At 50.6% G+C, this 131,468-nt stretch overlaps 1 protein-coding gene across 1 annotated transcript; it reads right to left on the bottom strand.

Moving 5' to 3' along the window:
- Positions 1–13,790: 13,790 nt before the first annotated feature.
- On the bottom strand, positions 13,791–127,708 carry LOC119978746 (laminin subunit beta-3-like). Its single transcript, XM_038820587.1, has 22 exons — positions 127,529–127,708; positions 127,052–127,112; positions 122,244–122,407; positions 97,701–97,827; positions 93,373–93,446; positions 92,365–92,550; positions 92,026–92,089; positions 87,829–88,028; positions 86,098–86,218; positions 83,405–83,593; positions 80,377–80,573; positions 74,504–74,612; positions 66,984–67,353; positions 63,819–63,988; positions 60,774–60,982; positions 49,177–49,365; positions 37,524–37,668; positions 36,300–36,507; positions 35,766–35,907; positions 32,633–32,809; positions 26,907–27,057; positions 13,791–14,304 (listed from the first exon to the last, which is right to left on the bottom strand). Exons 2-22 carry the CDS (start codon positions 127,110–127,112, stop codon positions 14,165–14,167), a joined length of 3,393 nt encoding a protein of 1,130 aa, XP_038676515.1. The 5' UTR covers positions 127,529–127,708; the 3' UTR covers positions 13,791–14,164.
- Positions 127,709–131,468: the final 3,760 nt, after the last annotated feature.

The following is a 131,468-nucleotide window of genomic DNA, read 5'->3' as shown; positions in this document are numbered from 1 at the left end:
AATTTATAGCTTCATACTAGCCGTTCATGTTCGGCCGTTTTGTATGAATTAAAAGTTTTCAGCAGTCGTCCACATTCGGCCATTTTGTGGGATTCAAAATGACACATTCGGCCATTTTGTAGTTTTTAAAAAATGAAATGGCAGCCGGCAGTTTAGACTTCCGGTAAACATGGTTTTTTTTTATAAATGTTTTTTATTCAGTTTTCATGTTTTATATTGAACAAATTACAAATTGTTAGAGAGAGAGAAAAAAAAAGAACACGCAAAAATTAACATATATATTTACAGGTGAGCATCTTCGTAGTAATAACTGTGGCCTCCCCCTTTTCGCCGGCATACATATTTTACATTCCCCAACATGTTTATTGGCATTTATTTAGTTTGGTTTTGGGCCTTAGCTAGCCATCAAACCCCCGTAACGAGCCCGTAGCCCCCCCCCCCCCCCCCCTCCCCGCCGGCTACCTTCCCCCGACTATTCTTCCTCTTGTACGCTGGCCACAAACAGGTCCCGGAACAATTGCATGAATGGCTCCCACGTTCTGTGGAAGCCGTCGTCCGACCCTCGGATGGCGAATTTGATTTTCTCCATTTGGAGAGAATCCGAGAGGTCGGACAGCCAGTCTGCAGCTCTGGGTGGTGCTGCTGACCGCCAGCCAAACAGGATTCTACGGCGGGCGATCAGGGAGGCAAAGGCAAGGGCGTCCGCCCTCCTCCCCAGGAATAGATCTGGCTGGTCTGAAACCCCGAAGACCGCCACTATCGGGCATGGCTCCACCCTCACCCCCACCACTTTGGACATAGCCTCGAAGAAGGCTGTCCAGTACTCCACAAGTCTGGGGCAAGACCAGAACATGTGGGCGTGGTTGGCCGGGCCTCTTTGGCACCGCTCACATCTGTCCTCCACCTCCGGGAAGAACCTACTCATACGGTTTCTCGTTAAGTGGGCTCTATGTACCACTTTTAGTTGCGTCAGGCTGAGCCTTGCGCACGTGGAGGTGGAGTTGACCCTATGCAGTGCTTCGCTCCAGAGTCCCCACCCTATCTCCACCCCCAGGTCGTCCTCCCATTTCCTCCTTGTTGCGTCCAGTACGGTGTCGTCCCTATCTACCAGTCGGCCATACATGTCACTACAGTTCCCTTTCTCTAGGATACTTGCGTCCAGTAGGTCTTCCAGTAGTGTCTGTCGTGGCGGTTGTGGGTACGTCCTTGTCTCCTTTCGTAGGAAGTTTTTGAGCTGCAGGTACCGTAGCTCGTTCCCCCCAGCTAGCCGAAATTTCTCTGTCAGTTCGTCCAGTGTTGCGATCCTGTCGTCCGTGTATAGGTCCCTGACTGTCAGTGTCCCCCCGTCCTGTCTCCACCTTTTGAAGGTGGCGTCAGTCAGTGCTGGTGTGAACCTATGGTTGTTGCAGATGGGAGCCCTGTTCGACATTTTGGTCAGGCCAAACTGCTGCCGCAGTTGGTTCCAGGATTGGAGGGTGGTTGTCACCACTGGGCTGCTGGAGTGTTTTTTGGGTGGGGATGGGAGTGCTGCCGTGGCGAGGGCCCGGAGGGAGGTCCCCATGCAGGAGGCCTCCTCCGCACGCACCCACTCGGCTTCTGGCTCCTGGATCCACCCCCTTACTCGCTCGGCTGTTGCCGCCCAGTGGTAGAATTGTAGATTCGGGAGGGCTAGCCCCCCCCTGGATTTTGTTTTCTGTAGGACCTTCTTTGGGATCCTAGCATTTTTACCCCCCCCCCCATACGAACGCCATGATAAGTTTGTCCAGCGCTATGAAGAAGGCCTTGGGGATGTAGATCGGAATGGATCTAAACAGGAAGAGGAACCTGGGCAATACGTTCATTTTGATTGTCTGGACTCTCCCTGCGAGGGAGAGTGGGAGTGTGTTCCATCTTTGCAGGTCCTTTTTTACTTCCTCCGCCAGGCTGGTGAAGTTCCATTTGTGGATCCCTTTCCAGTCATGGGCTATTTGGATCCCCAGGTAGCGGAATTTATGTTGGGCTTGTTTGAACGGCAGCCCCTTTAGTGCTGCCCCCCCCCCCCCCCCCCCCCCCCCCCTGCTGGTGTACTGGGAAGATCTCGCTTTTGCTCATGTTGAGTTTGTAGCCCGAGAAGGCTCCAAACTCTTTCAGGAGCGCGATGATTCCGTCCATGCTGCTTTGTGGGTCCGAGATGTAGAGGAGCAGATCGTCTGCATAGAGTGAGACTCTGTGCTCTCTGCCTCCCCTTCGGATCCCCCTCCAATTTTTTTGCTGCCCTGAGCGCAATTGCTAGCGGTTCGATTGCTAGTGCGAACAGCAGTGGGGACATAGAACATAGAACATAGAACAGTACAGCACAGAACAGGCCCTTCGGCCCTCGATGTTGTGCCGAGCCATGATCACCCTACTCAAACCCACGTATCCACCCTATACCCGTAACCCCAACAACCCCCCCCCCCCCTTAACCTTACTTTTTTTATTAGGACACTACGGGCAATTTAGCATGGCCAATCCACCTAATCCGCACATCTTTGGACTGTGGGAGGAAACCGGAGCACCCGGAGGAAACCCACGCACACAGGGGGAGGACGTGCAGACTCCACACAGACAGTGACCCAGCCAGGAATCGAACCTGGGACCCTGGAGCTGTGAAGCATTTATGCTAACCACCATGCTACCCTGCTGCCCAAAGTGGGCATCCTTGTCTGGTGCCCCTGTGCAGCTGGAAGTATTGGGAGTTGGTATTGTTGGTCCGTCCACTCGCCATGGGGGCGTTGTATAGGAGTTTTACCCACGCGGTGAACCCTGTTCCAAGCCCGAACCGCTCCAGTACCTCTATGAGGTATTTCCATTCGACTCTGTCGAAGGCCTTTTCTGCGTCCAGGGAGACGATCACCTCTTGTGTTCTCTCCCCGGAGGGGGTCATTATCACGTTCAGCAGGCGCCTGATGTTCGAGGTGAGCTGTCTACCTTTGACGAAGCCCGTCTGGTCCTCTGTGACCACCTCAGGTACACAGTCTTCCAGCCTTTTGGCTAGGATTTTGGCCAGTATTTTGGCGTCTGCGTTCAGCAGAGATATGGGTCTGTATGACCCACATTCCGTTGGGTCTTTGTCTTTCTTAGGTATCAGCGAGATTGAGGCCTGTGCTAACGTGGGTGGCAGTGTGCCCCTAGCTAGCGAGTCTGCGAACATCTCCCGCAGGTGCGGGGCCAGCGCTGTCGCAAATTTTTTGTAGAAGTCCGCCGGGAATCCGTCCGGTCCCGGCGCCTTCCCCGCCTGCATGGAGCTAATGCTCTCCATGATCTCACCCAGTGCTAGTGCTGCTTCCAGGTCCCGTTTCCTGCCCTCTCCCACGACTGGTATGACCAGTCCATCAAGGAACCGATTCATCCCAGCCTTCCCCGTTGGGGGCTCTGAGGTGTACAGCTCTTGGTAGAAGGCCTTGAAGGTTTTGTTAATCCTCTCTGGTTCTGTTTCCAACATGCCTCTGGTACCCCTGATTTGCTCAATTTCTCTGGTGGCTGCCTGCTTTCTCAGCTGGTGTGCCAACAGGCGGCTGGCTTTGTCTCCGTGTTCGTACAGGGTCCCGCGCGCCTGGCGGAGTTGGTGCACTGCTTTCCTGGTGGAGAGCAGGTCAAAGTTCCTTTGTAGTTCTTTTCTCTCCGCCAGGAGCTCTACGGTCGGGGCCTCGGAGTATTTACGGTCTACCTCCAGTATGGAGTCGACCAGCTTCTGCCCAGCCACCCTTTCCTCCCTATCTCTTTGCGCTTTGAAGGCAATGATTTCCCCTCTTAGTACGGCCTTAAGCGCTTCCCAGAACGTGGAGGATGATACCTCCCCGTTTTGGTTGTTCTCCGTGTACTCCGCTATGGCCCGCGCTATCCTTTCGCTGAAGGCCTTGTCAGCTAGTAAGGCACCATCCAACCTCCATGTGGGGCGCTGGGCCCTTCCCGTCTCCAGCCGCACATCCATGTAGTGTGGGGCGTGGTCTGATATCACAATTGCGGAGTATTCCACCTTGTCTATCCCTGGAAGCACCGTTTTCCCCACCACAAAGAAGTCAATTCTGGTGAACACGTTGTGTACTGGGGAGAAGAAAGAGAATTCTTTCTCCCCCGGGTGGGCGAACCTCCAGGGGTCCACAGCTCCTATCTGCTCCATAAAGTGACCGAGTTCCCTTGCCATGTTTGAGGTTTTCCCCGTTTTGGGGTTTGATCTGTCCGTCTTTGGGTTCTGTACACAGTTGAAGTCCCCCCCCATGATTAGTCGATGCGTCGCTATGTCCGGGATTTCTGCCATGGTCTTTTGGATGAAGCTCGTGTCGTCCCAGTTGGGCGCGTACACGTTGACTAGGACTACCGGCGCCCCATCCAGGGCCCCGCTGACCATGACATATCGCCCCCCTGGGTCTGCAACCGTCTTTGTCGCCCTAAACATTGTCCTCTTGCCGATCAGTATCGCCATCCCCCTGGCCCTTGTCCCATAGAAGGAATGGTAGGTTTGTCCCACCCAGCCCTTTCTTACCCGCAGTTGGTCCTGCTCCCTCAGATGCGTCTCTTGGAGGAAGAATATGTCGGCCCTCATATTTCTGAGGTGGGTGAGGACTCTGGATCTCTTCACTGGGCCGTTAAGTCCCCTTACGTTCCAGGTGATTATCCTGGTGGGGGGCTTCTGCCCCCTCGTTCCTGTGGGATTAACCATGTTTGTCTGGTGGACGAGCCCCTGCCCTCCGGGGTTTCCCTTTGTTAGGGGGCCGTCCAGGATGGCCGCTACCACTGCTCTCCCCATGCGTTCGGGTCTCTGCGCTCCAGGGTTTCCCCTTGTCTTGGGGGCACCCGCCATGGCCGTCCACTGTGTGTCCGCCACGCGGGTAGTCCCCTGCACTCTGGGGGGCCCCTTTGCCCACAGACCGTACTGGGTGGGTGCTTGCAGCGGTTCCTTGTTCCGAGCCCTTGGTTGTGGTACTTTGTAGCCCTGTTCCTTTTCTGGCCTCGTTTGTCCCTTTGACCCTACCTTTCCCCTCCCTATGTCCCCTCCCTGGTCTCTCCCTCTACCCTCCTCCCCTGTATACCCCTCCTTTGCTCCTCTATACCCTATTCCTGTCCCCGTTTGCTCTCCCGACTTTGGTGGGTGATCTCCCCCCTCCCCTGCCTGGCGCCTTCCCCCCTGTTGGGGGTGCGCAGCGGCCCTGCTTTGTTGCGTGCCCCCGGCGCTAGCTTTCCTGCTATTACGGTGGCTCCCCTCTCGGAGGTTGTTGTCTCGCTTCTCCTCTACCTGGCCTCTACGGTTTTCTGCCTGCTCTTCCCCCATCCTACCCATTGGCGTGTCGTTGCTCCTTGCCAGGGGCCCCTCGTCCCTACCCCCCCTGCTGTTTTTCCAGCCCGTGCTCCTCGACGAATCTATTCGCCTCAGCAGGGGCTGTAAAGAAATATTCCTTGTTTTGGTATGTGACCCAGAGCTTCGCTGGGTACAGCATACCAAAACGCACTTTGTTCCTGTAGAGAGCCGCTTTCGCTCTGTTAAACCCAGCCTGTTTCTTTGATATATCCACTCCAAGGTCTTCATATATTCGGATGGTGTGCCCGTCCCATTTGCTGGCTCTATTTTCCTTGGCCCAGCGCAGGATTGCCTCCCTATCCCGGTACCGGTGCAGTTTGGCTATGACTGCTCTCGGTTGATCCCCTTCCTTGGGCTTCGGGCGCAGCGACCGATGTGCTCTGTCCAGATCCGGTGGGGTGGGGAAAGCTTTCCTGCCCACTAAGTTGCCCAGCATTGCAGCCACGTATTCTGTGGGGTTTCTACCCTCGGCCCCCTCTGGCAGGTCCACTATCCTAACATTTTGCCTTCTCGAGCTGTTTTCTTGGTCGTCTACCCTGCCCTTCAGGCTCCCCTGTGTTGCGCCCAGTCTCGCCACTTCCGTTTCTAGGGCCGTGACCCGGTCGCTCATGTCTGTCGCTGCTTTCTCTAGCTCCTTAATGGTTGCCTCATGGGCTTCCAGTTTCCCCCCTTGAGCTTCCAGTTTCTTTCCTTGAGCTTCCAGTTTCTTCCCTTGGGCATCCACTTTCTCCTCCAATCTGGTCAGAGCCTGCTGCACCCCTGACATGGCCCTGGCCACTGCTGCTTGTGCTGCGGCCTCTGCGTCTGCTTTCAATTCTGCCTTGATTGCCTGCAGCTGCTCCCTCACCACCTCAGTAAAGGCTTCCTTCCAATTCACGCCCCCCTCTAACCCCAGGGGAGAGGGCACCTGTCTGTCCGGCTCTTTTTGATGCGGCGGTACATCCGTCCCGCTGCTTCGTGTGCTAATCCGCTCGCGTGAGCTGGCTTGCCTTTTGTCCCGTCTGCTTTTGGTGCCCCCTTTCCCTTGGCTCCCTTCTGGCGTTTTTTTCTCCCCCTTCCCTTTCATCTTTTCTTCTCCCCTTGTTTTTCTGTTCCCCCTTTTTCGATGCCCGATTTTTATTTTATTTATTTGTTTATGAATTATTTTCTCCCACCTCCTTTCATGCAACTCCCCTCAGGTGGGCTTGCTTTGATGGGAGTGGGTGTAGAAAAAGAGAAAATAATATATATATATCTCCCCCTTTCTCTTTAACAGTGTTCTTTTTTAAAATAAAAGTCCTTCTTTTTTTTTCCCCCCCCCCTCACTTTTCCCCTACCTCTCTCACGCAGGAGAGAGAGAGAGAGAGAGTGAGAGGAGTCTGTCCAGTCCTTTGTTCAAGCCACGTGTTGGCTGCTGCCGGTTTTTTTTGGTGGGGGGGGGGGGGTGTGTATGTGGAGACTCCGCTCCGGGCCTGGGGGGGGGGGGGTAGACGCCGCTCCGGCCCTTTGGGGGGGGGGTAGACGCCGCTCCGGCCCTTGGGGGGGGGGGGGGTAGACGCCGCTCCGGCCCTTTGGGGGGGGTAGATGCCGCTCCGGCCCTTGGGGGGGGGTAGACGCCGCTCCGGCCCTTGGGTGGGGGGTATGGACGCCGCTCCGCTCCGGCCCTTGGGGGGGGGGGTATGGACGCCGCTCCGTTCCGGCCCTTTGGGGGGGGGGGTAGGCGCCGCTCCGCTCCGCTCCTTGGGGGGGGGTATGGACGCCGCTCCGCTCCGGCCCTTGGGGGGGGGGTAGGCGCCGCTCCGCTCCGGCCCTTGGGGGGGGGGGGTATTGGCGCCGCTCCGCTCCGGCCCTTGGGGGGGTAGGCGCCGCTCCGCTCCGCTCCTTGGGGGGCGGGGGTATGGACGCGGCTCCGCTCCGGCCCTTGGGGGGGGGGTAGACTCCGCTCCGGCCCTTGGGGGGGGTATGGACGCCGCTCCGTTCCGCTCCCTGGGGGGGGGGATGTAGATGCCGCTCCGCTCTGCCTCCGCTTGGGCCTCTCCTGCTGCCGCTGCCGCCGCCGCCGCCGCTTGGGCCTCTCCTGCTGCCGCTGCCGCCGCCGCCGCCGCTTGGGCCTCTCCTGCTGCCGCCGCCGCCTGGGCCCCTCCTGCTGCCGCTGCCGCTGCCGAGGATCCTTTGATGACCGGTTTGTTTGGGGGGGAGGGGGTGCGCGTCCTTTCCCTTCCCTTCCCTGTTCTCCACCGCTACGGGAGCCCCTCACCTTGCGACCGCTCAACATGGTTGGCCAGTTTAAATCATACGTAAATCAATATCAATTTAAACGATTTACACCCAAATTTAAATAATAGTCATCAGAATACACTAAACATGACAAGGTAAAAAAATAATTCCTTCTAAACGTTCCTAAATTTATAGCTCCTGATTGGTAGATACTAATTGTTGACGTCATAGATTGGGTTTAAAAAGTAACGGTTTTCTGCACCTGCTGCTGACTAGAGGTTTGTCAGAAGTTTCCAGACACTCTCTGGAGTCAGTCGCTGAACCAGATCCTCCACAATTTTCAAGTATTTCGTAGGACAACGATTATTCTGAGGTAAAACCATTTTTATGACTGAATTTTTTATATAAATGGAAGATTTTTTCACTTATTTAGATGTTTAATTTGGAAATTTGTGCTATACACCTAGTGAGAGGAAGATTCTTAGTGGACGAAAGACAGTCCCCTGATGAGCAGTAAGGACTGCGAAACATGTACATGTAGGGACCATTTTGTTTTACCACAAATTGGGTTTAGTAGCCCACAGAAAGGTCTGTTCTCCCTACTTTGATTAGCACAAAAAGAATTTTTTTTTCAAAAAGTTATATAATTTAATGGATATTTTAATTTATGGAATTTTTAAATTAGGATATTAGTTTAATTGTAATTTAAAACCCTTGTTAAATGATGTTTATAATTTTCAGAACACTATTACCAATTTTCTTCTTAATACAACTATAGTCTAATCTTTGTTTCTTGCTTTGGTAATCCCCACCCTGTCCTCTACCTTAACCCTAAACTAGCTGTGTCCCTGTTTGGGTACGGAAAAGCAGGGTTACTCCCACCCGGTCCCTAACCCTTACTCTTACCCTAAACTGGCTGTGTCCCTGTTTGGGTACGGAAAGGAAGGGTAATCCCTACCTGGTCCTTAACTAACTCTTACCCTAATCTAGCTGTGTCCCTGTTTGGGTACGGAAAGGAAGGGTAACTCCCCCCTTGTCCCTAACCCTGACTCTTACCCTAAACTAGCTGTGTCCCTGTTTGGGTACGGAAAAGAAGGGTAATCCCTTCCCGGTTACTAAAAATACTAACCCTTACCCTAAACTAGCTGTGTCCCTGTTTGGGTACGGAAAGGAAGGGTAACTCGCACCCAGTCCCTGACCCTAACCTGGGTATTAGCAATTTTCTTCTTAATACAACTACAGTCTAATCTTTGCTCCTCACTGTCTATTTTTCCTACTTTCTATTTGTCTTATTTCTAAAATACGTGGTCGGATTCGAGAGACAGAGAGATGACGCAAAGTCAATGCGGAAAAGAATGTTGAACATGCGCCAGCAAAGAGGCAGATGCTTTGGCGCTGTATCCCTTATTGGGTGCAGAAATACGGGTAACCCCCATCTGTCCAGAACCTAACAACCTAACCCTAACTCTAACCCTAACCCTAATACGGGTAACCCCATCTGTCCAGAACCTAACAACCTAACCCATCCCTAACCCATCCCTAACCCATCCCTAACCCATCCCTAACCCATCCCTAACCCATCCCTAACCCTAACCCTATCCCTAACCCTATTTCACCCTCCTTCACCCTCCTTCACCCTCCTTCACCCTCCTTCACCCTCTTTCACCCTCTTTCACCCTCTTTCACCCTCTTTCACCCTCTTTCACCCACTTTGAATTTCCTTCACCCTCTTTCATACTCCCTCACCATCTTTCACTCTTTTTCACTGTCTTTCACACTCTTACAGCCTCTTTCACCCTCTTTCGATCTCATTCCCTCTCTTTCACCCTCTTTCACGCGCTTTCACCGTCTTTCATCTTCCTTCACTCTCTTTCACCCTCCTTCACCCTCTTTGAATTTCCTTCACCCTCTTTCACACTCCCTCAGCCTCTTTCACCCTCTTTGAACTTCCTTCACCCTCTTTCATCTTCCTTTACCCTTTTCCACCCTCTTTCACCCACTTTCACCCTCTTTCACCTGCTTCATCCTCTTTTACCCTCTTTCACTCTGCTGCACCCTCTTTCACTCACTTTCACTCTCTTTCATCCTCCTTCACCCTCTTTCGATCTCTTTCACCCTCTTTCACCCTCTTTCACCCTCTTTCACCCTCTTTCACCCTCTTTCCCCCTCCTTCCCCCTCCTTCCCCCTCCCCCTCCTTCCCCCTCCTTCCCCCTCTTTCATCCTATTTCACCCTCTTCCACTCTTTTTCAACCTCTTTCACCCTCTTTCACCATCCTTCACCTTTCGTCCCCATCTTTCAGCCTCTTTCACCCTCTTTCACCCCTTCACCCTCCTTCACCCTCTTTCACTCTCTTTCATCCACTTTGAATTTCCTTCACCCTCTTTAATACTCCCTCACCATCTTTCACTCTCTTTCAGTGTCTTTCACACTCTTACAGCCTCTTTCACCCTCTTTCACCCTCCTTCACCCTCTTTCGATCTCTTTCCCTCTCTTTCACCCTCTTTCACGCTCTTTCACCCTCTTTCATCTTCCTTCACCCTCTTTCGCCCTCCTTCACCCTCTTTGAATTTCCTTCACCCTCTTTCACACTCCCTCAGCCTCTTTCACCCTCTTTGAACTTCCTTCACTCTCTTTCATCTTCCTTCACCCTTTTCCACCCTCTTTCACCCACTTTCACCCTCTTTCACTCTGCTTCACCCTCTTTCACTCTGCTTCACCCACTTTCACCCTCTTTCATCCTCCTTCACCCTCTTTCGATCTCTTTCCCTCTTTCACCCTTTTTCACCCTCTTTCATGCTCTTTCACCATCTTTCAACCTCCTTCACCCTCTTTTTACCTCCTTCACCCACTTTCACCCTTTCACCCTTTCACCCTCTTTCAACCTCCTTCACCCTCTTTCAACCTCCTTCACCCTCTTTTTACCTCCTTCACCCTCTTTCAACCTCTTTCAACCTCCTTCACCCTCCTTCGACCTCTTTCCCTCTCTTTCACCCTCGTTCTCGCTCTTTCACCCCATTTCACCTTCCTGCACCCTCTTTCACCCTCATTCATCTCCCCTCACCCTCTTTTGATCTCTTTCACCCTGCTTCACCCTGCTTCACTCTCTTTCACTCTCCTTCACTCTCCTTCACTCTCTTTCACCCTCTTTCACTCTCTTTCACCCTCCTTCACCCCCTTTTACACTCTTTCACCCTGCTACACCCTCTTTCAACTTCTTTCACCATCTTTCGACCTTATTTGACTTCTTTCACCGTCTTTCAACCTCCTTTATCCTCTTTCGACCTCTTTCTCCCTCTTTCGACCTTTTTTGACCTCCTTCACCCTCTTTCCCTCTCTTTCACCCTCTTTCACCTTCCTTCACCCTCTTTCACTCTCCTTCACTCTCCTTCACTCTCCTTCACCCTCCTTCACCATCTTTCATGCTTGCACTCTGTTTCACCCACTTTCACTCTCCTTCACCCTCCTTCACCCTCCTCACCCTCTTTCACCCTCTTTCACCCTCCTCACCCTCTTTCACTCTCCTTCACTCTCCTTCACCCTCCTTCACCCTCCTCACCCTCTTTCACTCTCCTTCACCCTCCTTCACCCTCCTTCACCCTCCTTCACCCTCCTCACCCTCTTTCACTCTCCTTCACTCTCCTTCACCCTCCTTCACCCTCCTCACCCTCTTTCACTCTCCTTCACCCTCCTTCACCATCTTTCATGCTTGCACTCTGTTTCACCCTCTTTCACTCTTTCACCTTCCTTCACCCTCTTTCACCCTCATTCACTCTCCTTCACTCTCCTTCACCCTCTTTCGACCTCTTTCGACCTCTTTCGACCTCTTTCGACCTCTTTCGACCTCTTTCGACCTCTTTCGACCTCTTTCGACCTCCTTCACCCTCTTTCGACCTTCCTTCACCCTCCTTCACCCTCTTTCACCCTCTTTCGACCTCTTTCCCTTTCTTTCACCCTCTTTCACCCTCTTTCGACCTCTTTCCCTTTCTTTCACCCTCTTTCACCATCTTTCACCCTTTTTCACCCTCTTTCAACCTATTTCACACTAACCCTAACCCTAAAAATTAGATGGAATGATGCAATTTAAAGCCACTTATTGGCTCTAAAATGTGCAAATATTTTTCGGCACTTTTTACATCCCCTAACCCTAATTTGGCAGCAAGTCGGCGCTGTTTCATCAAGCGCTGCGAGAATTTTTTGACACTTTTTGAAAACCCCTAACCCTGACCCTAATTTCGGACATTAAATCTGTTCCACAAATCAAATGACTTAATAGATATTTTAATTGAATGTACTATATATGTTTTTTCACTTGGGACATTAGTTAATAAATATTGGGGGACAAAAACCCAACCCTAAGTCCCTTGAGGAGAACATTCATCCAGAACCTAACAATAATTCTAAATGATGACAACAACCTTTACATCACCGAGCCACACCATAAAATTTAACCCTAAGTCCCTTGAGGCACATTTATCCAGACATTAAGCCTTACCCTAAATTACAAGAACAACTTTTACATCACCTATCCACACCCTAAAACCTAACCCGAGGTCTCTTGAGGGGTACATTAATCCAGACCCTAACCCTGACCCTAAACCCGAACCTGACCCTTAACCCTGATCCTAACCCAGAACCTGACCCTTAACCCTCAACCCTGACCCTAACCAAGACCCTAACCCTAAATTACAAGAACAACTTTTACATCACCTATCCACACCCTAAAACCTAACCCTAAGTCCCTTGAGGGGTACATTTGTCCAAACACTGACCCTAACCCTAAAATCCTAACCCTAAAACCTCACCTTAGCCCTAATTAACCCTAACCCAACCAACCCTTAACCCTAAACTAACCCTGACCTTTAACCCTTACCCTTGCCCTAACCCGACCCCTACCCCCACCGCTACCCCTACCCCTAAGTCCCTTAATGGGAACATTTACCTGGACCCTACCCCTAAGCATTAACCTCAACCTAACCCTCAGAAACCCACCACACTTCAACTTAATCCTAGCTCACTACTATCCCATATTAGAAAAAACACTTTCTGAAGTGAATAAGTTAGCAGATATATCTGTATGAATAACAATGTGTGGCGTGAACTGGTGCACAGAATGCTTACTTGATGCTACTTAACCCCATAAAGGGTGGTCTCCTCGTTGCAAAGCCTTCTCAGCTACACGTTCGGACATTGAATCTGTTCTGTTGAATCAATCTGTTGGCCCATTGAGTCTGCACCGGCCTTTGGAAAGAGCACCCTACTTAAGCCCATGCCTCTATCCTATCCCTGTAATCCAGTAACCCAGTAACTCCAATTATCTTTTTTGGACACTAAGGGCAATTTATCATGGCCAATCCACCTACCCTGCATATCTTTGGACTGTGGGAGGAAACCGGAGCACCCGGAGGAAACCCACGCAGACATGGGGAGAACGTGCAGACTCTGCACAGACAGTGACCCAATCCGGGAACGGAGAATCCTGCCCATAGTCTGTGAAACAGAGATCCACCCCTCTACCTTATTTCTAGGGCAGGATTCTCTGTCCCTCCGCACCCGTTTTCTGGTGCATCGCGCCCTCGCCTGAAGTGGGATCCTGTGTCCCGGCAGCCGGTCAATGGGGTTTCCCATTGTGGGCACCCCAACGTCATCGGGAAACCCGTGGGTGTGATTGCGCTTCCAGCGAAATGGGGGATCCCGCCCACGGAGAATCCAGTCTCTAATCCTTACCAATACAATTATTAATCTCTTAAAACTACCTTTATTTTCCTAACAGATGAAAGTTTTTAAAATGAAATATGAATTCTTATTAAAGGGCTACCAGCAAATATTTTAAAGTACGTTTCTTGAGGTTTGTTAATTTAAGATCGATGTCGTCTCATTCTCTGTCACATCTCGCTGCCTTATGTCTGCTTCATTTATGCCTCATAGGATTTCAATAATCATGGTATCGATTATGTCACCCATTAATTTTCTTCTCCCCAATGAGAGTAAGTTCAGGTTTATCAGTTCCTCCTCATTATTAAGAATCATAAGAACACAAATCAGCCTCGCTTTTCAGCTGTAGCAGGCAGCCAGTCACCTGTGAAGACCAGCTGGGGGAGGGAACAGAGCTGGGGGTTCGATGCAAATTGCAGCAGTGGGCCGGAGGGGGGGGGGGACGGTGAACGACAACTGCCCCAGTTCCTCAAATAAACCATCATTGTGTATAGAACTATACTGGATTATAAAGTTTCATTCGTCAATTTTAGTGATTTTTGCAAATAATTCTGAGTCCCAGATTGTATACCAAAGACTTGTGATAAGTTATCATTTATTGAATTACAACAACTCAATAAAACATTGTGTTTTAGACAATTTATGAAATATCTAACATTGGAAAATAAAGATTCTTATTTTGCAGCATGGTACACATAAGTTTTTTTTGGTCACTAAAATTTTATTCATTAGCATGAAAAGGTGGAAATGTGCAAGTGAGAGTAAAAATGTTTATCAGGGTATTTCTTATTCATATTTGAGGACAAAATTGTTTCCAAGTGGGGCTGAATCTCTCATTCCTCTTGAATCTCATATTTAATGGCCCAATAATATTCAAACATAATGGTGGCCATCAAGGAAGTAACTTTTCTAAATCTCACACAATGCCCATGAATAGTTATGGTGCGCATTGATCATAGTATTGTGCTTGTGATTCAATGTATTCCTTGATCTTAGTGACTTGATCCTGATAATTATCCAGTTGAGCAAATTTCATCTCCAGTTGCTTATTTCCCTTTGCAAGGTCTTGTTCAATTTCTAAAATAAAAACAGGTAAAATGTCAGGGTTATATTTTGGGTTCAATCCATCAGGTATTCATAAAATCAGAAAATCATAGAATCCCTACAGTACAGAAGGAGGACATTCAGCCCATCGAGTCGGCACCCACCTTTCGAAAGACCACCTGTTCTCGGCCCAATCTGCCGCTCTATTCTAATTTTCAGCTGTAGCTGAAAATGTGGTGGTACCAAAATTCACCGAAAGGGAATGTTTACTAAAATAGAAGTTTAATTTACATATTTGCATGGTAGCACAGTGGTTAGCACTGCTGCTTCACAGTGCCAGGGACACAGGTTCGATTCCCGGTTTGGGTGACTGTCTGTGCGGAGTCTGCACGTTCTCCCCGTGTCTGCGTGAGTTTCCGCCGGGTGCTCGGGATTCCTCCCACAAGTCCTGAAAGACGTGCTGTTAGATGAATTGGAAATTCTGAATTCTTCCACAGTGTACCCGAACAGGTGCCAGAGTGTGGCTATGAGGGCTTTTGACAGTAACTTCATTGCAATGTTAATGTAAGTTTACTTGTGACACTAATAAAAATAATTATTACAACCTAAAGGGCAATTTAGCATGGTCATTCGACCTAACCTGCACATCACTGGACTATGGGAGGAAACTGGAGCATCCAGAGGAAACCCACACAGATACGGGAAGAACATGCAGACTCCACACAGTGACTCAAGCTGCTCCGACTGCTCCGTGCTCGCGATCCAGCCCCCCCGCTCCGACTGCCCCCTGCTCCGGGCGCAGCCCCCCCGCTCCGACTGCCCCGTGCTCCGGGCGCAGCCCCCCCGCTCCGACTGCCCCGTGCTCGCGATCCAGCCCCCCCGCTCCGACTGCCCCGTGCTCCGGGCGCAGCCCCCCCGCTCCGACTGCCGCGTGCTCCGGACCCAGCCTCGCTGCTCCGACTGCCCCGTGCTCGCGATCCAGCCCCCCCCCGCTCCGACTGCCCCGTGCTCGCGATCCAGCCCCCCCCGTTCCGGCTGTCCCGTGCTCGCGATCCACCCCCCCGCTCCGACTGCCCCGTGCCCGCGATCCACCCCCCCGCTCCGACTGCCCCGTGCTCGCGATCTAGCCCCCCCGCTCCGACTGCCCCGTGCTCCGGACCCAGCCCCCCCGCTCCGGCTGCCCCGTGCTCGCGATCTAGCCCCCCCCCGCTCCGACTGCCCCGTGCTCGCGATCCAGCCCCCCCCGTTCCGGCTGTCCCGTGCTCGCGATCCACCCCCCCGCTCCGACTGCCCCGTGCCCGCGATCCACCCCCCCCGCTCCGACTGCCCCGTGCTCGCGATCTAGCCCCCCCGCTCCGACTGCCCCGTGCTCCGGACCCAGCCCCCCCGCTCCAACTGCCCCGTGCTCCGGACCCAGCCCCCCCGCACCGACTGCCCCGTGCTCCGGACCCAGCCCCCCCGCTCCAACTGCCCCGTGCTCCGGACCCAGCCCCCCCGCACCGACTGCCCCGTGCTCCGGACCCAGCCCCCCCCCGCTCCGACTGCCTCGTGCTCCTGATCCAGCCCCCCCCCCCCGCTCCGACTGCCCCGTGCTCCGGACCCAGCCCCCCCGCACCGACTGCCCCGTGCTCCGGACCCAGCCCCCCCCCCGCTCCGACTTCCCCGTGCTCAGGACCCAGCCCCCCCCCCCCCGCTCCGACTGTCCCGTACTCCAGACCCAGCCCACCCCCCCCGCTCCGACTGCCCCGTGCTCCGGACCCAGCCCCCCCCGCTCCGACTGCCCCGTGCTCCGGACCCAGCCCCCCCCCCGCTCCGACTGCCCCGTGCTCCCTATCCAGCCGCCCCGCTCCGACTGCCCCGTGCTCGCGATCCAGCCCCCCCGCTCCGACTGCCCCGTGCTCCGGGCGCAGCCCCCCCGCTCCGACTGCCGCGTGCTCCGGATCCAGCCCCTCTGCTCCGACTGCCCCGTGCTCGCGATCCAGCCCCCCCCCGCTCCGACTGCCCCGTGCTCGCGATCCAGCCCCCCCCGCTCCGACTGCCCCGTGCTCGCGATCCAGCCCCCCCGCTCCGACTGCCCCGTGCTCGCGATCCAGCCCCCCCCCGCTCCGACTGTCCCGTGCTCGCGATCCACCCCCCCGCTCCGACTGCCCCGTGCCCACGATCCACCCCTCCGTTCCGACTGCCCCGTGCTCGCGATCTAGCCCCCCCGTTCCGACTGCCCCGTGCTCCGGACCCAGCCCCCCCCGCTCCGACTGCCCCGTGCTCCGGACCCAGCCCCCCCCGCTCGGACTGCCCCGTGCTCCGGACCCAGCCCCCCCCCCCCCCGCTCCGACTGCCCCGTGCTCCGGACCCAGCCCCCCCCGCTCCGACTGCCCCGTGCTCCCTATCCAGCCCCCCCGCTCCGACTGCCCCATGCTCGCGATCCACCCCTCCGTTCCGACTGCCCCATGCTCGCGATCTAGCCCCCCCGTTCCGACTGCCCCGTGCTCGCGATCTGGCCCCCCCCCCGCTCCGACTGCCCCGTGCTCCGGACCCAGCCCCCCCCGCTCCGACTGCCCCGTGCTCCGGACCCAGCCCCCCCCGCTCCGACTGTCCCGTACTCCAGACCCAGCCCACCCCCCGCTCCGACTATCCCGTGCTCCCAATCCAGCCCCCCCGCTCTGACTATCTCGTGCTCCCAATCCAGCCCCCAACGCTCCGACTGCCCCGTGCTTCGGCCCAGCCCCCCTGCTCCGACTGCCCCGTGCTCCCGACCCAGCTCCCCCACTCCGACTGTCCCGTGCTCCGGTCCCAGCCCCCCCGCACCGACTGCCCCGTGCTCCCGACCCAGCTCCCCCACTCCGACTGTCCCGTGCTCCGGTCCCAGCCCCCCCGCTCCGACTGTCCCGTGCTCCGGTCCCAGCCCCCCCGCACCGACTGCCCCGTGCTCCGGACCCAACCCCCCCGCTCCGACTGCCCCGTGCTCCGGCCCCAGCCCCCCCCGGTCCGACTGCCCCGTGCTCCGGACCCAGCCCCCCCGCACCGACTGCCCCGTGCTCCGGACCCAGCCCCCCCCCCCCACTCCGACTGCCCCGTGCTCCGGTCCCAGCCCCCCCCGGTCCGACTGCCCCGTGCTCCTGCCCCAGCCCCCCCGCTCCGACTGCCCCATGCTCCGGGCGCAGCCCCCCCGCTCCGACTGCCCCGTGCTCCGGGCGCAGCCCCCCCGCTCCGACTGCCCCGTTCTCGCGATCCAGCCCCCCCGCTCCGACTGCCCCGTGCTCCGGTCGCAGCCCCCCCGCTCCGACTGCCGCGTGCTCCGGATCCAGCCCCCCCCGCTCCGACTGTCCCGTGCCCGCAATCCAGCCCCCCCCCCCCGCTCCGACTGTCCCGTGCCCGCGATCCACCCCCCCGCTCTGACTGCCCCGTGCTCCGGACCCAGCCCCCCCCCGCTCTGACTGCCCCGTGCTCCGGACCCAGCCCCCCCCCCGCTCCGACTGCCCCGTGCTCCGGACCCAGCCCCCCCGCACCGACTGCCCCGTGCTCCGGACCCAGCCCCCCCCCCCGCTCCGACTGTCCCGTACTCCAGACCCAGCCCACCCCCCCGCTCCGACTGTCCCGTACTCCAGACCCAGCCCACCCCCCCCGCACCGACTGCCCCGTGCTCCGGACCCAGCCCCCCCCCCGCTCCGACTGCCCCGTGCTCCGGACCCAGCCCCCCCCCCGCTCCGACTGTCCCGTACTCCAGACCCAGCCCACCCCCCCGCTCCGACTGCCCCGTGCTCCCTATCCAGCCGCCCCGCTCCGACTGCCCCGTGCTCCGGACCCAGCCCCCCCCCCCGCTCCGACTGTCCCGTACTCCAGACCCAGCCCACCCCCCCGCTCCGACTGCCCCGTGCTCCGGACCCAGCCCCCCCCCGCTCCGACTGCCGCGTGCTCCGGATCCAGCCCCCCCCCGCTCCGACTGCCCCGTGCTCGCGATCCAGCCCCCCCCCGCTCCGACTGCCCCGTGCTCGCGATCCAGCCCCCCCCGCTCCGACTGTCCCGTGCTCGCGATCCACCCCCCCGCTCCGACTGCCCCGTGCCCACGATCCACCCCCCCGTTCCGACTGCCCCATGCTCGCGATCTAGCCCCCCCGTTCCGACTGCCCCGTGCTCGCGATCTAGCCCCCCCGCTCCGACTGCCCCGTGCCCACGATCCACCCCCCCGTTCCGACTGCCCCATGCTCGCGATCTAGCCCCCCCGTTCCGACTGCCCCGTGCTCCGGACCCAGCCCCCCCTGCTCCGACTGCCCCGTGCTCCGGACCCAGCCCCCCCCCCCCCGCTCCGACTGCCCCGTTCTCCGGACCCAGCCCCCCCGCTCCAACTGCCCCGTGCTCCGGACCCAGCCCCCCCCCCCCCCCTCGGACTGCCCCGTGCTCCGGACCCAGCCCACCCCCCCGCTCCGACTGCCCCGTGCTCCGGACCCAGCCCACCCCCCCGCTCCGACTGCCCCGTGCTCCTATCCAGCCCCCCCCGCTCCGACTGCCCCGTGCTCCGGACCCAGCCCCCCCGCTCCGACTGCCCCGTGCTCCGGACCCAGCCCCCCCCCGCTCCGACTATCCCGTGCTCCCAATCCAGCCCCCCCCGCTCTGACTATCTCGTGCTCCCAATCCAGCCCCCCCCCCACTCCGACTGCCTCGTGCTCCGGACCCAGCCCCCCACGCTCCGACTGCCCCGTGCTTCGGTCCAGCCCCCCCGCTCCGACTGCCCCGTGCTCCCGACCCAGCTCCCCCACTCCGACTGTCCCGTGCTCCGGTCCCAGCCCCCCCGCTCCGACTGCCCCGTGCTCCGGACCCAGCCCCCCCCCCCACTCCGACTGTCCCCGTGCTCCCGACCCAGCCCCCCCCGGTCCGACTGCCCCGTGCTCCTGCCCCAGCCCCCCCCGCTCCGACTATCCCGTGCTCCCTATCCAGACCCCCCGCTCCGATTGCCCCGTGCTCCCAATCCAGCCCCCCTGCTCTGACTATCTCGTGCTCCCAATCCAGCCCCCCCCCCCACTCCGACTGCCCCGTGCTCCGGACCCAGCCCCCCCCGCTCCAACTGCCCCGTGCTCCGGACCCAGCCCCCCCCACTCCGACTGCCCCGTGCTCCGGACCCAGCCCCCCCCCGCTCCGACTGCCCCGTGCTCCGGACCCAGCCCCCCCCACTCCGACTGCCCCGTGCTCCGGACCCAGCCCCCCCCCCGCTCCGACTGCCCCGTGCTCCGGACCCAGCCCCCCCCCGCTCCGACTGCCCCGTGCTCCGGACCCAGCCCCCCCCGCTCCGACTGCCCCGTGCTCCGGACCCAGCCCCCCCCGCTCCGACTGCCCCGTGCTCCCGACCCAGCTCCCCCGCTCCGACTGCCCCGTGCTCCTGACCCAGCCCCCCCGCTCCGACTGTCCCCGTGCTCCAGCCCCAGACCCCACCTCTCCGATTGCCCCGTGCTACGGACCCAGCCCCCCCCCACTCCCGACTGTCCCGTGCTCCCTATCCAGCCCCCCCCGCTCCGACTGTCCCCGTGCTCCAGCCCCAGACCCCCCCTCTCCGATTGCCCCGTGCTACGGACCCAGCCCCCCCCCACTCCGACTGTCCCGTGCTCCCTATCCAGCCCCCCCCCGCTCCGACTGCTCCCGATCCAGCCCCCCCGCTCCGACTGCCCCGTGCTCCGGACCCAGCCCCCCCCCGCTCCGACTATCCCGTGCTCCCGATCCAGCCCCCCCGCTCCGACTGCCCCGTGCTCCGGACCCAGCCCCCCCGCTCCGACTGCCCCGTGCTCCCTATCCAGCCCCCCCCTGCTCCGACTGCCCCGTGCTCCGGCCCCTGACCCTCCGCTCCGACTGCCCCTTGCTCCGGACCCAGCCCCCCCGCTCCGACTGCTCCCGATCCAGCCCCCCCGCTCCGACTGCCCCGTGCTCCGGACCCAGCCACGCCCCCCGCTCCGACTGCTCCCGATCCAGTCCCCCCGATCCGACTGCCCCGTGCTCCCGACCCAGCCCCCCCGATCCGACTGCCCCGTGCTCCCTATCCAGCCCCCCCCTGCTCCGACTGCCCCGTGCTCCGGCCCCTGACCCTCCGCTCCGACTGCCCCGTGCTCCCGACCCAGCCCCCCGCTCCGACTGCCCCGTGCTCTGGACCCAACCCCCGTGCTCTGACTGCCCCGTGCTCGCAATCCAGCCCCCCCCGCTCCGACTACCCCGTGCTCTGGACCCAGCCCCCCCGCTCCGACTGCCCCGTGCTCTGGACCCAGCCCCCCCGCTCCGACTGCCCCGTGCTCCCGACCCAGCCCCCCGCTCCGACTGCCCCGTGCTCTGGACCCAGCCCCCCCGCTCCGACTGCCCCGTGCTCTGGACCCAGCCCCCCCGCTCCGACTGCCCCGTGCTCCCGACCCAGCCCCCCGCTCCGACTGCCCCGTGCTCCCGACCCAGCCCCCCGCTCCGACTACCCCGTGCTCTGGACCCAACCCCCCCGCTCCGACTACCCCGTGCTCCGGCCCCTGACCCTCCGCTCCGACTGCCCCGTGCTCCCGACCCAGCCCCCCGCTCCGACTGCCCCGTGCTCTGGACCCAACCCCCGTGCTCTGACTGCCCCGTGCTCGCAATCCAGCCCCCCCGCTCCGACTACCCCGTGCTCTGGACCCAGCCCCCCCGCTCCGACTGCCCCGTGCTCTGGACCCAGCCCCCCCGCTCCGACTGCCCCGTGCTCCCGACCCAGCCCCCCGCTCCGACTGCCCCGTGCTCCCGACCCAGCCCCCCCGCTCCGACTGCCCCGTGCTCTGGACCCAGCCCACGCGCTCTGACTGCCCCGTGCTCGCAATCCAGCCCCCCCGCTCCGACTGCCCCGTGCTCTGGACCCAGCCCACGCGCTCTGACTGCCCCGTGCTCGCAATCCAGCCCCCCCGCTCCGACTGCCCCGTGCTCCGGTCCCAGCCCACCCGCTCCGACTGCCCCGTGCTCCGGCCCCTGACCCTCCGCTCCGACTGCCCCGTGCTCGCGATCCAGCCCCCCCGCTCCGGCTGCCTCATGCTCCGGACCCAGCCCCCCCGCTCCGACTGCCCCGTGCTCCCGACCCAGCCCCCCCACTCCGACTGCCCCGTGCTCCAGACCCAGCCCCCCCGCTCCGACTGCCCCGTGCTCCGGACCCAGCCCCCCCGCTCCGACTGCCCCGTGCTCGCGACCCAGCCCCCCCGCTCCGACTGCCCCGTGCTCCCTATCCAGCCCCCCCTGCTCCGACTGCCCCGTGCTCCGGCCCCTGACCCTCCGCTCCGACTGCCCCGTGCTCCCGACCCAGCCCCCCGCTCCGACTACCCCGTGCTCTGGACCCAACCCCCGTGCTCTGACTGCCCCGTGCTCGCAATCCAGCCCCCCCGCTCCGACTACCCCGTGCTCTGGACCCAGCCCCCCGCTCCGACTGCCCCGTGCTCTGGACCCAGCCCCCCCGCTCCGACTGCCCCGTGCTCTGGACCCAGCCCCCCCGCTCCGACTGCCCCGTGCTCCCGACCCAGCCCCCCGCTCCGACTGCCCTGTGCTCTGGACCCAGCCCCCCCGCTCCGACTGCCCCGTGCTCCCGACCCAGCCCCCCGCTCCGACTGCCCCGTGCTCCCGACCCAGCCCCCCGCTCCGACTGCCCCGTGCTCGCGATCCAGCCCCCCCGATCCGACTGCCTCTTGCTCCGGTCCCAGCCCCCCCGCTCCGACTGCCCCGTGCTCTGGACCCAGCCCACGCGCTCTGACTGTCCCGTGCTCGCAATCCAGCCCCCCCGCTCCGACTGCCCCGTGCTCTGGACCCAGCCCCCCCGCTCCGACTGCCCCGTGCTCTGGACCCAGCCCCCCCGCTCCGACTGCCCCGTGCTCGCGATCCAGCCCCCCCGATCCGACTGCCTCTTGCTCCGGTCCCAGCCCACCCGCTCCGACTGCCCCGTGCTCCGGCCCCTGACCCTCCGCTCCGACTGCCCCGTGCTCGCGATCCAGCCCCCCCGGTCCGACTGCCTCGTGCTCCGGTCCCAGCCCCCCCGCTCCGACTGTCCCCGTGCTCCGGACCCAGCCCCCCCGCTCCGGCTGCCTCGTGCTCCGGACCCAGCCCCCCCGCTCCGACTGCCCCGTGCTCCCGACCCAGCCCCCCCACTCCGACTGCCCCGTGCTCCAGACCCAGCCCCCCCGCTCCGACTGCCCCGTGCTCCGGACCCAGCCCCCCCGCTCCGACTGTCCCCGAGCTCCGGCCCCTGAACCTCCGCTCCGACTGCCCCGTGCTCCAGACCCAGACCCCCCGCTCCGACTGCCCCGTGCTCCTGATCCAGCCGCCCCGCTCCAACTGCCTCGTGCTCCTGACCCAGCCCCTCTGCTCCAGTTGCCCTGTCCCCGGGTCCCAGCCCCGCTGCTCCGGTTGCCCTGTCCCCTGAACCCAGCCCCGCTGCTCCGGTTGCCCTGTCCCCGGGTCCCAGCCCTGCTGCTCCGGTTGCCCTGTCCCCGGGTCCCAGCCCTGCTGCTCCGGTTGCCCTGTCCCCGGGTCCCAGCCCCGCTGCTCCGGTTGCCCTGTCCCCGGGTCCCAGCCCTGCTGCTCCGGTTGCCCTGTCCCCGGGTCCCAGCCCTGCTGCTCCGGTTGCCCTGTCCCCAGGTCCCAGCCCCGCTGCTCCAGTTGCCCTGTCCCCGGGTCCCAGCCCCGCTGCTCCAGTTGCCCTGTCCCCTGAACCCAGCCCCGCTGCTCCGGTTGCCCTGTCCCCGGGTCCCAGCCCCGCTGCTCCGGTTGCCCTGTCCCCAGGTCCCAGCCCCGCTGCTCCGGTTGCCCTGTCCCCGGGTCCCAGCCCTGCTGCTCCGGTTGCCCTGTCCCCGGGTCCCAGCCCCGCTGCTCCGGTTGCCCTGTCCCCGGGTCCCAGCCCCGCTGCTCCGGTTGCCCTGTCCCCAGGTCCCAGCCCCGCTGCTCCGGTTGCCCTGTCCCCGGGTCCCAGCCCCGCTGCTCCGGTTGCCCTGTCCCCGGGTCCCAGCCCTGCTGCTCCGGTTGCCCTGTCCCCGGGTCCCAGCCCTGCTGCTCCGGTTGCCCTGTCCCCAGGTCCCAGCCCCGCTGCTCCAGTTGCTTCACACTTCACAGATTCCACCAGCTGCTGTGATGGGACTTAAACATCAGTCCCCGGACCAGTAGCCACTGCCTCTGGATAACTTATCCAGTGGCTTCAGCATTTTGCCACCTTAACTCCAACTGGAAGCTTGAATGGAGCGCAGAATGGCCGTGGATCAGGCCTAATAGATCTGTGTCAAATTTCAAATACTTTGACTCTCTGCTTCTTTCCAAAGCTTATTCCAAATCTCTAACCAATGGGATTGAATTCAAGCTTGGCAATGAAAATCTTGCCCGCTGTTGGGTAAACTGGTAGGATTCTCACAATGCATCCATGCCTATCAGCCACATAAGTGCCCAGCGTCAGGCTTTTTCTGAGATGTACCCCTGGGCAAGAAATCCCAAACCGCCCCCCCCCCCCCCCCCCCCCACACACCATCACACTCCCAGCTGCCAGAAAATCAGGGTTTGATAGATATACAATGCCATCAAAGAACATAGAAAAGTATAGCACAGTAACAGGCCCTTTGGCCCTTCAAGCCCGTGCCGACCAGGCTGCCCGTCTAAACTAATATCTTCTACACTCCCGGGGTCCGTATCCCTCTATTCCCATCCTATTCACGTATTTGTAAAAATGCCCCTTAAACGTCACTATCGTCCCTGCTTCCACCACCTCCTCCCGCAGCGAGTTCCAGGCACCCACTACCCTCTGTGTAAAAGATTTGCCTCGTACATCTCCTCTAAACCTTGCCCCTCACACCTTAAACCTATTCCCCCCATAACTGACCCCTCTACCCTGGGAAAAAGCCTCTGACTATCCACTCTGTCTGTGCCCCTCATAATTTTGTAGACCTCCATCAAGTCGCCCCTCAACCACCTTCGTTCCAGTGAGAACAAACCAAGTTTATTCAACCTCTCCTCATAGCTAATGCCCTCCATACCAGGCAACATCCTGGTAAATCTCTTCTGCACCCTCTCTAAAGCCTCCACATCCTTCTGGTAGTGTGGCGACCTGAATTGAACACTATATTCCAAGTGTGGCCTAACAAAGGTTCTATACAGCTGCAACATGACTTGCCAATTTTTATACTCAATGCCCCAGCCAATGAAGGCAAGCATGCCATATGCCTTCTTGACTACCTTCTCCACCTATGTTGCCCCTTTCGGTGACCTGTGGACCTGTACACCTAGATCTCTCTGGCTATCAATACTCTTGAGGCTTCTGCCATTCACTGTATATTCCCTACCTGATTTAGACCTCCCAAAATGCATTACCTCACATTTGTCCGGATTAAACCCCGTCTGCCATTTCACCGCCCAAGTCTCCAAGCGATCTAAATCCTTCAGGGGGACCTGATTGAGGTCTACAAAATTATGAGAGGTATGGACAGGGTGGATAGCAACAAGCTTTTCCCAAGAGTGGGGGTGTCAGTTACAAGGGGTCACTATTTCAAAGTGAGAGGGGGAAGGTTTAAGGGAGATGTGCGTGGAAAGTTTTTTACGCAGAGGGTGGTGGGTGCCTGGAACGCTTTACCAGCGGAGGTGGTAGAGGCGGGCACAATAGCATCATTTAAGAAGCGTCTAGACAGGTACATGAATGGGCGGGAACAGAGGGAAGTAGACCTTGGAAAAAGGAGACAGGTTTAGATAAAGGATCTGGATCGGCGCAGGCTGGGAGGGCCGAAGGGCCTGTTCCTGTGCTGTAATTTTCTTTGTTCTTTGTTCTTTGTTCTGTATCCTCTGACAGTCCTCATCGCTATCCGCAATTCCACCAACCTTTGTGTCATCCGCAAACTTACTAATCAGAACAGTTACATTTTCCTCCAAATCATTTATATATACCATGAACAGCAAAGGTCCCAGCACTGATCCCTGTGGAACACCAGTAGTCACAGCCCTCCAAACAGAAAAGCACCCTTCCATTGCTACACTGCCTTCTATGACCTAGCAAGTTCTGTATGCATCTTGCCAGCTCATCCCTGATCCCGTGTGACTTCACCTTTTGTACCAGTCTGCCATGAGGGACCTTGTCAAAGGCCTTACTGAAGTTGTGTGTGGAGGCTGAGGAGATAAGCGAGATACTAAATGAATACTTTTCGTCAGTATTCACTCAGGAAAAAGATAATGTTGTGGAGGAGAATGCTGAGACCCAGGCTATTAGAATAGATGGCATTGAGGTGCATAGGGAAGAAGTGTTGGCAATTCTGGACAAGGTGAAAATAGATAAGTCCCCGGGACCTGATGGGATTTATCCTAGGATTCTCTGGGAAGCCAGGGAAGAGATTGCTGAGCCTTTGGCTTTGATTTTTATGTCATCATTGGCTACAGGAATAGTGCCAGAGGACTGGAGGATAGCAAATGTGGTCCCTTTGTTCAAGAAGGGGACTAGAGATAACCCCGGTAACTATAGGCCGGTGAGCCTCACGTCTGTTGTGGGCAAAGTCTTGGAGAGGATTATAAGAGATACGATTTATAATCATCTAGATAGGAATAATATGATTAGGGATAGTCAGCATGGTTTTGTGAAAGGTAGGTCATGCCTCACAAACCTTATTGAGTTCTTTGAGAAGGTGACTGAACAGGTAGACGAGGGTAGAGCAGTTGATGTGGTGTATATGGATTTCAGTAAAGCATTTGATAAGGTTCCCCACGGTCGTCTATTGCAGAAAATAGAGAGGCTGGGGATTGAGGGTGATTTAGAGATGTGGATCAGAAATTGGCTAGTTGAAAGAAGACAGAGGGTGGTGGTTGATGGCAAATGTTCAGAATGGAGTTCAGTTACGAGTGGCGTACCACAAGGATCTGTTCTGGGGCCGTTGCTGTTTGTCATTTTTATAAATGACCTAGAGGAGGGCACAGAAGGTTGGGTGAGTAAATTTGCAGACGACACTAAAGTCGGTGGAGTTGTAGGCAGTGTGGAAGGATGTTGCAGGTTACAGAGGGACATAGATAAGCTGCAGAGCTGGGCTGGGGGAAGCAGAAGAAAGGAAGAGGTGTGCTAGCTGAGGTGGCAGAATAAAGGATAGGGGTGTGGCTCTCAGTGGCCTTCCTGTTCCTCATGTGAGGTCCTTTTATTGGGCACAGGGTGTCCATGTACCGCACTCTGGGAGGCTGCAAGCAAAGCCAACAGGGTTTGCTTCTCAGTGTCCCCAAATTGTGACTCCCTTGCCTACCGTTGGTTGAATACTGATGGTGGCAGGATAGGGCCAATTGCCCACCTAAAAGCCTTATTTAGTGTCCGAGAGCCATGGCCATCCTTGAATATTCCCACTCTGGGCCTAATCAGGTGGAGGTGTAGATGTGGCAGAATACCCACCCTGCATCTTCCCGCTGATCAAATGTCCCTTCCACCTCCAAACTCACATCCAAGAAATGGAACTTCACTACGATATTTTGTACCATGATGTTTGTGTGGAACACTTGTGGACCTCCCCTGCCATTTTTGATGTTCCTAATGAGCTGTTTCTTTCTAAATTGGAATTGAATGATCAGCAACATCAAAAACATTTGTCCATAATTCTACAACATTACAAACTGGTCTTTACACAAAATAGATTTGACTTCAAAGTAAATAATTTCCAATAACTTACTTCCAATTTCCTGCACCCTCTGTTGAACCTCTTTAAAGTAATGATCAGCCTCGAATCTAACGTGATTTACCCGATCAATCAGGTCTTTTGGGAGTGATTCCGGAACATTATTTTGCAGTTTTTCGTACAATGAAAAAAGTTGTTTCAGATTCTGAACAAGAAGAAAAAAATTAATTCAAGCTATTCCCCCTTGAACTTTACAAACATATTGACATATATTCCATATGGGGGTCCATCAATCCAACTGGGCAATTGCTTTTCCCTCTATATTGTAGTTTCTGAAAGGTTGTAAAGCTTTAAAAAATAACCTCATGAAGCAAAAATTGATAGGCATCAAATCATTTGATATTCAGTTTTGTAGTTTTCATGGAGTTAATCATTCTTGGAATAAAGAGGGGTGGGATTTTTCAGTCCTGTGGCCCCTCAAAGTCAACGCATATTTTGCTGGTCCGTTACATTTTCCATCCCGCCCGTTACAATTCCTTTGGCGGGCAGGGATATATAGATACATAGAAGATAGGAGCAGGAGGAGGCCTTTTGGCCCTTCGAGCCTGCTCTGCCATTCATCACGATCACGGTTGATCATCCAACTCAATAGCATAATCCTGCTTTCTCCCCATAACCTTTTATCCCATTCTCCCCAAGTGCTATATCTAGATGAAACATCCCACCATAGGGCGCGATTCTCCGCTGTCCACGACGGGTCGGAGAATAGCGGGAGGGCCTTCCCGACATTTTTCCCGACCTCCCGCTATTCTCCCCCCCCCCCCCCCACGGCCGCCCCACGACACGGTTTTTTACGGCAAACAGCGATTCTCCCCTGGCCGATGTGCCGAGTTCCCAGGCCTTTACGGCCGTTTTCATGAACGCAAACACACCTGCTCTCACCGTTCGTGAAAACGGCCGCAAAGTGCCATTCCCGACAACCATGGCACCAATTGGCATGGCCGCACCACGGCCGTGCCAAGGGTGGTATGGGCCCGCAATCGGTGGGCATGATCGCGGGCAGCGGGTCCGATACCCGCGCACTCTTTGTTCCTCCGCCGCCCCGCAGTATCTCACCGCGGGGTGGCTGAGGGGCATGGCAGCCCGCGCATGCGCGGGTTTGACGCATATGCGTGATGACGTCATCCGCACATGCGCGGGTTGGAGCCGTCCAACCCGCGCATGCGCGGCTGACGTCATCGTGCGCGTCAGCCGCCGTGACGCTTGGCGTGCGGGCATAGTGACGGTCGCTAAGCCCGCGATGCCGTTCTTCACAGGGCCGTGCTGCTAGCCCTGACCGGGGGGAGAATCGGGTCCCGGGAGGGGGCGCGGAGGCTGCCATGAAACACGGCCAGTTTCACGGCAGCCTTTACAACTCTCCGCATTTGCGGAGAATCGCACCCCTAGATTTCTACACACTTTCAGAAATTAAATGTACCTTTGAAACTATTTAAAATGATATTTCAGTACAGTTCATATGAGCACCAATTTTAACTCTGTGCAATTGAAGTGTTTTGAATGCGTTTAAATCTTGCCTCATAAATCCCAGCTGAGTATAATAGATCCACTGAGCATAATTGAGATTCACATTTGCTGAGGATATAAAGCTAGTTGCAGCTAGACAAGCTGTGGGGAGGATGCACAGAGGCTGCAATGGGATATAGAGTCATAGAGGTTTACAGTATGGAAACAATCTCAACTTGTCCAAGCCGCCCAGTTTTTATCACTAAGCTGACCCCAATTGTCCCCATTTGGCTCATATCCCTCTATACCCATCTTACCCTCAATAACTGTCTAAATGCTTTTTAAAAGACGTTGGGCGCAATTCTCCGCACTCACGACGGTGCGGAGAATAGCGGGGGTCGTAAATTTTTATGGCCACGCTAGTCTGACGCCCTCCCGCAATTCTCCCCCCCCCCCCCCCACGCCTGACTCCCGACACGAATCGCTGCCGCCGTTTTTTTACGGCGAGCAGCGATTCTCAGCTGGCCGATGGGCTGAAGTCCAAGCCCTTTACGGCCGTTTTGACGAACGGCAAACACACCTGGTCTGGCCGTTCGTAAAAACGGCCGTGAAGTTCGGATCTTGGCAACCATGGCACCGATTGGCACGGCAGTACCACGGCCGTGCCAAGGGTGCCATGGGCCCGCGATCGGTGGGCACCGATCACGGGCATCGGGTCCGATTCCCGCGCACTCTTTGTCCTTCCGCCACCCCGCTATATCAATTCGCGGGGCGGCTGAGGGGCATCCCGGCCCGCGCATGCGCGGGTTTCGCGCAAATGCCCGATGACGTCATCCGCGCATGCGCGGGTTGGAGTCTTCCAATCCGCGCATGCGCGGCTGATGTCATGTGACGCGTCAGCCGTCGCAAACTCTGGCAAGCGGGCTTAACGAAATTCGTTAAGCCCGCGATGCCGGAGTTCACGGCCACGGCATGCTAGCCCCGACCGGGGACCAGAATCGGTTCCCGGTCGGGGAGGGGGAGGCTGGCGTCAAACGCGCCCGTTTTTGACGCCAGCCTTACGATTTCTCCCTGTCTGGGAGAATCGCGCCCATTGGTTAAGTGCAATACAATGCAAAGACGTACCAAGTTTTGGCAGGAAAAAGCAGAATATTTTTAAAAGATGAGGGACTGGGAAATGCTGATATTTAGAGCAACTTGGCGACCTTTGAACATGAATTACAGAGAGTTAACATGCAGGCAACAGCAAGCAATTCGGAAAGCAAATGGTAGAGAACAGAGAACAGTACAGCACAGTACAGGCCCTTCGGCCCTCGATGATGTGCTGACCATTTATCTTAATCTAAGATCAACCTAACCTACACCCCTTCAATTTACTGCTGTCCATGTGCCTGTCCAAGAGTCCTTAAATGTCCCTAATGACTCTGACTCCACCACCTCCGCTGGCAGTGCATTCCACGCATCCATCATTCTGACATCTCCCCCAAATCTTCCTCCAATTACCTTAAAATGATGTCCCCTCATGACAGCCATTTCTGCCCTGGGGAAAAGTCTCTGGCCATCCACTCAATCCACGCCCCTCATCACCCTGCACACTTGTATCAAGTCACCTCTCTTCCATCTTCACTCCAGTGAGAAAAGCTCTATCTCCCTCAACCTTTCTTCACAAGACATGCCCTCCAGTCCAGGCAGCATCCCGGTAAATCTCCTCTGTACCCTCTCCAAAGCATCCACATCCTTCCTATAATGAGGCGACCAGAACTGGACACAATATTCCAAGTGGTCGAATCAGGGTTTTATAAAGCTGCAGCAAAACCTCGCGGCTCTTAAACTCAATCCCCCTGTTAATGAAAGACAACACACCATATGCCTTCTTAACAACCCTATCAACCTGTGTGGCAATTTTGAGGGATCTATGTACGTGGACCCCAAGATCCCTCTGTTCCTCCACACTTCCAAGAATCCTGCGTTTAACCCTGTATTCAGCATTCAAATTTGACCTTCCAAAATGAATCACTTCACATTTATCTAGGTTGAACTCCATCTGCCACTTCTCAGCCCAGTTCTGCATCCTGTCAATGTCCTGTTGTAACCTGCAACAGCCCTCAACACTATCTACAGCTCCCCCAACCTTCGTGTCATCAGCACACTTACTAACCCACCTTTCCACTTCCTCATCCAAGTCATTTGTAAAAAAACACAAAGAGCAGAGGCCCCAGAACAGATCCCTGCGGGACAGCACTGGTCAACGACCTCCAGGCGGAATACTTTCCATCCACTACCATTTGCTGTCTTCTTTTGGCCAGCCAATTCTGTATCCAGACTGCCAAGTTTCCCTGTACCCCATGCCCCCTAACTCTCTGAATGAGCCTACCATGGGGAACCTTATCAAATGCTTTACTGAAATCCATAAACACCACATCCACTGCCCGACCTTCATCAATGTGTCTTGTCACATCCTCAAAGAATTCAATGAGGCTTGTGAGGCATGACCTGCCCCTCACAAAGCCATGCTGACTATCTTTAATCAAATTATGTTTTTCTAAATAATCATAAATCCTATCTCTCAGAATCCTTTCCAATATTTTGCTCACCACAGACATAAGACTGATGGGTCTGTAATTCCCAGGGATTTCCCTATTCCCTTTCTTGAACAGGGCAATAACATTCGCCTCCCTCTAATCATCCAGTACTACTCCAGTGGAGAGTGAGGACACAAAGATCATCTCCAATGGCGCAGCAATCTCCTCCCTCACTTCCCGTACTAACCTTGGGTATATCCTGTCAGGCCCAGGGGACTTATCTACCCTGATGCTTTTCAAAATTTCCAGCACATCCTCCTTCTTAATATCAACCTGTTTGAGTCTATTAACCTGGTTCATGCTGTTCTCATGAGCAACAAGGTCCCTCTCTCTAGTGAATACTGAAGCAAAATATTCATTTAGGGCCTCCCCCATCTCCTCAGACTCTAGGCACAAGTTCCCTCCACTATCTCTGATCGGCCCTACTCTCACTCTGTTCATCCTCTTCTTTCTCACATAAGTGTAGAACGCCTTGCCGTTTTTCCTAATCCTTCCCGCCTGGAATTTTTCTTGCCCCCTTCTAGCTCTCAGTCCATTTTTGAGTTCCTTCCTGGCTACTTTGTAACCCTCTAGAGCCGTGTCAGATCCTTGCTCCCTCAACCTTATGTAAGCTTCCTTCTTCCTCTTGACTAGAAGCTCCACTTCTCTTGTCATCCAAGGCTCCTTCACCTTACCATTCCTTCCTCATCTCAGTGGGACAAAACTATCCAGCACTCGCAGCAAGTGCTCCTTAAACAACCCCCACATCACTGTTGTGCATTTACCCAAGAACAACTGTTTCCACTTTATGCTGATCAGAAATGTTTGCCTTTAATGTCTGGGCATTGGACAATAAGAGTAAAGAGGCCAAATGCAACTCTGTAGGATTGTAGGGCTTTGGTGAGACCACACTCAGAGTACTGTGCACAGTTCAGGCCTCTTTACCTGAGGAAGGCTATATTTATCTTATCCTGTCTCCAATAAATGTTCACAGGACTCCTACCTTAATTGAGGTGATTGTACATTGAGGGGATGTTCAGCAAGCTAGAGGGTTGTGAATCTTTGGAATTCTCTACCTGAGATAGCTGTAGTTGCCCAGTTGTCGAGTGTATTCAAAATAGAGGTCAATAGATTTTTGGATTAAAGGAAATACTGGGCAGTGGATAGTGTGGGAAAGTGAGGCAGAAGATCAGCACACAGAGAAAGCTGAAAGGAATGAATGGTCTACTCCTGCTGCTGCTTCTTATGTTCTTATCCTGGAGTCAATTGAAACCTTGTATGTGTACACGACAAGAAATGCAACCATTTTATAGTTGATCATTAAGACTTTTTGTTATAAATGAAATCAGTTACATCACATCAAAGAAAGGCCAGGAAGGACAGAAAGCATCACATAATGCATTTGTACAGATGACATTAAACAAAATGCGTTTCAAAAAGCAATAGAAAGTTTTCAGAATTCATATACAAATAATTTGGGATGTAGCCACATTGTTGAAATATTAAATTAAAGCTAAGAAGAGGCTGTTTGAAAAATACATTTACCAGTTTACAACAGATGCTCATCCTGTGCACTCCTTAGTAGCATAATTGGGAGGTAAGAAGTTCCTATTAACTTAGTTATTATTGAACTAATACATAACATGTGAACTAAAATAACACTGAAACCCCATTAAAATGTTTTTCCGTGATCGATTCAATTTAATGATTACCTACCTGCTCGGCCTCGTCACCCATGCTCCGTGAAACAAGAGCGCTGGTTTCTAACGCTGTGGCCTTCCTCCAGTTAAGATCATTTTGTTTCGGAAGGTTGTTGATTCTATTCGTGAGGTTCCTTAACCGCTCGGTCATTTCGAGTAAATTAGTTTCTGTATGAGTGAGCTTGTCTTCGATCTGAAAAAAAGATATGATATGGACATGTTACTATCAAAACCCAAAAACTAAGCAATCATAGAATCCCGACAGTGCAAAAGGAAGCCATTCGGCCCATCGAGTTTTCACCAGCCCTTGGAAAGAGCACCCGACTTAAGCCCACGCCTCCACCCTATCCCTGTAACCCAGTAACCGTGCTTAACCTTTTGACACTAAGGGGCAATTTAGCATGGCCAATCTACTTAATCTGCAGGGGCGGCATGGTAGCACAGTGGTTAGCACTGTTGCCTCACAGCGTCAGGACCCTGGTTTGATTCCTGGCTTGGGTCACTGTCTGTGCAGAGTCTGCACGTTCTCCCCATTTCTGCATTTCCTCCGGGTGCTCCGGTTTCCCCCCACAAGTCCCGAAAGACATGCTTGTTAGGTGAATTGGACGTTCTGAATTCTCCCTCAGTGTACCCGAACAGGCGCCGGAATGTGGCGACTAGGGGTTCTTCACAGTAACATCATTACCGTGTTAATGTAAGCTTACTTGTGACACTAATTAAGATAATTATTATTATCGTTGAACTGTGGGAGGAAACTAGAGCACCCGGAGGAAACCTACGCAGATATGGGGAGAAAGCGCAGACTCCACACAGACAGTCATTCAAGGTTGGAATTGAACCTGGGTCCCTGCAGCTGTGAGGAGGCAGAGCTAACCACTGTGACACCATGCATTGTTCTTAGGAATTTACTGCAAATTAATCATGGAGGGAAAATGTGAATGATTATCTCTAATTTATTTATTTTGTTTAAATAAATTTAGAAGACCCAATTATTTTTTTCCAATTAAGGAGCAATTTAGCGTGGCTAATGCACCTAATCTGCACATCTTTGGGTTGTGGGGGTGAGACCCACGCAGACACAGGGGGCGCGATTCTCCCAAAGGGAGACTAAGTGCCGATGCTGGAGTGAAACCCGGAGTGTTTCACTCCGGCGTCGGAGGCCGCACCTCGCCCCCTATTCCCCGCCCCCCCCCCGGGGGACGAGGAGCGGCGGCGCCTGAATCCCGAGCGCCCGGCCTTGACGCTTGCGTAAAAGCGGCGCGCCGGGAATGACGCGGCCGGCGGCGCCGAAGTGACGTCAGCCGCGCATGCGCAGGTTGGCCGGCGCCAACCCGCACATCGGCGGTTGCCGTCTTCCCCTCTGCTGCCCCGCAAGACATGGCGGCTTGATCTTGGGGGGCGGCGGAGGGAAAAGAGTGTGTCTTTTAGAGACGCCGGCCCGACGATTGGTGGGCACCGATCGCGGGCCAGACATCTGCTGAGCACGCCCGTGGTGCTCAATCCTCCCTCCGCCCCCCACAGGCCCCACACTTACCGGTCGTGCGCTGTTCACGCCGGCAGCGACCAGGTGTGGTTGGCGCTGGAGTGAACTGGTCGGGTTCGGCAGGCCGCTCGGCCCATTCGGGCCGGAGAATCGGCGGTCGCCGTGAGAAACGGCGAGCGGTGATTCTCCGAGCGGCCTGTCGCAAAATGCGACATGCCATTTTGGGGGGGGGTGTGGGAAAATCGCGGGGGGTGCCAGGGCGGCGTGGCGTTATTTGCTTGGCCCTCACGTGATTTTCCCACCCGGCGTGGTGTGCGGAGAAACGCGCCCAGGGATATTTGTGCAATCTTCACACGGACAGTGACCCAGAGCCGGGATTTGAACACAGATCCTCAGCGCCATGAGACAGCAGTGCTAACCACTGTGCCACCATGCTGCCTAATTATCTCTAATTTAGAACTGTTCCATATTCCTTTACCATAACACAATAAAAACATATTCTTAACTGTATAATTTTCAACATTTCAACATCGGGGCTGGTTTAGCTCACTCGGCTAAATCGCTGGCTTTTAAAGCAGACCAAGCAGGCCAGCAGCACGGTTTGATTCCCGTACTAGCCTCCACGGACAGGTGCAGGAATGTGGCAACTAGGGGCTTTCCACAGTAACTTCATTGAAGCCTACTTGTGACAATAAGCGATTTTCATTTTCATTTTCATTTGCTTAGGAATTTTCCAAATCTCAGCGGATAGCTAAATAAATTCCAACTTTTCCATTTCATGACTAAATAAGTTGCTTTGTTTCAAGCAGTGGTGGGCTGAATCTCCTGTAGTGAGCCAATCGCCGTCTTGTGGAGAGCCAATCACCACTTTGCTTTTGGAATTTGTGCAATTGCCCCCCAACCTATTTTCTTACCCCTTTAGCCACCACATTTGGTAAGTGTAAATATGGCAGCCACTTTGACAAGCTCAGACAAGAGCTGAGAGTGTGAGAGAAGTGGGGGAAGGGGTTGGGTGAGACAGGGGATGTTGATGGTGTGAGTCACGGGATGCAGGAGTAGTCAGGGGGCAGCTGATGCGTGGGTGGTATTCAGGAATGTAGTTGAGTGGGTAGTCTCAGGGGTGGGGTTCATCAGAGGGATCTTTTAGGGTTGGGAGTGCAGTCGGGAGCTTAGGATGTATTTAGGGATGGGGGAGGCCGGGGCTAGGGTGTCGTTCTGTCACAAATAGATGTCAATAAAATAAAGATAAAAACGATGTGCTCATGTGCGTTTGGTCTGTGATGTAAATGGTACAGCACTTGATATGTGATCAGAATATTTTGGTGTTCAAATTCTCCATCTAATTGTCAATTAAATCCATTTCCTACAATTTGCTGAGCTGTACTGGGAAGGTACAAAAACAAGAACCTCCATCACAAAAGAGGAAAGATGGAAAAATGTCTGCTCAGTTTAATCTTGGCTTGTGTTGACTGAGCTTGGAGCAATATTGAGGGAAAATGTGAAGACATTTGATATTCAGACAATTGGTGTTTTGTCTAAAGGAAGAACCTGTGTCACAGTGAGGAAGGAATACTGGCTGCAATGTTTCAGGGAGGACTTGGTGCAGAAATGTTGCTGTTACTTTCATTCTGGTTAAGGAGGTTTGAAAATAAAATGCTTCATTTACCTTTGTGTTTTGATCCTGGACGGTGTCAATAGCCTCTGTGGCATCTTCAATCATGTCATTCACATTCTTCAGGGCCTTATTGGCATCAGCCAGAGCATCCTTAACCTTGTCAATGTTATTCTTCACTCTGCTAGCTCTGTCCCTGGATCACAACAGCAATGGAAGAAGAATAAAGACATCTTAATTTGAATGTAGCTTTAATCATACATCAAAGACAATAGAAAAATAACCGCTTTAAAGCATAGGTAGTATATCGGTCTCCATCAGGATTGAAACTTAACTTTAGGTGTGCTTTTCCAATCATATCCTACCTTATTTTCAATTACTTGATAGCAAGAACAGTGCATCAAAGTGCGGTGTAATTTTGAAGATTATTGCTGAATGAATATATATTGTAATAAGTGTGGCTCCAAAGAAATTGAGACATTTAAATGACCTCCATGCAGGAATGTATCAAATGGTTTTAGATTACAGTGAGAAGATTGCCTCTCTCTACCAAGCCTAATTATATCGATAATGAGATTCACATAATACCTGGCTTCGTTTGCATCTTTGAGAAGAATCTTTGCCTTGAAAACATCATCCTGTGTATTTGCCAGGATTTCGCTTACATCAGGAATTCTGGCTGCAATGTTGCGTAAACTGTTGATCTTATCTCTGATTGTAATCGCGTCAGTGGGAAGTTTGAGTGAGAGAACATTCTCACTAATTCTCTGAATTTCATCTGGATCGGCCTGTGTAGCTGTAAAAATTAAGCAACGTGTAAACAGACAATGTTATTAAAGCAGCCGGGGAACCTAACCCATAGACATCATTAAAGCTTCATAATTTGGAATCACCGCGCCCTTTGAGTGTGGTCAAAGATACAGCTTTTGTCCCCCCTTAACTATCTTTTACTATGAGTTCATTTTGCGACCTCACACCGCACTGAGTAAAGTAAATCTAAAGTGCACCTTATGTGAATAAGCTCTACAAATGTCATTTGCCACATTAGAACCTCAAAATGGCTGTTGATGACCTTAACTTATTTGTGCGATCTTTGTATTTCTTTGTCAGTGGAGATATTAACTGATTTAAAAATTAATTACTGCATCAAAAGAGTGAACAGAGGAATTCACTATGTGTTCATCCACTAATATCAGCAAAATAAATGTTATTATATGTGAATTCCCGAGTTTTTATTGTTTCAGGTGGAATGTCGGTTGAATGAAATAGGCTGGATCCTCCGTTTCGCCGGAAGCGCACTCGCCATGGGGCTGCCTACAATTGGCCGGTTGCCGGGAGGGAGAATTCCGCTGTCAGTGGGGTCGCGCTGCACTGAAAAAGAGGCGGCGGGACAGAGAATCCCTCCCAATATGTAATATTTAAGTCAGAACGAACAGAATCACTGATGCTCACTTTTCAATGCTCACTTCAATGCAGCAGCTATGCAATTGAATGACAGCAATAATTCTGCTGCTTATTCACTCATACAGTATTGCACCTTTCACAAAATGTGAAAGCTTTCATTAGACTAATTCCACTGTTTGTGAAAGGCAGATTGTTCCATTGGTTTTAGTATAATTCACTTCTTGCGTTGTGCCAGTAGAATTATTTCTTCAAAATAGGAAAGGTATAAAGTATAATGCGTGAGTTTGCAGAAGAGCAACTGCATGAAAATGTTTGTTGGCTTTAGACAGAAATCTGTTATTTGCCTCCCCTGTGACACAAATCAATCAAAACACATTAAATCAAGACTTTGGACAGCAGATCACATACATGTCAGGAAATCTTTGATTGTGGCAATGAAGGTCTTGATGTCTGCAATGTTCTTTTTCATCTGATTGTTGACTGAGGCAACTTGATTTGTCAAACGTAAGGCGTTGCTTTTCATTTGTTGTGCCTTTTGATCTGTATTTTCAACCTGAAAGTTAGCACATGTTAAATTACAATACATTCTCCACCACTGAGGTTTCCATATGTTTTGTTATGGCTCCCTGGGCTGGTGCACGGTCAATTCCTGCCTCACTTGACCCAGAGTCACAACGCAAGTGAAATTAGATGTTATTTTAAAATAACCGAGGTCCTTGGCTAAGCCAATAAACTGCAGTCACCAGGTTTGTAACTTTAACACAAGTAACATTTTATTATATACAGTATTGTAATTAAACTCACAGAAAATGTAACCAACTATCTATACCCCTTTCCCAATTCCCCCTCCCTTTCTAACTACTCTCATTTTGTACACACATGGAGACAAGCAACGCAGAGGTGATAGGGTCATTGAGAGTAAAGAAAGTGGGCGCGATTCTTCCAAAAGGGAACAAAGTCCCGTCGCACCCCCCCCCCCCCCCCCCCCCCCCCCCCGGGAAACCCCGAGAGAGCCATTCTGTCAGGTCCCCTTCTGTTAGGATCACTGCTGAACGGCGCTCGTCCAAGGCCTCTGAGGCACAGGGGTTGAATCCCAAAGCCTCAGGTACCTCAGGAATCTGCACATTAGAGTTAGGTTTACTGCCTCGCTCTAATATGTGGATTTGCTAAAAAGTGATCCTGCCGATTGTGGCCGGGATTCACATGGTAACGCCTCGCAAGGTTGCATTGAATCTGTTGAGGCATTGTGAACCGGGTTGATCCCAGGAGCGGGGTCTCCCAGCTTTCAACAGCCAAGCTGCGCCACGGCAAACTGCTTTTCAAGCCCAGCATGGGATCGCACCCCATATTAACAAAAATAAACCCATAAAGATCTTTGATGCACGAGGATGGCTTCCAGTTAATGGCTTTCTGGCGTTCTAGCCTTCGTTTCGGTATTTCTTCCTTTTAGGCTTGAGAGGGTTTTCTCTAGCAAGGTTGCCAACTTTCTCTGTAGTTTCAGCATTAATTCATGTTTACAGCAAAGATGTGCCAAGCACTCACTAGTTTTAGAACAATAAAACAGTTCTTTAGTTCAGCCTCAAGAGAGAGACTGGCCCTTTCACTTAGAACATAGAACAGTGCAGCTCATTACATGCCCTTCAGCCCACGATGTTGTGTCGACCATTTATCCTAATCTAAGATCAACCTAACCTACACCACTTCAATTTAATGCTGTCCATGTGCCTGTCTAAGAGTCGCTTAAATGTCCATAATGACTCCACCACCTCTGCTGGCAGTGCATTCCACACACCCACCACTCTCTGTGTAAAGAACCGACCTCTGACATCTCCCCTACATCTTCCTCCAATCACCTTAAAATTATGTCCCCTTATGACACCCCAGTTCAGGCAGCATCCTGGTAAATCTCCTCTGCACCCTCTCCAAAGCATCCACATCCTTCCTATAATGAGACAACCAGAACTGGACACAATATTCCAAGTGTGGTCTAACTAGAGTTTTATAAAGCTGCAACAAAACCACGCGGCTCTTATACTCAATCCCCCTGTTAATGAAAGCCAACACACCATACACCTTCTTAACAACCCTATCAACCTGCGTGGCAATTTTGAGGGATCTATGTACGTGGACCTCAAGATCCCTCTGTTCCTCCACACTTCCAAGAATCCTGCATTTAACCCTGTATTCAGCATTCAAATTTGACCTTCCAAAATGAATCACTTCATATTTATCTAGGTTGAACTCCATCTGCCACTTCTCAGCCCAGCTCTTCATCCTGTCAAATGTCCTGTTGTAACCTGCAACGGCCCTCGACACTATCTACAACTCCACCAACCTTTGTGTCATCAGCAAACTTACTAACCCACCCTTCCACTTCCTCATCCGAGTCATTTATAAAAATCACAAAGAGCAGAGGTCCCAGAACAGATCCTTGCAGGACACCACTGGTCACTGACCTCCAGGTGGAATACTTTCCATCCACTACCACTCGCTGTCTTCTTTCAGCCAGCCAATTCTGAATCCAAACAGCCAAATTTCCCTGTATCCCATGCACCCTAACTTTCTGAATGAAGGGCAGCACGGTGGCCTAGTGGTTAGCACACCCGCCTCACGGTGCTGAGGTCCCAGGTTCGATCCCGGCTCTGGGTCACTGTCCGTGTGGAGTTTGCACATTCTCCCCGTGTCTGCGTGGGTTTCGCCCCCACAACCCAAAAATGTGCAGAGTAGGTGGATTGGCCACGCTAAATTGCCCCTTAATTGGAAAAAATAATTGGGTAATCTAAATTTATTAAAAAAAAAAGAAAAAAAAAACTTTCTGAATGAGCCTACCATGGGAACCTTATCAAATGCCTTACTGAAATCCATATACATCACATCCACTGCCCGACCTTCATTAATGTGTCTCGTCACATCCTCAAAGAATTCAATGAGGCTTGTGAGGCATGACCTGCCCCTCACAAAGCCATGCTGACTTTCTTTAATCAAACTATGTTTTTCGAAATAATCATAAATCTGGGCCGGGATTCTACCCTACCCGGCGGGGCGGGGGGGTCCCGGCGTGTTGGAGTGGTGTGAACCACTCCGGCGTCGGGTCGCCCCAAAGGTGTGGAATTCTCTTCACCTTTAGGGGCCAAGCCCTCACATTGAAGGGCTAGGCCCGCGCCAGAGTGTTTCCCACTCCACCAGCTGGCGAGAACGGCCTTTGGCGCCACGCCAGCCGGGGCCGAAAGGACTTCGCCGGCCGGCGTAAGTCCGCGCATGTGCCAGTGCGTCAGCGGCTGCTGACGTCATACCGGCTCATGTGTAGGGGAGGGGGTCTCCTCCCCCCCCCCCCCGCCATAGTGAAGGCCATGGCGGGGGCGGAAGAAAAAGAGTGCCCCCAGGGTACAGGCCCGCCCGCGGATTGGTGGGCCCCGATCGCGGGCCAGGCCACTGTGGGGGCACCCCCCGGGGTCAGATCGCCCCGCGCCCCCCCAGGACCCCAGAGACCGCCCGCGCCACCAATCCCGCCGGTAAGAGAGGTGGTTTAAACCACGCCGGTGGGCGAGGCCTGTCAGCGGCGGAACTTCAGCCCATCGCGGGCCAGAGAATCGCCGCGGGGGGCTCGCCGACCGGCGCGGCGCAATTCCCACCGACCCCCCCAGGGGGGTCGGAGAATTCCGCCCCTATCTCTCAGAATCCTTTCCAATATTTTGTTCACCACAGGCGTAAGACTGATGGGTCTGTAATTCGCAGGGATTTACAGGGCAACAACAGGGCAGCAACATTCGCCTCCCTCCAATCATCCGGTACTACTCCAGTGGAGAGTGAGGATGCAAAGATCATCTCCAACGATGCAGCAATCTCCTCCCTCACTTCCCGTAGTAACCTTGGGTATATCCCGTCAGGCCCAGGGGACTTATCTATCCTGATGCTTTTCAAAATTTTCAGCACATCCTCCTCCTTAATATCAACCTCTTTGAGTCAGTTAACCTGGTTCACAGTGTTCACATGGGCAACAAGGACCCTCCCTCTAGTGAATACTCATTTATTCATTTATTCATTTCGGGCCTCCTCCATCTCCTCAGACTCTAGGCACAAGTTCCCTCCACTATCCCTGATCGGCCCTACTCTCACTCTGTTCATCCTCTTATTTCTCACATAAGTGTAGAGCACCTTGGAGTTTTCCCTAATCCTTCCCGCCTGGGCTTTTCCATGGCCCCTTCTAGCTCTCCTCAGTCCATTTTTGAGTTCCTTCCTGGCTCCCTTGTAACTCTCTAGAGTGAATTCAGATCCTTGCTTCCTCAATCTTACGTAAGCGTCCTTCTTCCTCTTGACTAGAAGCTCCCCTTCTCTTGTCATCCAAGGCTCCTTCACCTTATCATTCCTTCCTTGTCTCAGTGGGCCAAAACTATGCAGCACTCGCAGCAAGCGCTCCTGAAACAATCCCCACATTACTGTTGTGCATATCCCCAAGAACAATTGTTCCCACTTTATGCTCCTCAGCTCCTGTCTAATAGCAGTATAATTCCCCTCCCCCAATTAAATACCTTCCCATACTGTGTGTTCCTATCCCTCTCCATGACTATGGTAAATGTCAAGGAGTTGTGATCACTGTCACCGAAATGCTCTCCCACTGAGACACTGACACCTGGCCTGGTTTGTTGCCAAGCACCAAGTGCAATATGGCCTCCCCCCTGGTCGGTCTATCTACATATAGAGTCAGGAATCCTTCCTGTACACACCTGACAAAAACTGCTCCATCCAAACCATTTGCAATAAGGAGGTTCCAGTCAATATTAGGGAAGTTGAAGTCCACCCACGACAACAACTCTTACTTATGCACTTTTCTAAGATCTGCTGCCCAATCTGTTCCTCTATCTGTCTGCTGCTATTGGTGAGTCTATAGAAAACTCCCAATAAAGTGACTACTCCTTTCTTGTTTCTGACTTCAACCCATACTGACTCAGTCGACAAACCCTCCTCAACTACCTCCTTTTCTGCAGCTGTGGTGCACTCCCTAAATAACAGTGCCACTGCCCCTCCTCTTTTACCTCCCTTCCTATTCTTCTGAAAACATCAAAATATCTAACCATTATGCTCCTGTAAAATCCATGTCTCCATAATGGCCACAACATCGTAGTACTAAGTACTGATCCAGGCTCTAAGTTCATCTCCCTTATTACTGACACTCCTTGCTTTGAAACAGGCACACTTTAACCCATTCTACTGAGTGCAACTTTGCCTTGTCAACTGTCTATCCTTCCTCACAGACTTGCTGCATACTATTTCTGCCTGTTCAACAGCTACCCTATCCTCTGATCCATAGCTCTGGTTCTCATCCCCCTGCCAAACTAGTTTCAACTCTCCCGAAGAGCTCTAGCAAACCTCCCACCCAGGTTCTGTGCTGTACTGTTCTATGTTCTATATTGGTGCCCCTCCAGTGCAGGTGCAATCCGTCCTTCATGTACAGGTCCCACCTTCTCCAGAAGATATCCCAATGATCCACACATAAAACTGGAGATGTCAAGATTCAAAACAGAGGTAAAAAACCAACATAAGTGCGCTTTACCTGAATGCTCGTATTATTCGGAATAAAATAAATGAGTTGATGGCACAAATCATCGTGAATTACTATGATTTAGTGGCCATTACTGAAACATGGTTAAAGGATGGTCACGACTGGGAGTCAAATATCCGAGGGTATCAAACTATTCGGAAGGACAGACTGGATGGTAAGGGAGGTGGTGTTGCTCTGTTATTTAAGGATGACATCCAGGCAATAGTAAGGGATGACATCGGTGCGATGGAGGATAAGGTTGAATCCATTTGGGTGGAAATCAGGAATAGTAAGGCGAAAAAATCAATGATAGGAGTAGTCTATCGGCCACCAAATAGTAACGTTATGGTGGGGCAGGCAATAAACAAAGAAATAACTGATGCATGTAGAAATGGTACAGCAGTTATCATGGGGGATTTTAATCTACATGTTGATTGGTTTAAAGAGATCGGTCAAAGCAACCTTGAGGAGGAGTTTATAGAATGTATCCGCGATAGTTTCCTAGAACAGTATGTAATGGAACCTACGAGGGAACAAGCGGTCCTAGATCTTGTCCTGTGTAATGAGACAGGATTGATTCATGATCTCATAGTTAGGGATCCTCTCGGAAGGAGCGATCAAAATATGGTGGAATTTACAATACAGATGGAGGGTGAGAAAGTAAAATCAAATACTAGTGTTTTGTGTTTAAACAAAGGAGATTACAATGGGATGAGAGAAGAACTAGCTAAGGTAGACTGGGAGCAAAGACTTTATGGTGGAACAGTTGAGGAACTGTGGAGAACCTTCCAAGCGATTTTTCACAGTGCTCAGCAAAGGTTTATACCAATAAAAAGGAAGGACGGTAGAAAGAGGGAAAATCAACCGTGGATATGTAAGGAAATAAGGGAGAGTATCAAATTGAAGGAAAAAGCATATAAAGTGGCAAAGATTGGTGGGAGACTAGAGGACTGGGAAATCTTTAGGGGGCAACAGAAAGCTACTAAAAAAGCTATAAAGAAGAGCAAGATAGAGTTTGAGAGTAAACTTGCTCAGAATATAAAAACAGACAGTAAAAGCTTTTACAAATATATAAGACAAAAAAGAGTGGCTAAGGTAAATATTGGTCCTTTAGAGGATGAGAAGGGAGTTTTAATAATGGGAGATGAGGAAATGGCTGAGGAACTGAACGGGTTTTTTGGGTCGGTCTTCACAGTGGAAGACACAAATAAAATGCCAGCGACTGATAGAAATGAGGCTATGGCAGGTGAGGACCTTGAGAGGATTGTTATCACTAAGGAGGTAGTGATGGGCAAGCTAATGGGGCTAAAGATAGACAAGTCTCCTGGCCATGATGGAATGCATCCCAGAGTGCTAAAAGAAATGGCTCGGGAAATTGCAGATGCACTAATGATGATTTACCAAAATTCACTAGACTCTGGGGTGGTCCCGGTGGATTGGAAATTAGCAAACGTGACACCACTGTTTAAAAAAGGAGGTAGGCAGAGAGCAAGAAATTATAGGCCAGTAAGCTTAACTTTGGTAGTAGGGAAGATGCTGGAATCTATCATCAAGGAAGAAATAGCGAGGCATCTGGATAGATATTGTCCCATTGGGCAGACGCAGCATGGGTTCATAAAGGGCAGGTCATGCCTAACTAATTTAGTGGAATTTTTTGAGGACATTACCAGTGCAGTAGATAACGGGGAGCCAATGGATGTGGTATATCTGGATTTCCAGAAAGCCTTTGACAAGGTGCCACACAAAAGGTTGCTGCATAAGATAAAGATGCATGGCATTAAGGGTAAAGTAGTAGCATGGATAGAGGATTGGTTAATTAATAGAAAGTAAAGAGTGGGGATTAATGGGTGTTTCTCTGGTTGGCAATCAGTAGCTAGTGGTGTCCCTCATGGATCCGTGTTGGGCCCACAATTTACATAGATGATTTGGAGTTGGGGACCAAGGGCAATGTGTCCAAGTTTGCAGATGGCACTAAGATGAGTGGTAAAGCAAAAAGTGCAGAGGATACTGGAAGTCTGCAGAGGGATTTGGATAGGTTAAGTGAATGGGCTAGGGTCTGGCAGATGGAATACAAATGTTGACAAATGTGAGGTTATCCATTTTGGTAGGAATAACAGCAGACGGATTTATTATTTAAATTATAAAATATTAAAGCATGCTGCTGTGCCGAGAGACCTGGGTGTGCTAGTGCATGAGTCACAGAAAGTTGGTTTACAGGTGCAACAGGTGATTAAGAAGGCAAATGGAATTTTGTCCTTCATTGCTAGAGGAATGGAGTTTAAGACTAGGGAGGTTAATAGAACATAGAACAGTACAGCACAGAACAGGCCCTTCGGCCCTCATTGTTGTGCCGAGCAATGATCACCCTACTCAAACCCACGTATCCACCCTATACCCGTAACCCAACAACCCCCCCTTAACGTTACTTTTTTTTAGGACACTATGGGCAATTTAGCATGGCCAATCCACCTAACCCATACATCTTTGGACTGTGGGAGGAAACCGGAGCACCCGGAGGAAACCCACGCACACACGGGGAGGACGTGCAGACTCCACACAGACAGTGACCCAGCCGGGAATCGAACCTGGGACCCTGGAGCTGTGAAGCATTTATGCTAACCACCATGCTGCCGTGCTGCCCGTTGGTTATGTTGCAATTGTATAAGGTGTTAGTGAGGCCACACCTGGAGTATTGTGTTCAGTTTTGGTCTCCTTACTTGAGAAAGGACATACTGGCGCTGGAGGGTGTGCAGAGGAGATTCACTAGGTTAATCCCAGAGCTGAAGGGGTTGGATTATGAGGAGAGGTTGAGTAGACTGGGACTGTACTCGTTGGAATTTAGAAGGATGAGGGGGGATCTTATAGAAACATTTAAAATTATGAAGGGAATAGATAGGATAGATGCGGGCAGGTTGTTTCCACTGGCGGGTGACAGCAGAACTAGGGGACATAGCCTCAAAATAAGGGGAAGTAGATTTAGGACTGAGTTTAGGAGGAACTTCTTCACCCAAAGGGTTGTGAATCTATGGAATTCTTTGCCCAGTGAAGCAGTTGAGGCTCCTTCATTTCATGTTTTTTAGGTAAAGATAGATAGTTTTTGAAGAATAAAGGGATTAAGGGTTATGGTGTTCGGGCCGGAAAGTGGAGCTGAGTCCACAAAAGATCAGCCATGATCTCATTGAATGGCGGAGCAGGCTCGAGGGGCCAGATGGCCTACTCCTGCTCCTAGTTCTTATGTTCTTATATCTGAAGCCTTCCCCCCTGCACCAGCCCTGTAGCCACGTGTTCAGCTGCACTCGCTCTATGTTCCCTGCCTCACTTGCACGGTAGCAATTCTGAGATCACTACTCTGCTTGTCCTGCTCTTTTGCTTCCAACCTAACTCCCTAAAATCACTTTTGAGATCCTCATCCCCCCCCCCCCCCCCCCCCCCCCCCCCCCCACAAGGGGGGACTTCCAAGGTCAAATCACTTCTGCCAAGCTCTCTCTCAGAAAGCATCATGCAGGGACAAATCACTGACTGTTGTCAGGCAGAACACTGTCCCTGGCCAAATCACAGGTTGCCAGCCAACCAATTGAACCAACTCCCTCCAAAGTTGGTTCCTAAGATTCACTTGGTGCCAATGAGTCTCTTTCTCCTCTCCAAAGTACAAAACCTAGAAACACACTGTCCTGACAAGCAGGCTGCTCAGCTCGAGTCCTCTGCTTCAAGGCACATTCCGATTATGGGTCCATGGACCAAAAATAATAAAATAAAATAAAATAAAATGGGAACAAAGGAAACAAACAGGAAGGACTCTTACAGTATTAATATTAAAACATTCCCATTAAAAATAGCCAAATAATAATGGAAATATTAATAAATAATAATTGAAATATTATTATTAATACTAATAATGGGTCATGGGCTGATAGATAAAATCTTGGAGGTAGATGACAGATACTCAAGTGATACCACCCCAGAGCTTCTGGCTGGCAGAAAGAAACTGTAGACGCAGGTTGATTTACTGTCCACAGACAAAGCAGTTATATGGCACGAGAATGGGGAGAAGGTCAGTCGCTTCATGGCTTGCTAGTTGAGGCAGCAGGTAGACTCCTGAGAGATTATTCAGGTTCCAAAGTCAGCTGGCGTGTTAGTGTCCACGCCAGATAAAGCCAATGGGGCGTTTGAGATGTTCCATAAGAACATCCTTTGTCGGTCGGACCACTTGGGGAGGGGTCGGATATGATGGAGTTTTTGGAGGGCTTGGAGTGTCCTGAGGTGGAAGCGGAGGATTGGGAAGGGCTGGAAGAGTCTTTGGGTGCAGAGGATGTCCTGACAGCTATTGAGAGAATGCAGACGGGTAAGGGTCTGATCGATTTCCAGTGGAATTGTATGAAAAGTTTGCAGGATGGTCATTCCCGTTAGGGTTGTCTGAGGGCCCCGCAGCATGGGTTCTCTTCCCAAGATGCTGATACAAGCATCATTTCACTTCTCTTGACAAAGGATAAGGGCCCGGTGGAGTGTGAGTTGTCCCTTCCGATTTCCCTATTAAATGTGGATATTGACCAAGGTGTTAGTACTGAGGCTGGAGCAGTGTCTCCCTCAGGTTATTGGAGGATTAGACGGGTTTCATTAAGGATTGGTAATTGGCATCTAATGTGTGGCAGTTGTTCAATGTGGTGTTGTCCCTGTCGGAGGGGGTGGAGCTGGAAGTCAGTGTTGTACGAGATGCTGGAAAGACCTCTGATGGGGTAGAATGGGGCATTTGTTTGTGGCACTGGAAAAGTTTGGCAAAGGGCCTAAGTTTGTATCATCGGATGATTGTTGTAAAAAGCACCACAAATAACGTGAGCTTGGGGTATTTTCAGTTGAACAGGAGAATGAGACAGGGTTTGCCCCTGTCCTCTCTTGTTTGCAGTGGTGATAGTCCCTTTGGCCATTGCCCTGAGCACTATAGATAGGTGGAGGGGGAACATGAGGGGGGGCGGGGGGGGTCTGTGGACCACAGGGGCTGGATTCTCAGATTATGAAGCTATGTCCCCACGCTGGCATGGGAACGGTGGCGTTTTACGACCAAACATTCGGCGCAAAACGACCACCGGTCGTCCGTTTGGCTGGGGGCTATTGGCCAAACAGGGCTAGTAGCCGAACGGCCCGGAGAATTACTGGGTCCGTGGCCGCGCATGTGCACAGGGGCGGCCTGCAGCAGCCGCGCCGTGCAACATGGCGCCGGCCGCTCACGGACCTGGCCTGCAAAATAGTGCCCCCGTTTGGCCAGCTCGCGAGCCCCGAATCACTTAGTCTCCAAAATGGAGAATCCAGCCCCATATTTTTGCCCCTGTGAGATTGGGTTCTACATTTGGAGGGGGTAGGAAGGAAGGGGCTGTAAAGAATGGGGGATCTGTTCTTGGAGGGACGGTTTGCGAGTTTGGAGTTGTTATCGGAGAAATTTGAACTCTCATGATCTGATTCGTTCAGATACCTGCAAGTCTCAACTTTGCGAAACGGATCTTTCTGACCATCCCTGTGGTGCCGCCATCTTCATTAATGGAGAGGGTTCTTTTGTTGGCAGGGTCGGAGGAGGGGAGTACATTGGGTACCTATGGAAGGATTCTGATTGAAGATGTAGTATCGATGGAGGGGTTTAAGGCCAAATGGGAGGAGTTGGGGCTGGTGTTGGAGGATCGGGTGTAGAGTGAGGCCCTGTGGAGGGTGAAAGCCACATCCTCTTGATCAAGGCTTGGTTTAATACAGATTACGGTAGTACAGAGGCCTCATTTGACTGGGTCTAGGATGAGCAGGTTTTTTGCAGGAGTGGAGGACAAGTGTAAGCATTGTAGGAGGGGTCTGGCTAACCACGTACACATGTTCTGGTCATGTTCTAAGCTCGTGGGGTTCTGGGTCTTCTTCTTTATCACCATGCCGGCCATTCTGAAGGTTGAGCTGAAGCCCTGTCCCTTAGTGGCCATATTTGGAGTGTCAGACTTGCCGGAGCCGCAGGCGGCCGCGGGGGCCAATGTCCTGCCTTTGCCTCGCTGATTTCTTGGTGATGAGTGCTGATGGGATGGAGGTCATCTTCTCCATCCAGTGCCTCAGTGTGGCTGCGAGGTCTGATGGAGTTTCTATACCTCGAGAAAGTCAAGTCAACCGTGACGGGAGCAACTGAGGGTTTCTACCAAAGGTGGCACCTGTTTATTCTCTATTTCAACGAGCTGGTCACCATTCGTTGCTGAGTTAAGGGGAGGGGGCAGAGGGGAAAGGGAGGAGGAATTTTTAAAATAATAATAATCTTTATTAGTGTCACAAGTAGACTTACATTGACACTGCAATGAAGTAATAAAGAATGAATATTCAATTACGTACAGCTGCTGCCGAGATTGGACTGTTGAAAGTAAAATTGCCAATATTCCAATTCTACCACAAATAGCTTGTAGGGAAAAATTATGGCAATACCTAAACTTATAGATAAGAAGGGTTAAGTATTCCTGTGCTATTTCATATATCACTATTATTTCTGAACATTTTAGAAAATGTCCTTACCCTTTTGGCAAGCTCAGTAATTCTGTTTGAGACGTCTGGTATCGAAATACTTCCTCTCTCGGCATCTTCAATGGCTTTCTTGGCCAGGTGAAGTGTCCCCTGGCAATTGATACCTTCACAGGTCTCAGGGCAAAGATCACCTGGGCACCTTTCTGCAGTGCAAGGTTCCATTCGAGAGCCACCACAGACCTGAAAAAAGGTCATAGTAGCATTAGTTGAAAATAGTGATATATCTTCAACAAAAGCAATTGCATGTTAATAAAATTTAAAACATAAGAACATAAGAACTAGGAGCAGGAGTAGGCCATCTGGCGCCTCGAGCCTGCTCCGCCTTTCAATGAGATCATGGCTGATCTTTTGTGGACTCAGCTCCACTTTCCGGCCCGAACACCATAACCCTTAATCCCTTTATTCTTCAAAAAACTATCTATCTTTACCTTAAAAACATGTCTCCCTCAGGTTAACTGGGCAAGGAATTCCATAGATTCACAACCCTTTGGGTGAAGAAGTTCCTCCTAAACTCAGTCCTAAATCTACTTCCCCTTATTTTGAGTTCTGCTTTCACCCGCCAGTGGAAACAACCTGCCCGCATCTATCCTATCTATTCCCTTCATAATTTTAAATGTTTCTATCATCCTTCTAAATTCCAATGAGTATAGTCCCCGTCTACTCAACCTCTCCTCATATCCAACCCCTTCAGCTCTGGGATTAACCTAGTGAATCTCCTCTGCACACCCTCCAGTGCCAGTATGTCCTTTCTCAAGAAAGGAAACCAAAACTGAACACAATACTCCAGGTGTGGCCTCACTAACACCTTATACAATTGGTGTCATAACCTCCCTAGTCTTAAACTCCATCCCTTTAGCAATGAAGGACAAATTTCCATTTGCCTTCTCAATCACCTGTTGCACCTGTAAACCAACTTTCTGTGACTCATGCACTAGCACACCCAGGTCTCTGCACAGCAGCATGCTTTAATATTTTATCATTTAAATAATAATTCCGTTTGCTGTTATTCCTACCAAAATGGATAACCTCACATTTGTCAACATTGTATTCCATCTGCCAGACCCTAGCCCATTCACTTAACCTATCCAAATCCCTCTGCAGACTTCCAGTATCCTCTGCACTTTTCGCTTTACCACTCATCTTAGTGTCATCTGCAAACATTGCCCTTGGTCCCCAACTCCAAATCATCTATGTAAATTGTTAACAATTGTGGGCCCAACACTGATCCCTGAGGGACACCACAAGCTACTGATTGCCAACCAGAGAAACACCCATTAATCCCCACTCTTTGCTTTCTATTAACTAACCAATCCTCTATCCATGCTACTACATTACCCTTAATGCCATGCATCTTTATCTTATGCAGCAACCTTTTGTGTGGCACCTTGTCAAAGGCTTTCTGGATATCAAGATATACCACATCCATTGGTTCCCCGTTATCTACTGCACTGGTAATGTCCTCAAAAAATTCCACTAAATTAGTTAGGCACGACCTGCCCTTTATGAACCCATGCTGCGTCTGCCCAATGGGACAATTTCTATCCAGATGCCTCGTAATTTCTTCCTTGATGATAGATTCCAGCATCTTCCCAACTACCGAAGTTAAGCTCACTGGCCTATAATTTCCTGCTCTCTGCCTACCTCCTTTTTTAAACAGTGGTGTCACGTTTGCTAATTTCCAATCCACCGGGACCACCCCAGAGTCTAGTGAATTTTGCTAAATTATCACTAGTGCATCTGCAATTTCCCTAGCCATCTCTTTTAGCACTCTGGGATGCATTCCATCAGGGCCAGGAGACATGCCTACCTTTATACCCATTAGCTTGCCCATCACTACCTCCTTAGTGATAACAATCCTCTCAAGGTCCTCACCTGTCATAGCCTCATTTCTATCAGTCATTGGCATGTTATTTGTGTCTTCCACTGTGAAGTCCAACTCAAAAATACCTGTTCAGTTCCTCAGCCATTTCCTCATCTCCCATTATTAAAACTCCCTTCTCATCCTCTAAAGGACCAATATTTACCTTCGCCACTCTTTTTTGTTTTATATATTTGTAAAAACTTTTACTGTCTGTTTTTATATTCTGAGCAAGTTTACTCTCAAACTCTATCTTGCTCTTCTTTATAGCTTTTTTAGTAGCTTTCTGTTGCCCCCTAAAGATTTCCCAGTCCTCTAGTCTCCCACCAATCTTTGCCACTTTGTACGCTTTTTCCTTCAATTTGATACGCTCTCTTATTTCCTTAGATATCCACGGTCGATTTTCCCTCTTTCTACCGTCCTTCCTTTTTGTTGGTATAAACCTTTGCTGAGCACTGTGAAAAATCGCTTGGAAGGTTCTCCACTGTTCCTCAACTGTTCCACCATAAAGTCTTTGCTCCCAGTCTACCTTAGCTAGTTCTTCTCTCATCCCATTGTAATGTCCTTTGTTTAAACACAAAACACTAGTGTTTGATTTTACCTTCTCACCCTTCATCTGTATTTTAAATTCCACCATATTGTGATCGCTCCTTCTGAGAGGATCCCTAACTATGAGATCATGAATCAATCCTGTCTCATTACACAGGACAAGATCTAGGACCGCTTGTTCCCTCGTAGGTTCCATTACATACTGTTCTAGGAAACTATCGCGTATACATTCTATAAACTCCTCCTCAAGGTTTCCTTGACCGACCTGATTAAACCAATCGACATGTAGATTAAAATCCCCCATGATAACTGCTGTACCATTTCTACATGCCTCAGTTATTTCTTTGTTTATTGCCTGCCCCACCATAACATTACTATTTGGTGGCCGATAGACTACTCCTATCAGTTACTTTTTTGCCTTACTATTCCTGATTTCCACCCAAATGGATTCAACCTTATCCTCCATAGCACCGATGTCATCCCTTACTATTTCCCGGATGTCATCCTTAAATAACAGAGCTACACCACCTCCCTTACCACCCACTCTGTCCTTCCGAATAGTTTGATACCCTCGGATATTTGACTCCCAGTCGTGACCATCCTTTAACCATGTTTCAGTCATGGCCACTAAATCATAGTCATTCACAATGATTTGCGCCATCAACTCATTTACTTTATTCCGAATACTACGAGCATTCAGGTAAAGTACACTTATGTTGGTTTTTTTACCTCTGTTTTGAATTTTAACATCTCCAGCTTTATTCCTTTTAGTATTACTGGGCCTATTCACTGCGCTCCCCTCAGTCACTGTACCTTGTACTGTCGCCCTTTTTGATTTTTGACTATGTCTTCTCTGCCTTGCACTATCCCCCTTACTTCCTTTTGCTTCTGTCCCTGTTCTACCTTCCAACTTCCTGCATCGGTTCCCATCCCCCTGCCACCTTAGTTTAAACCCTCCCCAACAGCTCTAGCAAACAACCCCTGAGGACAGGCTTTGCAAAGTCCTAAAAAGAAAATCTACCAGATTGTCACAGCTCCGGTATTGTGGGTATAGGCAAGCTGCAAACCTTCAACAAGTACGGAATCACCCGGAACCTCAGTGTGAACCTGCAGAAGGTGCAGCTACGAGAGGCAGAAAGAAGTGGTCACACCCAAGGTACAGGACAATAGATGGAGCAGGCAGGCAGTGTAGGAGTCCCCTGTGCCTGTGCCTCTCTCTGACAAGTATGCCCTTTTGGGTACTGATGAGGAGGAAGGCCCATCAGGTGACAGCAGCAGCAGTAGCCAGAGCGGTGGCACCATGGCTGGCCCTGCTATAGAGAGGAGGGGGGCAAAGCATAATTGAGCTATTAATTGGGGATTTGATAGTCAGCGGCACAGATAGGTGCTTCTGTGGTCACAAAAGAGACTCCAGGATGGTGTGTTGCCTCCCTGGTGCCAGGGTCATGGATGTTTCAGAGCGGTAACAGGACATCCTGAAATGTGAGGGCAAACAGGCAGATGTCATTGTTCACATTGATACAAATGATATAGGCAGGAAGAGCAGCAAGATCCTACAAAGATATTACAGGGAGTTCGGTAGTAAGCTAAAAAGCAGGACCTCTAGGGTAGTCATTTCAGGATTATTCCCCATGCCATGTGTTAGTGAGGCATGCATAGAATTTTTATAATTTAAAAAAAAATAATTTACAGTGCAGAAAGAGGCCATTTGGCCCATCGGGTCTACACCGGCCCTTGAAAGAGCATCCTACTTAAGCCCACATCTCCACCCTATCCCTGTAACCCAGTAGCCCCACCAATCCTTTGGACATTACAGGGCAATTTAGCATGGCCAATCCACCTAATCTGCATATATTTGGACTGTGGGAGTGTAATAACCTGCCTGCTTACCACTGGCTGGGAACTAATGGCAATCTCACAATCCTTAGGGAGTATGAACTTCCCCAATGAGGGGGGGGGGGGGGGGGGGGGGCGGAGAAATCATTAGCAGATTCCCTGCATAAATAAAGCTGGCCAGTTTGGAACCAGCTAAAGAGGAGTGAGCAGCAAGGGAGTTACTGCTGCTGTTGTATATATATGTTATTGTAAATAAATGTTATTCCTTTCTATCCTTCAACTCGTGCTGGATTCTTCATGGCCCTCACAAAACTGGCGATGAGGGTTAAAGTGGATAGCTGTCTATGCTCCTGAAGCCAACTCCCTCAATTTTTGTTGGATACAGGTCGGAAGTTTTTTTTTTGTTACAATATGCCTCTTTATGGACGTTTGGCTGTTTTTGATGCTGCGTTGGAAAGTTGGAACCAGTACGCACAACGGATGCGTTACTATTTCCGTGCAAACAACATCACTGAAAACGAGTGCCAGGTGGTCATATTGCTCACCGCCTGCGGCCCGCATACGTTTGGGGCGATTAGGAGCCTTACGTACCCAGCTGCGCCGGACACCAAGGCTTTTGATGAACTTATGAACTTAATGGGGCAACATTTTGACCCAACCTCGTCCACAATAGTCCAACGTTACCGGTTTAATCCCGCTGAGAGGACCCCAGGAGAATCCCTTGCTGAGTTTCTATCCAGGCTACGCAGGATTGCGGAGTACTGTGACTATGGTGAGACCTTGTCAGAAATGTTACGCGACCGTTTGGTTTGCGGTATTAACAATGCGGCCACCCAGAGAAAGTTGTTAGCCGAGCCAACATTGACTTTTCAACAGGCCATTCAAATAGTATTGTCCCGAGAGAGCGCAGAACGGGGAATGCAGGAGCTTTAGGGAATGGAGGTGCATGCCTTGGGGCGCAACCCCTTCTGCTCAAAAGCGTCTCCCTGCACCCCTGCGATACCTTGGGCGGGGCGTCTTCCGGTTTAACGCCAGTGGCCGGATGTTCCTCCCTGAAGGGAGCCTTCTCCAGAACCAATGGATGAGGAGCCATGTCCGTGTCAAACTTGTGGGCGCCGCCCCCATCGCGGACGCCGGTCCTGGGGGCGCCAGAGGCACCGTCGTCCCAACAGAATCTGGGGCCAGCCCAGGGGCCGTACCTTCCATTTGGATGATCCTGCGGCGACTACTCCCGAGGACGTGGAGACGGAGGATGACTGCCTGCAGCTGCATTGTGTGGCAGCTCCCCGTGTGGCCCCCATTAAAGTGACAGTACGGGTCAATGGTCACCCGCTTGAGATGGAGTTGGACACTGGCGCAGCGGTCTCCGTGATCGCCCAGAGGATATTCAACCGCATCAAGCAGGGTAAACAGACCCTTACATTAACCGACACACAGGCCAGGTTGGCCACCTACACGGGGGAACCATTGGACATTGCAGGAACTACGATGACCCCTGTTGTTTATGGATGCCAGGAGGGGCGTTTCCCACTTATTGTGGTGCGCGGCCATGGGCCCAGCTTGTTGGGTCGGGACTGGTTGCGCCATTTGCGGCTGCAGTGGCAGCACATCCTCCAAACAGTTTCTGGAGGGTTGACTGAGGGGTTAGGACGATACCCAGGTGTATTCCAGCCCGGTTTGGGGAAAATAAAAGGGGCTGTAGACCATATCCAAGTCGAACCAGGAGCCACGCCGCGCTATTTCCGGACGCGCCCTGTGCCTTACGCCTTGCTCGAGAAGGTAGAAGGGGAGCTCACTTGTTTGGAGACTTTGGGTATCATCAGGCCCGTCCGTTTCACTGACTGGGCAGCACCAATTGTACCTGTAATGAAGCCAGATGCAACAGTTCGCTTGTGCGGCGACTATAAACTTACAGTGAATACGGCTTCCCGGCTTGACCGATATCCAATGCCTCGCATAGAGGATCTCTATGCGAAGCTTGCAGGCGGACTCTCATTCACGAAATTAGATATGAGTCACGCCTACCTGCAGTTGGAGCTGGACCCTGCCTCCAACCATATGTAACGATTAATACACACCTGGGCCTGTATGAATCTACATGGTTGCCCTTTGGGGTATCCTCTGCCTGCGCTATTTTTCAACGCGTCATGGAGGGCATTTTGAGAGGTTTACCACGTGTTGCTGTCTACTTAGACGACGTTTTGATCACAGGGATGTCAGAGCAGGAAAATTTGGAGGCTGTCCTTAGACTCTTTTCGGAGGCTGGAGTCCGTTTACGTCGCACAAAGTCTACCTGGGTTAGCGGGTGGACCGCAAAGGTTTGCACCCCGTCGCAGAGAAGGTGCACACAATTCAACAGGCCCCCGCCCCGACTGACACTTCGCATCTTCGTTCTTCTCTCGGCCTCGTAAACTATTACGGGAAGTTCGTCACCAATCTGGCAACTACGCTGGCCCCGTTTCACCTTCTGCTAAAGAAGAATCACACCTGGGTTTGGGGTCAGCCGCAAGAAACTTTCCGGCGGGTAAAATTATCGTCGGCTGGGTTACTAACCTACTATGATCCTGGGAAGCCTTTGTTCATCACGTGTGATGCATCCTCATATGGTATTGGGGCCGCCCTGTCCCACAAGATGGAGAACGGGGCCGAGCAGCCGATAGCTTTTGCCTCCCGCACATTGACTGCAGCGGAAAGGAAGTATGCGCAGATCTAGACTTTGCGGTGAAACGCTTCCACCAGTATGTGTATGGCCGCCACTTCACTATCGTGACTGATCAGAAGCCTCTGCTGGCACTTTTCCGAGAAGATAAGCCAATACCACCGATTGCTTCCGCACGGATCTAGCGCTGGGCTTTGTTGCTCGTTGCCTATGAGTATTTTCTGGAGCACAAACCAGGAACCCAGATAGCGAATGCCGACGCAATGAGCTGATTGCCTTTATTAACCGGCCCCATGTTCACCCCTATGACTGGTGAGGTGGTTGCAACCCTAAATTTTATGGACTCCTTGCATCATAGATCCGTGAGTGGACCCAGATGGATCCAGTCCTGTCAAAGTTTCGGCACATAGTCCTGTATGGTGGGCAGCATAGACAGCTCCCAGGCGAGTTGCGGGCATTTTCCTCCAAGCTGTCAGAATTTAGCGTGGAAGACGGCATCCTCTTGTGGGGGACGCGTGTGATTGTCCCGGAAAAAGGACAGGAGCTGACACTGAGAGACTTGCACAATGGGCATCCGGGTGTGACCATAATGAAAATGTTGGCCGGGAGTTATGTCTGGTGGCCAGGCCTCGACACCGACATTGACAAGGTGGCCCAAAACTGCTCCATTTGCCAGGAGCATCGGAAGCTTCCACCAGCTGTGCCCCATCATCACTGGGAATGGTCAGGGCGGCCTTGGGCGCGCTTGCATGCGGATTTCGCCAACCCTTTTCAAGGATCCATGTTCCTTCTATTAATCGATGCCCAGTCTGAATGGTTAGAGGTGCATAAGATGGTAGGCACAACATTCTGCGCAACAAGTGAGAAGATGCGTTTGTCTTTCAGTTCGCATGGCCTCCCCAAGGTGCTGGTCACGGAAAACGGCACTCCATTCACAAGTGAGGAGTTTGCGAGGTTCATGAAGATGAACGGCATACGCCATACCCGCACCGCTCCATACCACCTGGCTTCCAATGGGTTGGCGGACATTCAAACGAGGCCTAAAGAAGCAGTCTTCCAGATCTATGGACATGAGACTGGCTCGCTTTTTGTTTTCATTGAGGGTCACCCCCCATGCGGTTACTGGGGTAGCTCCCGCAGAACTCCGAATGGGACGGAGACTTCGCACCCACCTTAGCATGGTTTTCCCGGACATTGGCACAAGTGTACGCCGCACTCAAGAACGGCAGGGACATGGTTTTTCTCGGCATCGGCCGATTCGGCAGTTTTCACCCGGTGACCCAGTGTTCATTCAAAATTTTGCTGGTGGTGCACAGTGGGTCCCTGGCGTAATATTTCGCCGAATGGCCCTATCTCTTACCAGATGCAAGCCCAGGGTTGTCTCCAGCGCAAGTATGTTGACCACGTTCGGTCCAGAAGACTATCCCTTCCAAAGATTCCCCGCCCCTGGAGCTCACTTCTCCAGCCACAGAGACCAGACACAGTGGAGAGTATTCCTCACAATCTTCCTCTGGCACCGCACTCAAAGCCTGCGCAGGTCGTTGCAGAACCGCGTGGAGATAGAGACGCCGAGATGAAGGAGGCAGCAGACTCTGACTCCAACATGGAGACACAAGACACCTCAGAGGGGGAGTCCTTGGGCCCACGGGCCGTGGATGTACAACTGTTATGCCATTCATCACGGAAGCCCCGTTCTCCGTCTCGTTACACGCCGCCCGATCCAGCGCCTCATGCAAATGGTGTCCGGCCTGCGGCTAAACGAGTCTGACACCCTCCTTCACCAGGGTCTTCGGTGGATTCCTTGGACTTTGCGGGGGGGGGGGATGTTATAACCTGCCTGCTTACTACTGGCTGGGGACTAATGACAATCCCACAATCCTTTGGGAGAATGACCTTCTCCAATGAGGGGGGTGCGGAGAAACCCCACGCAGACACGGGGAGAACATAGAACATACAGTGCAGAAGGAGGCCATTCGGCCCATCGAGTCTGCACCGATCCACTTAAGACCTCACTTCCACCCTACACCGTAACCCAATAAGCCCTCAACCTTTTTGGTCACTAAGGGCAATTTAACATGGCCAATCCACCTAACCTGCACGTCTTTGGACTGTGGGAGGAAACCGGAGTACCCAGAGGAAACCCACGCAGACACAGGAAGAACGTGCAGACTCCGCACAGACAGTGACCCAGTGGGGAATCGAACCTGGGACCCTGGCGCTGTGAAGCTACAGTGTTATCCACTTGTGCTACTGTGCTGCCCATTGGTAAAGTCGCATGGGATTCGGGGTGTGTAGCTGGATGGATAAAGAACTGGCTTGGCAACAGGAGACAGAGAGTAACAGTGGAAGGGAGTTTTTCAGAATGGAGATCTGTAACTAGTGGTGTTCCACTGGGATCAGTGCTGGGACACTGTTGTTCGTAATATATGGAAATGATCTGGAAGAACATGTAGATGGTCTGGTTAGCCAGTTTGCAGATGACACCTAGATAGGTGAAGTTGCAGATAGTGAAGGGGTCAGAGAATACAGCAGAATATAGATAGATTGGAGAGTTGGGCAGAGAAATGGCAGATGGAGTTCAATCTGGACAAGTGCGAGGTGATACATTTTGGAAGATCAAATTCAGGTGAACTATACAGTAAATGGCAGAAACCTTAAGAGCATTGATATATAGAGGGATCTGACTTTCAGGTCCACAGTTCATTGAAAATAACAGTGACGGTTGAGAAGGTGATCAAGAAGGCATTTGGCATGCTTGCCTTCATCAACCAGGGCATTGAGTACAAGAGTTGGCAGGTCATGTTGCAGTTGTATAAAATTTTAGTTAGGCCACATTTGCAATATTGTGTGCAGTTCTGGTTGCCGCAGTACCAGAACGACGTGGATCCTTTGGAGAGAGTGAAAAGAAGGTTAACGAGGATGTTGCCTGGTCTGGAGGGTGTTAGCTATGAGGGTTAAACTCAAATTGTTTTTGATGGAAAGGCAGATTGAGGTCTGCAAAATTACGAGAGGTATAGACAGGGTGAATAGTCAGAAGCTTTATTCCAGGGTGGAAGACTCAATTACAAGGGGCCATAGGTTCAAGGTGAGAGGGGGAAATTTTAGAGGAGATATGCGGGGAAAGTTTTTCACGCAGAGGGTGGTGGGTGCCTGGAATGAGTTGCCATTGGAGGTCATAGAGGCAGGCACATAGCAGCATTAAAGATGTGTTTTGATAGCCACATGAACGGGCGGGGAATGGAGGCATAAAGATCCTTTGGGAAATAGGTAGTAGGTCTAAATAAGGAATCTGGATCGATGCAGGCTTGGTGGGCTGAAGGGCCTGTTCCTGTGCTGTAATGTTCTTTGTTCTTCTTTGTTCTAACCCAAATTTAATCAAGGATGAAGACAGTAAGCCACAAAGAGAAGGCCTGCTAAGATATTATTTAGCTGAGGTGCAAAATGAAATTGACTACACAACAGGGAAAATAGACTTCAGACATATTGGGTGGTACTTTCCACATTGGCCGGGCTGGCAACGGAGCGGAAAGTCTTGTGAGTGACCCAAATTGCTTCTCATGCTGATATAAACATAGGATCCCCCGCCAGTGAGATGGAGCGTTTCCCAATGCTCAATGTCAGGAACATCATGAATACATTATCATCTCATTATCAACTGAATCACCAACACCACTTCCTCCCATTAAAACGTCCACTCAAAGCAGCATGAGGGTAGAACAGCATGAATCATGACTGATCTCCCATAGCACGGTAGCACAGTGATTAGCACTGTTGCTTCACAGCACCAGGGACCCGGGTTCGACTCCCGGTTTGGATCACTGTCTGTGCAGAGTCTGCACGTTCTCCCTGTGTCTGCGTGGGTTTCCTCCGGGTGCTCCGGTTTCCTCCCACAGTCCAGGAAGATGTGTTGTTCGGTGAATTGGACATTCTGAATTCTCCCTCTGTGTACCCGAACAGGCGCTGGAATGTGGCGACTAGGGGCTTTTCACAGTAACTTAATTGCAGTGTTAGTGTAAGCCTATTTGTAACAATAAAGATTATTATTATTATTATTATTAGGTGTGCATCTGGTGAACAGACCGAGAGCTCAGGTGAGTGTATCACTCAGGGGGAGTGGGTCAGTGTCAGGGGACAGTCCCTGGGAAGTGCTGGGATGGAGGAGGAAGCTTTTTCTTGGAGGGGTGGATCCTAATGAACTATTGTGCACTGGGGCTGCCTTAGAAAATAGTGCCCCAACTTCAATTAAGTTGCTGAACCAAGTGGCTCAGAGCCAGAGTTATGTTGTAGAAGATGTCCCTTTATGTTTTTCAGACTGAGTGCTCGAGATATACTCGACTAAGCCACCATTGCTGCCAGTGGCTTCAACGTTGCTTTTCCAGCCAGTTACTGACCTTAGCCGATTTCCAGGAAAATCTCACGCATTGTGTTTTGTCAGTTATGAGAGTTGAAATGTAAATATTCAAGGATCCCTAAACTCAGATACAAAAAGGAAACATATGCCCTCTGAATGTCCTAATTTATTTTTGCACTCATATAGCTGATTCAATTGAATTATAACAATCGGAGAGATCATGTTGTCAGTGTTTGAATGAAAACAGCGAATCCCACCACAAACCCGTATTGACATGGTTGCAAATTGAGTCTGCTATCAAATTCACATGCTCCACAGTTTAAATGGTCCCTTACTTTGTTGATGAGAGGATTTACGTTGGGAGACTTCAGACCGTCCTTCAGATTTTCCAGTTTATTCCTGTTGTCTGTGTTTATATGTTTAATGAGCTGATTTGCAGTTAACCGAGCTTCTCTAGATTTAAGAATGATGGGTTCCACAGCAACAATCCTGTCTTTTGTTTTTCCAGACTGTTGATATGATGAAAGAATGTTGTTGAAAGTACCTGGAGGAAACAGAAACCATCAGTCACCTCGATCTAAATACATTGTGTAGAAAAGTTTTCGTGTTCAGAAGAAAAGCGAATGTGTTCAGATTTTTGTTTTCATTTCACTTTCCCTGGCAGTCCTATCCACACTACCCTGCAGAGAATCTGGGCAAGCACCACACTCCCAGCTATTTGTCAATATTTTCCAAACTAATCCAAGAGCTGGGAGGCAGGGAGATGGAGAAACTTACTGCCAAATTTCCTCCACCTGACTAGCGAAAGCCTCCTCCTGATGGCCTGATTCAAACTCGACACTTCCACAATCCACTGGCACATCAGTATCCAGTCTCACAAGACACAATGGCCTGGATTCCCCGTTACGAGTCTGTCCTGCTACCACTGCTAACGAGAACAGAAAATTTGGTTGCACCGTTTGCTGGCACCAGGATTCCCGCCGCTTGTCAATGGAGTTGCCATTGAAAACACCCCGTGCCACCCGGAAATTTCTGGGGGGGGGGGGGGGGGGGGGGGGGCACTGCTGGTGGGATCAGAGAATCCTACCCACCAGCGATCGGCTGGGTAATCCCACCCAATATCTTTTTTTAAAATCTCCCGTTTTCAAAGCTGTAACTTTAGGTTTCGGGATGGTTTCAGGGGTGCCAGTTATTCTCTGATAGTTACCCTGTGCCTTATTGTCAAAGTGAGTTTTGATTGTGAAAGTTTACTGGCTATTCCAATCTGAGGTGTGGATCCCACAGCCCAATCCCAATGTTGCCCTCACCTCATATCTGCACACATGCACTTTCTCAAATGGTGAGTGTTCTGCAGCGCAAAAACTGACTGATTTATTTTTACCTTCTTAGCCAGCAATAGTTGACTCAGCATAAACTCGAATCAACCTGGAACCTTCCGGGTCCCCATGAGGCAATCCCTTCTTCGAATCTAAACCTTGCTTTGTATCATAGAACGTAGAACAGTACAGCACAGTACAGGCCCTTCGGCCCATGATATTGTGCCGACCATTTATCCTAATCTACACCCCTTCAATTTACTGCTGTCCATGTGCCTGTCCAAGAGTTGCTGAAATGTCCCGAATGACTCTGACTCCACCACCTCTGCTGGCAGTGCATTCCACACACCCACCACTCTCTGTTGTAGCCATCTGGGATGGCCACTTCCAGAATACAAAATGGATGTTTGCAAAGATTGCAGGGAGCTCTAGACAATGCTAACAAAACAAGCAGGCACAGAGCCTGTACGTGTATTGGGACCGCAGCTCCCAGACGAGACTGAAACTGTAGGTCTATTAGTATATTGATGGCCCATCTCCGGGAACAAAGGGAAGATACTCAAGTAACCGATCTGGCTCCAGACCTCGCGGCACCAGTTCCCCAAACCGAAAGCACAAACAAAGCCAGGCCAATGGCCACATAGGACCTGCCCAGCCATCTGGGCACCCACCCCTTTATTGGTCAAGATCAATACGAGTGATCAAGATACGGCCCAATTGATTGGGGCCAAGTTCAAGGCCCGCCCAAAAGCGCCGAAGCCCTTTCAGGTATAAGAAGAAGGCCCCAGGAGAAAATCGCTCTCTTGGACTTGGCTCTCGAAGCGGAGAGACCCATCCACCAGCTGCACCAGAAGCAGTAAGTCCAAAGTCAATGCTCGCTACCAGACGGATGACCTTAGCTGTTCTCCTTTACCACTTCGACCCCAGCAGCCTCAAATCCGAACAACAGCCATTGTTCCTCTGATTGAGTGGGTACCCAAAGCTAAGTATAGGCTTTAGCATTAGAGATAGTTCAGTCTGTAGTATTTTGTGCATGAGTTGATATTGCTGTGTATGTAAATAAATAGTATTGACTTTGAACTAACTAACTGGTGTATCGGCTCTTTGATCAGTATTCGGGTTTGAACCTTGTGGCGGTATCGAAAGATACCTGGCAACTCTAAAGCAAACGTAATTAGAATTAAGGAAGGCAACCATATTGACCGCCATATTTAGAACCAAATAAAGAGAGCAACACTGTGTAAAGAACCAACCTCTGACATCTCCCCTATACCTTCCTCCAATCACTTAAAATGATGTCCCCTCGTGACAGTCATTTCCAAGTCTCTGGCTATCCACTCTATCCATGCCTCTCATCACCTTGTATACCTCTATCAAGTCACCTCTCTGCCTTCTTCGCTCCAGTGAGAAAAGCTCTATCTCCCTCAACCTTTCTTCATAAGACATGCCCTCCAGTCCAGGCAGCATCCTGGTAAATCTCCTCTGTACCCTCTCCAAAGCATCCACATCCTTCCTATAATGAGGTGACCAGAACAGGGCACAATATTCCACGTGTGGTCTAACTAGGGTTTTATAAAGCTGCAGCAAAACCTCACGGCTCTTAAACTCAATCCCCCTATAAATGAAAGCCAACACACCATACACCTTCTTAACAACCCTATCAACCTGGGTGGCAACTTTGAGGGATCTATGTACGTGGACCCCATATCCTCTGACCTTCCCATCTCTGACTCTGAATGATCTGTCCTCAGCAAAGGCCTCAGCTTCATCCTCCTAACATCCCCACCTCAACCAATTTTGAACTGAGAACAACATTGAGCTTTCCTTCAATCCTCTTGGCCTCTGTACCCACGTCTTTGGCCCAGGCCCCTCCGTCTGGCCATTTACCCTCCCTCAATCCTGTAATTGAGAAACACTGGCATGACATTGACCACTTCAAGTTCTCTCCTCCCTTCAAACACTTTTACTTTCTCACCCTTCTGGTCTGTAAAGCGATCTGCACACATGTTGAACATTAGAGCATTTACTGCAACAGAAGGTCAGTGTGGTTCCAGGGTGTGATACCTTGTGTGCCTTGCGAGTCTTCACTGATGAATAGTTCAATTTTTTCCTTTGTGCTCTGCAGTTGACTGTTGATGGTTTTTACATTTCTGTCCAAGACATCCATTTCGTTGCTCAGTCGATAACTTTGATCCACTATATCAGTATCAGGGTTGATTTGCTCAGCTTCCACCCTGTGTCCAAATATAAACAAATAGACTGAGGAATAAAGTTCTGCTTTAGTTTGACACCAACACACAGGGAATGGTGAAACTCAGATTCCACAAAACCCTTACAATTTTTATTATAGAATTCTCACATTTGCATTTTTCTCCAATTACAATTCTGACACAGCAACAGCCAGTGACTGAACTTCTTAACATAGATCAGAAAGATCATTTTATAGATTAAAGTTTGACGGTGCAGCCTTATGCTGAGTCAAAGGCAGATTTCACAATGAGTGAATCAACCCTGGTTAACATAAATGAACTTTGGAGCGGGAATGGCTTTTTAGCCTGTTGAGCCTGTTCTGCCATTCAACTAAATGACGGCTGATCAATTGGGTGGTACTGTAGCACAGTGGTTAGCACTGTCGCTTCACAGCGCCAGGGTCCCAGGTTCGATTCCCGGCTTTAGCCACTGTCTGTGCAGAGTCTGCATGTTCTCCCTGTGTCTGCGTGGGATTCCTCCGGGTGCTCCAGTTTCCTCCCACAAGTCCTGAAAGACGTGCTGTTAGGTGAATTAGACATTCTGAAATCTCCCTCTGTGTACCCGAACAGGCGCCGGAGTGTGGCAACGCAACACTTGCGAGTCCGGCAATGCAATTTATCGTTAATTGGTCCACTTAACCAGGCCTCATGGGTATCTCGCCCCAATTGCTGGCTTGCCAGCTGACTCGGTGGTATCGCGCTACCCAGCCCCCCGCTAACAAGGTCGAACAGCACCTAAGCTGCACTTGCTCAGCCAACCCCAGCCAGCTCACGGCAATGGCACCAAGGAGACCAGCCCTAAGATTCGGGGACGCCGACCTGGGGAGGCTCCTGGACACCATGGAGGTCAGGAGGGATCTCCGGTTCCCCTGAGGTCCTGGAGCCTTAGGGCAGCCAGTGCTGCCTGGGACGAGGTGGCGGCAGCTGTAAGCTCAGGCAGTGTGACCAGGAAGGCTGGCTTCCAGTGCAAGAAGAAGGTCAACAACCTACACCGGGCAGCATGAGTGAGCATCCACACCCCCCAATCACCCAAGTCACCCCCCCCCCCCAACCATATTAAGCCACGCGTGTGACTAACGATGCCCTCTCTGTGACTCCTCAGGAAAAGCTCTCCCTCAATCACCGGGAGAAGGCCCAGACTGGGCCCAATCACCGGGAGAAGGCCCAGACTGGGCCCAATCACCGGGAGAAGGCCCAGACTGGGCCCAATCACCGGGAGAAGGCCCAGACTGGGCCCAATCACCGGGAGAAGGCCCAGACTGGGCCCAATCACCGGGAGAAGGCCCAGACTGGGCCCTATCACCGGGAGAAGGCCCAGACTGGGCCCAATCACCGGGAGAAGGCCCAGACTGGGCCCAATCACCGGGAGAAGGCCCAGAGTGGGCCCAATCACCGGGAGAGTGCCCAATCTGGCATTGGGTGCCGGACATCAGAATCCTCACCTACTCCGAGGAGCAGTCCCTGGAGGTGACTGGTGTGGCCGAGGACAGGGTGGTCACCCATGCGAAGACTGGTGGAGGCGGCAGAGGTGAGGAACCACCGGGCTCCACCCGGAGGACCTGTCCAATGTGAGTTGTTACTGCCTCACTGACTGACCCATCCCTCCCACTGACCACATGTCCATTTTCCCGCAGGTCCTCCACCGACAGAGCCGGCCCATCCCGGGCGGCCCCCTCTCCTGACTCCGAGGAGAACACATCGGAGGAGAGCTCCGAAGATGCCACGAAAATAGGCGCGACACAGCTGTCACCCCACCCTCCACCAGCACAGATACACACACCTCGGTGGGAGATGTTAGTGGAAAGCCTTCTGGGGTGTAATCTGGTGAGCACCACACAGCTGCTAATGTACATCAGGAGGAGGCAGGAACCCCCAGGCGAGACAGCAGTGGAAGGCCTGCTGAATCCCAGGACACAGCTGGGTCCCAGCCTGATGCTGAGCCTCTGGAACAGGGTTACCCGGAGCTGATGGAGACGATAGGCAGCAGCCGGGACATTCAGAGGGAGATGTCAGATCGCTCCTGCAGATCCAGAGCTGCTTGTGGTGTTCAACTTGGAGGACTGATTCATTAGCTGAGGGTGGATGGTACGTGGTAATCAGCAAGAGATTGCCTTGTCCATGTTAGACCTGAAACCATGAGTCCAGAGTGGGTGTTGAGAATTGCTCCACCACCTCCCCGGTTGGTTAACTCAACCAAAGCCAACATCCTCCTGACTGTATACCACTCCGCCATCATCTCTGCTGGGTCTGCCCTGCCGGTGAGACAGGACATACCCAGGAATGGTGATAGTGATGTCTGGGACGTTATCTGTAAGGTATGACCCTGTGAGTATGACTATGTCAGGCTGTTGATGACTACTCTGAGAGACAGCTCTGCCAAGTTTGGCTCAAGCCCCCAGATGTTAGTAAGGAAGACTTTGCAGGGTCGGCAATGCTGGGTTTGCCATTGTCATTTCCAGTCCCTTGGTCAATGCCAGACGGTCTGTCCGGTTTAATTCCTTTTTATTGGCTTTGTAGCTTCATACTGGGTGGCTTTCCCATCCCTGAGGGCATTTAAGAGTCAACCACATTGCTGTGGTTCTGGAGTCACATGTAGGCCAGACCAGGTAAGGACAGCAGATTGTCAGACGACAATCTACAATGGTTTTATGGCCATCACTAGACCTTTAATTCCAGATATTTAATTAATTCAACTTCCACCATCTGCCATGGATTCTAATCCGTGTCCCCAGATCTGGGTCTCTGGGTCACCAATCCAGTGACAATCCCATTGCTCCACCGCCTCCCCGGGTGGTTAACTCAACCAAAGCCACCGGCATTAATATAAAATCTAATTTCACCTGTGTTGCAACTCTGGGTCAAGTGGGGCCGGAATTGACCGCGCCCCAGCCCAGGGGGTCGTAACAATTGAAAGAAAAGTAAATATGCAAAAGTACACAGTGACAAATTAACATTTTATCGATTATGTTATCCATCCTACCTGAGCTGCTTGTAGTTGTTGTACACATTAGTGACTGTGCTGTCTGTCACAGCTGGATTGTTCATTATTGCCTCAACTTGTTTCAGTTTATTATCAAGGACATGTATCTCAGAATCATAATGATTTCCCACATGAGTTGGCAGCTTTATGTTCACCAAGGCTTTGTGTCGAATATTTAACGTGCTTAGTTGGTTATCCACAATCTGGAAACATGGGTGACATTGTTTGCAATTTGGAAAGTCAGAGCAGTAACCACGGACCCGCTCACACTCGTTACAACGCTTCCCGGTAAAACCTGCGTGGCACAGGCATTGTCCTGTACTTTTGTCACATCCTCTGGTCTCGGTACCACTTTGGTCACAATCACATTCTGTCAAGACAGCAAGTTTCAAAGAGGATTGATTCAGAGCATTCAACTAATATCATGCAACATCAATGTTTCCTTTATTCGTTCTTGGGATTTGGGCATCGCAGGGTTGGGCCAGAATTTGTTGCCCATCCCTAATTGCCCTTGAACTGAGTGGCTTGCTTGGCCATTTCAGAGGGAGACATTTAAGAGTCAACCAGAATACTGAGGGTCTGGAGTCACATGTCGGCCAGACGGGGTAAGGACGGCAGATTTCCTTCCCTGAAGGACTTTAGTGAACTAGATGGGATTTTACGACAATCGACAATGGTTTCATGGTCACCATTAGAATTTTAATTCCATATTTTTACTGAATTCAAATTTCACCATCTTGCCGTTACGGGATTCAAACACAGGAACCCAGAGCATTATGCTGGGTGCCTGGATTACACGTCCAGTGACAATACCACGATACCACCACCTCCCCTCTTGGTGATTAATATAGAATCTTAACATGATCAAGACCAGGACACTGAGAGCAAAACCTAATTTGATTTCCAACAGGGGAAGACTTACAGGTTTCTCCTCTTTGTTCCATCTATTTTGGGGTGTTCAGGAGTGAGAAATGGGAGAGGAAATTGTCCCAACATCCCCTTGGCCTGTATTACCAATTCTCAAACATTCTGTCAGCCATATGGTGGAGGTTCAATAATGTCAAGAAATGTATGAGACATATTTCAACAGCAACTTAGCATGTCAATACAGGGCCAGGATCTCCTGTCCAATGCTGCTAAGGAAACAGCGAGGGAATTAATATTAAAGGGTTGGTTGAAAAAGAGAAATATTAGAGGGTGTGATGGGAAACCAGGAGATTGGAATGAAACGATTCTCCGCTGCCTGACGCCGTTATGGTAATCGGCGATCGAGAGGAGAATCCCTGTTTACAACTGAATCAGGGGCGGGGCCTGTTTTTGGATGCTCCACCTCCTCCATAACGGCGTCATTGAGGAGTACGGCGCACGCCATTGGGACAGCCACAGGACATTACCTGAAGGCGCTACCCCGATGCTCCGCCCTCAATGGGCCATGTTCCCGACGGGCTGCCACAGTCGGGCGGGAGCCGCGAAGCTGGCCGGAGTGGGGGGGGGAGGGGGCTTCACCGAGGGCTGGGGGGACTGGTGGGGGGATGATCCGGGGATGGTGAGGTGGTGTCCAGGGGGGCACTATCTGGCAGGTCGGGTCCGCACGTGGCCGGTCCCATGTTGTACGGCGTGACCGCTGCAGGTCGTCGCCGTGCGCATGCGGGTCCACGGACCCGCCAATTCTCCAGGTGTTTATAACAGGAAGGCCGGACGTTCTACGGGGCATGGCTGCCAGCCCCTCACCGGTCAGAGGGTCGGTGCTGGGGCCTTGCGATTTTTTTGTCGGAAAACCAGATACTTCCTCCAGACATAGCCTCAAAACCGTAGAATCCAGCCCGATGCTTCAGCACTTGCCAGATCTGAGGAACCAAGTTTGATCTGCAGCTCTTAATCAGACCCCTAGATGGAGCTCCTGCACAGTCAAAGATAAACCATCAGAGAAAGATTTCCACTGTTGCAGCACAGTCAGCTGCTGTCTGACTCGACCAGTTTCTCACGGCAAACAAAAATAAGAGAGCGAGAAATAAAAGGATGAGAAACAGTTCTTAGATTTGAAGAAACTCTGAAGGGAATAAAATCAAGTAAAAATTATTACATAAGAGTACTGGGATCAGCTCTCACATCATGCTTTGTGATTTGTCATGATTCTGAAACTTTAGAGTAGTGAACCGGAATGAGAGATTACAAATATAACACAAAGTAAGAGGGAGATTTGAATGGGTTGAGTGCTCAACCAAGAATATAGACCTAGGGCGGGATTCTCCCTGACCCGGCGGGGCGGGCACCGAGGAGTGACGTGAACCACTCTGGCTTCGAGCCACCCGGAATCCTCCGCACCCTCAGGGGTTAGGCCAGCACCGGAGGGGTTGGCGCCATGCCAACTGCCGCCGTAGTGGCTTAGTGCCGCGCCTATCGGCGCCGAAGGGCCTCCATCGGCCGGCACATGCGCGGGAGCGCCAGCGTGTGCTGACATCATCCTAGCACATGCGCAGGGGGGTTTGTCTCTGCACCAGCCATGGCGGAGGTCCACAGCAGCCGGTGCAGAGGAAAACAGTCCCCCCATGGCACAGGCCCGCCCGCAGATCGGTGGGCCCCGATCGCGGGCCAGGCCACCGTGGGGGCACCCCCCCCCGCGGCCAGACCCCCTTGAACCCCGGAGGCTGCCTGCTGGTAAGTACCAGGTCTAATTAATGCCGACGGGACCGGCCTAAAACGGGCGGCTGCTTGGCCCATTGTGGGCCGGAGAATCGCCGGGGGGGGGGTGGGGGTGTGCTGCCAACGGCCCCCGACCGGCGCGCCACGATTCCCGCTCCCGCCAAAACCCCGGCGTTGGAGAATTCGGCAGCCGGTGGGGGCTAGATTCACGCGCCCCCTGCCGATTCTCCGGCCCGGCTGGGGGTCAACCCCTCCTTCTCTAGTTTCCTCAGCTAGTCAGAGGCTCTCGGTGTCTCTTTAATTTCTTTCATTATCTCATATTAATATCACCACGACCATTTAGCTATCGCCTGTTTCCATTTTAAACAGATAACAGTTGGTTTCCTGCATACTTCCATTCCTGTTTTTGTGTGCTTATATGTGTCTGCATGCATATATATTTATTTCTGTGTGCCTGCATGACTCTGGGACCATGTATGTTTCTGTGTGCAAAAATATTTATGCCTGCCTATATTTTTATGTTTATGCGTGCGTACATGTTCATGTGTGCATGTGTGCATATATGTTGATGTTTATATGTGCATGTGGTGAATTATAAATACTAATAATCCACACTGTATTGTACAACAAGTGTTGAGCCTCTATATTGTATTGGATCACGTGTAGTTGCGTGGCTCTACCCATAGGGGGAGATGAGGAGCTTGTACTGGGCTCCACCCTTGGCTCCGCCCATGGCTCCACCCATGGCTCCTCCCCTTAACCGGATGTATAAAGGTTGATGCTGAGAGTCTGCCTGCCAGTTCATCTGGAGTTCATCTCGTCACAGGCAGGCTCTGTTGTAAGACGATTAAAACCACTGTTCACTTCTAACCACGTGTCGTGTGAATTGATGGTCTCATCAGTGCATATATGTTTCAGTGTGCATATATGTTTATGTGTACATATATGTTGATGTTTCTGTATGCATAAATGTATATTTATGTGTGCATAAATGTTTATGTGCGCATAAATGTTATGGCTGTATATATGTTTACGTGTGCAGACATGTTCATGTGTGCATATATATTGATGTTTATGTGTGCATATACATTTCTATGCATATATGTTTACGTTGATGTGTGCATATGTGTTTATGTCTGCATATATGTTTATGTGTGCACATATGTTTATGTTTGCATATATGTTTAGGATGTGCAGAAATGTTTATGTCTGTATATATGTTTATATGTGCATGTCTGTTTTTGTGTACATATGTGTTTCTGTGTGCATATATGTTGATGTTTATGTATGCATATATGTTATATGCGTGCATAAATGGTTATAATAATAATCTTTATTAGTGTCACAAGTAGGCTCACATTAATACTGCAATGAAGTTACTGAGAAAAGCCCCTAGTCGCCACATTCCGGCGCCTGTTCGGGTAAACAGAGGGAGAATTCAGAATGTCCAATTCACTTAACAGCACATCTTTCGGGACTTGTGGGAGGAAACTGGAGCACCCGGATGAAACCCATGCAGACTCCGCACAGACAGTGACACAAGCCGGGAATCGAACCTGGGAGCCTGGTGCTGTGAAGCAACAGTGCTAACCACCATGATGCACAATGCCTGCACGTATGTTTATGTGTGCATAAATGTTTATGCCTGTATATGTCTGTAATACTAAAAGGAATAAAACTGGAGATGTTAAGATTCAAAACAGAGGTAAAAAAACCAACATAAGTGTACTTTACCTGAATGTTAGTAGTATTCGGAATAAAGTAAATGAGTTGATGGCGCAAATCATCGTGAATGTTATGATTTAGTGGCCATTACTGAAACATGGTTAAAGGATGGTCACGACTGAGTGTTAAATATCCGAGGGTATCAAACTATTCGGAAGGACAGAGTGGATGGTAAGGGAGGTGGTGTAGCTCTGTTATTTAAAGATGACATTCGGGCAATAGTAAGGGATGACATCGGTGCTATGGAGGATAAGGTTGAATCCATTTTAAGGCAAAAACGTCACTGATAGGAGTAGTCTATAGGCCACCAAATAGTAACATTATGGTGGGGCAGGCAATAAACAAAGAAATAACTGATGCATGTAGAAATGGTACAGCAGTTATCATGGGGATTTTAATCTACATGTCGATTGGTTTAACCAGGTCGGTCAAGGCAGCCTTGAGGAGGAGTTTACAGAATGTATCCGCGATAGTTTCCGAGAACAGTATGTAATGGAACCTACGAGGGAACAAGCGGTCCTAGATCTTGTCCTGTGTAATGAGACAGGATTGATTCATGATCTCATTGTTAGGGATCCTCTCGGAAGGAGCGATCACAATATGGTGGAATTTAAAATACAGATGGAGGGTGAGAAGGTAAAATCAAATACTAATGTTTTGTGTTTAAACAAAGGAGATTACAATGGGATGAGAGAAGAACTAGCTAAGGTAGACTGGGAGCAAAGACTTTATGGTGGAACAGTTGAGAAACAGTGGAGAACCTTCCAAGCTATTTTTCACAGTGCTCAGCAAAGGTTTATATCAACAAAAAGGAAGGACGGTAGAAAGAGGGAAAATCGACCGTAGATATCTAAGGAAATAAGAGAGAGTATCAAACTGAAGGAAAAAGCATGCAAAGTGGCAAAGATTGGTGGGAGACTAGAGGACTGGGAAATCTTTAAGGGGCAACAGAAAGCTACTAAAAAAGTTATAAAGAAGAGTAAGATAGATTATGAGAGTAAACTTGCTCAGAATATAAAAACAGATAGTAAAAGTTTCTGCAAATATATAAAACAAAAAAGAGTGGCCAAGGTAAATATTGGTCCTTTAGAGGATGAGAAGTGAGTTTTAATAATGGGAGATGAGGAAATGCCTGAGGAACTGAACAGGTTTTTTGGGTCGGTCTTCACAGTAGAAGACACAAATAACATGCCAGTGACTGATAGAAATGAGGCTATGACAGGTGAGGACCTTGAGAGGATTGTTATCACTAAGGAGGTAGTGATGGGCAAGCTAATGGGGCTAAAAGTAGACAATTCTCCTGGCCCTGATGGAATGCATCCCAGAGTGCTAAAAGAGCTGGCTAGGGAAATTGCAGATGCACTAGTGATAATTTACCAAAATTCACTGGATTCTGGGGTGGTCCCGGTGGATTGGAAATTAGCAAACGTGACACCACTGTTTAAAAAAGGAGGTAGGTAGAGAGCGGGTAATTATAGGCCATCGAGCTTAACTTCAGTAGTAGGGAAGATGTTGGAATCTATCATCAAGGAAGAAATAGCGAGGCATCTAGATAGAAATTGTCCCATTGGGCAGACGCAGCATGGGTTCAGTAACGGCAGGTCGTGCCTAACTAATTCAGGGAATTTTTTGAGGACATTACCAGTGCAGTAGATGATGGGGAGCCAATGGATGTGGTATATCTGGATTTCCAGAAAGCCTTTGACAAGGTGCCACACAAAAGGTTGCTGCATGAGATAAAGATGCATGGCATTAAGGGTAAAGTAGTAGCATGGATAGAGGATTGGTTTGCAGATGACACTAAGATGAGTAGTAAAGCGAAAAGTGCAGAGGATACTGGAAGTCTGCAGAGGGATTTGGATAGGTTAAGTGAATGGGCTATGGTCTGGCAGATGGAATACAATGTTGACAAATGTGAGGCTATCCATTTTGGAAGGAATAATAGCAAACGGGATTATTATTTAAATGATAAAATATTAAAGCATGCTGCTGTGCAGAGAGACCTGGGTGTGCTAGTGCATGAGTCACAAAAAGTTGGTTTACAGGTGCAACAGGTGATTGAGAAGGCAAATGGAATTTTGTCCTTCATTGCTAGAGGGTGGAGTTTAAGACTAGGGAGGTTATGCTGCAATTGTATAAGGTGTTAATGAGGCCACACCTGGAGTACTGTGTTCAGTTTTGGTCTCCTTACTTGAGAAAGGACGTACTGGCACTGGAGGGTGTGCAGAGGAGATTCACTAGGTTAATCCCAGAGCTGAAGGGGTTGGATTACGAGGAGAGGTTGAGTAGACTGGGACTGTACTCGTTGGAATTTAGAAGGATGAGGGGGGATCTTATAGAAACATTTAAAATTATGAAGGGAATAGATAGGATCGATGTGGGCAGGTGTTTCCACTGGCGGGTGAAAGCAGAACTAGGGGGCATAGCCTCAAAATAAGGGGAAGTAGATTTAGGATTGAGTTTAGGAGGAACTTCTTCACCCAAAGGGTTGTGAATCTATGGAATTCCTTGCCCAGTGAAGCAGTAGAGGCTCCTTCATTAAATGTTTTTAAGATAAAGATAGATAGTTTTTTGAAGAATAAAGGGATTAAGGGTTATGGTGTTCGGGCCGGAAAGTGGAGCTGAGTCCACAAAAGATCAGCCATGATCTAATTGAATGGTGGAGCAGGCTCGAGGGGCCAGATGGCCTACTCCTGCTCCTAGTTCTTGTGTTCTTATGTTCTTATATGTGTATGTTTAGTGTGATAGCCTACAAGGTTATGGACTAGGTGCTGGAAAATGGGATTAAATGAACAATCAACTTTCTTCTGTTTTTCTGGCTGGCACAGACATGATGGGTTGAATGGCCTCTTCCTGTGCTGTAGTTTTCCTATGGTTCTATGTTCTATTCCCACTATGGGTCAAAAGCTAAGAAATGGAATGAGATTATGGGCTGAGGTATTTGATTCAATTAATATATAACATCCCATTGTTCGCAATTGAGGTTCCATAACATTATGGATAAAAGGAACAATGCCTGATTCAAAAATCTACAGGAATTCAGTAGAATCTAAGACAGCAGGTCAGTTAGACAGAAAAATACTCAGATGTTTCAATCAGAGAAAATATATGTATTTTTCGTGAAACAGTAATTTAAGGTTTGGGATACTTACCTATGCATTCTGTACCAAAACTGTAGTAGTTATCTGGACATTCTTGTAAATGTGTACTGCCGCATGTTCTTCCAATGTTTGTGTTCCTGCAAGGGCACTGTCCTGTCACCTGGTCACAACAAGATAGTAACGTATCAGTACTCTCTTACATCGAGCTTGGGTGAGAAGCCCTCAAAACATGATTTTTCTTGGTATTTCAGGCAGGGCTGTCCTGAAGACATACTGTAAGCATTGTGTGTAGGATGGCATTTAACATATTAGCAAGATGTTCTGAAAGATCATCCAAGATAAAGATGTTGTTCTCAATCCCAAGAACAAATCTGTAGACTTGAACACACCTTGTGAGGACACAAGCCCATAGTCGTCATCTAAAGGTATCACATTTTGTTGGGTAAGTGTCCTGTGAAACCCCTGGGATGTTTGACTATGTGAAATGTGGTATGTAAATGCTAGTTGTTGTTTATGCTTAATTGAATCACACTTGCATAGTACCCTCCATATCCCTCTAAAAACTGGGTACAAATTATACCAGAGTATGAATCATCTATTTTGTCAATCAAATATCTAAACATATTTTCGGGAAATATATTGGTGTAATTTACATTTCATAGCTTTACATCTATACTAATTGTATATCAATACTTCAATCTGCAGGAGGCTTTTTGACCCAGTGGGTAGGGTCCCTTCCACTGAGCTAGAAACCCAGGGTTCAAGTCCAACCCAAGGACTTGATGGTCAAAGAAGGTGCGTTTTTAATGCAGCCAAAAGTATCAACCTGCCAAATCCTTTCACTGCACGTCAATGAGAGGCAGTAAGAGTGGGAGAGATTCCTAGTCTGTCATGCTTGGTGCAGAGTGGATTCCTCAAGTTATAAGCCTCTGGTGACAAGCTGTTCCAGGAATAAGTAGCTCTGGGAACAGATGAAAGTCTGTCTCAGTGCAACACTATGTTCAGGAAGAGAAACAACTTCGATATGAAATGCGCTATGAAACCTTGGGTTTAAGATCATGCTTTACTTTCCTCTGCCTGGAAATATAATACCAGCCAAATCTGTAAACCCACAAAAAGAAAGCGGCAGAGAGCAACTTCTTTTTAGTGCAATTCCACACTCAATAGATGCTGGCCTTGCACTGGCACCCATATCGTACGAATGAATAATAAAAAAGACAATAAATTAATTAACAACAGGAATGAGACAGAATGCTGCTCAATTTAAGCACATCTTTAATTGGAATAGTTAGCTGCATTTTTAGTGGTCCGTATGGTGATACTCAGCTGGAAGAATTTTGGCGGCAACATAGAGGAAGATACCAGTGCCATTAGCGCTATGACGTACGTCATAAAGAAACGTGGGGCTGGATTCTCCAATTTGGAGACTATGTCCCCACGCCGACGTGGGAACAACTGCCGCAAAATGGCATCGATTCCCCGTTTTGCTGGGGGCGAGCATGCTGGCAGCGAGCTGGAGAATTGCCAGGTCCGTGGCCGCGCATGCACATGGCGGTGGCCTGCAGCGGCCGCACCGTGCTACATGGCGGATACCACTCGCGGACCCGGCCCGCAGAATAGTCCACATCGAGGCCAGTGCGCGCACCCCGCACCGCCCGACCGCCGCACCACAGTGCCCCCAGCCCCGAACATGTCCGCCCCTGCCTGCGGAGCAGTTCCTCCCCCCCCCCCACGACTGTGGTGGCGCTGGACTGAGTCCCCAGCCGCCACCCCGAGTTCCTGACGGGTGAGACCATGCGTGCCCCATGCCGTCGCGAACTCAGCCGGTCGGGGGCGGTGCATGTGGGTGCTGGCCTCAGGCAATGGCTCTGCGAGTACACCTCTTTAGAGTGGACGGACCATCGCGGAAGTGGCGCTGCCCCGATCCTGTCGGGAATTTGGATTCTCTGGCCCGTCACCGAGCGCGATTTCGGCATTTCCGACCGGAGAATCCAGCCCATGGTCTCAGTGCGGGTGGCCATTTTAAGTCGCCGACAGGAGCCGCCACCTTATGCCAAAAATGTGGCAATCGACATGGCCCACGGCAATGACCGACCTTTGGAAAAGTCTGTTCCAAGTGCAGCCATGTTGGGCATTTTGCAAAACAGTGTTTTTTGCATCCTACAGTGGACCAAATAAGATCAGTAAATGCCGTTGATGAGATGCCTCCGGACGAACAGTTTTTTTAATCAATCTCATTGCAACCAAGGACCAGAAGAGTCCAATCCAAAAAGATGAAGATATAATTTCAGAAAAGAACGAAACAAGTAAGAATTCGCCAGAAACCATCCAAACCGGATAGAAAATGATGGTGCTCCTAATTAACTCATTATTACGCTGGAACCTGGACATTGGAATGAGGGCCCACCCCTCAGTCAGTCTACTTTGCACAAGCTGAACACGTAGCTGAAAGTCATTGATTGGCCGGACTGGCGGTTCACTACGGTACAAAAAAGATGGAGACGTTCGGCAAGTGTGAACTTGACCTTTGCATGTACGACACAACGTACATGTTACTGTTTTATATTGTAGACATAAAAATTGAGTCCATCATCGGAGAGGATGCATGTGAATCCCTGAACTAAATTGAGCAACTGTATGTCCCAGACGGTGGGTGGCCAGCTGAATACTACAAATCCCTACAAGATATCATAGTGCAGTCATTCGATGAGGATTCAGCAGAAATCCAGGTGGAGGATGACAAATCAGACAAAGAGCTGGAAGAGCCAAAGAGCATTCCGCAATTCTGGTTAACAGTCTTCAAGAAGGTGCATCTGCTCAGTGGCATGATACAGGAGCATGATGAGCCCGTATTAAAGCATCTATAAGATGTGAATGTTAAATGTTCAGAGCATCAGACGCCTGGGAGCTTCACTCTGGGGTTTAGGTTCTAGCTTAATGAGCATTTTACAAATGAGGTGATGACAAAAGTACAGCCTCCTTCTGCACTGTAAATTCTATGATTCTATGATTCTACACCAGATGGATTCACGGCCTGACAAGCTTGAATCTTCCTTCTTTGATGAACTAGAAATCATGGGATGCACAGGCTGCTAGATCAACTGGAAGAAAGGAAAAAAAGTCACGTTGAAAACAATTAAAATTAAGCCAAGGCACAAAGCTTGAAAGTATTCGCAGAACAGTTACAAAAGCTGTACCAAATAACTCACTCTTCAATTTCTTCAGTCCTCCTGAGGTTCCACAGCGTAGAATGTTAAATAAGAGCGTGAACACATAATTCCGTGTGCAATGTTGTATTTTACAGGAGAAATCATTGCAGACGATGCTGACTCCGATAATGAATACTAAAAAGATTTATACGCTGACCTCGAAGATGAAGTGGAAAGCGAAGGTGTGGACGGTGAGCCGATGAAGACAGATATGAAATGTTCGTATGGTGAGGTGGTCACAGGGGATGCCCAGACGGCGCACGACACTGAGAAGGGCAAGAGCTCTGAGATGGCGCACTCCAAAATAAAAAGTGAGATAGCAGTGGCTGATACCTCGGAGGAACAGCTCTTGAACAAGCCAGTACCAGACGACATTGTAACAATCTTAGAGAAGCTTGCTCCAGGGGCACTTTGTGAATCATTTCAGGTCTCTGAAATGGTTCCGGTAGTCGACTCCCTGATCCTCGAGACAACTCCACCGGACGATGAATTAGAGGAGCTGATGACTATATCGCTATGCAGCTCGATGCATCTACTCGAGCAAGACCAGGATGGCCCATCGTCTGGATCGTCAGGGCCAGAGAGTGATTGCATCCTCATTTCCAGTGATGAGGAGCCATTGAGCGTTGCTCCAGTAAGCCAAGAAGGGACAGCACCTGTTTTCGTAGATATGACTTCCACCGAGGCACCAGAGAGCGAGGCGCTCCAACCTCCAATGGAGGGTGCAGAATTGGGCATGGCCACACAATCCCATGATGGCATGCCAGAGCCTCAGGTTCCACCTGAGCATCCGCAGACCTCCGAGCACAGGGTGCAGACCAGCTCCAAGCACAGGGTGCAGACCAGCTCCGAGCACAGGGTGCAGACCAGCTCCGAGCCCAGGGTGCAGACCAGCACCCAGCACAGGGTGCAGACCAGCTCCGAGCCCAGGGTGCAGACCAGCTCCGAGCACAGGGTGCAGACCAGCTCCGAGCCCAGGGTGCAGACCAGCTCCGAGCACAAGGTGCAGACCAGCTCCAAGCACAGGGTGCAGACCAGCTCCGAGCACAGGGTGCAGACCAGCTCCGAGCACAGGGTGCAGACCAGCTCCGAGCCCAGGGTGCAGACCAGCTCCGAGCACAAGGTGCAGACCAGCTCCGAGCCCAGGGTGCAGACCAGCACCCAGCACAGGGTGCAGACCAGCTCCAAGCACAGGGTGCAGACCAGCACCCAGCACAGGGTGCAGACCAGCACCCAGCACAGGGTGCAGACCAGCTCCGAGCACAGGGTGCAGACCAGCTCCAAGCACAGGGTGCAGACCAGCACCCAGCACAGGGTGCAGACCAGCACCCAGCACAGGGTGCAGACCAGCTCCGAGCCCAGGGTGCAGACCAGCTCCGAGCACAAGGTGCAGACCAGCTCCGAGCCCAGGGTGCAGACCAGCTCCGAGCACAGGGTGCAGACCAGCTCCAAGCACAGGGTGCAGACCAGCACCCAGCACAGGGTGCAGACCAGCACCCAGCACAGGGGGCAGACCAGCTCCGAGCCCAGGGTGCAGACCAGCTCCGAGCACAGGGTGCAGACCAGCTCCAAGCACAGGGTGCAGACCAGCACCCAGCACAGGGTGCAGACCAGCACCCAGCACAGGGTGCAGACCAGCTCCAAGCACAGGGTGCAGACCAGCTCCGAGCACAGGGTGCAGACCAGCTCCAAGCACAGGGTGCAGACCAGCTCCAAGCACAGGGTGCAGACCAGCTCCGAGCACAGGGTGCAGACCAGCCCCAAGCACAGGGTGCAGACCAGCACCCAGCACAGGGTGCAGACCAGCTCCGAGCACAGGGTGCAGACCAGCCCCAAGCACAGGGTGCAGACCAGCACCCAGCACAGGGTGCAGACCAGCTCCGAGCACAGGGTGCAGACCAGCTCCGAGCACAGGGTGCAGACCAGCTCCGAGCACAGGGTGCAGACCAGCTCCGAGCACAGGGTGCAGACCAGCTCCAAGCACAGGGTGCAGACCAGCTCCGAGCCCAGGGTGCAGACCAGCTCCGAGCACAGGGTGCAGACCAGCTCCGAGCACAGGGTGCAGACCAGCTCCGAGCACAGGGTGCAGACCAGCTCCGAGCACAGGGTGCAGACCAGCTCCGAGCACAGGGTGCAGACCAGCTCCAAGCACAGGGTGCAGACCAGCTCCGATCACAGGGTGCAGACCAGCTCCAAGCACAGGGTGCAGGCCAGCTCCGAGCACAGGGTGCAGACCAGCTCCGAGCACAGGGTGCAGACCAGCTCTGAATTGAGGAATCCGCACCTTTGGGGAGGCCCGATGCCGGAGTGGTTGGCGCCACTCCATGCCGCCGTGACCCCCCGCCCCGCCGGGTAGGGGAGAATCCCGCCCATTGTTTGTACACAAACATCAATATCTCCTGAGGAAGGGGGATTTGGTGATATGCCTGTAGATAATATTACATGTACTCAGCAGTGTGGCCTCCCACCAACAGGTGGCATCAGATGTAAGTCAGGCCATATCCGGCTATTGCCAGACAGTTATAAGGCGTACATGAGGACAGTCGGGCATAAGGATAGTCCCAGGAGAGTGTAATGTAACTCTCTGATAACTTGCTTGGTATCTGATCATTACCTTCCCATGTGTACATTAATAAATCATGGTTCTGGCTAAGTAACCAACAGTTCTGTAGATTCATTGCGAGACAAAGAACACAATAGTGAGTTGTACCGTACCGCATCACAGTGCTGGCTGTAAGAGTTTCTGGAATCACAGCGACAAGGCTCACAGCCAATTCCTCTTTTCAAGTTCCAGTAGCCCTCAGCGCACCTGTCACAGTTTGAGCCGATCACATTTGGTAGACAATTACACTGGCCGGTGATGGGATTACAGCCGCCATCATGTTGGGACCCCAATCCATTGCATGAGCATTCTGAAAAATAAACCAAATACTTACAGTTGTACCCTGAGAATATTCTGATTCCTCAACTAATGGGCTGGCTCTTTCTAGTTCATGCTGGGCATGAAACATGGCACGGGTGGAGAGCGGAGGGAGATCTGGGGGGAGGGGGAGGGTTCTTTCACAGCCTGTCTCATTTACATTTACAACATTATATTTGATACCAAGAAGTGGGTGTCATTTTTGGGAAAAGGGCTGGACAATCCTGTCCATTCTCAGAATCACAGAAAAATACAGTGCAGAAAAGGCCCTTCAGCCCACCGAGTCTGTACCACCGCATGAAGGGCCCTGACCTGACAATCCTAATCCCATTTGCCAGCACTTGGCCCATAGCCTTGAATGTTATGACATGCCATATACTCATCCGGGTACTTCTTAAAGGATGTGAGGCAACCTGCCTCTACCACCCTCCCAGGCAGTGCATTCCAGACCTTCACCACCCTCTGGGTAAAAATGGTTTTCCTCAAATCCCCCCTAAACTTCCCGCCCCTCACCTTGAACCTGTGTCCCCCTCGCAACCAACCCTTCAACTAAGGGGAACAGCTGTTCCCTATCCACCCTGTCCATGCCCCTCATAATCTTGTCCACCTCGATCAAGTCCCCCCTCGGTTTTCTCTGCTCCAACGAAACAACCCAAGCCTATCCAATCTCTCTTCATAGCTGAAATGTTCCATCCCAGGCAACATCCTGGTGAATCGCCTCTGCACCCCCTCCAGTGCACTCACACCCCTCCTATAATGTGGCGACCAGAACTGCACCCAGTACTCCAATATTCTATACAACTCCAACATGACCTCCCTGCTTTTGTAATCGATACCCCGATTGATTAAAGCAAATGTCCCCTATGCCTTTTTCACCAGCCTATTAACCTGCCCTTCTGCCTTCAGAGATCTATTTACAAACATGCCAAGGTCCCTTTGTTCCTCAGGACTTCCCAGTGTCAGGCCATTCATAGAATATTTCCTTGTCAAATTGCTCCTTCCAAAGTGTAACACGTCCACTTTTCAGGATTAATTTTCACCTGCTACTTTTCTGCCGATTTGACCATCCCGGGCAGGATTCTCCCGTACCCGGCGGGGCGGGGTGTCCTGGCGGGACGGAGTGGCGTGAACCACTCCGGCATCGGGCTGCCCCAAAGGTACGGAATTCTCCGCACCTTCAGGGGCTAGGCTCGCCCCAGAGTGGTTGGCGCCCTGCCATCCAGCGGGATAGGGGCTTGACGCCACGCCAACCGGCACCAAAGGGCCTCCACCGGCCGGCGCGAGTCGGTGCATGCACGGGAACGCCAGCCCCGCGCATGCGCGGGAGGGTTCGTCTCGACATCGGCCATCGCGGAGGACCACAATGGCCGATGCGGAGTAATAGAGTGCCCCCGCGGAACAGGCCCGCCCGCGGATCGGTGGGCCCTGACCGCAGGCCAGGCCACCCTGGGGGCACCTCCCGGGGCCAGATCCCCCCGCAACCCCCCAGGGACCCCGGAGCCCGCCCGTGCCGCCAAGTCCTGCTGGTAAGGGACCTACTCTGATTTACGCCGGCGGACCCGGCATAGAACGCGCGGGTCTTCGGCCCATTGCGGGCCGGAGAATTCGGGTGGCCCCTGCGCCCATTGAGTTGCGCCGGACCCCACCATTCTCTGAGGCGGGCGGCACGACTCACGGCGGGCTGGTTTCTGGGGGGGCGGGAGAATTGGGAGGACGGCGGGGGGGGGGGGGGGGAGGGGGATTCACGCCGACCCCCAGCGATTCTCCCACCCAGCGGGGGTCGGAGAATCCCGCCCCCCGTCTATATCTTCCTGTAACCCAAGGCTCAGCCTCACTGATAACCACCCGGCCAGTCTTTGTGTCATCCGCAAACTTACTGATCCGACCCCCCACATAGTCATCTATGTCATTTATATAAATTATGAATAATAGGGGGCCCAGCACAGATCCCTGTGGTACGCCTCTGGACACTGGCTTCCAGTCACTAAAGCAGCCGTCTGTCATCACTCTGTTTCCTACAACTCACCCAGTTTTGAATCCACCTTATCAAGTTCCCCTGTATCCCATATGCATTTGCCTTCTTTATAAATCTCCATGAGGGACCTTGTCAAAGGCTTTGCTGGAATCCATGTAAACTACATCAACTGCACTACCCTCATCTACACACCTGGTCACGTGCTCTAAAAATTCAATCAAATTTGTTAGGCATGACCTCCCTCTGACAAAGCCATGCTGATTATTCCTGATCATGATGTGGAGATGCCGGCGTTGGACTGGGGTGGGCACAGTAGGAAATCTTACAACACTAGGTTAAAGTCCAACAGGTTTGTTTCGAATCACTAGCTCACCTGAGGAAGGAGCTGTGCTCCGAAAGCTAGTGATTCAAAACTAACCTGTTGGACTTTAACCTGGTGTTGTAAGACTTCTTACTATTCCTGATCAAACATTGCCTCTCCAAGTGGAGATAGATTCTCTCCATCAGAATCTTCTCCATTAGTTTCCCCACCACAAGCTTTTTGTTTCTATTTTCCACACCTGTCATTCACGCCATCTCTGCTTTTAAATCGCAAATTCTGGGAGAGACTGGAAATTTCTAAAATTTAGACCACAAATAGACCTTCCTGTTTCATGTAAATGTGACTCTTCATTTATTAACAGTTAGTGCTGGGTTTGATACCACTTGATCTGTGACCCAAGTTAAGTCAATGTAAAGGCTTGGGGTGTCATCAAAATTGCAGTAAATTGAAAGTTTGAGAGCAATATGTTGATCTAGAATGTTCTCTTTGCTAACACTGATTTTGATACGGTGTGGAATTCACTTACCAACGCAGGCGTCGATTGCTGTGATATCGCGTCCTGGCCTGCGGTAGAAAGAGGGTTTGCATTTATCACAGTTGCTTCCTATTGTGTTGTGCTCACAGTCCTCACAGACTCCACCACTGATTCCTCCACTGTCTCGGTGTACCTCAGGGTCGAAGCGACACTTCTGGGAGTGATTGTTACAGTTGCATTCTGCAGGAGAAAGCGAGAAGCAAATTTTCGCTAAAAGCTGCATCCATTCATTACCTAAATACACCAAGATTTAAACAGAGCACTTCCATCTCCATAACCAGGAAAATACGGTGCTGTGACAACATGCCTAGAAACCCAAACTCTGATCTAAGGCCCTGCCAGTATCCTGAACATAGAACATAGAACATACAGTGCAGAACATACTGTGGCTTCACAGCGCCAGGGTCCCAGGTTCGATTCCTCGCTGGGTCACTGTCTGTGTGGAGTCTGCACGTTCTCCCCGTGACTGCATGGGTTTCCTCCGGGTGCTCCGGTTTCCTCCCACAGTCCAAAGATGTGCAGATTAGGTGGATTGGCCATGATAAATTGCCCTTTGTGACCAAAAAAGGTTAGGAGAGGTTATTGGGTTATGGGGATAGGGTGGAAGTGAGGGCTTAAGTGGGTTGGTGCAGACTCGATGGGCCGAATGGCCTCCTTCTGCACTGTATGTTCTATGTTCTATGTATGTTCTGATGTGCTGGAGGGGCTAGTTTAGCACACTGGGCTAAACAGCTGGCTTGTAATGCAGAACAAGACCAGCAGTGCGGGTTCAATTCCCGTAACGGCCCCCCTGAACAGGCGCTTGAATTTGGTAACTAGGGGCTTTTCACAGTAACTTCATTAAAGCCTACTTGTGACAATAAGCGATTATTATTATTGTGTTCTATGTTCTAGAAGGAGGCCATTCAGCCCATCGAGTCTGCACCGACCCACCTAAGCCTTCACTTCCACCCTATCCCTGTAACCCAACAACCCCTCCTAACCTTTTTTGGTCACTAAGGGCAATTTAGCATGGCCAATCCACCTAACCTGCACGTCTTTGGACTGTGGAGGAAACCGGAGCACCCGGAGGAAACCCACGCAGACACGGGGCGAACGTCCAGACTCCACACAGTCAGTGACCCAGAGGGGAATCGAACCTGGGACCCTGGCGCTGTGAAGCCACAGTGCTATCCACTTGTGCTACCGTGCTGCCCTACCTGCTGTTCTATTTGAATAATAAGGACTGTTATCACCAGGATGTGGCGTTTTTGGATTGGATTGGATTTGTTTATTGTCACGTGTACCGAGGTACAGTGAAAAGTATTTTTCTGCAAGCAGCTCAACAGATCATTCAGTACATGGAAGAAAAGGGAATTAAACAAAATTCAAGAAAATACATGAGAATACATAATAGGGAAACACAAGATATACAATGTAACTACATAAGCATTGGCATCGGCTGAAGCATCAGGGTGCAGCGTTAATGAGGTCAGTCGATAAGAGGGTCATTTAGGAGTCTGGTGACAGTGGGGAAGAAGCTGTTTTTGAGTCTGTCTGTGCGTGTTCTCAGACTTCTGAATCTCCTGCCCGATGGAAGAAGTTGGAAAAGTGAGTAAGCCGGGTGGGAGGGATCCTTGATTATGCTGCCCGCTTTCCCCTGGCAGCGGGAGGTGTAGATGGAATCAATGGATGGGAGGCAGGTTCGTGTGATGGACTGGGCGGTATTCACGACTCTCTGAAGTTCCTTGTGGTCCTTGGCCGAGCAGTTGCCATACCAGGCTGTGCTGCAGCCCGATAGGATGCTTTCTATAGTGCATCTGTAAAAGTTGGTAAGGGTTAATGTGGACATGCCGAATTTCCTTAGTTTCCTGAGGAAGTATAGGCGCTGTTGTGCTTTCTTGGTGATAGCGTCGATGTGAGTGGACCAGGACAGATTTTTGGTGATGTGCACCCCCAGGAATTTGAAACTGCTAACCATCTCTACCTCGGCTCCGTTGATGCTGACAGGGGTGTTAATTCCAGTGCAAAATTATTGAAATATAGCATGGGCGGGATTCTCCGCCGTGATTCTCCGTTTTGTCGGCACATGAAGTTTCCCGACGGCATGGGGCTGCCCCACAATAGGAAACCTCATTGACCAGCCGGCGTAACGGAGAATTGAAGCCAGAGGGTTGAAGCAGGGCGGAGAATCCAGCCCCACATGTAACTGATATATAACTGGAGTTTATAAGTGAACATTTTATAAAACTGTTCGCTAAGCATCTGGGAATTAAATAGGAAGATATTCCATTCCTTGATTCTGTTAGTTGTAGATGCAGGAGCAATTGCCTGAATATTCACATCAGGAGTAAGAAATTATAATATTACGCCTAAAAAGGGATATAAAGGGTGTTAACACATTGGTGAGAGGAGTAATTTATTAGGCATAGGACCAGATGTTGAGTGGGAGGGTGGGTGAGACAGGACAGTGCCTCCATCCTCTAATTACCATGCAGCCCCCACCCCTATAGTCAAATATTAGACCCATTAAAGTCTAGCCCAGTACTAATTATTGGCAATGAACGATGAATGCTTGGCAATCTTCTAGCCCATCTAAAATACTATTTCCTAATGGGATGTCGGAAATCCATATTATTGCTACCCTCCTCTAAATCCTGGAAATTCTTCCTGTGGTCACAGAAAGAGTTGAGCTAATTACTCACTTTTACACTGGTTGGTGTTGTAATCATCAGCTGGCTTCCAAGGTTGGTCATTATAGAAGCTTGCACACACCTCACAATTTTTACCTGCAGTATTGTGCTTACAGACACATTGTTCTTGAATCTAAAAGAAATGGACTGTGAGTTATTGACAACACAACTATAAAAATACATACAAGCAGCAGAGATCAAATTCTGAACAATCTGTAGTGGGCATCTGTGCAGGTCTTTCCATTATTTGAAAGCATTTAAACTGCATTACAATAAATACTCATGGGGAGAATTCACCCACCCCATGGTAGGTTTTCCCACAGCAGAGGCACCTTGCCAATGGTTGGCAGCAGGATCTATCGGTCCAGCCAAAGTTGTTGGCAATTTACATTCCTTGTCCGTTCTGTGGGTCAACTTTGTCAGGACTGGAAGATCTCACGAGCAGGAAATGCTGGTGAATTCCACCCAGAAAGTGGTGCACCGAAATGTTTATTTTGATTTGAATCATGTTCTATTTTGGGCCATTCTCATACATGGAACAAAAATCAGGTCCAGGTGCTGAGGAGTGGCGTGAAACACCACACCTCCGCACCTTCAGGGGCTAGGTCGGCGCCGGTGGGGGTGGCGCCGTGCCAACCGGCAGCCAAGGGCCTCTGCCGGCTGGCGCAAGTTGCCGCATGCGCAGGAGCGCCAGGGCGTGCTGGCATCATCCCAGCACATGCGCAGGGGGGATTCGTCTCCACACCGGCCATGGCGGAGGTCCACAGCAGCCGGTGTGGAGGGAAAGAGTGCCCCCACGGCACAGGCCTGCCCGCAGATCGGTGGGCCCTGATCGTGGGCCAGGCCACTGTGGGGGCACCTTCTGGGGGCACCATCGCGGGCTGGAGAATCGCCGGGGCGGGGCAGGGCCGCTACAAGCGGCCGCCGACCAGCATGGCATGATTCCCGCCCCTGCCAAAACCCCAGCGCCGGAGAATTCTGCAACTGGTGGGGGCGGGGGTCGGAGAATCCCGCCCCAGATATCTCATCAGGATATGCTTACAATTTCTATCAGTGTAATTTTTCCTCAATGCAATCTGAAATCCCTGAACTACTGAGTTAGTGGCATTTCTTACTTTGAGAATGAAAGAAAATGGGAATTCTGTCTTGAAATTATTTTTACTCCCTAGATAGTTCTCCAATTGGTCCTGATTGTTAACAGTGTGGAAGACTTGAATTTCCACTGTATTCTTCAATTTTCATTTCTAATGGTCTCTTCAATAGCCCAAGAGGCTTTAGTGACAAGGAAAGGGCTGTACGCTGAGCTGGAAGTGAGCCTTAGGAAACAACATTGCTCTTTTCATAAGTTGCAAATTAGTACATGGTATTCTAGGCAGACAAAGCTTTGACAAAGAGTCATCGGACTCGAAACGTTAGCTCGTTTTTCTCCCTACAGATGCTGCCAGACCTGCTGAGATTTTCCAGCATTTGGTATTCTAGGTGGAATTGGGTTTCATATTTCTTCTCTTGTACAATTTTTCTCTTGATCTTATTAATGCATCTCTGTGAATTTCCTTTCAATTTCCACAGTTTGTGAACCATATTCTGAAATAACATCCAATCAAATTGTTTTGTACATGAAGGCAGGGTAGTAGCCAGTGCTTTAGACAAAGTATGCAAAGGTGTACAATAAAGATTGTTAGTCTGTAGCTTTTTTCAGCAGTATCTTGAAATAAGACCACGGAATAATAATGGGATTCTCACCATTTTTATTGCTCCTTGGGGGGTTTCCACAGAGTTATCTTCCGAGTTGCAAGTAGAAGCATGTCCATTACAGAAACAGCTGCCTTGAAAGTTCATGTCATAGACAGCATAGAACTGATTGACATTATGAAGCTCATGGGATAAAGTTGGTTTGTATGGTTTGATAAAATTAATCCTCAGGTTTGTAAATGGTGCTATGTCTAAGGACAGAGAGGACAAATTTTATTTATTTAAAATAAAACCATGATCTTGTGATTCTCCTGGATATGATTAAACTATAAGAATACACGACAGTGAGCATGATTTATTATTGAATAATAGTCTTTTTGCAATTTTTGAAGTATCAAGGCAATAGGGTGAGGCATTTAAGCAGAATATACACACCCCTCACACCGAGTAAACAAACAGAACTTATCTACAATATGTCTACATGCACGTCCGGTGTACACTTTCCTGTTATCATTTGGGTGTCAACATTTTCCATTATAAGTTCATTTGATTCACATTCATGGTGATAACTGCCATTGTGTTCCGGGTTAAACTATCATTTCACTCTCCTGTGATTGGTGTCACTGGGGTACCTCTATTATGCATCTGGCAGCCGATCGTCCAGGCAATTCTTTTTCACTTTTCAAATTCCCATTAAGGAACAAAAGAACAATGAAAAGTACAGCACAGGAACAGGCCCTTCGGCCCCCCAAGCCCGTGCCGACCATGCTGCCCGACTAAACTACAATCTTCTGCACTTCCTGGGTCCATATCCCTCTATTCCCATCCTATTCATGTATTTGTCAAGATGCCCCTTAAATGTCACTATCGTCCCTGCTTCCACCACCTTCTCCGTCAGCGAGTTTCAGGCACCCACTACCCTCTGTGTAAAAAACTTGCCTCGTACATCTCCTCTAAACTTTGCCCCTCGCACCTTAAACTTATGCCCTCTAGTAATTGAACCCTCTACCCTGGGGAAAAGCCTCTGAATATCCACCCTGTCTATGCCCCTCATAATTTTGTAGACCTCTGTCAGGTCGCCCCTCAATCTCCGTCGTTCCAGCGAGAACAAACCAAGTTTATTCAACCGCTACTCGTAGCTAATGCCCTCCATACCAGGCAACATCCTGGTAAATCTTTTCTGCACCCTCTCTAAAGCCTCCACATCCTCTGGTAGTGTGGCGACCAGAATTGAACACTGTACTCCAAGTGTGGCCTAACTAAGGTTCTATACAGCTGCAACATGACTTGACAATTCTTATACTCAATGCCCCGGCCAATGAAGGCAAGCATGCCGTATGCCTTCTTGACTACCTTCTCCACCTGTGTTCCCCCTTTCAGTGACCTGTGGACCTGTACACCTAGATCTCTCTGATTTTCAATACTCTTGAGGGTTCTACCATCCACTGTATATTCCCTACCTGCATTAGACCTTCCAAAATGCATTATCTCACATTTGTCCAGATTAAACTCCATCTGCCATCTCTCCGCCCAAGTCTCCAAACGATCTAAATCCTGCTGTATCCTCTGACAGTCCTCATCGCTATCCGCAATTCCACCTACCTTTGTGTCGTCTGCAAACTTACTAATCAGGCCAGTTACATTTTCCTCCAAATCATTTATATATACTACGAACAGCAAAGGTCCCAGCACTGATCCCTGCGGAACACCACTAGTCACAGCTCTCCAATTAGAAAAGCACCCTTCCATTGCTACTCTCTGCCTTCTATGACCTAGCCAGTTCTGTATCCACCTTGCCAGCTCACCCCTGATCCCGTGTGACTTCACCTTTTGTACCAGTCTACCATGAGGGACCTTGTCAAAGGCCTTACTGAAATCCATTTGGACAACATCCACTACCCTACCTGCATCAATCATCTTTGTGACCTCTTCGAAAAAGTCTATCAACTTAGTGAGACACGACCTCCCCTTCACAAAACCATGCTGCTTCTCACTAATACGTCCATTTGCTTCCAAATGGGAGTAGATCCTGTCTCGAAGAATTCTCTCCAGTAATTTTCCTCCCACTGACGTATCCTTGCTACCCTTCTTAAACAAAGGAACAACATTGGCTATTCTCCAGTCCGTGACATCACCTGAAGACAGTGAGGATCCAAAGATTTCTGTCAAGGCCTCAGCAATTTCCTCTCTTGACTCCTTCAGTATTCTGGGGTAGATCCCATCAGGCCCTGGGGACTTATCTACCTTAATATTTTTCAAGACGCCCAACACCTCGTCTTTTGGATCTCAATGTGACCCAGGCTATCTACACACCCTTCTCCAGACTCAACATCCACCAATTCCTTCTCTTTGGTAAATACTGATGCAAAGTATTAATTTCGTACCTCACCCATTTCCTCTGGCTCCACACATAAATTCCCTTGTCTATCCTTCAGTGGGCCAACCCTTTCCCTGGCTACCCTCTTGCTTTTTACGTACGTGTAAAAAGCCTTGAGATTTTCCTTAACCCTATTTGCCAATGACTTTCGTGACCCCTTCTAGCCTTCCTGACTCCTTGCTTAAGTTCTTTCCTACTTTCCTTGTATTCCACACAGGCTTCATCTGTCCCTAGCCTTCTAGCCCTGACAAATGCCTCCTTTTTGTTTTTGACGAGGCCTACAATATCTCTCGTTATGCAAGGCTCCCGAAATTTGCCACATTTATCCTTCTTCCTCACAGGAACATGCCGCTCCTGAATTCCTTTCAACTGACACTTGAAAGCCTCCCACATGTCAGCTGTTGCTTTACCCTCAAACATTTGCCCCCAATCTAGGTTCTTCAGTTCCTGCCTAATATTGATATAATTAGCCTTCCCCCAATTTAGCACATTCACCCGAGGACCACTCTTATCCTTGTCCACCATCACTTTAAAACTTACTGAATTGTGGTCACTGTTCCCGAAATGCTCCCCTACTGAAACTTCTACCACCTGGCCGGCTCATTCCCCAATACCAGGTCCAGTATACCCCCTTCCCTAGTTGGACTGTCTACATATTGTTTTAAGAAGCCCTCCTGGATGCTCCTTACAAACTCTGCCCCGTTTAATCCCCTCGCACTAAGTGAGTCCTAGTCAATATTGGGGAAGTTGAAGTCTCCCATTACAACAACCCTGTTGTTTTTACTCTTTTCCAAAATCTGTCGACCTATCTGCTCCTCTATCTCCCGCTGGCTGTTGGGAATCATAGAATCATAGAATTTACAGTGCAGAAGGAGGCCATTCGGCCCATCGAGTCTGCACCGGCTCCTGGAAAGAGCACCCTACCCAAGGTTAACACCTCCACCCTATCCCCATAACACAGTAACCCCACCCAACACAAAGGGCAATTTTGGACACTAAGGGCAATTTATCATGTCCAATCCACTTAGCCTGCACATCTTTGGACTGTGGGAGGAAACCGGAGCACCCGGAGGAAACCCACGCACACACAGGGAGGATGTAGTAAACCCCCAACATTGTGACTGCACCCTTCTTATTCCTGATCTCTGCCCATATAGCCTCACTGCCCTCTGAGGTGTCCTCCCATAGTACAGCTGTGATATTCTCCCTAACCAGTAGCGCAACTCCGCCATCCCTTTTACATCCTCCTCTATCCCGCCTGAAACATCTAAATCCTGGAACGTTTAGCTGCCAATCCTGTCCTTCCCTCAACCAGGTCTCTGTAAGGGCTACAACATCATAGTTCCAAGTACTAATCCAAGCACTAAGTTCATCTGCCTTGCCCGTAATACTTCTTGCATTATCAGTTTTATTATTTAACCATAAATTATATCATTAAAATAAGGATTGATTTTCAAACTAAGATTGCGTTCCCTGGCCCTAATTATTTAACCTCTAACCTTACATTATCTCAAGGTTATTGATGGTTCATTAACAGCAACAGGGAAAATGAACAGTTCTACAACATTGAACAATGTAATAAAGATTCAATAGTTCGACTTGAAAACAACCTGTAAGATTGTTTGAAACAATTTTCTAATCTAAAAAATTCAATCAGAAATACATATCTGTTCAGGAAGCTTATTGATATATTCAGCAGTTTCTCTACCAATGCAAACATGTGATTAAGAACTCACTATTGATAAATAGAAGTTTTAATTATTCTGATTACTGTATCTCTTTATGGAAGCATCAAAAAACTCAGAGTTAATTTAAAAGTTGAGAGATCATAAACACTAATTGGGATTTATTAGGTTAAAGAAGTGCCTTACTGTTAATCTTGTCACTCTTTGTACCACTGATATAATCAGTCAGCTTGAGTGGGTTAAATGTAACCTGGAATCAAAAATGGAAAGAAGAGAATGTTAAAATGCTTTGTTTAATTAGTACTAGTTTATACAGGTTGTAATTTAGCAACATATTCAACAAATAGAATTGCTGATAATCGTGACATTATATCGCTCACTGATTTACATGTTACAGCTTATAAACCAGACATGGTTTTCCCAAATGAAAAAGAATGTAGATAGTTGGGAAGTACAATGTGATTCTGAGACTATAGGTTGAAAATGTTGAGTTGTGATTGTCAGTCTATTTGCTGGTGGCTGTACCTGATCATCTGATGAATCTTGATTCCGGGGCTGTACTTGACAGCGTACATCATCAAAGCTGTGAGGTTGTCCTGTTTGGATTTGAGGGAAGGATGCAGCGCAATCATCAGCAAAATACTGGTACGGTTTCCAGGTTTGACCGAAATCTGTGGAGCGCTCAATCGTCATGGCTGCCGGCCGTGGAGACTAAAGGTAAAAATAGATCAGAAAACATAAAAAGTTCAGAGTTGTTAAGATGATTGCATTTGTGTAAAGATTACCACGTTGATAATGTCTGACCATTGTTTTGCACTCTTAGCCATTCCCTGAAATATCCTACCTCAAAGTAGTATGGCTAAAAAAAGAGATGCAACTGGGTGCATTGATTCAGTCAGTGAAGGAAGAGGGACCAACATAGGTCAAGGAAGGGACAGTATTGACATTGGCCCATAGCATATTACAAATCAATGATGACCAGCAAGGGCACAATGCAAGTAGAATGGACCAGGACACAATTGGAAATAGTATCAGAGTAATAGTCAGACATTAATGTATATGTTTCCTTCGGCACTATTCAGAAGGGTCAAAGTCTTTGGTTGCTATCAAGTAAGCAATGAATACTGAAACCAGAAACCGCTGCTTTGTACTTCAGCATTGTACATGGATTTTCAGGGACATTTGTAAATGATATTTCCTCTGTGTTTCTGATCAATTGAGAGAGCAGCAATGTTAGAGATGGAATTTCTTAAGTTCTGAGTTTGAATTCCGAACTCAACTGACATTTGCACTTTAGCTTCTTGTAACCGATGATGTTGGACCAAAATGTCTGTCGGATGGAGAGCAAGTTGGTGACTTCTCACCCTGAGAAATGTGAGTAAATGTGAGAGTCAGTTGCCTTTGTAGCGATATCAATAAGTTGTCTGGTATTGTACTATCCGATTATTAAGCTGAGGGCTGTATGAATATAAGAAGAAAATAAATAGTGGAACAGAAAACAGCCACACGGCAAATATATTAAAGAGTGTTTACCTTGAATCTTAGAAGAATATCATTAAGTTGGAATTTCCCTTCCATGTCTAACTGTATATACACTTGATCCAGATCTGTAAATGTAAAGATAGACACAGTGTCAGAAGAAATCAATCAAATATGTTCCAGCACAGATGTCATTTACCAAGGGCTCAATTTTTGGCAAATCTGCAGATTAGAGCTCGACAGCTAGTCTCACTTTAATGTGTAGATTCCTGAGGTACCTGAGGCTTTAGGATTAATCTCCTTCGTCTTGGAGACCACGGGCGAGCGTTGTTTGGCACTAGTCCCCACAAACGGGGACCTGACGGAGTGGTAATTGTGGGGGGGGGGGTCTCCCATAGAGAACGGAGGCCCGCAGCTGCATGCTCTTTGGGCAGGGAGGTGCCTGGAACTGCTGGTGCCACCTGGATACCAGAATGATACTGCCAAGGTGCTCAGGTGGCACTGCCAGGGTGCCAAGCTGGCATTACTTGCGTGCATGCATGTGACTGGGCTGGGGATGCCCTGTGTGGGTGTTGGGGGGGATGTGAGGACTGTCCCATAGTGCGTTCAGGCTGGGGTGGTCAGGAGTCACATTGGGGCCCTTGGTGTAAGAAACGGGGCAATGTGTGACCTTGGCCCCTTTTCCAATGGTAGTCGCGTTGTATGGCCAGGTGTTTATTGGTGCTGTGCTCGCTATGGGACTTTGTTCCTCGTTAGTTAAATCGCACCCTATGTGATGACGCCGGGACTGAATCACGGGTGTTCTACGGCCCCGATAAGGGTGCCGGTCCTGGGGTGATTCAAGATATCCTAATGGACTAGCACGGCACCACTTGGAACCAGTGCAATTCCAACGCATGCCGCCGTGTTATTCACCAGGGTCGAGATTGACACTCGAGATCCTAACAAGCTGCAGAGAATCACCCCACTCCCCACACACTCTCATTCCAGCCAGGAAAATGTCACCCCGAGCAGCAGCCCGAGATTCGTCAATGCAAAGCTGGAGACACTGCTGGATGATGTGGAGGGAGGCGGGTCACCCTGTTTCCTGGGGTGGGTTGGAGGCTGCCACCCGCCAATGTTAACTGGGCCTGGGCGCGGTGGCAGAGGCTGAGTGCGCAGTTGGCACCACCGCCAGGAACAGCCAGCACTCCGTCCACTCCCCCGTCCCAGGGAATAGCTCGGGGACCATTGGGCACCCCGAGGGAGGAGGATGCGATGGGCCTGTGCCAGTAACTCCTACAGGGGAGGTGCCAGAGCACTGCAACATCTTTGAAACCCCCCACCTGTCCCTGCCGCATCCGATTGGCAGCGAGCAGAACAGGGCAGCATCACACCGCCCGTGACACCTGGAACACTGCTAAACCCATCCGGGGTTAGTCAGTCCAGAGGACGGTCACAGGGCGTGATACGCAGCCTCCACTTCCAATGTACCACCTGGGGGAACCCAGTAGAAGGAATGTTAGGGCCCATAAGGTTAGAAAGTTAGACACTAGTTAAGTTGCACGGGTGAAGCACATAAGTTAGCGATAGGGACTAGGGCACAATACTTGTCTATAACACAATAAACACCTGGGGCGGGATTCTCCTCTACCTGGCGGGACGGGCCGTACTGTCGCCGAGGAGTGGCGTGAAGCACTCTGGCGTCGGGCCGCCTGGAAGTTGCACCTTCAGAGGCTCGGCCGGCACCGGTGGGGTTGGGACCAGTGGGGTTGGCGCCGTGCCAGCTGGCGCGGAAGGGCTTGCGAAGCGTCTCCGCCGGCCGGCGCGAGTTGGTGCATGCGCGGGAGCGCCAGTGTGTGCTGGTGTCATCCCAGTGGGGTTCTTCTCCACGCCGGCCATGGCGGATGTTCACAGCAACCGGCGCGGAGGGAAAGAATGCCTCCATGGCACAGGCCCGCCCGCGGATCGGTGGGCCCCGATCGTGGGCCAGACCGCCGTGGGGCACCCCCCCCCCCCCCCCGGGGCCAGATCCTCCCGCGCCCTCCCGAGGACTCTGCAGGCCGCCCGTAGAGCCAGGTCCCCCTGGTATGGACCTGGTTTGATTTACGTCGGCGGGACTTGCCGAAAATGGGCGGCCTTTCGGCCCATCGCGGGCCGGAGAATCACCAGGGGAGGGGCCACTGCCAGCGGCCGCCGAATAGCACGGCACGATTCCCGCCCCTGCCAAAAAAACTGTACCGGAGAATTCGGCAGCCGGCGTTGGGGCACCGGGGCGGGATTCACGCCGCCCCCCGGTGATTCTCCGACCAGGCGGGGGGTCAGAGAATCCCGCCCACTGTGTCTGGTTTTCCAATCCCAGACCAGACCCCATCAGTGACTCGGATACTGGACACAAACCCCAATATGTTATTTTAATTTTGTAAGACTATGAGGAAAGGATAATTCACTCCAGGAGTGGGTTTACAAAGAAATATGGATACGGAGCAGGATTCCCCATCCCAGCAGCCGGCCAATGGGGTTTCCCATTGTGGGAAATCCGCGGGTGTGAGTGTGCTGCTGATGAAATGGAGGATCCCGCTGACGGAAAAGCCAGCCCATGGTATTTTAAAACAAACTTTACTAACACAGTATTAAAATCTTTAACATCACACCAGAAAATAGCTTACAGTTACTCCTTAAACAATGCTACTCAATACAGTGAATACAATACCCTTAATTGCTATCTTTATTCCACATAAACAAGAAAACAACCATCGCAGCTCCCAATCCATCTCAAATAGAAATGGCACAGAGGAATACTTGTTTTACAGAGATATTCTTTGAGGAAGAAATCTCCTGACACTGCTTTACAGAAAAGATCTGACTCCTATCAGACATTCTGGCTGTATGCCTTCAAAAGCTGCAGTGGCACTGCGGTTAGCACTGCTGCCTCACAAGGTCAGGACCAGGGTTCAATTCCAGCCTTGAGTCACTGTTTACACGTTCCCCCAGTGTCTGCATTGGTTTCCTCCGGGTGCTCCGGTTTCCTCCCATAGCTCAAAGATGTACAGGTTAGGTGCATTAGCCATGCTAAATTGCCCCTTGGTGTCCAAAAGGTCAGATGGGGTTATTGGGTTACGGGATAGGGTGGGGGCATGGGCCTAGGTAGGATGTTATTTCAGAGGGTTGGTGCAGATTTGATGGGCTGAATGGCCTCCTTCTGGCATGGTAACACGGTGGCACGGTAGCCAAGGCTACAATGAGTTCTGGAACCATGTGGTCCTGATGGAAGATTACCGAAGTATTAGTCAGCAGATTATTAGAGAGTAAATGTTGCTTGATAACACTATTGATGACACCTTTCATCACTTTGCTTATGATCGAGAGTGTACTGATGGGATTATGGGGCAAATTGGATTTTTCTGCTTTGAGCGATGCTCAAATCTATTCATGGTCCCACTGCTCTCTGTTACTGTAACATTTTCTAGCTCTAAAATCATGTGAGAAATCTGTGGCCTTCCAGGGTCTCCATTTTGAGGCCTCTTTGTGCATTCCCTCTTCATCACCTGTCTCCTCCCATGAGTCTGGCAGCTGGAGGCCTGTGTCCCCTCCCACTGGGCCTTCACACCAACTGCCCTTAATTGGATGATGAGTGCTGAGGTGACCTGAGATTCCACCCATCAATGCCATATTTGGAGATTTCTTCCTGTTGACCCAGTGATGTATTTATTGATTTGTCTGCCCAGCTAATATCTCATTGAACTTTACCTTTTAAAGTCAAATTCCATTATTTTTTCAGTTGAGTACGATGCCAGAGGACAAAACTTTCTCCATGAGTCTCCTTTCCCAAATGCAATGGTCATTCCCAGCAGCCCTTTCCCATCTGCAAGCCAGCCCCAAATCATTCCTGGTCCACTGTGTATATATCTGCTCAGATGCATTCACCATTGAACCCACTGCGCGTCTGACAATTGATGAAGCTCAACCAATGAGAATGAGAGGCTTCAAAAGTTAGTCAGCTTAAACTAACAGGCCCGATGTCCCCCTCTGTTGGGGCTACCAGGCTATTCCTTAGGGAAGTCCTCATGGGCATTCACAGTTTCCAAGATGGCTAGTCTTTTTGTGTTCAGCCAAAATGATGCAATGGGCCCTTATGTTACAGAATAATGAAATAAACTAAATATCTGGAGGCTGAGCTAACGACCTTGACCTTCGAGTTAATAAATTGCCTGCTACAGTACAGGGCTTTGGTGTACTGCTGGCAATTCCAACAATTGAACCCACTTCAAAACTATCTAATTCTAGTTCTGCTTCAAACAGGATCATTTTTGTATGAGGTTGTCAATATAGGAATAGAATTCCATGAAAACATGATGCCTTATTTAACTGTGCTCTTTAAATAAAATAAATGCTAATCTTACCATTTTCTGATTGCCACCAGCTCCTCAATGCACCTGAAGGAACCACATTCTTAATTCGATAGCTGTTTGTGAAATATACAGGATTGTATTCATTCCTAGAATCACACACGCAGCATTGCAGTACATCCTGGGGCACAAAATAAAAGTCATTTCAGTGGATTATTTCACTTTTTATAAGATAGTCTCTTTTTTCCCCTACAAATGATAAAAATTATGTTTTATTCACTCTTTATTGAGTCTTCACCTTCAGCTAAAGTGCTGTTGGCACAGAATTGCTGTAATTCATGAACCATTAGTGCACTAAAGTAAACAAGAATTGGTCAGTACCTTAACCTGATGATCTATTTAATATAGGAATGTTGCAATAGTCAAAGATGGGATTGTGCAGTGGATATTTTAAACTCGGGTTGCAGAAGCTTCAGTCCCTGTCCTTGTACAGATTTGAGACAGCATGGTAGCACAAGTGAATAGCACTGTGGCTTCACAGCGCCAGGGTCCCAGGTTCGATTCCCTGCTAGGTCACTGTGCGGAGTCTGCACGTTCTCCCCGTGTCTGCGAGGGTTTCCTCCGGGTGCTCCACTTTCCTCCCACAGTCCAAAGACGTGCAGGTTAGGTGGATTGGCCATGCTAAATTGCCCTTAGTGTCCAAAAAGGTTAGGAGGGGTTATTGGGTTACGGGGAGAGGGTGGAAGTGAGGGCTTAATGTGGGTCGGTGCAGACTCGATGGGCCGAATGGCCTCCTTCTGCACTGTATGTTCTATGTTCCCTGTGTGGGCGGGAACGGGGACTGTGGGGAAGATAAGTAACCTGACCACATCACTGTGGTACAGGGAGCTATTCAAGTGTGGGAGAGAAAAACGAAATGCAATTGTGTTGGGGATAGTATAATTAGGGGAATAGAGGCTGTTCTCTGTGACCAGGATCGAGAATTCTGAGGGTTGTGTTGCCTGCCTGCTGACAGGGTTCGGGATATCTCATCCAGGCTGCAGAGGAACTTGGAGTGAGAAAGGAAAGATCCAGTTATCATGGTCCACGTAGGTACCAGTGACATAGGTAGAACAAGGACAGAGGTTCTGCTAAGGGAATATGAGCAGGTCGGACCTAAATTAAAAAGCAGAACCAAAAAGGTAATAATCTCCGAATTACTACCTTTGCCACGAGCTAACTGGCACAAAAAGATTAAAGAGGTCAATGCGTGGTCCAAAGGTTGGTGTGGGAGAAATGGGTTTGAACTCATGGGATCTTGGTACCAGAAATGGGGAAGGAGGGAGCTGTTCCAATGGGACAGTCTTCACCTGAAGTATGCTGGGTCCAGAGTCCTGACGAATCACATAACTAGGGCTGTAGATAGGGCTTTAAAATGAATAGGGGAGGAAGCATTCAGAATAAAAATGATTTAACAGCACAAATAGAGACAAAAGGATATGATGATAATAATAATAATCTTTTATTGTCACAAGTATGAAGTTACTGTGAAAAGTCCCTAGTCGCCATATTCCGGCACCTGTTCGGGTACACGGAGGGAGAATTCAGAATTTTCAGATGGAATGGGAATTGAACTCGTGCTGCTGGCCTTATTCTGACAAGCAAACCAGCTGTCTAGCCCACTGAGCTAAACCAGCCCTCATTTGGTGGATTTGGTGGAATTACTGATTTAGTAGAATTACTGAGACATGGGGCGGGATTCTCCGACCCCCCCCCCCCCCCCCCCCCCCCCCCCCCCCCGGCCAGGTCGGAGAATTGCCGGGGGGCAGCGTGAATCCCGCTCCCGCCGGCTGCCGAATTCTCCGGCGCCGGGGATTTGGCGGGGGCGGGATGGCGCCATGCCGGTCGGCAGCCTCTGGCAGCGCCCCACCCAGCGATTCTCCGGCCCGCGATGGGCTGGGTGGCCGCCCGTTTTCAGCCGGTCCCGTCAGCGTATATTACACCAGGTATTTGCTGGTGTGACCTGGCTGCGTGGGCGACCTCCGGGGTCCTCAGAGGGGAGTGGGAGGATCTGGCCCCTTGGGGTGCCCTCATGGTGGCCTGGCCCACGATCGGGGCCCACCGATTCGCGGGCGGGCCTGTGCTGTGGGGGCACTCTATTCTTCCGCGTCAGCTGCTGTGGTCCACCGCAATGGCCGGCGCAGAGATTAACTCCCCCTGCGCATGCACTGGGATGGCGCTCCCGCGCATGCACTGGGATGGCGCTCCCGCGCATGCACTGGGATGGCGCTCCCGCGCATGCACTGGGATGGCGCTCCCACGCATGCACTGGGATGGCGCTCCCGAGCATGCATCAACTCGCGCCAGCGGAGGCCCTTCGGCGCCAGTTGGCGTGGTGCCAAGCCCCTTCTCCGCTGGCCGGCGCGGCGCAAACCACTCCGCCGCCGGCCTAGCCCCTTAAGGTGCGGAGGATTCCGCACCATTGGGGCGGCCCGATGCTGGAGTGCTTCACGCCACTCCTCGGTGTCGGAGTTGCCCGCCCCGCCGATTCCCGCAGAATCCCGCCCGTGGTTACAAGGAAACCAGGTCTGGGAATTAAATATCCAAGGGTACTCAGTATTTTAGAAGGATAAACACAAAAGCAAAGGAGTTGGTGTAGCTTTGTTTGTAAAGGAAGAATGAAATGAACTGAAATGAAAAAGGCTTCAAATGAAATTACTGTGAAAAGCCCCGAGTCGCCACATTCCAGCGCCTGTTTGGGGAGGCTGTTACAGGAATCGAACCATGCTGCTGGCCTGCTTAGTCTGCTTTCAAAGCCAGCAATTTAGACCTGTGCTAAACAGCCCCAGAGATGCTGGAGTAAAATGATATAAGCACTGGAGATCAAGGCATGGAATCAATCTGGGTAAAAATAAGAATCTATAGGTCCCCAAGCAATAGTTCTGCAGTGAAGCACAATAGAAACCAGGAAATATTGGAGGCTTGTAAGAAAAGTACAACAATACAATTAACTGGGGGTACAGGTGGGGGGGTGGCCAGGGGGTCACTATCTGGCATGTCAGGTCTGCGCATGGCCGGCACCATGTTTTACGGGGCGACCGCTGCAGGTCATCGCCGTGCGCACAGCCATGGACCTGCCCTTTCACCGGCTGTTTATTTAGTGGAGGCCGGAAGGTTTGCGCGCAACACCTGTTAGCCCCTCACTGGCCGCAGGATCGGTGAGGGGGTGGCAACAATTTCTTCCACGTAAAACCAGATCCTCCGCACCTAGCCTCAAAAATGGAGAATCTGGCCTCATATCTCATAAATGGGATATGTTGAAGAAATTTAAAATGAATATAGATAGGTTAGGTGAGTGGGCCAAAATTTGGTAGATGGAGTTTAACGTGGATACGTGCGAAGCTGTCCATTTTGGTCAGAAAAATGGAAAAGCACCTTATTATCCAAATGGAAGGAAACTTCAGGGTGCTTCGGTGCAGAGGGATCTGGGCGTCTGTTTGCATGAATCTCAGGAAACTAGTCTGTAGATTCAGATAATAAGAAAGGGAAATGGAATTTTGATCTTTATAGCTAAGGGAATAGAATATAAAAGTAGGAAAGTGTTGCTGCGACTGTACAAGGCATTGGTGAGACTGCACCTGGCGTATTGTGTACAGTTTTGGTCCTCTTATTTCAGGAGGAATGTAATTGCATTAGAGGCAGTTCAGAGGAGGTTCACTAGATTGATTCCAGAGATGATGGATCTGTCTGATGAAGAGAGATTGATTCTCTTTTAAAATGTATCCGTATGGTTCAAAAAAAGTGTTTTTCTTGATCTGTGAAACACAATTATGGCTCACCTATAATTTTTGCAAAGTAACTGTATGACCCTCCCTGTGTGGGTTGCCCTCTTGCTGTGGTGGAGAGGCGTGTGGGTCTGTTTATGACCGAATCGGGGGCGACGCCTGTTTTTGGATGCTCCCCTCCAAATAGGCGCCATCGGGGAGTACACTGCACACCATTGGGACGGTCTCAGGATGTTACCTGAAGACCCTCCCCCAATGCTCTGTCCCGATGGGCTGACTTCCTGAGGCCGCGGGACACGTGTTTTCTCAGTTTTCGTGAACCCGGCATGATGGCTGCTGACTGTGTCCAGCCGATCGCCACAGTCAGGTGGGAGCCATGCTGCTGCCTGGGAGGACTACGGCAAGGGCTGGGGGGCCCAGGGGTAGCGAGGAGGTGTCCTGGGGACACTATCTGGCAAGTCGGGTCCACGCACAGCCGGCGCCATGTTTTACTGCACGACCGCTGCAGGTCATCACCGTGCGCATATGTTGCCATTACCCGGCAATTCTCCAGGCGTTTATATCGGGAAGGTCGTACGTTTTACCTAGCGCGGTTGCTCGCCCCTAACCGGTTGGACCATCGGTGCTGGGGCCTGTAATTGATAATATGGAAAGATGTGTCATTTGAAACATGGAAGCCTGGCAATATCTGGTCTGAGAGAAACATGAGAGGATACAGGGCAAGATCCCACAAAGGGTTAACAGCAGCTGCAAAGAGCAGGATTGTAAAATGCAGATAGCCTTAGTCAAGCAGCTTAGCAAACACACAGGATTTTTGTATGAAGCTAAAAACAATGGTTCACACCTTCATTGAAATTAACCATCTTAGTAAGCATCTGGAAAAGCATGGATGAGGGTTTCAGTTGAGCTATGTGATGAATGTAAACCTTTCAAGTTATAACCAAGTGGATTTTTAGCATGACGCTAAAAGCAACGATTCACCCTTCATTGAAGTAAAATCAGCAGATAGAAAAGAATGACTGGAGGGGCAAATATATAGATGTGAAATTCTGCTAACACCAGGTAAATTAAAGAAAACTGGAGACTATCAGTCTACGAGAAACATAATTTAAAGCTGAAACCAAAATCAGAGTTATGAACTGGGGGACACAATTCGAAAATAAAACTATAGAAATGACAGAAACCAAACCAAAATTCACACCTCTATTGAAATCAAAGCATTTTTGAATATGACAAAGGAACTTTGAACATCACAAAGGAAACAATGTAATCAGAGACCTGAGAGGTGAGGTCATGTCAAAATGAATACTTAGTTGTATTAGAATGTTTAGATCAAAGGTATTGTTTATAATCCAAGTGAAATAAAAGTTACTTTACAATAAAGTCATAAAAACATAATAACTGTTAGAAAGAGAATATAAACCCAGAAACCAGAGCAGGAACTACCAGAACCAGAGGGAGAGGGAGAGAGAGAGAGAGGCAGAGAAGGAACAAGAGAAGCAAGCAGAGTCAGCTTACAGCCAGCTCGGTCATGGGAAAGGGACAGAGCCAAGTAGCCGAGCTAAAACAGCTAATACATCTAAGGAAGACCAGAATTTAAAGAGGAGGCAGAGTCAGCTCAGAGATAGCCAGCAGAGCCAGCTCTCATAGCTCTGTACATGGGAAAGATAGAGCATAGCAACCGAGCTAACCAGCGAATACATCTAAAGAAGACCAGATTTTAAAAAGATTGATTGTCAAGTTGGGCCTAAAGGTCCTTTCAACCAACCAGAAGGATCCAGAAGGACAAGTGCAATATAAATGTTAGCATAATTTTATGCCCAAATATATTTAGAATTTGATTCATGTATCCCTAATTCTAGAACTGACAATGGTTTCTACTTTTTTCTCTGAATTTCAGTTTTGGTCTGACTCTGTAATTGGACAGCTGAACAATCCTGATTTAAGATAATCATTCAGGCTCATAACATGGCTCATTAATGCTTGCTAGAAGCAAAATACAACATACTTAGGGCCCATTCGCTGGAAAAAAAAGGAATATGTTCAAGTCTTACGTCTTTGTTTTAATTACCTGGACCTTGGAGAGTCCAAGATTGCTTTCTGCAAGACAACACTTTTGCAAATCAGAGTTGACTTTCCAACCCTTTGATCCTGCAGCATAAACTATTCTGATTGTTTGAAATCTGCCATTCTTCCACTTGTCCTGATGCGTGTAAAATGAAATAATTTCTATCTCTCTTTTCAACATGATTGAATTTCAGTTTTGCTGATTACATGGGCACGGATTCCAGACAGCAATTTCAGCCAGCTTTTATTTCCAGACAGTCATGGTGAAATATATTGAATAAAGTTGACTTTAGCCCTATAAAGTTAGTGGCAAGGCCATTTAAGCCTGACACTGTATTTGGCTTACTTTCAATTCGAGTGATTGTCCGACTCAAATTTACTTGTTCATTTTCTATAAAGTAACTTTGCCATGAAAGCAGTGAACTGGAGTGCCTCAGAGTAATAGAACATAGAACATAGAAAAATACAGCACAGAACAGGCCCTTCGGCCCACGATGTTGTGCCGAACCTTTGTCCTAGATTAATCATAGGTTATCATAGAATTTACAGTGCAGAAGGAGGCCACTTGGCCCATCGAGTCTGCACCAGCTCCTGGAAAGAGCACCCGACCCAAGGTCAACACCTCCACCCTACCCCCATAACCCAGTAACCCCACCCAACACTAACGGCAATTTTGGACACTAAGGGCAATTTATCATGGCCAATCCACCTAACCTGCACATCTTTGGACTGTGGGAGGAAACCGGAGCACCCGGAGGAAACCCACACACACACGGGGAGGATGTGCAGACTCCGCACAGACAGTGACCCAAGCCGGAATCGAACCTGGGACCCTGGAGCTGTGAAGCAATTGTGCTATCCACAATGCTACCATGCTGCCCTTAAGAACAAATTAATCCACACTCCATTATTCTCCATTATTCATATAATCCATGTACCTATCCAATAGCCGCTTGAAGGTCCATAATGTTTCCAACTCAACTATTTCCACAGGCAGTGCATTCCATGCCCCGTCTCATGTAACCCAAGAAGTAGACTTCAGAAAGCTCTTAGTATTTAGATTGTCCCTTTAGTCTGAGATTGTGTCCTCTGCTTCTAGTTTTTCCTACAAGTGGAAACATCCTCTCCACGTCCACTCTATCCAGGCCTCGCAGTATCCTGTAAGTTTCAATAAGATCCTCCCTCATCCTTGTAAACTCCAACAAGTACAGACCCAGAGTCCTCAACCGTTCCACATACGACAAGCTCTACATTCCAGGGATCATTCTTGTGAACCTCCTTTGGACCCTTTCCAAGGCTAGCACATCCTTCCTTAGATACGTGGCCCAAAACTGCTCACAATACTCCAAATGGGGTTTGACCAGAGCATTATAGTCTCAGCACTACATCCCTGCTCTTGCATTCTAGCCCTCTCGACATGAATGCGAACATTGCATTTGCCTTCCTAACTGCCGACTGAACCTGCACGTTAACCTTAAGAGAATCATGAACAAGGATTCCAAAGTCCATTTGTGATTTCCTAAGCATCTTCCCATTTAGAAAATAGATAGTCTATGCCTCCATTCCTCCTTGCAAAGTACATAACCTCACATTTTTCCACATTGTATTCCATCTGCCACTTTATTGCTCACTCTCCTAGCCTGTCCAAGTCCTTCTTCAGCCCCCCCCCCCCCCCCCCCCCGGCTTCCTCAATACTACCTGTCCCTCTACAGATCTTTGTATTATCTGCAAACTTAGCAAAAGTGCTTCAGTTCCTTCCTCCAGATCATTAATGTATATTGTGAAAAGCTGTGGTCCCAGCACAGACCCCTGAGGCACACCACTAGTCACCGGCAACCATCCTGAAAAAGACCCTTTATCCCCACTCTCTGCCTTCTGCTAGTCAGCCAGGATTTTACCCTTAACAGTCTCCTATGTGGCACCTTGTCAAAGGCCTTCCGGAAATCTAAATAAATCACGTCCACTGGTTCTCCTTTGTCTAACTTCCTTGTTACCTCCTCAAAGAACTCTAACAGATTTGTCAGACATGACCTCCCTTTGACAAAGCCGTGCTGACTCAGTCCTATTTTATCATGCACTTCCAAGTACTCTGCAATCTCATCTTTAATAATGTACTCTAAAATCTAACCGGCCCATAATTTCCCATCTACTGCCTTCTCCTTTCTTGAACAGTGGTGTTACATTAGCCACTTTCCAGTCCTCTGGGACCCTTCCTGCCTCCAGTGATTCCTGAAAGATCATCACCAATACCTCCACAATTTCCTCAGCTATCTCTTTTAGAAACCTGGGGTGTAGTCCATCCGGTCCAGGTGATTTATCCACCTTCAGACCTTTCAGTTTCCCCAGAACCTTCTCCTTAGTGATGGCCACTACACTCATCTCTGCCCCCATGATTCTCCTGGAGCTCTGGTATCCCACTGGTGTCTTCCACCGTGAAGACTGATGCAAAGTAACTATTCAGTTCCTCTGCCATTTCTTTGTTTCCTGTTATTACTTCTCCAGCCACATTTTCCAGTGAACTAATGTCTATTTTTGCCTCTCTCTTACCTTTTATATATTGACAAAAACTCTTCCCATCTTCCTTTATATTACTAGTTAGCTTGCACTTATATTTCATCTTCTCGCCCATTATTTCTTTTTTAGTTGTCCTCTGCTCTCTTTTAAATGATTCCCAATCCTCTGGTTTTCCACTAATCCTCGCCACTTTGTATGCTTTTTCTTTTGCTTTTATGCTGTCCTTAACTTCCCTAATCAGCCATGGATGCCTTGTCCTCCCCTTAGCATGTTTCCTCCTCCTTGGGATGAATTTCTATTGTGCCTCCCGAATAATCACAAAAAATTCCTGCCATTCCTGTTCCACTGTCTTCCCTGCTAGGTTCCTTTTCCAATAAACTCTGGCCAGCTCCTCCCTCGTGTCTTTGCAGTTACCCTTATTTAATTGTGATACCGTTATATCTAATTGCAGCTTCTCCCTCTCAGACTGTAGGGTAAATTCTATCATATTGTAGTCACTGCTCCCTCAGGGTTCCTTCACCTTCAGTTCCCTAATCAAGTCTGTCTCATTACACATCACCAAATCCAGAATTGTCTGTTGCTGGCTCTGTCACAAGTTGCTCCAAAAAAACATCTCTTAGAATTCCACAAATTCCTTTTCTTGGGATCCACTACCAACCTGGATTTTCCCAGTCCACCCAACCCCTTCCCAACCCGGAGGGCAGCCACAGCCCTGGGGGATGCCCTGCCCTACATACTGGCATCCATATCAGCCGCCATGGCCGGGTGCCCTGGCCACTGGGACCACCAGCTACCCACTCCCTGGGCTGCATACGTCGGACCGCCTAACACTGTTGACTTCTGTTTCTCCCCCCCCCCCCCCCCCCCCCCCCCAGCCCCAGGAGAATAACCAGCGGGAGCGGGAGCAGACTGGAGGGGGACCGCCAGACCTGAGGCACCTCACTGTGGCCGAGAAGAGGGCCCTGGATGTGATCGGCATCCCGGAGGAAAGTGAGGTCACCGGGGTGGAGCCCGGCCACAGGCAAGGAAGTGAGATCCTGTTTAGTTGCGGTTCCCCATGACACGTGTGTAAACCCCCCCCCCCCCCCCCCACCCTCACAACACCCCCACCCTATGCCACCTGGACCCTGATCCTCACCCCCCCCCCCCCCCCCACCGGCTCGCTGTCTAAACATGTGTTTTACCTTGTGTCTTACAGGACCTGTTGGAGATGGGACGGCTCCATTTGGCGCTCCCGCCCCCAGCCATTTCTACAGCCGGAGTCCTCCCCCATGAGCCAGGCACCAACGCTGAGAGTAGATTGGACATCAGCCCATTGCCTGAGACTCAGGACACCCCGAAACTCGGGTCGGAGGAGGACACAGATTTCCCATCGCAGCTGTACCAACACCCTCTACCATCCCAGAGACACTCACCTCGGTTGGGCATTTTAGTGAAGAGACTCCTGGGACACGCTCTGGTGCTGACCACACAGTCGGTCCGGTGCAGCAGGTGGAAGTAGGAACACCCGAGGGGGCGGACGGTTGGGGGGCAGGACGACCCCAGGGACTAGCTGCCGTCCAGGCGGGTCTCGGTCTTCTGGAACAGACAGTCCCATCGATTGTAGAGATGCAGTCACAGAGCCAGAGACTACATGAGGGGTTGTCGGCGAGCATCCAGTACCTGCAGGTGCAGGTGGATGAGTCCAACCGCGTGCAGGAGCAGTAGGTGGTGCCGGTTATGCGTGCCACCCAGGCCAACACCGCACAGGTGGCGTTCATGGTGGAGGCATTGGGGGCACTGGTTTCGGCCATGGATCAGCATGTCCAAGGTCTGGGGCATTCTGTGCAGGCGGGGGCTGAGGCCCAGGACAGGGCTGCCCACTCACAGGCAACCATATGCCAGAGCCACCTGGCCATCATCGCAGCAGCGCTCCTCAGCATGGCCCAGTCACAGCAGGCCATGGCTGGGAACGTAGGCGGCATTGCCCAGGCGTTGGCTGACGTGGCGCAGACCCAGAGGGAGGTGGCCAAGTCCCAGAGGGAGATGGCGCAGTCACTGGCTGATGCGACACAGACCTTCAGGGTGGTGGCACAGTAGCAGCGTGATGTGGTGCAGACCCAGACGGAGATGGTCCACTCCCTCTGCTCCATGGCTGTGAGCGTGAAGACCCTGGTCGAGACCAGAGCGGGCCTCCAGGACTGGCAGCGCCAGTGAATGGCTCAACTTGCACCGCTGTCCCATGGACTATCCCGGGGGTTATTGGGCACTCCAAGGGAGCAGGAGCTGATGGGGCCCGTGCCAGTGACTCCTCTCCTCCTGTTCCTGGTGCATCTGGTGGGCAGCGGGCAAATCGGGGCAGCACCACGCCACCTGGGATACCCAAGCAGCAGCCGGGTCCATCCAGGCCGGGTCGCTCCAGAAAATGCCCGCCAACGGGGATCCAGGTCGCAGGGTGGGAGTCACAGCATGCCGCCTCCACATCTGCTGTGCTGTCTGGGGAACCACCTAGATGTAGCGTTAGGGCCAGTAAGGCCAGAAAGTTAGACACCAGCTACGTTGGCACAAGTGCAGGGCACAGTTTAGTTATTGGGGCGAGGGCACAAATTTGTACATATTTGTGCACATTAAACACCTGTTCCCACCTTTACAACCTGTCTCGGTGCTCTGTCAGACGGGTGTGAGAGGTGGGCTGGTCTGGGCTGGCCAGGAAGGGGGGGGAATGGGCGCACCCTGTGGGTGGCCTGGGCTCCACACCCGCCCCCTTGACCATCCCCACCACCGTCACCCCAGGGGACGTGATGGGACCGTGTGATGGAATGACCAGCTCGCAAGCAGGAATCACCCAGGTAGAAGGTGGGAAGTGCTACCACGGGCAGGAGTCAGACATTGTCACACGATGTGGAACATCAGAGCTCATTGCAGAGTGGGTTGTCATCATCCTCCATCCCATGGACCAGAGCTACTGTTATTGTCACTCCAGGGCCTCCATCCATAATGTGGTAGGTAGGTATCACGGAGGGGGTTGTAGGCGGGGGTGGGTGGGAGGGGAGGGGGAGAGTGAGGGGGTGTGGTGACTTGTGGTGCCAATGCCCCTGGCTAGTCCCCCCCTCCCCCCCCCACCCCCTCCGTCATTGGCTCTGGCGCACACATCATGCAGCCTCCCGTGCCTGCCTTGGCCCCATGTCCTGCCCATCCTTGCCCTTCTCCACACCCTCCCCGTCGGACGAGGCCTTCTCTTCCACCTCCTCCTCCAGCGCATCACCCCTATGCTGCGCGATGTTGTGGAGGGCGCAGCAGACCTCTGCAGCACGGTCCTCTGCTGGCCGCTCCATTGCTGCAGCTTCCTCCTCGAGCAACTCCAACTCGCAAAGCCGCAGGGCATCCCCCAGGGTTGCAGCGACCAGCAGGAAGGTCAGCATTTCTGGTTGAATTCCAATACCCATTGTCAGCAGGGGGAAAACGGCGACATGTTAGCATGGTGCGTACCCCCCCTCCCCTGTGCCCAACCAGGTCCACCGGGCTACACCGGACCCCACTCCCCGCACCCCTGGACCCATCGGTGGCTGGCACCGTGGAGACCTCAGGCTCAGCCGCCCCAATGCCAGAGGTAGCATTGGCTGGCATTGCCCTCGCCAGGGGTATGCACCACTGCCCCCATATGGGCTATTGTGTGTGTTGCCTTGGGTGGGTCGCCAGCGGGTGGTGGCTTGGTGTGGGGGTGTGTGGCAAAGGTGCTGGGATGGAGTGGGGATGGGGGGGGAACCCATATGGCCGGTGTCACTCTGCAAAACCATGGGCCAAGGTGGGTGGTCAGTGGGCTGCGCTGCAAGATGGCCGTAGTAATGGCGGCCAATGCCCGGGCACCACGCAATCCCGTGGGGAGTGTCCCTGGCCACTCGGCCGGTGCCCCATCACACCCTTCCCCCGACCCTGGCAGGTCCCCCCCACCCCGGCCAGCCCGGCCAGTGATTGGCTGACAGCCCACAGTCGCTCCACTCTGTGTCCAACCTCCTCTCTCTCCATCAGCAGCCACCACATCGGTTTTACGGTTATTAAAAGCACAATTGAACCGCGCCATTGGGAACTCGGCCCATCGGAGGCAGAGATTCGCGGAGACCCCGGAGAAAACCGGGTCGGGTCTGCTAATGATATGCAAATGATGTTTATTTTACGTGCGTTCCAGTATGCATTGATGCCGCTGTCGAGGTGATGGAGAATTGCGACAAGTTAGCGCCCGCCGCAATTTTGGCATCGGAACCTATTCTCCGCCCAATCGTGTTTCGCCATTTCGGCATTGGCAAACGGAGAATCCTGGCCCTCATTCTTTTCTCATTTATTAATAATAATAATAATAATAATAATAATAATAATAATCTTTATTGTCATAAGTCGGCTTACATTAACACTGCACTGAGGTTACTGTGAAAAGCCCCTAGTCACCACACTCCGGCGCCTGTTCGGGTCACAGAGGGAGAATTCAGAATGTCCAATTCACCTAACAGCACGTCTTTCGGGACTTGTGGGAGGAAACCGGAGCACCCGGAGGAAACCCACGCAGACATGGGGAGAATGTGCAGACTCCACACAGACAGTGACCCAAGCCGGGAATCGAACCTGGAACCCTGGAGCTGTGAAGCAACAGTGCTAACCACTGTGCTACCGTTTAGCCCTATGGGATGTGGGTATCACTGGCTAGGCCAACATTTCAATCAACTTATTTGAGGTGTGATGTACCGTCAATTCACCGAGAGGCAGAGAGAGTGAGTGAACATTAGGCTTTATTAATCATGAACTTGCCCAGCCAGAGTCGGTTGTACAGATGAGTGCCACCCACAGGTGGCCGGTCTATATATGGCCCCGGTGAGGGCGGAGCCAGAGGTGGAGCCCACCGGGGTTACAGTGCAGTACCTGGAAGTAGCACCACTTCCAGGTCACAGGTTACAGGTTACAGTATCATACAGACAGCTCATGCATTAGGTGAATGCATTCACCACAAGGTGGCTGACTGAACAATTTACGAGAAAAAGGCACTTTTAAAAGAGACAGTTTCTTCTATTTGCTATTCATGGTGATTGTCCACGAGGAAACACAGCTGAGTAAAGGTCGCTTGGCCTGCGTGACCAATTGGGATCCAGAGTGTGGAATCCAAGGGACGGAGTTTCCACCTGGGCAGAGGTATCCTAGAATTAGCTGTAAACATGCTGCTGCTCGACATGACTTGTTCATAAATCCCTTGTTTTTCACTTCTGAAGTTCCTGAAAGTGCATCATTGTCCAGTAAAATTCGGGAAGGTTTTCTATTTCACATCTCTCACCATCTTTATGTCAATAACTACATCAAAGTCAGCAAGAGAGGGGAGTAAACACAGTGGGCACACCTAAGCCAGACTATTAACTGGTGCCAGACTATTAACTTGAACTATGATTCTAGAATTTTAATATGAGCTGTCTTCAGTTGATAATGAGTTTTGTCCAAATCTAGGACAAAATTCTCCGACCCCCAGCAGGGTCGGAGAATCGCCTGGGGGCACCTAAAATCCCGCCCCTGCCGTGGCAGAGATTCTCCGCCACCCGGGAAGTGGCGGGGGCAGGAATCTCGCCACTCCGATCGGAGAGGCCCCTGCGGTGATTCTCCGGCCCGGATGGGCTGAAGTCCCGCCGCTGGGAGGCCTCTCCCGCCGCCGAGGTTTAAACCACCTCTGGAACAGCGGGCTCAGCGGCGCGAGCAGGCCCCCGGGCCCTGGGGGAGGCGGGGGCGATTGAACCCCGGGGAGTGCCGCCACGGTGGCCTGGCCCGCGATCGGGACCCCCCGCTCAGACTGCGGGCCAGTGCCCTGGCTGCACTATGTTCTTCCGTGTCCGCCACGGCCTCCACCATGGCGGAGGCGGAAGAGAACCCCATATCGCGCATGCGCTGGCAGTGACGTCAGCGGCCAGTTGCCGCTGACGTCACTGCCGGCGCATGCGCGGACCGGTGAAAGCCTTTCGGCCAGCCCCGTTGCCGGGGCGCCGGTTTTTTGTGCCGGTCTTCTGGTCGCAACCGCTCCGGCGCGGGGCTGGCCCCCAAAGGTGGGGAGATCTCCCCACCTTTGGGGAGGCGTGACCCTTGAGTGCTTGGCGCCACTCCCCTACTTCGGGACCCTCCGTCACGCCGGGTAGGGGACAATGCCGCCCCTAATATGTCATTTGCAACACAGAAGCCCAGATCATAGAAATATTCCTTCTCTCCAACTCTGCTACTTTGAAATATATATTATATTATTTTCTGTGTCCTGTGTTGTGAATGGCTTAGTCATTCGGGTCTCTCTTGTATCACCGATTGCATCATTTTGCACTTTGTTCGCCCTGTGATGAATCTGCTGGATTGTAATCACCGATCAAAAGACCATCATTCCTGTTGCTGTAAACTAATTTTATAGAAAATTGGCGGTTCTGGGTTTGAATCCTGTGCCAGCATTTTAGCAACTGTTGCAATTTTTCCTCAAGTGAACTTGTTGAAAGAATTCAAAATTTATATACATGTCTTAAAATATTCTCTAACTCAAATATATTCAAAAAATATACTCAAAAATATTCTCTCACTCAATCTGGCTGTGTCAGGCATTTCAATAGGATTCTTTCAGTTAGAAAGATAGTAATTCTATATAAAATATTACAAACTTAATCAATTCAGACTCTCCACTCAACTGAAAAGTTATTTCATACAAATTATCCAATAATTTACAATAAATTCAACACCAAATTTCCACTTTTCCATATCATTTTCATTGTTTAATTAATATTATTGACATATTCAATTACATTTGGAGTTGTTTGTAAATTATGCAGGGTTGATGCCTAAATTTCAATAAGTGGGGGACCTGATGGTTAATTCATATTTATAAGATTATTCAATATTCAACTGGATATATGCAAATTACCTAACACATTTTCATTCTTAACAACATTTTTTCACAACACCTATTGTACAGAGAACATTTAGTTTGATTTAAATAATACACAGGGGACTCAGGTCAACACTGCAGTGATTAACATGGAATTGCCCAGTTAATATTACGCAGGAAGTTACGGCTTCAAGCTTTTCACCAAAGCACTAAAACTGCAACCTATCCTCCTAATTAGTGACAAGGCTATAACTAATAGAATATTTTTCAGTGCTCAAATGCTCATGTTAAATCCTGAATGGGTTAAACTGTTGCCAGTCAGCACATTGTGAAATGAATGGGCCTTTGGATAGACAGAACTGAGACACACCTCTGCTGATTCAATAAAAAGCCTCACCCAACAGTCTGCATTTATTTCCTTTAATATTCAACAGAGTGAAAAGAAAGTGGGTGAGGCAATAATTAGATCAGAGAAACCAAACAGAAATATTGGATTACAACTTATAAGTCACAAGGCTGGCTCAAAGTGGGATAACAATCCAGAGTAACTCAGATCGATAAACATCATTGAATTTGCAACACTGCCCAGTGCTGCATGATGTGTCTGAGTTAGTTAAAGAACCAAAGAGTACATTAAGATAATTCATAGACTCCGGAAACTGTACTGGGCTGGATTCTCCGCTGTCGCGATTCTCCGCCGTCGGGATTCTCCGCTGTCGGGATTCTCCGCTGTCGGGATTCTCTCCTGTCGGGATTCTCCGCTGTCGGGATTCTCCGCTGTCGGGATTCTCCGCCGTCGGGATTCTCCGCTGTTGGGATTCTCTCCTGTCGGGATTCTCCGCTGTCGGGAATCTCCGCTGTCGCGATTCTCCGCTGTCGGGATTCTCTGCCGTCGGGATTCTCTGCCGTCGGGATTCTCCGCTGTCGCGATTCTCTGCCGTCGGGATTCTCCTGTCGGGATTCCCCGCTGTCGGGATTCTCCGCTGTCGGGATTCTCCGCTGTCGGGATTCCCTGCTGTCGGGATTCTCCTGTCAGGATTCTCCGGTGTCGGGATTCTCCACTGTCGGGATTCTCCTGTCGGGATTCTCTGGTGTCGGGATTCCCCTCTGTCGGGATTCCCCGCTGTCGGGATTCTCCGCTGTCGGGATTCCCCGCTGTCGGGATTCTCCTGTCGGGATTCTCTGGTGTCGGGATACTCCGCTGTCGGGATTCTCCGCTGTCGGGGTTCCCCGCTATCGGGATTCTCCGGTGTCGGGATTCTCCGCTGTCGGGATTCTCCGGTGTCGGGATTCCCCGCTGTCGGGATTCCCCGCTGTCGGGATTCTCCGCTGTCGGGATTCCCCTGTCGGGATTCCCCTGTCGGGATTCCCCGCTGTCGGGATTCTCCGCTGTCAGGATTCTCCGCTGTCGGGATTCTCTCCTGTCGGGATCCTCCGCTGTCGGGAATCTCCGCTGTTGGGAATTCTCCGCTGTTGGGATTCTCCGCTGTCAAGAATCTCTGCTGTCGGGAATTCTCCGCTGTTGGGATTCTCCGCTGTTGGGATTCTTCGCTGTCGGGATACTCCGCGGTCGGGATTCCCCGCTATCGGGATTCTCCGCTGTTGGGATTCTCCTGTCAAGATTCTCTACTGTCGGGAATCTCCGTTGTTGGGATTCTCCATTGTCGGGATTCTCCGTTGTTGGGATTCTCCGCTGTCGGGGTTCTTCGCTGTTGGAATTCTCCTGTCGGGATTCTCCGTTGTTGGGATTCTCCGCTGGCTGGATTCTCTGCTGTTGGAATTCTCCTGTCGGGATTCTCCACTGTCGAGAATCTCCGTGGTCTGGATTCTCGGCTGTCGGGATTCTCCGCTGACGGGATTCTCCGTTGACGGGATTCTCCGTTGCTTCGGCAGCCCAGGGATTTCCAGATGCTTGGGGCTGCCCACGATGGGAAACCTATTGGCAGGCTGGCGAGATGGAGAATCGTGGGGACGTGCCGCTCCAGAAATCTGGGGCTGGATTCTCTGGCCCGCCACATTTCTGCCCTGACCCACTGGCGGGATTCACCGTTACGCCGGCCGGTCAATGGGGTTTCCCATTGTGGGGCAGCCCCACGCCGTCGGGAAACCCCCGGGCTGCTGGCAAAACGGGGAATCCCGCCCCATACCTTTGAACATTTCCATGAAACCTCTCTCATTGGAGTCCATTGTAAAGCGTGTAACAGCATACATCGGGTGAGATTCTGTGATCCTGAGGCTAAGTGTTGACGCCATCGGAAATGCTGTCGCCGTTTCTCGACAGCGTCAACATGGCCTCAGGATCAGCAATTCTGGCCCCTATAGGGGGCCAGCACAGCACTGCAGTGCTTCACGCTGCTTCAGCTGCTGATCCTGTCGTGAACTGGGCGCCGTGGGATCCGTGCATGCGCAGTGGCTTCCTTCAACCCGCTGGCCCCGACGCAACATGGCGCAGCACTACAGGGCCGGCGTGTAGGAAAAGAGGCCCCCAGCCCGAGAGGCCGGCCCCCCGATCGGTGGTCGGAACCCCCCTCCCCCCACCCCCGACCCTTCCACGCTGAGTTCCCGCCGGCTGAGAGCAGGTGTGGACAGCGCCGGCGGGACTCGGGTTTTTCACGACGGCTGCTCAGCCCATCCCGGACCGAGAATCGGCTGCGTAGAGTGGCCCCCGGCCGGCGCCGTGCCAACCACGCCAGCGCCAATGACGCCGATTCTCCGCTCTGTGGAGAATTGCATGCCGGAGTCGGGGCAGCGTGGGGCGATACGCGCCAGTCACGGGGATTCTCTGGCCCGGCTCCGGGCTGAGAGAATCCCGCCCATAGTGCTGGATTCTCCATTTCAGCGACTAAGTGTTGACGCCAATGGAGAATATATGGGGCGAGATTCTCCACAAATGTGGAGAATCGTAAAGGCTGCCATGGGACAGGCCGTGACCCACGGCAGCCTTCACGCCCACTTCCGGGGCCGATTCTCCCCCCGGGCGGGGCTAGGAGTGCGGCTCCGTGCGTCACGGCGGCACGGCCTTGACGACGATCGTCAAGGCCGCACGTCAAACGTCACGCCGGCTGACGCGGCCGATGACGTTAGCCGCGCATGCGCAGGTTGGACAACGCCAACCCGCGCATGTGCAGTTGGTGTCTTTTCCCTCAGCCACCCCGCAAGACGTGGTAGCTTGATCTTGCGGGGTGGCGGAGGGAAAAGAGTGCGTCCGTTACGGACGCATGGCCCGCGATCGGTGGGCACCGATCGCGGGCCTATGCCCCCCTTGGCATGGCCACGGTACGGCCGTGCCAATCGGGCCCCCAAATGCCCCAAACGGGCATCTGGCACCCGTTTCACGATGGCAGCGAGCAGGTGTGTTTGCTGCCGTGTTGAAACGGGCGTGAAGGCCCGGCCGCTCGGCCCATCGGCCTCGGAGAATCGCCGGTTACGGCGAGCGGCGATTGGTGGCGTGGGTCGGGCGTGGGGTGGGGGGGGAGAATAGCGGGAGGGTGTGAAAAATGTCGGGAGGCCTTCCCGCCATTCTCCCACCCGGCGTGGGGGGCTGAGAATTGCGCCTGGTCTTTTACAACCAAAATTTCTGCGTGAAACCTGCACAGGTGAGGAGGTAGCAGCGACGCCGGGTGAAATTCCTGAAAATGGCCGGAGAATGGCCGGGTCCCCAGCTGTGCATCAGCATGGCTGACAACCTGCAGTGGTCACATCGTACAGCATGGCGCCGGCTGTTCATGGACCCAACTACGACCCCACAGGCCACCCCCTGGACAGCCTCCCATCAGTCCCCCCTCAGCCATCGCGGAAACCCCCTTGGCCAGCGGCATGGATCCCAGCCAAGTGTGGCGGCGCTGGACACAGTCTGCAGACACCAGCCGTGTCCTGCGCTGTCAGGACCTCGGCCCATCAGAGGCGGGGCACTGTGGGAGGGCCTTCTGATGACACACCAATGGCGTTGCAGCAGAGCGCGACATGATGATGCCATTTCTGAGGGGCGGAGCATGGCTAACCGGCGTCAAACCGGTGCCCACCCAAATTTGGGCGTTGGAGTCGATTCTCCGCCCAATCACCAATTGCGATATCAGCGTCGGGCAATGGAAAATCCCGCCCATAATATTATCAATCAGAGTCAGAAACATAGAAACATAGAAAATAGGAGCAGGAGGAGGCCATTCAGCCCTTTGAGCCTGCTCAGCCATTCATTATGATCATGGCTGATCATCCAACTCAATAGACTGATCCCTTTTCCTCCAATATCCCCTTTGCCCCATGATCTAGATCTAACTGCTTCTTGAAAACATACAGACGGAATTCTCAATTTCAGAGAATAATTGCTGATACCTTGTCTGAATCACAAGTGATCTACGGCCCCGAAAGCCACGCCGGTCCCGGAACAATCCAGGACAAGTTAATGGGCTAGCACCGGCACCACGTGCATGCCAGTGTGTGGTATGTCGGGGTTGGGACCAGCACTGCAGAACATGACAAGAAGGAGCTGCATATCAGCATTCCACTCCCCACACACCCTCATCCCAGTCAAGAAGATGCTACTGGTTGCGCTGGAACACAACCATTCTGTTGATGGGTAGGCTGGGGCAACAGGTACCTCGGTGGGTGGCCTTGGGAGGGCACCCATATGACCCAAGACGCTAAATTCACAGTGGGCAGTCAGCGTCATGCACAGCCCATGGCTGCGTTGCCAGCTCTGGCAGTGATGGTCCGAGCCTGGCCACTCCGACCCCATGCCCCACCTCCTGGCTGCCCCGCTACTCTCTCCTGCCCTGGCAGATGCCTCCGGCGAGCTTCACAAGTGACAGCACAGTATAGCAATGTTGGACACTTTTCATACATCCTCTCTCCCTCAGCAACCACGGCGCCCAGTCCCGATTTTCGTTACCACAAGCGAACCTTGTTGTCGCTAATTCGGCCTGACGGAAGAGGAGCATCGCGCAAGTCCCGGAGAATGCCAGGTTAGGCCCATTAATGATATGCCAATGGCCTTTACTGTACAATTTGCATCGATGCCAGCGCGGAATGCATTCACGTCGCTGTCAGGGCCCGGAGCATGGCATTCCCTTGGGCGCCTCAATTTTCGGCCAACGCACGATTCTCCGCCCGATCATGTTTCGCAATTCCGGAGTCTTGGGCTGGATAATCCCACCCACAATGTTTTGACCTCAACCACTTTCTGTGGTAGAGAATTTCACAGACTTACCACTCTCTGGGTGAAGACATTTCTCCCAATCTCTCTTTTAAATGGTCTACTCCATATCCTCAGTCTGTAACCTCTGGTTCTAAATACCTCACCATCGGTAACATCCTGTTTGCATCTACCCTGTCCAGCACTATCAGAATTTTATAGGTTTTATGAAAACCCCCTCATTCTTTTGAACTCCAGCGAATATAATCCTAACCGACTCAATCTCTCCTCATACGTCAGTCCCGTCATCCCAGGAATCAGTCTGGTAAACCTTTGCTATACTCCCTCGAGAGCAAGAACATCCTTCCTCACTCAGATAATAGAATTTACAGTACAGAAGGAGGCCATTCGGCCCATCAAATCTGCACTGGCTCTTGGAAAGAGCACCCTACCCAAGTTCAACACCTCCACCCTATCCCCATAACCCAGCAACCCCACCCAACACTAAGGGCAATTTTGGACACTAAGGGCAATTTATCATGGCCAATCCACCTAACCTGCACATCTTTGGACTGTGGGAGAAAACCGGAGCACCCGGAGGAAACCCACGCACACACGGGGAGGATGTGAAGACTCCACACAGACAGTGACCCAAGCCGGAATCGAACCTGGGACCCTGGAGCTGTGAAGAAATTGTGCTATCCACAATGCTACCGTGCTGCCCAAAGGGGCGAAATTCTCCGACCCCACGCAGGGTCGGAGAATCGCCCGGGGCCGCCGGAAATCCCGCAACCCGCCGTGGCAGAAATTCTCCGCCACCTGGGAATTGGCGGGGGTGGGAATCGCGCCACGTCGAGCGGCGAGCCCCCTGCGGTGATTCTCCGGTCCGCGATGGGCCGAAGTCCCGCCGCTGGGAGGCCTCTCCCGCCGCCGAGGTTTGAACCACCTCTGGTGGCGACGGGATCGGTGGCGCGAGCAGGCCCCCGGGGTCCTGGGGGTGGCGCGGGGTGATCGGACCCCGGGTGGTGCCCCCACGGTGGCCAGGCCCGCGATCGGGGCCCACCGATCGGCGGGTGGGCCAGTGCTGTGGGGGCACTCTTTCTCTTCCGCCGCCGCCACGGCCTATACCATGGCGGAGGTGGAAGAGAATCCCCCAGCGCGCATGTGCCGGTGGTGATGTTAGCGGCAGGTGCCGCTGACGTCACCACCGGCGCATGCGCGAACCGGCGAAGGCCTTTCGGCCAGCCCCGGCGCCGGGCAGCGGGCGTCAAAGGCCGCTGGTGCCGGTTTTGGCGGCGGTTGGCGTGGTGCCAACCGCTCCGGCGCGGGCCTAGCCCCCAAAGGTGCGGAGAATTCCGCACCTTTGGGGAGGCCCGACGCCGGAGTGATTGGCGCCACTCCGCTACTCCGGGACCCCCCACCCTGCCGGGTAGGGGAGAATCCGATCCAAGGAGACCAAAACTGCACACAATATTCCAGGTGTGGCCTCACCAAGGCCCTGTAAAATTGCAGCAAGTCATCCTGCTCCTGCACTCAAATCCTCTCGCTATAAAGGCTAGAATACCATTTACATTCTTTATCGCCTGCCGTACCTACACGCTTAACTTCAGCGACTGGTGTACGAGGACACCCAGGTCTAGCTGCACATTCCCGTCTGCTAATTTGTGGCCATTCAGATAATAGTCTGCCTTCTCGTTTTTGCTACCAAAGTGGGTAACCTCACATTTATCCAAATTATACTGCAGCTGCCATTCATTTCCCCACTCACTCAACTTGTCCAAATCACACTGAAGGATCTCTGCATCCTCCTCACAGCTCACCCTCCCACCCAACTTGGTGTCATCTGCAAATTTGGTGATATTACATTTAGTTCCCTCATCCAAATCATTAATATATATTGTGAATAGCTGGGGTCCCAACACCGATCCCTGCGGGGTACCCCACTAGTCACTGCTTTGGAAAAAGACCCATTAATTCCTACTCTTTTGTTTCCTGTCTGCCACCCAGTTTTCTATTCATCTCAATACACCACTCCTGATCCCATGCGCTTTCATTTTACACACTAATCTCTTATATGGGACTTTGTCAAAAGCCAGTGGTGGAATTCTCCAACCCTCCGCAGGGTCAGGGAATCGCCCCCGCCTTGGCAGGAATTCTCTGCCACCTGGGAATCGGCGGGGCGGGAATCGCGCCCCGCCAGTCGCTGTGCCCCCCGGGGCGATTCTCCGGCCCGAAATGGGCCGAAGTCCCGCCACTGTCAGGCCTCTCCCGCCGACGTGGTTTAAACCACCTCTGGTGCCGGCGGGAGCAGGCGGCGAAAGCGGGCCCCGGGGTCCTGGGGGAGGCGCGGGGCAATCGGATCCCGGGGGGGTGCCCCCACAGTGGCCTGGCCCGCGATTGGGGCCCACCGATCGGCGGGAAGGCCTGTGCCGTGGGGGCACTCTTTTTCTTCCACTGCCGCCAGGGCCTCCACCATGGCGGTGGCGGAAGAGACCCCCTCCACCGCGCATGCGCCGGTGGTGATGTCAGCGGCCGCTGACACTCCGGCACATGCGCGGACTCATGCCGACCGGCGAAGGCCTTTCGGCCAGCTCCGACGCCGGTTGGCGTGGCGCCAAAGGCCATTGGCTATAGTCGGCGGAGCCGGAGCCACTCCGGCGCGGGCCTAGCCTCTAAAGGTGCGGAGAATTCCCCACCTTTGGAGAGGCCTGACGGCAGAGTGGTTGGCGCCACTCCGCTACACCGGGACCCCCTGCCCCGCCGGGTAGGGGAGAATACCGCCCCAGAAGTCCAAATATACCACATCCACTGACCACTGGCTCTCCCTCATCACCTCTACCAGTTACATTCTCAAAGAATTCCAGTAGATTTGTCAAGCATGATTTCCCTTTCATAAATCCATGCTGACTCTGTCTGATCCTGATTTCCAAGTGCTCTGCTATAGAATCTTTGATAATGGATTCTTCAATTTTCTCAACGACAGATGTCAGGCTTACTGGTCTATAATGAAAGAGAAAATGCTGGAAAATCTCAGCAGATCTGGCAGCTTCGGTAGGGAGAGAAAAGAGCTAACGTTTCGAGTCCAGATGAACCTTTGTCAAAGCTAAAAGACAGTCTACAGATGCTGCCAAACCTGCTGAGATTTTCCAGCATTTTCTCTTTCGTTTCAGATTCCAGCATCCGCAGTAATTTGCTTTTATTACTGGTCTATAATTCCATTAAACATTAGCTACCCTCCAATCTGTAGGAACTGCTCCAGAGTCAACAGGATTTTGGAGGATGACCACCAATACATCCACTATTTCTCGGTGTGGTTATTAATAGAGGAACGGGTCACTCCAAACTGAAGGGTTGGTAGAAATACAGCACAACTTAGAAAGAGGGAAAGCAAAAGTCAGGAAGGGTTTTCTGATGGATTGTGAGAGGAGAAATCAGGACTGTTTAAATTAATCCCCCTCCTGTCCCTAACAGTTTTCATCAGAATTTTTCCAACTGTTATGGTAAAATGCTGGAAAATGCATAAGAAAGGTAAAGCTAAAGTATCTCTTCAATATCTGGGATACATTCTCAAGTGCTATTGAATAGATGTATTTTGTGAATCAACTTAAATTGGTCAAAAGAATCTATTGCATCTTACACAGGACCAATTGGCAGGTCAGGAATCATAGATTATCATAGAATTTACAGTGCAGAAGGAGGCCATTCGGCCCATCAAGTCTGCACCGGCTCTTGGAAAGAGCACCCTACCCAAGGTCAACACCTCTACCCTATCCCCATAACCCAGTAACCCCACCCAACACTAAGGGCAGTTTTGGACACTAAGGGCAATTTATCATGGCCAATCCACCTAACCTGCACATCTTTGTGACTGTGGGAGGAAACCGGAGCACCCGGAGGAAACCCATGCACACACGGGGAGGATGTGCAGACTCCGCACAGACAGTGACCCAAGCTGGCATCGAACCTGGGACCCTGGAGCTGTGAAGCGATTGTGCTATCCACAATGCTACCGTGCTGTCCCACAATGCTACCGTGCTGCCCCAGAGATTACCGCAGGGGCTCAGCAGTGAGTCCTTGTGTGGACAAAATCATTTTTTTGCAATGCAGAAATAGTATATATTTGAAAAAATGTAATGGCAAAATTGGCCATTTGGTAGCCAGATTAATTAATGGTCAACGAGCATGTTTAAAATTGTGCAGATTATTGATAGTAGCCAACAAACCAGGAATAAGTTATTAGTATCAATATTACTGACCCGTCCGAAGTACATCTTTGGACTGCAGTATCTCTCAGATGCATAAAGACCACATGTAGATGAAGCTTGTAGTTTATCCACTCGACCAATGACGAGATCTCCTGGTGTGGGGTAACATGCTCGTTGAGAGCAATCTGTCTGTGCTGTTACACAACTGGAAAATACTGAAAACATAAAGAGTCACAATTAAAGAACGAAAACAGCTTCACTAAGATCAGACTGAAACAATGCTAATAATCATTGAATAAATATGAAGCAAGTACATTGCACAACCTTTATTGGTGGGAAATGGCTTCAGATAAAACCATGTTTGTGGGAAGAGTCCTACACATTTAGGTAGCATGTTGACGGTGAATAAAGGGTGCTGAGTGGTGGCTTGTAGCCACTGTAGCCACCTAAAATGGACACTGGACTAAACAAGATGGAGAATTGCTAAGACTGCAGGGAAAAGCAGTTTAGCCAAGGCAGCAGTCTGCAAAGACTCATTAGCATTTTGCAAGCAGCAAAACTAGTTTCTGGCCAGGTGGAAGATCTCAAACCAAAGGTGATAATAGCAAAACGCTTTACATACTAATGAGGCAGTCCAGATCTAGGCACACACAATGGCAACATTTGGGTTTGAATAAGATACTTTAAGTGGATGTCCAGACAGAGCGGCACCAGAAGTATCCACTATAGAAACCGCCCCCGCCATCAAGAAAGACCCTCACATTGGAGGAATTCAAAAGATATCGATTGGGAGTGATCCAATTGATACCTGAAGGTAAAGCCCGCCCAGAAAAGGCAAGGACATTGGGGACCCCTATAAAAGATAGACCCCCACCCATGGTCCTGGCTGTTGTTTCGTGCTCCGGCTTTGACCAAGAACTCCAACCTGTATCCTGACTCCAGCTATTGAGCACCAGCCGCCGAACCGTAAGTGCCAATACGACGCTCGCTACGCGAACCAGGCCCTCTAGACCCCCAGTGACCAGCACGCTCTCTGAAGGTTGCAGACCAAGATTGGAACGAAGGCCTCGCTCCCTGACCTTGCCTGTTCCTGTTTAGTTAAGTATTCTGATCGCTTAGTTTAGTCATAGCTTAGTCCCTTAGCGTGTGCATGCGTATTTATTATAATTGTATAATAAATATTGATCGTTTGGAACTTACTAATCGGTGTATCATTTTATTACTTTGAACCTGACCTTGGAATATTTGTGAGGTGTCTATACGGCATCTGGCGACTCCTGAGCTGAAAATACATACATAGAGCCTAGTAGTGTTAAGCACACGGCCTTTAAACGGAGGCGTGTTAATACACTCCAATAAACGCGTTTTACACCCATAGTAAAACGTGCAACAGGCTGCCCTCTACTGCTGACCAAACTGGCCATTTCTCACATGAGCATGTATTCGAAAGTTGGGGGAACAATATCCACTCCAGTTCTGAGGAAGAGTCATATTGGACTCAAAGTCATGGGCAGAATGCTTTATGCCAGACCAGGTGCCATCTGCACAGCCATATTGTCCAGAGCTCAGAAGGAAAAACTCCATAAGACCATAAGACATAGGAGCAGAATTAGACCACTCGGCCCATCGAGTCTGCTCCACCATTCAATCATGGCTGATATAAGAACATAATAAAAACATAAGAACTAGGAGCAGGAGTAGGCCATCTGGCCCCTCGAGCCTGCTCCGCCATTCAATTAGATCATGGCTGATCTTTTGTGGACTCAGCTCCACTTTCCGGCCCGAACACCATAACCCTTAATCCCTTTATTCTTCAAAAAACTATCTATCTTTACCTTAAAAACATTTAATGAAGGAGCCTCAACTGCTTCACTGGGCAAGGAATTCCATAGATTCACAACCCTTTGGGTGAAGAAGTTCCTCCTAAACTCAGTTCTAAATCTACTTCCCCTTATTTTGAGGCTATGCCCCCTAGTTCTGCTGTCACCCGCCAGTGGAAACAACCTGCCCGCATCTATCCTATCTATTCCCTTCATAATTTTAAATGTTTCTATAAGATCCCCCCTCATCCTTCTAAATTCCAACGAGTACAGTCCCAGTCTACTCAACCTCTCCTCATAATCCAACCCCTTCAGCTCTGGGATTAATCTAGTGAATCTCCTCTGCACACCCTCCAGCGCCAGTACGTCCTTTCTCAAGTAAGGAGACCAAAACTGAACAAATACTCCAGGTGTGGCCGCACTAACACCTTATACAATTGCAACATAACCTCCCTAGTCTTAAACTCCATCCCTCTAGCAATGAAGGACAAAATTCCATTTGCCTTCTTAATCACCTGTTGCACTTGTAAACCAACCTTCTGTGACTCATGCACTAGCACACCCAAATCTCTCTGAACAGCGGCATGCTTTAATATTTTATCGTTTAAATAATAATCCCGTTTGCTGTTATTCCTACCAAAATGGATAACCTCACATTTGTCAACATTGTATTCCATCTGCCAGACCCGAGCCCATTCACTTAACCTATCCAAATCCCTCTGCAGACTTCCAGTATACTCTGCACTTTTCGCTTTACCACTCATCTTAGTGTCATCTGCAAACTTGGACACATTGCCCTTGGTCCCCAACTCCAAATCATCAATGTAAATTGTGAACAATTGTGGGCCCAACACGGATCCCTGAGGGACACCACTAGCTACTGATTGCCAACCAGAGAAACACCCATTTATCCCAACTCTTTGCTTTCTATTAATTAACCAATCCTCTATCCATGCTACTACTTTACCCTTAATGCCATGCATCTTTATCTTATGCAGCAACCTTTTGTGTGGCACCTTGTCAAAGGCTATGGTGGCTTGTAGCACAGTGGTTAGCACTTTTGCTTCACAGGGCAATGCCACAAGGCACTGGCAGGGCACTGCTGGCTATGTCCCTCTCTCCACTGGGGGCTGTAGTTACCTGTTCACCCCGGTGAGGTCCCTTTCCCTGGTTCATGTTGCTCCGAACCTGTTGTAAACTTCGGCAATGTGATGTCACGTCGGTGAGAGGGAAATCCCAATGTGGGGAGATGATATAGTGAGGCTTTAGAGCACCCCTCCGGTGCTGGATCCCCCCCCCCCCTCCCCCAAGGCCGCCCCCGCAGCGTTCCCGCGTTGTTCACGCTGGCAGCGACCAGGTGTGGTCGGCGCCGGCAGGAACACGTCGTATTGGGCATCTCGCTGATGGGATGATGATGAGGTTCTCGACCTCCCTGGGCAGGAACCTTCTTACATCAAAGGTGAGGGGCAGGGACAATCGCACCATGAAATCCCGTCACTGAGAATCTTGTTTTTAGACTATACAGAGTCTCTACAGTGCAAAAGGAGGCCATTCGGCCCATTGAGTCTGCACCAACCCTCTGAAAGAACACCCTACCAAGGCCCACTCCACCACCCTAGCCCCAATAACCTCACCTAACCTGCACATCCCTCTCGCGGGATTCACACCCATGTTGCCATTAGTGCTCAGGTCGATGCAATTTAACTGTTTCTCTCTTCTCAGATGCTGCCAGACCTGCTGAGTTTATCCTGCATTTTCTGTTTTTGTCAGATTCCCTCAGGGTGGATTGAAGAACAACAAAATGTGGTAAAAATAACTAAACTTTCATTGACGGCGGTAGAAAGTATAATCCATTGGAGATCATTTCAAAAGTAAACATGGTCCGTCAATTGTCCACTGAAATTATTGAAGCTTCTAGTCACCCAGAGATACTTTTGGGAGATTTTGCTGCTCTATTTAGGAGTGTTATAGAATTATTGAATCATAGAATTTATAGAATTTAAAGTGCAGAAGGAGGCCATTCGGCCTATCGAGTCTGTACCAGCCCTTAGAAAGGGCATCCTACCCAAGCCCACACATCCACCCTATCCCAATAACCCAATAATGCCACCCAACCTTTTTGGACACTAAGGGCAATTTATCATGGCCAATCCACCTAACCTGCACATCTTTGTGACTGTGGGAGGAACCCGGAGCACCTGGAGGAAACCCACACAGACACGGGGAGAACGTGCTTCCGCACAGTCAGTGACCCAAGCTGGGAATCGAACCTAGAACCCTGGAGCTGTGAAGTAACTGTGCTATCCACTATGCTACTGTGCTGCCCAACTTTCAGCCTGTTAGCCTTCTCTTACTGCAGGTTTGCCTTGTTGCATCCATTTCATTTTTCTCATGATCAAGTTCACAATTGTATTTGTGATGCATAATATCTGGAAACGCAATGTTTTTTATATTCATTCATGGGATGAGAACATTGATAGTGAGATAAGGACTGATTTCCCAGAGGCTCCCGACAGCGTGCTGAACCAGAAATCTGGTGCGGCAGGAAGGAGAAACCGAACCAAGTACTAATCCTTTTCGGTGATATACTAGAATCATATAATCCTTACAGTGCAGAAAAGGCCATTTGGTCCATTGAGTCTGCGCCGGCCCTCAGAAAGAGCCCCTTACCTAGGTCCACATCCCTACCATGTCCCCACCTAACCTTTGGACAGTTATGGACAATTTAGCATGGCCAACCCACTTAACCTACACCTCTTTGGACTGTGGGAGGAAGCCGGAGCTTCCGGAGGAAATCCACGCAGAGACAGGGAGAAGGTGCAAACTCCACACAGTCACCCAAGGTCGGAATTGAACCCTGGTCTCTGGTGCTGTGAGGCAGCATATCGAACCACTGTGCCACCCCATTAGCCCCAGTTAGCTTCTGAGGTGTATTCATTTTCAAAACAAAACACGGAAAGATTATAATATGTCTGCTCACTGACTTCTTTAATTATCCATCTAGTTTCATATTTCATTTTATGTTTTTTCAAAACTCACCTAGATTTAGGAACAGCAGAAACATCTTCACCTTGGAATGGAAACTCTTAAAATTGTTCATCTGCAAGGATAAAAATAAATACAATACAATATTTCAAAATAAGTAGTCCTGTCTTTCCACTGCCATTTGATAAACCACTTTCAATTATATGAAGTTTTTTTTTAACCATATTCAACCTATTGTAAATGAAATCCCGATCCAATTGCATCAGAAATCAAGCTCAAGATTTCAAGTTTTGCCTTGTTACATGGACTTGAGCCTTGACAGATTTTTGTGGCTTTTCAATCTAATGAGATCAAAAGTATCTTAAAAATGATCAAAGTCCTTATTCAGTTCAGTGGATTTACTGAGGTGAGCTGACAGTAATTCCTAGGGAAATACTTCACACTAATTCTGAAAGTTTTATTACAAAAATTACCAATAGTAAAAGCTCTTAAATTTAGCATTATGCTTTCCCCCCCACTTGGTGTTCTTACCTGTCTCAGTCACGTCTCTTCCTCTGAACATGGGAGTTTCTCTTTTAAATGACAGCCTCACCTGGGAGTGGTTTAGGTTGTATGAGTCTGTGGATGATGAAGGAATGTCTCAGGATTATTCATACGCACACCCATTGGCATCAATATCCTCTGGTGTAATACTACAAACAATTACCTTCCAATCTTTATCTTAAATATCAATTAGGTCTATCTTGTGTATACTCTTTCATATTTGCGATTAATAAAATTAAATATTTTAAAATATTTACCTTTCCATTGTAATTTAAATTTTGCTTAAGGCTTCCTAGTATAATTTCTCACCAATATTTTAAAACACTCCCCAAATTTCCACTGCTGCCTCACGCCACCAAGTTCAATGTCCATGTGGAGTTTGCACATTCTCCCCATGTCTGCGTAGGTCTCACTCACAAAGCCCAAAAAGATGAACAGGGTAGGTGGATTGGCCACACAAACTTGCCCCTTAATTGGAAAAAAAATAATTGGATACTCTAAATTTAAAAAAACAATTCCCAAACTTAAAAGTCCAGAAATCTTGCAATAACTTATTACTTGGATCACGTGGCCCTTGTGGAAAGCTTTTAAGGAAGACATATATTTCACAAAGTTTTCTTTGTCAAATTGGTACAAGCGAGATAGATAAACATTGTTCATAATTGATTAAAGCTGTACATTAATAACAGGCTGAGGAATGCGCATTGACAGCTTGGTTATCAATGTTAGATCATAATGATGGCTTGGTCCTAAATGCATCTGCAATAAACAAGAATTCACAACTTCACGATGTGTGAATCTGGCTGGCAAATACGGGATTCTTCCGACCCCCCACTGGGTTGGAGATTCGCCGGGGGACGGCGTGAATCCCGCCCCCGCCGGCTGCCGAATTCTCCGATGCCGGGGATTTGACGGGGGTGGGAATCGCGCCGCGCCGGTCGGCAGCCGCTAGCAGCGCCCCCCCCGGCAATTCTCTGGCCCGCGATGGGCCGAATGGCCGCCCGTTTTAGGCCGGTCCCACCGGCGTAAATTACAACAGGTACTTACCGGCGGGACCTGGCTGCGCGGGCGGCCTCCGGGTTCCTCGGGGGGAGGGGTGCGGCGGGATCTGGCCCCGGGAGGTGGCCCCACGGTGGCTTGGCCCGCAATCGGGGCCCACCGATCCGCAGGTGGGCCTGTGCCATGGGGGCACTCTATTCCTCCGCGCGGCCGGTGTAACAGTCCATGATGGCCGACGTGGAGATGAACGCCCCCTGCGCATGCGCTGGGATGAAGCCAGCACACGCTGGCACTCCCGTGCATGCGCCAACTCGCCCTTGGCGTGGCGCAGCGCAAACCACTCCGGCGCCGGCCTAGCCCCTGAAGGTGCAGAGGATTCCGCACTTTCGGGGCGGCCCGACGCCGGAGTGGTTCACGCGACTCCTTCGCGCCGGAGTTGCCCGCCCCGCCGATTCCCGCAGAATCCCGCCCCATGTTTAACTTGATGGTTCGACAATTGGGACTAGCTACAGTGGGCAGAATTTTCTGGTTCCCCAGTTGCGTGTTTCCGGCAGCGCACAATTTGCTATAGGCGAGATTCTATCTTCTATCGCTTGTCAATGGAATTTCCCTTTGTAACCACCTGATGCTGCCGGGAAATCTGTGGGCATGGGTGGGCTGCTGCTGACAAAAGTGAATCGCAAAGACCAGAGAATTCTGGCCAATCACCTTCTGAAGTGGCAAGCTTACATATCCTGTATCAGGCTGATGTGTCTGGCCCAGGAAGGTGGCCCTGACGAGAATCTACTTAGAAATAAAGATGTAGAAAAAGAGACAAACCCCAACTCCAAAGCCAACTGGACAAAGCAGGTATTCTCTCCAAGAAAGTTGTCTCTGACAATTTTTAAAAAGTTAATGCAATTCTGTCAAAGAACACATTCCTTAAAAAAAGCAGCAGAAATTCTTATGATCTGAACAAGATGGATCTTGGACCTGTCACAATTTCATTGTCTGTGATAACCAGTTTAGAATAAATACGTTCTGATGATTTCACTCAGTAATTTCTAAATTACATTCTTCACGAGTGAAATGAGGATCTACTCTTGATTCACAGAACTCATTCTAATAAGTTATAGGTGTTAGGCTAACTGTAGTAAGTCACTGTGCATTGTGGAGACCTCGTGTATACCCACAACACACTGGAGAATCATTGACATTGTGTCAAATTTACATCATTGAGTTTACAATCAATATTTTCATAAATGTGTTCATAGTCAGAAAAATAACTTGCCTCTAACATCTTTAAAAAAGAAAAGAAAAATCATAGTAATCCACGCAATGATTCTTATAAACTCATTTCAGTATGTTTAACTAAATCTCTATGATTCACATCAAGCTTATGAGCAGCCTGTCTAGACAATCTCCTCAGATGGGTTCATATTGAACAACCTTTTGCTCATAAAGAAAACAAAACACCGCCCTGTTATTACAGCCCAATGAGACAATTTTATAGGTGTTACAACTTGTCTTAGGAAAAGTACTGCAAAGGCCTGAGGAGACAATTGAGTATATTCAGTAATCCGATCCTTTTTGGCTTTTGGAAAGGACCGCCCACATATCAAAATGCATCAGTTTAGAATTGGTGAATTCAGAAATTGGAAATTGGGCATGAGCCTATTGGGAGGAATGATACAGAACTATTTAGACCATAAGATGCAAGAGCAAAAACAGACCATTCAGCCCATCATGTCTGCTCTGCCATTCAATGAGATCATGACTGATCTGAAATGATAATCCTCAACTCCACTTTCCTGCCTAATCTCCATAACTCTTGATTCCTTTACCGACTAAAATCTGTCTCGCTCAGCCTTGAACATACCTAATGACCCAGCCTCCACAGCCCTCTGCAGTAAACAATTCCACAGATTCACTACCCTCTCAAAGAAGAAATTTCTCCTTCTCATCTCAGTCTTAAATGGGAGAGCACAGAAATCGGAGAATTGTGCAGATGAATGCGTAGCTTAAGAGTTGGTGCAGGAAGGAGGATTTTAGATTCCTGGATCGCTGGGACCGTTTCTAAGGAAGGTGGAACCTGTACAAACGGGACGGTCTACATCTGAACCAGAGCGGCTCTAACATCCTTGCAGGTTTACTAGAATCATAGGATCCTGACAATGCAAAAGGAGGCTATTTGGCATTGAGTCTGCACTGACCCTCGGAAAGAGAACCTACCCAGGCCCACTCCCCTGTCCTATCCCCGCAAACCCAACCAACATTTTTGGACACCAGGGGACAATTTAGCATGGCCATTCCATCTAACTTGCACATCTTCGGACTGCAGGAGGAAACTGAAGCACCCAGAGGGTACCCTGAAGCACCCATACAGATACATGGGGAACGTGCAAACTCCACACAGTCACCCAAGGCCAGAATTGAACCCAGGTCCCTGGCGCTGTGAGGCAGCAGTGCTAACCACTGTGCAGTCATGAAACCCAGCTGGAGCAGTTGGGAGGAGTTTGAACTAATTTAGCAGTGGGAGGGGACACAGAATAACACATTAAAATAATAAGTCAGAGGGAATACAGCTATATTAAATTTCAAGGGAGTAAGGCAAGGTTAGATGGCCTCTAATTTAATGCCAGGAGTGTTACAGGTAAAACAGATGAGTTAAGGGAAAAGATTGACACGTGGAAGTGTGATACAGTAGACCTCACTGAGACATAGTTGAGGGAGGGGCAAGACTGGCAGCTCACCTTTTCAGAATATGAATCTTCAGGCGAGACAGGGGACAGAATAAAACAGGAGGGGGCACTGCATTATTAGTTAAGGAGCCAGTTACTGTAATGGAGAGGGGTGATGTCTTGGAGGGGGCATCAAATACTTTGTTGTTAGAGCATAGGAATAAAAAAGTGACATCCACATTGCTCGGTGATTATTATAGACCCCCAGA

This window comes from Scyliorhinus canicula, chromosome 15 (genome assembly GCF_902713615.1).
Source record: "Scyliorhinus canicula chromosome 15, sScyCan1.1, whole genome shotgun sequence".
Classification (NCBI taxonomy): Eukaryota; Metazoa; Chordata; class Chondrichthyes; order Carcharhiniformes; family Scyliorhinidae; genus Scyliorhinus; species Scyliorhinus canicula.
This window is presented reverse-complemented; position numbering and strand designations above follow the sequence as displayed.

Bases quoted from the DNA above. Each gene is read 5' to 3' on its own strand.
- LOC119978746 (XM_038820587.1), bottom strand. From the start codon at position 127,112: ATGAACAATTTTAAGAGTTTCCATTCCAAGGTGAAGATGTTTCTGCTG. The intron at 49,366-60,773 runs GTAAGGGACCAT...ACCTTTTTTCAG, and splicing joins TAAATCCTCTCATCAACAAA to GTCTGTGGTGGCTCTCGAAT. The intron at 35,908-36,299 runs GTATTATGTGAA...GTTGTGATCCAG, and splicing joins AAAGATGCAAACGAAGCCAG to GGACAGAGCTAGCAGAGTGA.